Source organism: Delphinus delphis, chromosome 18 (assembly GCF_949987515.2).
Source record: "Delphinus delphis chromosome 18, mDelDel1.2, whole genome shotgun sequence".
Classification (NCBI taxonomy): Eukaryota; Metazoa; Chordata; class Mammalia; order Artiodactyla; family Delphinidae; genus Delphinus; species Delphinus delphis.
The window spans coordinates 49,382,748-49,526,926 of record NC_082700.1 but is presented as its reverse complement, the minus strand read 5'-3'; the positions used below and the strand labels follow the sequence as shown (position 1 = coordinate 49,526,926).

Sequence of the window (144,179 nt, the reverse complement as noted above, 5' to 3'; positions counted from 1 at the left end):
CCTTTTCCCAGATCCCTTTTCATTATCTGTGCTCTCCTGAAAGAGTTTAACGTTTCTGTTGGCACTTGCGTGTATAACCTTTTTTCTTTTCCCCAGTTTGCCTTGGATGTTATTTTCTTTTCCCAATTGTTTTCCTTGGATATTATTTTCACCTTTGAACAATGAGGACAGCAAGACATAGGGTATTTAGTTAGAGAGAAGAGGAGGTAAGATGGTATGTACCATGTGCCCATTCCTGCCACAAGTGATTTCCATTTAACATCTAAGTTTATCCTTGCATGGCTGTTTCCTCTGCATCACTACAGTCTCAGCCCAAATGTTATCTCTTTAGATAAATTTTCCATTATCCCTATAGTTAAATCCAGAAGTCCTCTCCCTATCTTCCTACCTCTTAATCAAGGCTCTCTTATTTTCCTTGTAGCACTTTTTCATTCTTTGAAATTCTTACTTAGTTACTACTTTCTATGTTTATTTTCTCTTTTCTCACATTAGAAAGCAAGCTTGTAGAATGGGGATTGGGTCTGTCTTTTAAGTCACAAGACCCTGGCTCCTAGACATTGCTGGATAAGTAATATTTGCTCACACACCATTGTAAAGCAATTATACTCTAATAAAGATGTTTTAAAAAGTAAATAAATAAAAATAAACAATACAATCAAAAGGCAAAAAAAAAATGTATGTGGTTAGGAAAGAAGGTGATGGCACTCTTATGGGATGGTCTTGACTTTCTCAGAAACATAGTAGGTGCAGACTTTGGTATGAGATAAGGCTGCCTTAGAATAAACGTCACAACGGGCTTCATCATTATAATATAGGTTAGATGTAAGCTCTCTGAGGGCAGTCTTCCATGGCACGTTCCTGAATGTCTCCACTGCTAATTGTTGTACCTGGAATATAGTAAATATGTAGAAAATGTTTGTTGATGATACGAATATATGGTTAGAAAAAGAAAAAAATAATATTTGCTCAATAAATATTAAATAGATAAATGATTAGATAAATAAAAGAACAAGGAATTCTGTGCAGATAGAGACTAGGATCTCAACAGAACCAAAATGTTTATGAGGATAAAAACTTGAACAAGAGAAGAAAGAAGACTGGTAAGAAAAACTTAGAAAATATGGATGGAACCATATTTCCTTCGTTCCCTCCAAGGCAATGTACAATGGATTGTCAAGTTAAAATAAATAGGCCTACAACTGGATTAAATAAACAAATAGTCTGTCTTACATTTTCTGTAGGGTGACCTCTGCTATTTTCTTCCTTCTCAAGATTACTAAACAATTACTAAATTAATAAGGAGATTCTTCTATTGAGACTAACTTCCTGGATAAAGCAATCACATGCCAAATAATAATTATGAATATCCTAAGCAAAGCTCATTGCTACCTCATTTACTGTCTGATAGGCATAATTTAGCTGATGAACATTTGTTTGCTCAACTCACATTGACTTAGGTTAATTCTTTCACAGTGAGATTTGGATATAGTAAATTTATGCATTATCTAGTAATTATTGTTATGAGAGGGTCCACATTAATATGTTAAATTTTGCTTTAAGATGTGCTAATTAAGCTTATTGTGTGGCAGACTCAGACCTTACATTTGGAGTTTGTCAGTATTTCTTTCTTGAACTGTCTGGGATATTTTTGTTATTCAACTGTGCTGGTTTAAAAAATAAGGATATCTGCTACAATATGAAGGACACTTTACTCTCTCAATTTAGGTTATAGCTCTATTTATCTGGTGCCAGCAAGGGAATAGGAATTATTATATTTTCAATATCTAAATAATCAGTTGGGTTTTCACAAACTTAAGTGCTATGATTTCTTTAGGGGACAACTGAAAATAACATATCTGTTTTATTTGATAATCCTGATGTGGCCCATACTAAACCATACCCTATAAAAACTTCAATGTATATGATTCTAAAATTAATCATTCCCATAGTACTTTTATAATCTAGGCATTAGAAATTCCCTTTCCAGTCACATAATGAGCTAGCTTATTTAGACAAAGTACCCTACTGAAAACAATTACAAATGTTTTAAGAAATATGTTTTTAAAATATTTTTTAAAGTATTGAAGAAATGACCACAGAGGAAGGAAATATGAATGCAAGTGGGAACACAAATAGGCAAGCAGAGTTTTGTGACTGCTTTTGTGCTGAGGGCACGCTGCCAAAACTTGAACTTAGGAACTTGAACTTGAAGGTTTTGGTGGTGTTTTGAGCATGAAGGAAAACTTCAAACATTTGACACTGAACAGAGCTGGCCAAGATGCAGTGTGGGAGACATCATCACTAAGAAGTTGTAATCACTAGAAACTTCTCCTATGGACACACAGCCCAAATTTCCATCTCCTGGTTTAAAAAAACCCCTTAAGCTATGAACTTAAAAGGAAGCAAAGCATTTTTTTGTGGGAAACAGCAGAAACAATAGATACAGAAATAGACCCAAAAGACTTCAAGTACTGGAAGTATCAAAAAAAGATAAAGCAAATATTCTTACTACATTCAAAAACTAAAAGCAAGCAAGGAACATATATCTATAAGAAAATGTTATAGATTAAAAAAAATGGAAACTCTAGAAATGATAACTGTAACTAATAATGAAAACAAAATGGTTAAATATATTAGCCATTTTGGGGCTTCCCTGGTGGCGCAGTGGTTGAGAGTCCGCCTGCCGATGCAGGGGACACGGGTTCATGCCCCGGTCCGGGAAGATCCCACATGCTGTGGAGCGGCTGCGCCCGTGAGCCATGGCTGCTGAGCCTGCGCGTCCGGAGCCTGTGCTCCGCAACGGGAGAAGCCACAACAGTGAGAGGCCCACGTACCGGAAAAAAAAAAAAAAAAAAAAAAAATATATATATATATATATATATATATATATATGCCATTTTGAAATACCTAAAAAGAAAATTCATGAGTTGGAAAGGTAGGTCAAAAGAAACTACCTAGAATGCCACATGGTGAGGCAAAGTGATACAAATCAAAGATATAGAATATAATCATAGTGTTCAAAGGATGAATAACTCCAAATATTGGAGAAGCCCAATGAATCCCCAAAAGTTCCTTCAGAAGAAAAATTATTCCAGATGCAAGGGTTTAAATGCAAGAAGGAATAAAAATCAAAGAAAACAGTACATATTGGTTTTGTCTTGCTGAACTTTTGTTGTATAAAAGAATAATAATTACATGCCAAGGGATTAAAATGAGAGAGAAATAAACTATCAAACAACGTCCTATAAGTTAGGAAGTGAATAAATGAATTGTTTTAAGTTAGGACCTCAAGAGGCATATGTCAAAGAAGATTAGATGTGCAAGGGATTGACTAGACTACCTGAAGGATAAAGGGAGGAGAGCTGAGAAAGGGACCACAATACAGGTCTCCCACATGTGTAAAGAGAGGAGGAGGGAACATTGGGTAAAAAGAGGATCAGGCTGCAGCATAGATTGGATAATATTTCATCCAGACCAATGGAGAGTTCTCCAGTGAAAGTTGTCACTCAGAGGAAACTTGCATTGGGCAGGAATGTCTGACACTCTAGTCCTCACTGTGGTCATTCTGGGGAAAACATGACAGCAGCTTAGGGGAAGCATGGCCACACCATCCTCAAGGTGGAGGATCCAGAGAGGCTGAGTGTCAACTATTCTCCCCCCAGCGGAAGATCTGAGAAACATATTTCTATGACTGCCACATGGAGTTAAATTTTCTAATATCTTTGTATTTTGGAGGAAGAAGAAGAAAGATAAAAATATTGATGAGTGTAGATTTTAGTAGGTTAAGTATGCACATTGTAATTTCCAGAGTATTCACTAAAGTAATAAAAACAGGTATATTACTTCCAAACCAACAGAGGAGAGATGATGATGGAGACAATTTCAGAAGGCAAGAATAGGGAAAGGGGACAAACAAAATAAGACAGATTCGTAAGTAGGAAATGTAAAATAATATGTTATATATTTTAAAAATCACTTGTAGATTACCTGTAATGGACTACATGCTCTAGTTAAAAACAGTGGTTGTCAAAATTAATCTTAAAAACCAATCGGGGCTTCTCTGGTGGCGCAGTGGTTGAGAGTCCGCCTGCCGATGCAGGGGACACAGGTTCGTGCCCTGGTCCGGGAAGATCCCACATACCGCGGAGCGGCTGGGCTCCTGAGCCATGGCCACTGAGCCTGCGCGTCCGGAGCCTGTGCTCCGCAACGGGAGAGACCACAACAGTGAGAGGCCCGCGTACCGCAAAAAAAAAAAAAAAAAAAAACCAATCGGTATACTTTATGAGATGTAGTTAGTTTCTACACTAGATTCTACTTCTCTTGAAATTATTATTCCTTTCACAAATATTTTTTAGCTTTTCCTTGCTCTGAGAATGAACACAGAAATGCCTAAATTTCCCAGGGAAAAAGCCAACTTAGAATTTGAAATTTATTGAAAGATACATGCAGAACACTAGTGATTTCTCTTCAATAAATTTGGGTGGGTAGGGAAAGGCCAAATACCCTGAAGTTTCATGATAAAACAATAATTACTGTTTGAACGGTTTTTATTTCTGAAAATAAATTGAGATAACCTATAACTCCAGACTTATTTTACTAGATCATTAAAATCAAAACAGAAGTTAAAAAACTTGTATTTGGAGACAATGGGTATAGTAAAACCAAATCATTCAGTTATATCATTATTATGAGTAAAAGGAACCTGAACAAGCAACAAAAGGAAATGCAAAGGATTATATACATTTTTCTTTTTCCAATAAAAGGGCGATGACCTTTCTTTAGGAGTGACAGACTTTCAAAATGATCTGTTTTTGCATGAATAATGAATGCATATTCAAGAAATACAAACAATCTGATGGAATGTGTCATAGCTGTTTATTAAAAGAGGAAGAAATGATCTTACCACATTTTTCTTAACAGGGTAATAATGGGTTTTTTAAGATGCACTCGAGCAGAAGTTAATGTACATTTTCATCAGCCCAATTCCATTTTGTGGCACAGCGAGGAAGGTTTAATGAACTCCACAAGCAAACTTTGTCACCTTATAAGCACATCTTCAGTTTTAACTGATCTCTGTGTTCAGTTCCCAAATGTTTAGCACTCATCTTCAAACCAAGATTTATTTCTGATTTTTCTCTAAGAAGGCTTTCCTCACTGCTGTAGCCAGTCATTACCCACCCCAGGCTGGCAGCTGACACACTGATGCCTGTGTTATTAACTGAACTTGGCACTCTTCCCATCAATAAAGCCAAACATCCAGGGGAGTTAATAGCTATTTATACATTCTTATTAACAAGATGCAGGTTTATAAACCTTCTTTCATTGTGAAGCTCTAAATGAATATGCTCTTCTATTAAGAAAAGTTGTATATACAGATGTATATACAAATTTTGACTGTGCAGGATTTTTGGTTCATATCATATTTCCTGTTGTCCATATATCACGGGCAACTTTTTTGAGAAATATCTTAGGAACTTCCATGCAATGTTTTTTATTCCCTTTGACCAGTTGTTGCTGTGCTGCTTTAGACAGGTGATGAAGCCAGACAGCATTATTTTTTGTTTCCTCCTCCTCACCCACTCCAGACGTTCCCTCTACAGATCTCAGCAAAGCAAAGACAGCTTTAAAAATATTACTGATTCTTTTTTTCTTTTAGTGAGATGAAAAATTCTGAGTCTTTCATGATATAAAATTTTAGAAAAAGTAATTTATTGAACCCTTCTTAATGATGCTCTTTCTACATTATTCTTTTGTAAAAGGAGAAAAGACTCTCAAATGACACTTGGTGATGTTCTGACAGCTAATGAGGGAGATGTCATCATGATTCTGAGGACTTTCCATGTCACCGAGGCTGTTCTAGGATTCTGACTGATTTTTAGTTTTTAAACTAAAAACTTTCCCTTTCATTAAAAAGTACAACTTGTTTTTGTACAATATTAAAATTACATTGGTTGTCCAAAGAGATAGTTGAGAGTTGTCTAATCCATCCTTCTAGATGGGTCATAAGACCCCTTTAGTCCTTTTAGAGAGCATTGAACAGTATAACATCCAGCCATGAGTCAGACATTCGCCATGGTGAAACTTAAAAGAATAGGCCTATTTTAATGTAGAATTACAAAGAGACAAGGCTTATTGATTTAAATTAAGTAAGATACTTTATACGAGTGGTTAGCACAAAGTTTGTTCATAGGAGTAATAAACACTTGCTGTTTGACCTTTGGTTGGGAGATTCATTTTCCGCCATGGTTTGATAATGGAGTGGGTATACACTACCACTTACCTATCTGCTCTTGTAACCTATTTCTTAAGGTTTGTGAGTCTTGCTCATGTTGTTGTTCCTCCTAAATGTAACCCACAAGGTATTTTCCACCAACCTTGACCATTCCTCCACCAACCCATTGCTTCAGGTGGTGGGGACAAGACCCAAGGACAAGTGGGCCTTTTGCAGGACCAGGTGGAACCTCTGATTCCTCTGTGCACAGCTCTATAATTAGTTCCTCCCAACACACTGGGGAGGTGGCTCTGAAATTTTGACAATGTAATCTGAAACCTGACTTTACTTTAGAACTACAAAATACCAATTTTGAAAGAGAGACAAAAATGATATAAAGCATGAAGCCCCATCGTGGTCAGGTGATTTTGACTTACGCATCTTAAACTGTCTTTTTATGTTTGAGTTTTTGTCCGTTGAATAATCTACACACTTTTCATAGAACTATTATTTAATTTGGGAGCATCAGTAAAAATTTTATTGAGAATATTTATCTCAGTTCTTGACTTCAAGCTCACCCTGCCCATCAGAGCTTCTTTTTGTGACATACCTGAGAATTCTGAAGAAATATCAGTCATGCTTGTGCCTTGAGAAGAATTTCTTCATTCACCTACCAATATTGACTGTTCTTTATGGTTTGAAAGATAATTTATGTTGAATGGTTTTTATTTTTAAAACTTATATTGCAGGGCTTCCCTGGTGGCGCAGTGGTTGAGAGTCCGCCTGCCGATGCAGGGGACACGGGTTCGTGCCCCGGTCTGGGAGGATCCCACATGCCGCGGAGCGGCTGGGCCCGTGAGCCATGGCCGCTGAGCCTGCACGTCTGGAGCCTGTGCTCCGTAATGGGAGCGGCCACAACAGTGAGAGGCCTGCGTACCGCAAAAAACAAAAAAACTTATATTGCATAATTCTGTACTTTGTTAAGTCTTAAAGTTGCCTCAGCTAACACATTTTCAAGGCATTTTTTTAATTAGTTGTGTTTCTGACAAATAAACAATAGCAATCATAATGAGAGTAATGCCACCTTCACAGACGTAGTTTCATGCCCTTTTCATACCACTTTTATTAATCAACTTACAATGACATTTTAACTGAGTGTTCTTAATGGCTAATATTCATTTCACAGCCCCTTTTAAAAATTTCTTTCTTAAATAATTGTTTTTACACATAAAAATCTTTGTCAGTCCTTTACTTCCTTTCCAGGTTGATACTTAAATAATTTAGAGAACTGTGAAATCGTCTGTTCTTTGTCTCTGGATTGACTGAAGATTTATGTGACTGTGGATTGTGTATATATCAATTACAGTTTCATCCTTTGCCTTTGTGGATTTTGTTTGGAGATAGTTCAGCAAGTGTGGATAGACACATTTGAGCTCAGTAATACTTTGTCTTCCTTAAGTGATCAATTTCAGTTAAATTATTGCTGCATTAAAAGATGGCCTCAGGCTATTTTGTGTTTTAAATGACTGATTGTGAAGAAACATTGTGGGCTTTTTCAGCCTGTCACATATCAACCTGACATTTTCTGCCTTACTCTGTAGCTTCTGATATTCTTTCAAAACAACTCAGAAAAAAAAAATTGAGAAAGTTCTTAAGTTTTTAGAATCATACTTCTTTGCCTTCCATTTAATTTTTATTTTGTTTTAAAAGTCCTAACCACTACTCTTGGGTTCAGTTAAGAAACCTGATATCCATTCAGCCTTATTAGTAACTACTTGTTCTCTTATTTTATGTTACACCATCTTCATGAGCAATGACCATGGCTAATTCATTCTTGGTACCACTAAAGGTCTAGCACAATGTCTGTCAAGTAACAGGTAACCAAATAAGTATTTCTTGGTGTTCAGGACTATTGTTGTGTGTATTAACTGTGCAAGCAACAGATGCAGTGGCCAGCTGGTAATAAATATTTGACAGACACATAGTTTCCTCTATAAAGAGATCTGTGAGGACAAGGATAGATAGTTTTATTAATCATCTGCTACCTGGTGACATATTAAGCACTCAGTGTGTGTGTATTCAATAAATAAATGCCATAATTTTGTCTTAGGTTTTTGTTACTTTGAGTTCATGTTAGTGTTGTCTTGCATTCATATAGTTGCATACCCATGACTAACTCAGTAATTTTTGCTAAAAGTTATCATTGCTTGACATTTTCACAACTTTAAATTTCTATTGAAAAATAAAGAATTGAAGGCTTTGAAAACAGCATTTTGGCTTTTCCTCTCTTGGACTGGTAGGTTGGCACCCTTTGCCATGGACTTGATGTTTGTGTCCCTCCAAAATTCATATGTTGAAATATTAACCCACAGTATGATGGTATTAGGAAATGTGGCCTTTGGGAGGTAATTAGGTCATGAGGGTGGAGTCCTCAAGAATGGGATTAGTGCCCTTATGAGGAGAGTCATGAGAGAGCTTGCATCACCTCTGTCATCTCTACCATATGAATATACATTGAGAGGATGGCCATATGCAAGCTAGGAAGAGTGCTCTCACCAGACATTGGCTGCAGCCACCGTGGTCTTAGACTTTCTAGCTTCCAGAACTGTGAGAAATAAATGTTTGTTGTTTAAGCCAGCCAGTCTGTGGTATTCTGTTATAATAGCCTGAACTAAGACAGCCCTTCATCCTGTGTAAACTGTCCTCTGCATCCAGACTTAACTTCTTCATAAGCAGGAGTGCCCATGGTAGAGTTTCTAGTGTCCTAATTAAGCTCAAGTTAGATGGCTGTTTTTGCAACTGCTACAAAATGGTGACCCAGAAGGTATATATGGGACTTTTGCTCTTTCCTGAAGAATAAAGTACAAAATTTAACAACTTTGGGTACATGAAGAGTACAAAAGATAGATGAGAAAGATGGAGGTGACTCAGTGAGACTTACAGCTACTCCACAGTCCCACGCTAACATGATGGGTTGCTTTTTAAACCAGCTGTGTTCATTGAAGTGTCTGGAGACTATAAGCCCAAGTAGTCTGGAGCCCAGATAGTAAAATACCACCTTGTATTTAAAAAGAGCGATACACTCTTTTCCTCCCCACATACTATAGGATGTGTAGCAGGCAGTGGTAACAATCTTCCCCAAGGAAGCAGTGACAAGGCATCTTAACTAGTAGGGCAGGGTCAGAGAACAAGGTTAGATTTGTTCTTAAGTACATTGTCCCAGGACACTGTGGATATCCAAAACATTACTGAGACATTTTTGAGGATAGAGTCTAAATTATTGTTGGGAGAAAGAAGCCAGTAGAGACTGATATTGAAGTCTTAGGGAATTTGGATCAAAACAGGATGAGATTATAGAGTAATTCAAAGCTACCGCTGCTGTTTCCTGACTCAGTCTCCAAAGTGGCTGAGAAAGACAGTCCAATATTACCAGGAAAATAGAGTGATACAGTGTTTGTATACTTAATATAAAACATCCAATATTTAGTATTTCTTCCAATAAGGAATTCTTAGAGGTTACATTGTAAAATGCACACACACACACACACACACACACACACACACACACACACAAATACATACATGAATATATTTTAAGTTTCTCAGATGTAACAGAATACAAAAATAGGAAAAAAGTTCATATATGATTATTGTTTAGAGATTTTTTTAAATGGACTTGATAAAGAATTTAAAATAATTAAACTTCATCAAAGAAAGGACAAGTTGAGAAGTCCCAGAAGAATAATTTATCTGGTATGTAAGCTGTATTAATTGCATGTGCTCTGAATAAACTAGCCTGATTCAGAAGGACTAAGGAAATCTAAAGGTGTTAGACTAACTAGACTTCGAAATTTGGTGGTTTTTATATACTTACGTAAAACCATCCAAGTCTGGAACAATAGAAAATCATCTTTGTGCTGTTTGTATCATAGATGTTTTCAATAATTGAAAACTTATTTTTGAATACCAACTGCGTGCCTGATTTTTTTTTTTCTTGTGGAGTTAAGGTATAACAGAGAGCAAAACAGACAAATATCCTTGCCTACCTGACATTTACATTCTGACAGAGAAGCAGAAAATAAATGACAAACAATAAAACTAAAATCAGTGTAAACTATATATCTTTTTTTTTTTTTTTTTTTTTTTTTGCGGTACACGGGACTCTCACCATTGTGGCCTCTCTCGTTGCGGAGCACAGGCTCCGGACGTGCAGGCTCAGCAGCCATGGCTCACGGGCCCAGCCGCTCTGCGGCATGTGGGATTTTCCCGGACCGGGGCACGAACCCGTGTCCCCTGCATCGGCAGGCGGACTCTCAACCACTGCACCACCAGGGAAGCCCCACTATATATCTTTTAAAAGGCAACAAAGGCTATGGAAAAAAAATGAGAGCAGGGTAAGGGGATCAGGTTTGCCAGGTAGCCTCACTGAGGTGTTGTTTGAGCAAAGAATCAAAGAAACAGAGTTTGGTGCATTAAATTCAAATAGCTGAAAGTAAACTCCAAAGAAAATACATAGTATGCTCATACCAGAAGGTCCCCATATTCCAAACTGCAATTCATATGCTACTCTGATGAAAACAGCAGATCTTAAAAAGCAAAGTAAATGCTTTCCATCATCCATCCCTCTTGAATCTTTTATGCAATAATGCCTGTTTGGCAGTGTGCAAAGAAAACGGTTTCACATTGCTGCGAATGCCCTCTCATTTCTCCTGGACAGCATCTGCTAACCCAAAGAGTACACCGAAAAATAAGAACTAACACTAAATTTTTCAGTTGGGCCTTAGTCAAGAATGCAGGAGATGGGATGATTATACAAGCAGAAACAAAATAATCTCCCTTTCAAAGAATAAAGATCATTAAATCTTAAATTCACAAGCTCAGGTTATAAGGATATCATTCCCCATTGCTATGAATTTAAAGAAAAATCCTCTTCTACCACTAAAGAAAAGAAAAACAAAATAAAACATCAGTGGATCAAGTTGCCAGGTTAAATAAATGCAGAAGATTGTATATTTATTGAGGAATTTGAGCAGGTCTGAATTCCATTTACTTCCCTCCCTGTTTTCTCATCTGAAGTCCAGAAATCACATGATCGATAATCAAGACTATTAGATGGTGTTCGTTCATTTGGTGAAATATGACAAAGACAGTCATATAGGGAGAAGGTTTAGTTTCTAGTGTCCCTCATCAGATAAGTCTAGTCCTTTTCCTGCCTTACTTTTCCATTCACATTATGCTTTCAGGCATGATTCTTTAGAAGGACCTTGTCGGGTACACAAAGGCGTATCCTCATCCAGCTGAGTACTTCATGGACAAGTTCCCAGGTCTTTATGAGCAGAGGTAATAATGTTGAAATGGCTCCATAATATATTAGCTGTCAAATTGTAAGTCAAAATACTCACATGAAGATAACAATGTGTCCTTATATAGACTGATGAATCATGTTCTGTGTCAACAGAGAGATTTTCAAAGATGTCTATGTCCAAAGTCACTGTAAGAGATTCAGAACTTTTGAAAGAGCAGAATCGTTTTTGATAAAGGTGAAAATTGAACTGCCTCATGAATCAGTAGTCATGAGAGCTGTCCCTTCATTCTATGGACATCCCACTTAGGTGCTGAAAGCCCTGAGCTCAGCTGATAGCTCATTGTTTCCTTGACATGCAATGTCTACACCATACCAAGATACCATGGCTTATGTTGGAGGTGCAGTTTCCCAGGATTAAGCTAGATGTATAGAGTGAGTCAGAGATAAGACCTTGAGGGCCTGTATCTGTCTATAAATTTTTTTGTAGGGTCCTGATTTCTTTTTGGAAAAGTCCTCCAAATCCAGAAGACTCCTAGGGAGTTGCAGAAATCCCAGGACCCCTACTCTAGTGATTTAGAATATTTTCTTTACCTTATTCACTTGTCCCAATCTATAGCAGTTCAAAGTTCCCCAAAGCATCCTTAACCGATACCAAACATATAATGTAAGATTACTGTTTCACTAAGTGGTCAGGCTGTGCCACAATATAGACTATAACATGAGTGAGGCCAGGGTCAAAAGGTAGGTAAGTCCCACCCAGGGAAGACACCCTGGGTGGAACTTACCTACCAGGTCAAGGTCACTGAGAACAGAAAACATGTACAGTGGGCTGAAGTAACCCAGCATTTACTCATAGCCAGAGGAGAGAACGTATACAGAATCAGTCCCTTGCAACACAGTGGTGCCCCATGGCTAATGGATCCATTCTGCAGCCCAGACAGGCAATATGGCCCCATGAATCCCACCTAGTGCTACAGTACAAGGACTCTTGTGGGGTCTGAACACAGAAAGTTGGTAGCATGCCTGATGGTCACTGAGACATGCATAACTAAGCCGTTTCAAGAATAGTTTACATATACCTAATACAGAGGCAACACCCACTGCCCGTGCTCTGACTCTCTTCATACTATGCGATTTGTGAGTTTACCAGCACTTCCTGTACAAAGCACAAGGTTCTTCTTGGGAACACAGGGGAGGTGTCGGGCTGTGCTTGGACCCTCCCGTCACAATTTTGATCAAATTTATCGTTTTTAATCTTCTGCTACTTTTTTCTCTCTAAACTTCAAGAGACAGAAGAGCAGGAAATAACCACAGGTCTATCAGAATTTCTGAACACCAAGCATTGACTCTTGGCAAGGTAGGCCAAATGCTAAATATAGTACTGGGCAAAAGTAAGCATTAAAAAAATGTAAAGCTGTCATTTATTATTATATAATTTTTGATAAAGAAAAAAGCAAATATAGAGATGGTAGTCATCTCTATTGCAATCTCAGTAGGCTGACACCTTGCCTTTCAAAGGAGTTTGGATTAATATGTTAAGAGAATTGGAGTTACCTGTGTAGACCTTCGTTATAATACACTGCATCAGAACAAGTTATTTGTCTCATTTTATTTCTGATGCTGCACATAACTAAGAGGATTCCAAACGTTTATTTTTCTCTCATTTAAGATTTTATTATGAATAATTTCACATATACACAAAACTAGAGAAAACTGTGATGAATCTCCAGGTACCCGTTACCCTGCTTCTACAACTATTAACTCACATCCAGTCTTGTTTCATCTATATCTCCATCTATTCTTTGAGATACAAATTATTTTAAAGCAAATATTATCATCATATAATTTTACCATAAATATTTCAATATGTATCTCATGGTGATAAATACCCACAGTATTATTATCACACCTAAAAATAAGTAAATTTAAAAACTAAGTGATTCTGATTATGGAAGAATAAAGGGACTGGCAAATCGTTTTTGGAAAAAAAAAACCCAACCAAGCAAAGAAAAACCCGTATAAAATTGAATAAGTTGTCAAAAACAATAATTTCAAGCTGTGGGAATAAATGAAATGCAAACAACAAATTGAGAAGCATTCATTCTTTAATAACTGCTAGGGCTTCACATAAGAACAGCAGGAGCATGTGTTCTTGCCTGCAGCTGCTCTCATCTCTTCCTAGTGTTGATTTATGAGAACTGTAGCTTTCCAGTGTGGGTCTGGCCATGAAAAGTAACAAATTTGCTGCCAGAGAGAAGGGGCTATATTTGGAGCCCAGACTTTGACAACTAAATATGATGAACTTGTTAGGAAATGAATGAGAAAAATTGACAGTTGCGCAACTTTGCTAGTTGCAGTTGTGGTCTCAAGATATCCTGAAAATGAGGGAGAAATGGAAGTGCTGAGATAAGCTCTTCATCCATCCCTGGCAGATTGAAAAACTACACACGTACATGGAGGAGATCCTAGAAAGGTCGGGGAAAAATAAAACCAAGACAGACTTAAAAACTGGGTGAAAATTTCAATGTACTCACCAGACTCCACACAGATTGATCTACAAGGAGTGGAAGGCTCATGAGTGCACGGTGTTGAAATGTAAACTCTGCCCAAATCATTGACTGACCACTTGGTTATTCAGACAGAAGGTTGAGTGAGCTATAGGATATCAGACTTGAAAATATAAATGATTTTTCAAAATTGTGTAGAGACATCAGCAGCTAAACACCACAAGAGAGACAAATGCCAAAGATTAAGTCTGGAAGGAAGGAAAGGAGTAAAGGAAGCAGGGAGGGAGGGAGAGGAGGAGAGGGAGAGAGGGAGGAAGGAAGGTAAAAAAGAAGAAACGGGAAATATCAAACGTCAGAAAAAATAAAAACAAGACCTAGGATTAATATAAAGTATTATGTAAAGTGTCCAGTTTTTCATCAAACATTAGCAGACACACCAAGGGGCAGGACAGAAAGCAGACAATGTACATACTGACTTGCATGGACCTAAAGTTGTACTTAGTAAAGACTCCAAAGCAGCCATTTAAAATATGTTCAAAGAATTAAAAGCAACTATGGTGACAATGGCTTAACAAGTAGAGAATCAATAAAGACAAACTATAAAAAGAACCAAATAGAAATTTTAGAGTTGAAAAGCACAATAACTGAACTGAAAATTCAACAGATGGTCTCAACAGTAGTTTTGAGATGCCAGAAAAAAAATCAATAAACTTGAAGAGAGAAAAAAACACTAAAGAAAAAATGAACAGAACCTCACAGTCCTATGGGATATGGTCAAACAAACCAACGTATGGATGGTGGAAGTCCCAGGCAGACAGAAAAGAGAGAAAAGAGTGAAAACAATGTCCAAAAACTTCCCAAGTTTGATGAAAAATATTATTATTTACATCCAAAATCTTAACAAAATTCCAAGTAGGATAAATACAAAGAGATCTGCACCTAAACTCATCATAATCTATCTGCTTAAAGCCAAAAAGTAAAATATTGAACACAGAAAGAAAAAAGAGCTTCCCTGGTGGCGCAGTGGTTGAGAGTCCGCCTGCCAATGCAGGGGACACGGGTTCGTGCCCCAGTCCGGGAAGATCCCACGGAGCGGCTGGGCCCGTGAGCCATGGCCGCTGAGCCTGCGCGTCCGGAGCCTGTGCTCCGCAACGGGAGAGGCCACAGCAGTGAGAGGCCCGCGTAGCGCAAAAAAAAAAAAAAAAAAAAAGGAAAAAAATGATTCATCATATACAGGAGAGTAGATATCATTCATTATTTTTAAGTGGAGAACTCTATAAAGGTAAAATATTCCTTATCATCTATTTGGTTACCCTGTGGGATAATTCTTACAGGCAGGATAAATGCTTGAGTAATTGCTTCTGCCACTACCATTTTTTTATAAAACAATTTCCAAAATAATGTGTCGGTGCCTAGCATTCTCCAGTGAGAATTTTCCTTTTTCCTTTTTGTCAACTCCACTTTTGATTTTTTCAAGAGTGAGTATTATAGTTTTTAATTCTTTTAAATTATGAGCCTCAAAAATGATGTCTGATTTTCATTACATCTTCTAATTAGTTTTCGATTATGTATAGAAGATTATTAGTTTTTGTTTGATGATTTCTAACCTGTGGTTTTATTTTTAAATCTCATATTATTATAGTAATTTTACCATTGATTATTTTGGGTTTCCCAATATTGAACAAATCTTTGGAAAATTGAGATAGTTCTACCTCATCCTTTCCAATTTTAATGCAGTTGATTTCTTTTTCTTGTCAATTGCATTTGCTGATATCTTCAGTACAATATTAAATAGTGTGGATGTTATGGGTGTATTTTCTTCTTTCTTCATCCTGACTTTAACAGGAAAGTCGCTTTTGAGATACATTGTTGGCTCTTGACATATAAGAACACACATACAAATATGAATAAATAAATACATGTAATATATGTGTATATATATGTATGCAATATGTGCGTATATTTGTGTGTATGTGGAGAGAGAGAAAGATAGAGAATGAGATATAGACAGACAAGAAAGACAGAGACAAAGAGAGCAAATAAAATCCATCAGTTCCTACTTTAATGAATGTTTTCAACAGAAAGGGGAATTGACTTTTAAAAAATCTCTCAGAATGTATGGCAATATATAATGATTTTTCTCCTTAGACCTAAACAATGAGTAGTTAGTATTAATGAATTGCCTTATGTAGCATCTCCCTTGCAATTGTGGAATAAAACCCCACAATTTTTCAAATGGATCATTTAGTCCTGTTTGCTATTTTTTTAATTTAATATTTTTGCATTGATGTTCATATGTGAGTTTGGGTTGTATTATTTTTCATCTTTTTTGTTGAAATCTCTTTCAGGGGGTTTCTTCATACAATAAAATAGGAAGTTTTCTTCATTTCTGTATTCTGGAATAGTTTAAGTAGCATTAGGATTATATGATCTTTAGAGGTTCAGTAAAATTTCTATTTCTTCTGTAGCAATTAGTCTGTTTAGAATCTCTGTCTCTACTAGAGCTAAATTTAACAGGTTGTAGTTTTGTAGAAAAGTATTAATTCATCTACACTTTCACATTTATTTGCATAGTTGTTTATTTAATTTTGCTAACAATTCACATATTATGCTGATTTTTTAAAGTTTGACTTTACTTTCTAAAATATGAAAAAATGTATGAAAAATATTTAAAAGATATTTATATATTATGTTGCCTTTTTTAGATTTATGACTATTTTCTAACTTATTAAATTCTGTTTTTCTTTAATGATTCCTAAAGTATACTTTCTTTTGGCTTACTATGTTTTTCTTTTTAGGTTTTTGAGTTGGAATTAATCAAAATTTTTATTTGTAACTTATTTATTAATTGATATATATATATATATATTTTTTTGGTCATGCCATGTGGCATGCAGGATCTTAGTTCCCCAGCCAGGACTCAAACCCGTGCCCCGTGAAGTGGAAGCACAGAGTCAACCACTGAAACGCCAGGGAAGTCCCAACTGATATATTTTCATTTTTCTTGATATAGGTATTAAATGTTATGCAATTTCTCAGATAACTATTTAAGCTATATTCCGGAGATTCTGATATTTTTCCACTATTGTTTTCAAGTATTTTGGCATTTTGGTTTTGAATTTTGTGTTTTATACAATAATTGTTCAACAGCATGTTTCAAATTTTTGGTGTGAAAAGGGCTCTTTTGTTTCTTGATTTTATTTTGTTCATATTTTTCCAATTCTCTGGAATTTATTAAGGCTTTATTTGTGGACTAAGGAAAGGTCAATATTTGCAAGTATTCCATGTGCTTTTAAAAAGGTATAGTTTCTATTTTTGAGGTTCATGATTTTATAAATTTCAATGTAATATATTTTTTAAATCTTCTGTCTACTCACTAATTTTTTCCATTTGATTGTCTTGTATTGAGAGAGGTGTATAATATTCGTTTCCTTGCATCTGTTTTCTGCTGTAATGTATATGGTTGCTCTAAGTTACATAAATATTACAAACTCTTAAATATATCATTTTCAGCGTGCTTATTTGTTTCTTTTAATGCCTTTTGGTCTGAAATCTACTTTGTCAGATATCAAGATTGACATCCTCTGTTTCCTTTTTATTTCCTTTGGTCTCTTATATCTGTGTCTATACTTTCATTTTTAACCATTTTGAGTCTCTTTGTTTTAGATATGTCCCTTGTTTACAGTGCAGTGTTACATTTGTTTGGTATCCTATTTGAAGTATTTTTCTTAATAGTCTAATAAAATCAATTTAAATTTATTGATATTATCAAAATTTTGACCTCTAGAGTATTTTATGTATAGATACACGTACAAACATATATATATATATATTTATATATATAGATACTCACACAAACATGTATATGTACTTTAATACACACACCCATACATATAAAAATATGTTTGTAATACACACATATATATTTGCATTTTAGTCTGTTTACCTATATATTGGTAAATTGGTCCTCTTTTATAAGCTCTTGTGTTTTTTTTCTTCTTCTGTACAATATTTTTATTAGTAATGTTTTCTTTCCTCAACCTTCCTTCTTTGAAATAATATATTTTAAAATCCTAATTGGTAAAATTGTTCTTTCCATACATTCTCTTCATTCCACAGATTGTACTACTGTATCTATGTTTTACATGGTACTATTACCTGTAATACTTTTACCCTTATAGCCATCATTTGATCTTGCCACATGTATATAATATCGATATCCCTCCAGTCATTTTGGTTTTGTGAAATTCTTGCTCAGATATACTAGGAAGTGCTCATTGGAACAATATTCTCTATCTTTCTTTATGTTCGTAACAGTTTCTTAGGAGCTTTTGAACTTGAAGAACATTTTGTCTGACTATCAAATCTTATTTTCTTTCAGTATCTTAAATATGTCATTCCACTGTCCTCTGGAGTAAAGTGTTATTGTCAAAAAATAATATAAACCCGATAGTCTTTTCTTACAACTAACTTTAGAGTAGACGCTGGATGTCTTTTAGGAAGCAGGTGCACCCATCCCCTGGTACTATGAATGTTGGCTACTAAAAACTCACAACTGTTCTTTTCTCCAGAAGATTGCTCTTAGCTGATGGGGACCATCTTGCTGGAAGATCACATACTTCTTGGGGAATGGCCAACAGCTCATGACTGTCTGATATGGGGCATGAAAGACTGGACCTCTTGCCTAAAGGTAGAGGCAGCTCTGCTGTGCATACATCCTTCTCAGTACTCTTCCTCTTGCACACCTTGGACTAGACCAAGGTGAGGCTTCACCTGAGACCACATCCTCTCTCAGATTTGTCTCCTTTCCTCCCCAGCTCCCCTCACTCCCTCACAGATTTTGTTTCTTCTAAATAACACGTTCGCAATAAAATCACATACATAGAAATCTCTGTCTTAGGCTCTGTTTCTAGGTAACCTGCCCTTTTCAAATCTTCTTTCCTTTATTTGCCTTATAGTTGAGTTTTGTTTCTAGTTTATGTTATTCCTTCATTGCTTGTATTATTATTATTTTTGGAACTTGCTTTTAATGCTTTATAAATTATTAGATTACTGTTTTCACTGGCTAATGGGTATTCTTTCTGGGTTGCCTTCATTTCCATAGTATGACTGTTCTGCTTCTTAGATTCTTTTTTCCTAATGTAATTTTGTATGGGATTCAACAGCAATATTTGCCTTTTTTCCTTTTTAGGTGACTTTTTTTGGGGGGTAATTTTAGGAGGAAAATGAACTAAATAGTTTTCCTAGCTTCATAGCTCTTAATATTTCTCTTCTGATATAATCACAGATAATAACATTATGACTCTATAACTTCTGAATTATTCTGGCTTCTTCTCTCCCAATTTTAGGTAAAACCTCTTGTTTTCCCCTGATATTCCTTGGCTCTACTTTTTTGCAATTTCTCCAGAGTAGGAATTATTCTGTTAGCAGTTTCTTTCCATGGGACTCTATCCTAAAAGAGAACTTGAGTTAGTTTTCTGTGTTTCAGGAGCCCAGGTAACTTCAGTGCCATTTGACCTCTTATGGGTCCTTAAAATCAGCTGTGAACTGATGACTGTCCACCTCCCTCTCAGTTTCTGTTACTCTTCTCTGATTGGCTCACTGAGGTTTCCAGTGCGTAGTTTTTTCTTCAGTTTCAAAGTGGTTGTAGTTATGTTGCCTTTTCTTTGACTCTTCCTGTTCATTTTCTGATTCCTTGTGAGTTTTGCTTCTGTCAGTGGTTTATTTCAGTCCAATGGAATTTGGGGTTTGCTGTCATACATTTTGCCTAACTTTGTTGTACATGTTGACTCCACGTTTTCATTTTTGCTGTGCTAATGGCTGTCTGTTTTTAGGTACAATTTATGTAGATTTAAAAACTATGCCACCGCTACTACCATCTTTCCAGATTGCTACAGATTTATTAGTAAGTGTTTAAGTTTAAGCAGGTAAAAAACAACCACAACAGTAGATAACACAAAACAAACTCCAGACTTCTGGTAGACTGAGTTAACAATTTGGATTGCCAGTTTGTAACTCATTAATTAGCTCTGCAGGACTGAAATAGATTTACGCACTGCTTGGTTTGTGCTCGGTAAGGATAGGAGATTTTCAGACCATTTTATGAACTAATGCTCAGTGCCCTTCACTTTGTGTAGATTTTCTTTCTAAACTTTATAGCATGCAAAATTCATGCTTCAGGCATGAAAAGGAGACTGGCATTGCAGGTAGTAGGAAAAAATGCATACAACTCAAGTTCATTTGAATGTGACCTAATTTGTCTAATATCCAAAAGTCTTGGCTTCCTTCCCGGCCTTCTAACCACTCTCCTACATTTCCTACATTCAGTTTATTCAGTAGGTTTCTAAGAAGCTTCTTAAAATTTTGTTTGACTGTGTGTCCCTTGAAAAGTTACAAAGTGGGAGCAAGTGTTAGCCTAGGTAAGGTGAATTTTCTAAAATGTATTGTTATAGTCCTATTATTTTGTGAAGGAAAAACTTAGAATCATACTTATTGAGGTTCAGATACTCATATTGTCAGATTTGAGTTTAAAAGCACTTTCAATAAGAGCTCAAATCGTTTTAATGGCAAGTTAATAATTTCTTACTCTCTAATGAGACAAAATCCTTAAGCTAATAAAAATTAAAATTAACCCCCTCTCTGCCGACTGGGTGTTCAGAGGAAATAAACCACTACCGGGATTATGGGAATCTTGGGATTAAAAGGCCAATAGGAAGCGGGCCCTGCATATTCAGATGCAGTCTAGTGGCATGCTATCCAAGTCATTTGCAAATGTCGTCTAGCCTTTTTCTTTGAATGACGCCTTGAGACCCAATCCTGTTTCTCCAACTCCTTTCTAGTCCCCTTACATACCATAGGACAGGGGGCTGCAAACTTTTATTTTAAGGACCATAGAGTATGTATTTTAGGCTTTGTGGGTCCCAAGTCTCTGTTACATTTACTCAACTCTGCTATTATACAGAGAAAGCAGCCCTACACAAAACAAAAAAGAATGACTCGGTTGTGTTCCAATTAAACCCTCTTTACAAAAAAAGGCAGTAGGCCAGATATGGTCTGCAGGTTCGTTTGTCAACTCCTGCTCTAGAAGAAGACCATATTGGAGGGTAAGGCCTAGCCAAGTCTTCACACAAAAGGAACATTTAATAAAAACCCCATTATCGACAACTTCCATTTAAGAGAAGAAATGCCATTCACTTCAGAGTAACCTGCTTTGGGACCAAATATGGGGGAATGGGATTGAGGGGCATCAATGGGATTGGGAAGAAGCTATTTCTGTAGTTTCCTTTCTTGTGTGCTATATGTATATTTTTTTTAATTTTTGAATTTTATTTTATTTTTTTATACAGCAGGTTCTTATTAGTCATCAGTTTTATACACATCAGTGTATACATGTCAATCCCACTCGCCAATTCAGCACACCTTGTGTACTATGTATTTTTAAAAGTTCTTTCCTGGGGCTTCCCTGGTGGCGCAGTGGTTGAGAATCTGCCTGCTAATGCAGGGGACACGGGTTCGAGCCCCAGTCTGGGAGGATCCCACATGCCATGGAGCAGCTAGGCCCGTGAGCCACAACTACTGAGCCTGTGTGTCTGGAGCCTGTGCTCTGCAACAAGAGAGGCCGCGATAGTGAGAGGCCCGCGCACCGCAATGAAGAGTGGCCCCCGCTTGCCACAACTAGAGAAAAGCCCTCGCACAGAAACAAAGACCCAACACAGCAAAACTAAATAAATTAATAAAAGTTCTTTCCTTTATTTATATTTTTGTGCTATGAAATGAAATTACATGGACATAGAGAGAAATATGAAGATTCCTCCAACTAGCTAACAAATAACAAATCTCATATAAGAATACCAAGGGAACTTGCTTAAAGTACACTCTATGATGGAGATATAAAATGAACAAGACTCAGGATCATTTTTGGTAATTTTTATGCATGAGACACTCAAGACATCTTGTGAATTCAATCCATGTGATGGGGAAATGCAGTCCTGGCAAATAGATTTTGATTCTGTAGCACCCGGTTAAGGAAATAAAAGAGGTAATTGAAGAAGATCAATTTTAAAGCAACTATATTTTACCCAGATTGAGATAAAACATCTAATTATTAAGTATGGGAATAGCCCACTTTGTTTGGTTTGTGTATCCCCATTTTACACTTGGGTATATCTATTATAATGAATAAGAACTATTTCTCCTCACATATTCTTTATTTATATAAAACAAACATATGATAGAAAGAAATCTAATTAACAGAAAATATGGTAGCACTTGTTGGGACATGTATCAGTCTGCTAGGGCTACCATAACAAAATAACATAGTCTGGGATGCTTAAACTGCAGGAAATTTATTTTCTCAAAGTTCTAGAGACTAGAAGTCAAAGATCAAGGTGTTGGCAGGTTTGGTTTCTCCTGAGGCCTCCCTCCTTGACTCACAGAAGCCTGCCTTCTCTAGGTGTCCTCATATGGACTTTTCTCCATGTGCTCACATCCCTGGTGTCTCTCTTCTTATAAGGACACCAGTCCTATCAGATTAGGGCCCCACCCTTATTACAGCATTTAATCTTAATTCTGTCTTTAAAGACCCTACCTTCAAATACAGTTCCACTGGGGGTTAAGACTTTAACATATGAATTATCAGGGAACACAATTCAGTCCATAACAGCAAATGCTGCCTAAATTTTAATTGTTGGACCAAAAGCCTAACATTATTGAAATGGTAATTGGAGTTGCAGGTTATATAGACAGGTAGAGAAATATTTCTCTATGAATGACCACTAATAAGCAAGGAGCTTTGCAAATAATTTCATGTTGACATTTTTCAAATTGGTTATCTTGAATAATAAAGTGTTGTTTTCATAAAATAACATGTTAATTCCAGTACACAGTCCCCAAAAGAGCCATCACTGCATAAAACCAAAAACAAGGCAGAAGATTTTAAACTTATAATTAACAGTTGGAAATTTAAACAGGGTAATATATGAAGTCTGTGCAAAATTTTTATGATTGAGTTTTGAAAAATACTATATTATCCCTGTTCAAACTGATGTTGCAGTTTTTTCCTCTAGGAACAGACAGCCTTTCAGGCTGAATAAATTGGTTACCAATTTCTACTTGATAATCCTCAGTGCCAACCACTGACTCTCTCTTCTGCCTTTGTGGTAGGGAATGGCATTCTTCTGCAACACAAAGTAGACAGTGAACATTATGTACTGTTGTAGAGATTGGTCAAGACAACACAACACGCAATAGCTCTCAGAAGCAAAGAGCATTATTATTGGTCAAGTTCTATGATGAAGCCAACTTTGCATAATTCCTGTAAGAGTCAAAGATATGTGATCTTATTTGCATGAAGTCTATAAAAATTTTATACACATCTAATTATTGCTTAAAATATATCTTCATTCCACTTAAAGCATCAAGAAATCTGAATATGAGTTGTATAATATTCTGATGAAGGGAAAACATTGTGAAATATTTCAGAAATCTTTCTTCTGAAGTTTTTTTTTTTTTTTTTTCTAAATCTTAAACAATTTAGATTTAGAAAGGGAAATCAGAAAATATAATTCCTACTGTGGCCTGCCACAGATTGTTTTGAAATATTCACCATTTTTCTAAGATGATGAACAGTACAAAATTATTTCATTTTTAAAGAAAAATACATAGTTTATTTTGAAGTTCCTCAGAAAGAATTTTCCTAATACTTGTACTTAACATGTGCTAAATTGTTTTTCGAGAGATAATAATTTCCAATTTGGAAACCAAATTCAGCAAACCATTTAATTCATCAGCCACCTGTGTATCTGAAATATTCATTTGATTCCACTTCCAATATTTCAACACTATCTGAACATTTTTAGACAGTCTCCAGTGTCTGTTAACATTCAATCAAACCTATTTTTATAAGCCACATAGTTTTCTCAATATATTTGTCTGGTTTATAGTGTATTGAAATGCTGCAGTCTTTTTGCAGAAGGCTGGTACTGTTGTTCAAAGAATTATTAATATTCACAGAGTTTTGGAGTGCCACTTGCTGAGAGAGCATCCTCCAAATTAACAGTAAATGGTGATCATGACAGTACATATAAAAAGGTCTTCTCTCTCTCTCTTCCTAAACTTTGAAAAAACTATTAAACCTTCCACCCATGTTATCAGCATGATTATATTTCTGCCTACTCAATTATGTTAAAATGAACTCTGATTTGCTGCAGGTAAATTTTTATCACTCTGTTTAGATTGGTCTCAGTCATCTTTCCAATGTAATGAAAATCAAAATGCTCCCTTATTTAAGAGAAACTTTGATGCCCTTTGAGAGCATTTTACACTAATTGATAGCCATACCACTTTTGCTCCATTGTTTGTTGATTGACATCTAATGGAAACAATGTTTTCACACATTCTGAATTACATTATTATTTTTCTGCCTACAGAACTGTTCAAATCACTCTGTGAGCTCATACATAAAAACATCTCTTTCTTACCTTTCTGATTTTCAACAACTAAAAAAAACTCTTTTCTTTACAAATGAAACAGACTCATCATACTCTTTTAACAGTAAATACTATTTCCCAACAAATAAATATTTTTAACTCTGAATTTCAGGTTTTTTCCATTTCCTTCAATATGTTTTTGTGAGAAGATCATTTATCTGCAACAGTTCCATCACAAAATCCATTTTGACTCCAAAAACAATCACTTCAAGTATATATTACTTTTTCATGTATTCTAATTTTCTAGGAATTCTTTTTTTATTAAAAGCTTCTAATTTTGTTTCCAAATAATTATAGCTGCCTAGAAAATACATCACAGTTACAAATAAGCTAGACAAAAAGTCTAAATATTAAGGGACAGAGGAAAGCAAACAAAGTGTTTCTGAGACATATAATGTTGAAATGAATAAACAGGTTTACGTGGATGGGATGGTGCAATTAAAATATTGCTAATTGTGTTATTGTTCATTATTATTATTTTTTTTTTTTTTGCGGTACGCGGGCCTATCAGTGTTGTGGCCTCTCCCATTGCGGAGCACAGGCTCTGGACGTGCAGGCTTAGCGGCCATGGCTCACGGGCCCAGCCGCTCCACAGCATGTGGGATCTTCCCGGACCGGGGCACGAACCCCTGTCCCCTGCATCGGCAGGCGGACTCTCAACCACTGCGCCACCAGGGAAGCCCTGTTCATTATTTTTGTTTGTTGTGATTTCCTTTTCTATTTTGATGCAGAAAAATTCGTCTGTTTTGCGCTGCCACAGAACAAATAAAATCATTGCTATTGTTTCACAATTTATGTAACTATTAATTTGTGACATGTACATATTTTTCCCTGTGTAGAAAAAACAGAAGCAAACGTTGGGGCTATGGAGAAGAACACAGTTATGATTTTGAATGTCATTTCATCATTCCTTTGGTGATGAGACTTGGAGCCATGCACTAGAGCCCCCAGAACTTCTGTGTTGTGGCTTGAGGTTAGCTGCCTTTCCAAGTCTTCAGTATCTCCCAGATCCTCACTGGTATTGTCTGTTTCCAAATAGTCAGTTGCTACATTCAGTTTTATTATCTGCCAAGTCCTTCACACTGGGCTTAAATTCCACCACTAATCTGAAACAGGCAACACCCAAGGATAACGAACACAACCTTATCAAAATAGGAGAGGAAAATTCTAGTGCTCTACCCAGCTTTACAATCTTATCCTTGCTATTGTATGTCTTGTTCCCATGGTTTAAAATACAACAAAATAACATTTTCTTTATTGATTTAGATCCCCAGTGAAATATCCCCTTACTATCCCAAAGTTTGATTCAAAATACTTCAAATAATAGACTATAGACTTTTGCTTTAAATCTGGTTTAACAGGGACCAGATTTACCCACGCACCTGAAATAGTGAAAATACAAACAAAACAAATAGCGCATTGGTTTTCAAGACACTGAATATCACTGACAGGGAAAGTTAAGAATTCCTTAAATATGGGAAACAAATTTGATGAGCCGTATGTACAATTGCATCCAGCTTACTGCCTGGAAAGAGTTTTCACGCCGTGATGCAAGGAGGGGAAATTCGGACAAAGTCCAGGGGACACCCTGAATTGAAGCGATGGAGCTGGGAGTCCAAGGAGACTAAGGCAGATAGAGTTGTCAGGGCAGAGCACTGCACAGGAGAGGGCAACATACAGAAATTTTTGGAGTCCTGCAGAGGGCAAGATGTGAGAGACAAATACAGGATAAAACACAAATTGATATCTCCTGGAGGAACAGATTCTAAATATATAGTCTGAACTTTCAGGCGTCAGTGTACATCCATTATAATTGAGGCCCTAGGTGAAAACCTTAGAAAGATCCTCCAAGATGCTTCATGGAGCAAAAGGGGTGACATAGGCTGCAAAACACAGAGCCAAAGAAAGCCAAAACTGCAGTGGGTACTGGCACAATTAGGGTTGGTACTGGAGAAGTGAAGAAGAAAGGATATTCTAACAACGAGTAAAGCCATCCCCAGATGAAGTCAGGATAGAATAAGGGTTGAAAAATGGAAGGCAAGAAAAAAGGTGTATAGGGAGGGGGTGATAGAAGCCAAGCTTAAGAATAAGGGAGTGTTAATAACCTATGACATATTTTTGCCTAAAAATCTGAATCAGAATCTAATCGGGAATCTACATCTAAACTCTGGTTAATGGGAAATTTGGGTCCATAGAAGAACAGGTTAAATGGAACCATGAAGAAGCAAACAGCTAAATTCAGAATATGAACCATTCTCTATGATGTAAAAATAAAAATAATATACCTGTAATAAACTAATGACATGAAATCAAAAGGAAGGAGGATAGTTAGAGAATGAAAGATCCGTAAGCGATATAAAAAATAAGTGCAGTGTGCGGACCTTGTTTGAATTTCATCTCAAACTAATCAACTGAAAAAAGATAGTATTGAGATAACTCAGGAAAATTTGAATAACAATAAGGAAATAAAATTTTTTTTGTTTGTAAACATCAAGGAATGGTGGCTATAGTAAAAATTTCCTTTAAAATTATTGTACATACTCAAGTATTTATAAGCAAAATGAAATTATGCCCGAGAATCTCTTTAAAACAGCCAAAATGAAAAGAGATGGAGGCAATACACAGAAATGGTTGGAAAAATATTAAAAATTGTTGAAGTTGGGTGATAGGTATGTGGGGACTCTTATTTTTCTTTTTTTAAAAAAAATTTTATAAATATAAATTTGTTTACAATTTTATAAATATAGTTGGTTTACAACACTGTGTTAGTTCCAGGTATACAGCAAAGTGATTCAGTTATACATATTTGTAACTTCTCTTTTAGATTCTTTTCCATTATAGGTTATTACAAGATACTGACTATACAGTTCCCTGTGCTATACAGTAGGTCCTTGTTGGTTATCTTTTTCTTTCTTTCTTTCTTTCTTTCTTTCTTTCTTTCTTTCTTTCTTTCTTTCTTTCTTTCTTTCTTTCTTTTATTTTTTGGCTACGTCAGGTCTTAGTTGCGGCGCACGGGATCTTTGTTGAGGCACGTGGGATCTTTTTTGTTGTTGTTGCGGGCGTGCGGGCTCTTCATTGCAGTGCGCGGGCTTCTCTCTAGCTGTGACGCGCGGGCTCCAGGGCGCATGGGTGAGCTCTGTAGTTCGCAGCACGCAGGCTTTCTCATTAAGGCGCAAGAGCTCAGTAGTTGTAAGGCATGGGCTTAGTTGCTCTGCAGCATGTGGGACCTTAGTTCCCTGACCAGGTATCGAACCCGAGTCCCCTGCATTGGAAGACGGATTCTTTACCACTGGAACACTAGGGAAGTCCCTGATTATGTAATATATATATATATATATATATATATATATATATATATATATATATATATATAGTAGTGTGCATATTTTAATCCCAAACTCCTAATTTATCCCTCCCTCCCCCTTTCCCCTTTGGTAACCATAAGTTTCTTTTCTACGTCTGTGAGTCTATTTATGCTGTGTAAATAAATTCATTTGTATCATTTTTTTAGATTCCACAAGTAAGTGATACCATGTGATGTTTGTCTTTGTTCGATTTATTTCACTTAGTATGATAATCTCTAGGTCCATCCATATTGCTGCATATGGCATTATTTCATTCTTTTTTATGGCTAATATTCCATTGTGTATATATACCATATCTTCTTTATCCATTCATCTATCAGTGGACACTTAGGTTGCTTCCATGTCTTGGCTATTGTAAATAGTGTTGCTATGAACATTGTGGTGCATGTACCTTTTTGAATTATAATTTTCTCCAGATATATGCCTTGGAGTGGGATCGCTAGATCATATGGTATCTTTCTATCTACTTTTGTGTTTGTTTGAAATTTTCCATGATAAGATTTTTTTAAAAAAGAAAGAAAAGGCTTCCCTGGTGGCGCAGTGGTTGAGAGTCCGCCTGCTGATGCAGGAAACACGGGTTCGTGCCCCGGTCTGGGAGGATCCCGCGTGCCGCGGAGCGGCTGGGCCCGTGAGCCATGGCCGCTGAGCCTGTGCGTCCGGAGCCTGTGCTCCGCAACGGGAGAGGCCACAACAGTGAGAGGCCCGCGCACCGCAAAAAACATAAAATTAAATTAAAAAAGATAAAGAAAGAAAAGATGTGGCTATTCAAGAAACACTTACTAGCTGCTTACTTGAGCCTCAAGAGAGCATGGAAATGAAAGTCAGAAGTTTTAGTTTTGGGTGTTTATGAATTTAAGCAAGTCCTTTAACTCCTTTTAGACTCAATTTCCTCACCATAAAGTTGAAATCATAATGACAGCTACCTGCCTCAAACTGTATAAAGGACCTATATAATATATGCAAATGTGGGCTGTAAACTAAGAGAGTATTATTAAATATTATCTATCATTACTTATTTAGCAGCAATTATTAATTGCTTTCTTTGTGCAAGGTACTTCCACGTATCGTATGTTGTTCAATTTTATCCTCCCATCTCTCCCGTGAAGTTGGTGTTTGATAGACGGGTTTAGTAAGTGGGAGAACTAAAGCTCAGATGGGTACAGTAGGATTCTCAGGGCCACAGGTCTAGTGAGCAGCATTGCAGAGACTGGGCAATCCCGGCTGGCTTCCACCCCAGACCCCCTTCATCCACTCGGGCACACTTCCCAGTTACGTCAGTTTTAGGATGAGCAGGAAAGTATGGACATCCATCTCAGGTATTCTGAGTGAGCCCCTTGATGAATAATTTACAACCACAGACCTTCAGAAATTATCAGTGGTAAAACCACTAAACTGTCTGTAGTATCCTATGTAAAACTACTTCAAAAAATACTGATATCTAAAGGACCGCTGGAGAGAAAGTGAATACAAGTAGGAGAGAAATAATACCTTGGAACAGATAGCACCTTGCTGCCACAGTAGCTGAGGACAGAATGAAATCAATAACCTCACCGGCTTTATGGCGGACTTGGTTCCCAAAGAAGAGGCTGAATACTCAGGGAACAGGAAGACATCCAATATTATCCTGAAGTCCTAACACTGCTAATGAGCTTTCCTGTGAGTATAAATGATGCCCTTAGTGCCCCGCACTGTGACATAGACCCTAGGAAAAATGTAGCTTTGGAAGCTATGATTGCCTTAAAATGCCTTTCTCTAGAGACTAACATTTACTCAAGTTGTCATTAAATTCCCAGTGAAACAAGTTAATGTAAACTGTGCTGGAAATTACATCCAAGTTCTGTTAAAAAAACAGGTCATGTTGGGCTTCCCTGGTGGCACAGTGGTTGAGAGTCCGCCTGCCGATGCAGGGGACGGGGGTTCGTGCTCCGGTCCGGGAAGATCCCACATGGCGCGGAGCGGCTGAGCCCGTGAACCTGCGCGTCCGGAGCCTGTGCTCCACAACGGGAGAGGCCACAACAGTGAGAGGCCCGCGTACCGCAAAACAAACAAACAAACAAAAAAAACAGGTCACGTGTAAATACAACTAATGGTAAGAAGCAACGTTCAGGAAACAATGCCAGCATCAACAGCATCTTTGGCTACGAAGAAAAACTACAGGACACCAAGCTCAGTTTAAGCTTTCCCTCCCACAAGAGTAGTTCTGCATCATAAATGATCAAAGCAAAGCCATCAACTTGAAGGACAGTCTAACAATGATAGGGACTTGAGTGTAAGGGTTTATTATTTTTTTATTAACTCACTTTTATTACTTAAGTCGTGTATAAAATTAAGATTTAGCAAATTGTAACAACCTCAGCAGGATGGAATTTGGAGGGAAAGAATGAGGAAGTCAGAATTCTTGAGGGGTTTTGAGCTTTTATGTGCTGGAGCCCATCCTCACTATTTGCACAGTTTGAGAGGCATGACTCATGTTGACTGTGTATCTGGTCAACCCCAATGTTTCCTATCATGGGTCTTATATGATGGTCTGCTTACTGTCCTTACTCGGCTAGCACCTATCCCTTATGACCAGGAAGAAAATATGGATTCAAAGATCTTAGAAAAGTACCACTGTGCCTAAGGAAGAAGCAATGGGGATTACATATAGGGATTGGGAACCAAAAGCAGGTTGAATACAGGATGGGAGATTAGTTTTATGATTTGTGCGTTGCGAGCATGCATGGGGCATCATTCAAACTAAGTACTCTCTAACATCACATGAGATGCCCCTTGGAATCCACCTGCTACCTCGCTTGACATAGAGATAATTTTGCCTTTCATATTTTGGTACCACTTTGCAGCTGATGGTATAAGGCACTAATTCGGTAAAGCAGAGGCCACTGTGAAGGAATGCAATTAAAATAAGAACGGTGTGCTGAGAATTGGGAAGTCTGAGGCCTAACCCCTTTCTAAACTTAAATCACTTAACTGAGCTTACTCTCAGCTTCCTCGTGTGTTTAATGGAATGATTAGACCATAAATCATTGTAGAGGGGTTCCTGTGTTGAGTGGGGTTCGTTGATTGATAAGGACCCTTCCATCTTTATATTGCTGTGGTTTGACACATTTAAAACTATACTAAATTTTGGCTGTTATTGTATACTAACACTCAGCCTGTTTATATCACACCAGCACAAATAATAAATCAACATGGCAACTCCATGTAAGAAGCCAGCCAACTCAAATAACTTACTGAAATGTCTACCTACTAAAATTTTTCCCTTTCTCATTTTGAATTTTAGATATGCTAAGCATCAGTGTCACTTCTCATTTAATCTAGAATGCAATAAGTTAGACACCCCCCATATGAATTATCGCTCACTAAATAATTAAATCTGTTCTCTGACAGTTTTTCATAGAAAACTTTTGTCCTACAAGAATATGTGAGTTTTTTGTCATCCATTTTCCACCAATATTAATAGACACAAGGTGGACAGAACACGAGTCAAAGCAGTATTGGTTTGCTATAAGCATGAAGTACAACAAGCATAGTTTGCCTTTCGGGAGGCCTGGTTGGGTTTAAACACTTAAAATGAAGGGATGAATTTATGTAATTCAGGCACAGAAATCAGGTTATAGACAGAGAGGGGTGAGAAGCCTGGAGAGTGAATCCAGCTCTGTCACTTACAAGCTTTTGATTTTGTTCAAGGTGTTAATCACTCTGAGCCTTGATTTCCTCACCTGTGAAATGGGTACAATAATCCCATTATAATACAATGCAATGAGAGTTAAATTAATGTACATAAAACAGAGTATTCCATGACATAGTAAATATTCAATATACATTAGTTAAGAACATATAGGCTTATAAAACTTAAATTTCTAAAGTTTTATGACTTTGAAGTGAAACCATTACTATTATTATCCTTCAAGGGTGTTCTCTGAGGTCCTGCTTAGGTAACTATTTTAAATTACCTTAACTATACATTTCCCCCTGTGTGTTAGTGTTCACTTTCATGTGCTGACAAATATAAAAGAATTATCTACAGGATGAAACTAATCAATATTTATTTTCATGTAATTAATTTTAAAAGTATCATGCTTCATATACATAGGTTTCTCAGTTTTAAGTGAAGTTTTTTTCATCCTTTAGATTCTTAGTGTCCCCTTCACCTTGGTTGCAAAGACCTACACTGTGTCTACACATACACACACACACACACACACACACACACACACACACACACACACCCCAAATCAAAACAAAGTAAGTCCTTCTGGCACATAGTTAGTTACATCTGAGCAAACCATAAAGCATTGATTTTTTTTTTTTGATGAATCTTCTCACCTTATCTTTCCCCTCTCTCTATTGTTTATACAACCTACTAAACTTATACAATTGAATCTTGGACAAACGAACTTGCACATTGTGCAATGTTTCAATAGAGATGTGTTGCAGGGTGCTGTGAGTTTCCTCTGAGTCTATCAAGTGACCCTATTCTAAACACTTTCTTACACAGCCGCTTTCTGTCTGTCCATGGACTAGCTCAGTTCCGGCCAAACAGGAAGGCATAGTAGGCTCCAGACACTGTAATTTTATCCACAGGACTTCTCCATAATTTTGTTGCCTGCAGAAACTCAAACAAAGCAATGGGTGACAGATAGAACAAGCCTTTTGGAGACATAGAAAAAGTGTAACCTTTTGCAGATCCTAACCAGATGTTTTATAGGCATTTATTCCCTCTTTTTGCAAAAACAGTTTAATTATACACAACAGATTATATAATTACAACAGACTCATAATATACAAGATTCATTTATACAACAAAGTGTTGTCATGTGAGCCCTTGAACATTTTACTTAAGAGCCAAGAGGTTAGGCAATTGTTTGAATTTCATAAGTAAAAACAGATGCGGTTTCAAGGTCTCATGCTAATGGAATTGAGGCTGTGGGGAAGAATTGGAAACCTTGCCCTTCTCTAAAGATACCACTCTTTGGTTTTTTCACCAAACCAAAAGGCTCAGGCTGGGTGGCTTGGAAACACAGGTCAAAGTCATTCATTCTTCCTGCTTAAAAAGATATTAGTAAATTTATAACAAAGTCAGTAGATGAATTTTCTTGTTTATTTGATGAATTCTATTTTGGGAATATTAGGTGGTAAAACCAAAAACAATTTAGAGTGATTATAGACGGTGGGCAAGAAATTTGTCCTAAAGTGTTTTTGCTTTCATCCAGTGTACCAAGAGTTCAGTCAATTAATTCCATTAAAGATAAAAAAAAATCACTGTAGAAACTGCAGTGTATGGAAGGGAACAAATTCTATATTATATCTGACAGTTATCTCATATTGCCCCCATAATGTTAATTTCAACCACTAGTTCCCAAACATATCTGATTATTTGTAACTTGGGATGTTTTATAGGAACTCGAGTTCTTTGGACCACCTCAAGCTTATGAAATCAAAATATCCAGGGATACAGTCTGGGAAACAAACATTCAGACCTAAGAGGCACTTTAGGAACCTCTCATTAAATCACAGTTAAGGGTGACCTGTGGTGCAATATTTCTTCTACAGAGACATATTTTCTTTCCATATCAGTTTGCTAGGGCTGCTGGAACAAAGACCACAAACCGGATGGCTTAAAGAAACAGCTCTGGATGCTAGGAGTACAAGATCAAGATATGGGCTGGGTTGGTTCCTTCTGAGGGCTGCAGGAAAAAGTCTGCTCCACGCTTTCCCCTACCTTGTGTGTTCTCTGGCAATCTTTGGTATTCCCTGCCTTGTAGAAGCATCATTTCTATCTTTGCCTTCATCTTTATAGTGTTTGTCATGTGTGTGTATCTCTGTACCCAAATTTCCCCTTTTTTAGAAGGACACCAGTCATATGGGATTAGGGCCCACCCAAATAACCAAATCTTAACTAATTACATCTGCAATGACCTTATTTTGAAATAAGGTCACATTCTGAGGTACTTGGGGTTAGGGCTTTAACATATGAATTTGGGATGGGGGTACAATTCAACTTATAACACTCAGAGATAAAAGAAATAAAGCCTTTCTTTGGGTCATGGTAAATGTTCAGTTATCGGACTATGAATGTAGTTCTTTTCCACTTAAAGTGTAGTCTGCATCATCCAGGAACTTGTTAAATGTGCAGAGTTTCTACCCCAACCTTAGTCCTACTAAATCAGAATCTGTATTTGAACCAGATTCCCAGCCTATTCACCTGCACATTCAAGTTTGAGAAGTGCTGCTGTAGCTTCATCGTGTTTCGCTCTCCAGCTGGGCTTGCAGATAATGTCTGAACTAAGCTTTACCCTCACTTGCAGCAATTTCTCTTGCTTAAAAACCTTCTCTGTCACAATTTTTCTCTTCTCATTCCTATTTCCCTTCTGGTATGTGACACCTATCTTATTATTGTTATTTATAAATTTATTTATTTATTCATGGCCGCATTGGGTCTTCCTTGCTGCGTGCGGGCTTTCTCCAGTTGCAGCGAGCCGGGGCTACTCTTTGTTGTGGTGTGCGGGCTTCTCATTGCAGTGGCTTCTCTTGCTGTGGAGCACGGGCTCTAGGTGCGTGGGTTTCAGTTGTTGTGGCGCGCAGGCTCAGTAGCTGTGGCGCAGGGCTTAGTTGCTCCGCGGCATGTGGGATCTTCCCAGACTAGGGCTCGAACCCATGTCCCCTGCATTGGCAGGCGGATTCTTAACCACTGTGCCACAAGGGAAGCCCTATTTTTTATTTTAACAATTAGCTTTGTGTTTTATCACATCTCTTTTGAGATTTATTATATCTGCTCTTTTTTATTTGAAATCACCTTAAGTCACTTTTAGGAAGTATGCAGGTTAAAGTTTATCATTCCATATCAGCTATCTAATAAAAAAAATTGCCTTCCCTTTCAAGGCCTCTGTGACCACTGCTAAAATCAGCACTGCTCCTGGCCCTGAACTCCACACCACAGCACAAAATCAGAGTGGGAATCTGGATGGACATTGTCTCCTTGGTTTTTTGAAACATTTTATTTGACTGTGGAGTGAAGAATTGGTCTTGAAAATGGTATACTGTCTGGTAGTTTGGTAATAAAGTATGTGAACAGATGGTTAAAGCTATATCTGTTTGGAGTCTGACCCAGCAAGGAGAAAAGCAAGCAGAGATGGTTGCATTCATTAAAAATGTGCTATAACCTACTGGGCAGCAGAATCCTGTGGCTGGAAGAGAGGAGTGTTGGAGTTAAAGAGATGCGGGCTTGAATCAGAATGATCCACTCACTATGCCTATGACAGCAGGTGAGATAGTCGACCCATCCAAGCCTCAGATTTCTTACCTGTAAAAAAGAGAATCATATCTACCAACTAGGAATACTTGTAATGGAAGTATTAATTAGATACAATGAATAAAACCAGCTGGGAACAGTTCCTGGCACATACAAAAGCCAAAGAAGTGGTCATTTTTGTTACTTAGTGATGTACAAGTTTTAGCATGATTTTTATTCTCGAAACTCAGCTCATCTTCCTAGGCCAGAGCCATTGCACAACATATTTATGTGACAGACTTCTCTGGAACTCATCAAACATTATGAAAAATAAAATATGTATAATTGGCCTAGAGTAATCTCATGAGATAAGAAAAGCTTGGAGGAACTTATGACTTTGGCATAGCAATGATATGGTACAGATTAGGTGTGTGAGGGAAAGCTGGATACTGGCTTTGCTAGAGGAAAGTAACAATTGGAATTACAGGTATGTAAGTGGTGGGAACGTGATGAAAGTTAGGAAATAAAGTAATTGAAGGCCCAAGATAGAACTTTAAAATGCTTATATTTAAATCAGCCTTATAGATGAGGAAATGAAGATGCAGAGCATCAGCAGTAGGCTTTAGCTTCTCCTCTAATCTCTAATTTATGTATACCACTGGGTATTGTGCCAATAGATCTCCATCTCCCATACCCTTGCCAGCCAGGCTGCTGCTCCTATGCCTCTCCTAAGTAGCATTCCTAGAGATCCCTTGTTAAGGTGATCACTGAAGAGGTGGGTCTAGAAGTCAAGTGTTTGACTCAGTATTTACTGATTTTCCTCTATGCCATTTTGTTTTTAAGAAAACAGTAGTAGATAAAAAGGAGTTATAGATATGTGAAAATTGATGAAAACAACAATGTAACTAAAAGTGAGAAAATGATACAAATGTTCCATCTTGAGCAACTCTAAAACATATTTTTAATTTTTTTTAAAAATAACGAAGCATAAAACGTATCCCACTTCTCTAAGACCATCTTCATCAGATGGCAGCTGACGCTGGCATGAAGCACTACATTAGAAAGATCTAGAATTGCTATCTGTTGGGCACATGGGGTGTCTTAGATTACTGAAGTGCACCTTTAGAATTACTGAGCACCTTTAGAATTCATGAGGGCATAAAGTGGATGGCAAAAAAGACATACGAAAACTCATCTTAAAAGGTGATTTTGGGCTACCCTGGTGGCGCGGTGGTTGGGGGTCCGCCTGCCGATGCAGGGGATGCGGGTTCGTGCCGCTGTCCGGGAGGATCCCGCGTGTCGCGGAGCGGCTGGGCCCGTGAGCCATGGCCGCTGAGCCTGCGCGTCCGAAGCCTGTGCTCCGCAATGGGAGAGGCCACAGCAGTGAGAGGCCCGCGTACCGCAAATAAAAAAAAAAAAAAAAGTGATTTTTTTTTTTTTTGCTTTCATATATGAAACTCTATTTCCCTAAGTGATATAGAATTGTACCGATGCATTGTCTCTGAAGGACTAGCTCTCTAGCTTCTGGGAGAAAACTCAGATACCTATTTTAATCATTATCACCATAGTGAAAGTGGCAGAGGCACGGTAGTAAGAGGCAGAGGCATCGGGTTCCAAGTCCAAACTTTATTTCAGTGAATGAATCCGGAGTAAATAAACCATATCCCCTTATATACTGCCTACAGTATTAAAGTATGGGCGCCTAGAATGATGAACCAACCGAATATCAGAAGGATAAAAACAATCTAGGAGGTACCCCAGTGTCCCCTGGCTACCTGCCAACAGCCTAACTCTCTGATGGACAGTTCTTGTTAAAAGTAAGAAAATTCGCAAGCATATCAACCAGGAAGGATTTTTACTTAAAGTGACGGAAGGTAGATCTACCACCAGCTTAAATAGATAAGGGTTTTTATTCCTTCAGAATTAGATGGCGGCCTAGGTGTGGTGAAGCTGTTCAAGGATGTCATTCAGAACACAGGCTCCCCTGTTCTTCCCGTTCCACTAGCCTCAGTGGGTGGCCCACGTACCGAAAAAAGAAAAGAAAAGAAAAGACTTTTGTCCATTTTGTCTGACATTAAGATCTTAATTTTTGTTTTATTTGTGCTTATATTTGTCCGTTTTGTTTGTTTTGGTTTGCTTTTTTGGCTCATCCTCTTATTTCCAAATTTTGTGAATTCCTTTTGATTTGGAGACTGGAGATCTGCTGTAAACAGAAAACATTTGGCCTTTAGTATTCAAAAGGGAAAGTTTTAACCCATTTGCATTCATTGATATGATGTACTTTTTATGTCTTTTCACATTATGCTAAATTGTTTGTTTTTAATGCTTTTGTTTTTCTTGTTTAATTACATGGTGTGGTTTCCTTAACTTGTTATGTTCATGCTTACAATTTAGAATGTTTATTTTTTATTATAGTTTAGATACAACCTCATAACTTCATGTATTTAAACTTCTATTTCTGTAGCCAGCATCAGCATTGATAAATAAGTACATTTTCATTGCTTTTTTCTCTTCTCTCTCCTTCCACTATTTAATATTATTTTTGTATTACACTTTTTGCCATTTCCTTGGTATTTATCATTTTTACCTTTACATATACTCACATCTCTATTATTTTTCCCCATATCTTTATTCTTTTTTTTTTTTTTTTTTTTTGCGGTGCGCAGGCCTCTCACTGTTGTGGCCTCTCACGTTGCGGAGCACAGGCTCCGGATGCGCAGGCTCAGCAGCCATGGCTCACGGGCCCAGCCACTCCGCGGCATGTGGGATCTTCCCAGACCGGGGCACGAACCCGTGTCCCCTGCATCGGCAGGCGGACGCTCAACCACTGCACCACCAGGGAAGCCCCATATCTTTATTCTTGATTAACAACTGGAAATTCTTGTACCCTTTGGTTCTTCACAATGAAGAAGACACAATACTTACCTCATCTTCCACATTCTTTTCCTCTTTCTTTCTTTCTCAGTTTCAGTTATACATAGTTTATGTGTCTTTCTCTGTGACCAGAGGGAGGAGGAGTAGATAGAGTTGAAAAGAAAAAGCACCCTAGAGGGTGTCCAGCTTCTACTGGCTGTAGAAAGCTATTTCTTAACCCAACTTAAAGCCAAGTTTTAGGGAAACTCTAAAAGAGAACATGATAGGAAAGCCTGACCTTCCCTTTCCTGGTTGGCCCTGGGCTTAGGCAGCAGAAGAAGGTGGTGGGGTAGAAGGAGGGATTAGTTGGAAGAGCCATCTGTTCTCTCCCAATCTCTGCTACAAGTGGCAAGGAGGCAAATTTTACAGCATATCCAGGGCACTCTGGGAGGTAGCTGGGTTTGAGCTGTGTGGCTAGCATCATCCCTCTGGGACAGCTGTTTCCTGGTTGAGGAGGGCCCCAGCCAGCAAGATGCTGCTAAATATACCATGTTATGAAGAGCAGGTAGTAGAAGTTGAGCCAAAGTCACATGTGTGTCTAATGTATTACTTATTATGGGTGAGCTAGCACTTAGACTCCAGAGGCACAAGAGGGATCTATAGCAACTCAGTATGAGCCAGAAAACACTCATAACAAAGAAATGAGGATTACTTCTGTGTTCCAATAAATAAAGGATAAGTGCCTTTCCCCTCTTCCCTTCTGTCTACTCCCACTGCTGGAATAGTTGGATCCAGAAGAGAGAGGGAGAGGAGTGCTATGTCCTTTGTTCCTATCCTTCTCAGTTCAGGTCCTTCTAGTTCACATCTGGTCTACTTTGAGTGCGAGAGGAGACCTTTAAGGTGACTGTTTGCCTGAAATATTAATATTAGACTAAAGAGTTAATGACTAACTATAAAAGAAAATTTATGAAATCTCCCCAAGGTATCCTTAAGGAACTAGAAAGGGAATTTGACATGGTCTGGCTGAAGGCAGTGATTGAAGAAAAAGTAAAAACTGCTCAGACTTGCACTCCACAGTACTGAGACTGGTTATTGGGTCTTTGTGTGGGTAATGTGCCGGTTTCTTTGTGTTGACTGCATGAAGTGAATTCTGGGTTAGTAGATTTTCTTCCTGGTATGGAGAAAGTTCTTTGGTATAACCCAGAGTGAGAGTGTGAGATGCTTTTTGTTTTCTCCACTGTCCACAAAAATTCGTATCTCTGAACTTTCTCTCCTCCATCCCGTAAAGGTGGTCTCCTGTGTGGACCTTTATTCACCTGGTTCTTCCTTCTTCTCATTACTGGCATGAAGGGCCCAACGAATTTCCATCTGTTAGTCCATGAATCCTGTTCCTTTATTTCCAATAAAGAGATTTCATACTACCTCCTTCACTTCATCTTTTTATCTTGGAAAACATTTGAAGCTATAAAAATTTACAAAAGTTCACGTGTATGCACTCTTCACCATTTGCTCTCTTTCTCTCTCTCTGTACATTATAAGTATACACACACTGACAATATGCATATATAAATATTATTTACTGAACCAGTTGCAGACTTCAAGATTCTCCACCCATAAATACTTTATGTATATCCTAAGAACATAAAATGATATTAGAAAATCACATATAATTATTAAATTCATGAAATTAACTGTGATACAAAATAACTATATCATTCATATTCATAATTTACCAGTCGTCCCAATAATGTATTTTAGAGCATTTTTTCTGATCCAGTTTCCAATCCAAGATCACACATTGAATATAGTTGTCATGTCTCTAAAAAGGATTATTCTTTAATATGGAACAGTTCTGTGTGCTTTCACCTCTTTATATTGACATTTTAGAAGAGCATGGGCCAATTCTTTTTCAATATGCTCCTTTGTACTCTGTTTTTTGGTGTTTGCTGACAACTGTTCAGTCCTCTCTACGTCTTCCCTTTCTGCTTCACGTCTGGACAAGCTGGTAGGAAAACCCAGATTCTTCCTTTTGGGTGCATTTGGAGGTTCAAACCGTGCAAGTTCCTATCCACGCTGGGGAGGAACCACCTGCCCTGTCCCCACCTCCTAATCACAGTAAAATCCCCAAGCCAGGCTCCTGTTCTCTTTTAAACTGTTTTTGGATGTTCTTGGGATCCACTCCACTTAACCCAGAAAGCTTCATTAGGTGAGTACTAAACCTTTCCCTTGCATCCTGTGTGCATGTGTGTGTGTGTGATCATCAGTCTCAATGCTGGATCCAAATTTGGGGTGAGGGTCCATTTCAATGCTGTTGGATGTCCGTAACAGCCTCACTTTAGACTGTGTGATGGTTTCCTCAAAATTCATTTTAGGCTATGATTTTTAGGGGTTACGAACAGGAATGAGTGATGTTGTGCCTTTCTCAAGAGACCTGTGATGTTGACTTTCACCATTATGGTTGACATTAACTCTGATCATTTGGTTAAATTCATAAAACCTGCTTGGGGGAACTATGTTCTGTCCCATTGCTTGAAATTCTAGTTTCAGGCATGCTTTCTCAGCATCTTCCCTCATCTTTATTTGACCTCCACTACGTTTGGCAGTGTTTCTACATACAATGTAGTTCTGGTTACCAGTGTGTCCAATTTTATTGAAGTGTGAGTTCGCACTTCTGTTTCTTGTTATCCTTGTTATTTTAGAGGGCAGAAGGAGACAGGGGCATGCATCCAACATTTGAAAAAAACAAAACACCCCAATTTATTTTGTTAAAAAGTTTCCATGTCATGATCTATGAAATAATTTAAATAAAACTGAAATTAAATTAATTATTATTGCCACGGAAATCACAAACCAAGGCTGATTTTAATTCTCTAATGAGACTCTGGTAACAATCATAACTCTTAGACTCCAAAAAAAGAGAACACTGCTTAAAAAAAGCATTTCAGGTGGTTGAACTTTATTAAAATTCCCAAATTAGAACTTGAAGCTGGAATGGCTGTTTGATTAGAAACCCCTCTCTGGTTAACTCACAGGCTCACGGAATATTCTGATTATTTGGGAGAGGCTGCCAAGATTCACAAACTGAATTTCTCCATTTTTATAAAGATGCCTTGATGAAATAAATACCATTGGTTTTCCTCCTGTATCAAAGCTGCAGATTGATTTCTTCCCTGGAGCTATTTTCTGCTTGCAGGGATATGCTACTGATATGTTTATTTTTTCTTCTTCTCACTGTACTGTGAGGAAAATTATTTTGCAGCATTCACTACCACACCTGGGGAAAATGGGGAGGTATTGGTCAAAAGGTACCTAAGTTGAATAAGGTCTGGAGGCCTGACGTATCACATGGTGACTATAGTTACTTGAAATGTGCAGTAGATCTCAAGTGTCCTTACCACACACACACACACACACACGCACGCACACACACACACACACGCAGGCACACACACGGAACTGTGTGAGGTGATGGATAGGTTAATTACCTTGGTTTTGGTAATCATTTCACAATGTATACATATATCAAAACATCACATCGTACACCTTAAATGTATACAATTTTATTTGTCAATCATACCTCAATAAAGTTGCAAATAAAAGACTACCATATCTTTAAGGACAAAGCTGGAAAGACTTTCATTAAAGTCTATTATGCTAAATTTACCAACTTTGTTTTCATATGCTGCTATTTCTGTGACTTTTAGTCATATTTCTCTATTTTGAAGAAACGGAGAAATTGAGGCAAAGTCAGAAACTGGCTTTCTTCAGCCCTGACTGGAGACCCTCACTAAATAAAAGTGATCCTTTTCTTATGCAGAAGTGGTTTAATTCTAAAATCTCAGGTTTCCTGATTTCCGAACCTTGGGAAAGTGAGAAAGCACTGAAATTATTTTCCTCAGGTTTTCAGTTGTTCAAGAGGGAATGGCTCAGAGAAGCGGCCACCCTTTTATTTCTAATTATGACAGGGGAGAAAAACAATACTGACATAAAATATTACCAAGGATTACATTTTTTTGTTTTAAAATCTCATTAAAAGGATATGCTTAAGTGGAGAACCTCAGTTAGACAGTTTTTTCTAACGGCCTTTCCATGCATTAAAGGAAGATGTTGCAGAAAATGAGAAAGCATAACTGAAAGCAGAACATATTACGGCTGTTGCTGCATAAGAATCCAGCCAGGATGAAAAGGTTAGGATGTTTTCAACAAAGGTGCCTCCACATTTCCCCATCATGGGTTCTGGCCTTTGCTAATAGGAACAAGCCTAATTTTAGCCACCAGATGTGCCTCGCTATGGTTTTAACCTTTGCAGGGAATTTTTTTTTTCTTGCATTTAAGCCGAAGTTTTCAAACAAAATCTCATTTTAGCAAAAAAAATCTCACAGATGGTCTGAGGCCCAGTCTTTTGATGGATGGACGACAGAGGCCATCATTTACAAAGTTCATTATAGTGTCAGGAAAATGAATAAAGGACAAAGGGAAATAAAAATATTTTCCAAAGCCTGCTCCATGGGCGGCCTGAAGTATTCCAGACGCTTTTCACAACCCCCTTACCCCAGGGCTGCTAGCACAATTTCTGAACTTTATTGAGAAACCTGGGCAACCAGAATTGTATTGATAATAATCATAAATTCTATTTCTATGCAGACTTCCTCAGAATTGAGTTGCAAGCATGAAAACATATTATCAATCATCTTCCCAGTTTCATTTGGTGGGAAGGGATTATAGCGTTTCTTTTTGAACAGAATCAAGAGAAGAGAGGTTATAGCGTTTGCAAATGTCATTTGATGAAATGGCCAGGATCATACTTTACCACCTGGTAAATTGTCCCCCTGCCCCTCCTCCACTCCTTGACCCAAATGTGTGTGCCCCATTATCTTCTTCCTGGCACCATGGGTACTTCGGCAGAGGCATGGGGTGGGCATGATCCTCAATGGGCCTGAATTTCTAGAGGGCCTCCCTCCCTGTTCCATGAGCTGATCGCCCTGTCCATGATTTATGCACTCTCTACGGCTAACAGCTAGTTCTTGCTGTCTTCCCCACTCCTTCCTCAACAGGAGCAATTTTCAGATTTCCTAGTGACGTGGAGAATGCATTTGGGATTTGGGGTGTAAAACAAGTAGATAAGGGTCATTGTTTTACAAGTGACAGAGACTGTATTGACTCACAACTCAGGTTTTCCTTATGCTGCATATTCAGGGGAATATTCAATCCTGCCTGTTGCTTCTCAAGCTGTTGCTCTATTGGGACCTCAAGGCTGGAAAGATGCCTCCCGTATGATTCTAGATTATTCTTATCAAAGGAAGCACTGTCCTCTTTCACCATCCCCCCCCACACCAAAGAATCGAAAAGTTGGACTATGTGGTCTGTTTGGATGGAGAAGGAAAAGAGGCAGGAATGAATTGGGAGTATGAGGTTAAAAGGAATGACTGGGGATTGGACATGGGAAAAAAGGAAAGATTAAGGGGCTCGGTTTTTTGAGGTAGATGAGCCAATAGAGTGGGGATAGGGTAATAATAATGTTAGAAAGATAATAAGTATGGTTACAGATTTGGAATTAAGAAAGTGCCACATAAGAAGGTCCTAGTTTAGGTTAGCAAAGGATGGCTAAAATTAAAGAGATCAGCAGACTTCGTGGAGTGGGCTGTTCAACTTCAACAGATCTAAGCAGAAAATGGGAAAGAGAAGATGACTGTGAGCCAGGTCACACAGATGTAATGATCTTGAAAGCAGAGAAAAAGGAAGAAAGGGAATAGCTATGGAAATGGTAGGAAAGCCCACCTACCAAAGCAAAAGGTAGAACCAGTGAAGGAAGCAACCACAGAGTGCAAAAAACAGACCAAACAGACCAAGCCTCAGAATCCTTCTTCCCTAAGGAAACACAGGGGGAAAATTTAGGTCTGACCAACAATTCTGGGGTTGACAGTGGAAAGCTGTACATTTAGGTGACTTACTAATGAAATTCAGAAACCTTACCATTCAGCAGTCTCAGGGGAGAATATGCATATTAATCTAAAAATGAACGCGTAGGTTCCATTTCCCAGTCCTCTATTTCTACCCACAACTTTATATCCTTACGCTTGGTTTCCTGAGACTGAACTCCATCAAGGTAAGATATTTTCTGCTCAATGAACCTGAACCTTTAATGAATATTTAGCGACACTTTTGGAACTTTCTTCTGTCTTTTCAGTGCTGAGTGCTAAAGGCACCATCTCTGTTTCCAGTTCTTCTACTGGTCTCAGTTGCCTGGATTTGAATCCCAGATCCATTAGTTACTGGCTGGTTGGCCAAAAACTTAATTACTCATGACCTCAGTTTCTTCACCTACAAAATAGGTATAATAATAGTATTTACTTCACAGAGTGATTCTGAAGATTGAATGTAATAATCCATGTAAAGTAAATGTAAAGAACATGGGATGGAGACATATGCAGTCATCACTCAGTACACATCAGCTGTTTTATTATTGTTGTTGTTGAATAAGATTTTGTGGAGTAATCTTTGTACCTCGTGATTAAATTTTACCATATATAAACTGACAGAGAACTAAAGTGCTATGGTGTTTAGTTAAATATGAATGTACCTATGATCTTTGAGAAAAGTAGTATGAGCCAGAATCATAACTATTAAATCAATATGGTACAACAAGTTTAGGACCCTTAGTAATCTATCACAGGAATATCTCACTTCAGGGTATGTGATGTAAATGTACTGAGTCAGGCCCTGGAAGTTCTGATTTCAGGTAATATCTCTACTCCTTCCTACATATTTGTCCTTGAACATTTACTTCCTGAAGTCTCAGTTTCCTCATCTACAAAATGAAAGTAATCATCGTACCTCTTCCCTGGGTTGTTATAAAGATTGAATGATATAATTAGGTAAATCATGCAGCATAGCACTAAGTCCAGAGTCGGAACTTACACTTTTACATCTCCCCAAATTCCAGTAGGCTTGATCATCTGATTTTCCAGCTTGCAAGTTATTTGAAACAGCAAATTAAAGTGTGGGAGGCTGTTAGAACAAGTTTTATTGATTTTGATAAGAAGTGACAGCCGGTAAACTGATGTGGCAAAAGCAATACAAGAAAAATTAAAAACACATATAAGATGTGATAAAGCTACATAGAGATCTGGGACATTTACTTCGGCAACAAACAGTCCTACAAACATCAAAGGGATGAGGAATCACTATTATAATACAGTACACTAATCAATGCTCTCAACAGAGATATTGTGCTATTGGATTTTGATCAGAGAACAGGTCCTGTTCATGTTCTCAGGTTTCATAAGAATAGTTTGGGGCATAAAGTGAGAAAGGAGCCGAACTCTATGCATATACATCCACACATTGTATCTTAGTCTTCTCAGCAATTTTAACAGTTTAGTAATTTTATTCTACCTCATAGAGTAGAAAACAGAGGTACAGAAAAATTAAGTAACATGCCCAAGTCCATACATGAAAATGAAGAGGTCTGTCTTTTGTAAAAGTGATATTTTTTTATCACAAAATAAATAAAAAGTTAAAGGGAGTATGGTTATAATCTAAAAAAATCAATTAATATGGAACTTTTTTTGGTTACTATAAAAAGAGAGGATAAAATATGCATTAACTTAGAGGTAAAAATTTGTAAACTCAAAAGGCTCAGCTATCACAGAGAAGGAAAAAGAACAAAATTAATTGGGTAACATAAGCATATATTTTGAGGTTCTTTGGGTTTCTGAAAACAATTTTATATCATATGAAGAAGCCTTTAGTAGATATTAGAAATCAAAGAAGAAATGAAACAGACTATTGTGTTGAAAATATACAGCATAAACCCTGTTATGGGATACATTGTGTTCCTGGAAAATTAATGTGTTGAATTCCCAGCCCCCAGTACCTCAGAATGTAACCATATTTGTCCCCCAAATTAATACAGTATGTTGAAGTTTCAACTCCCAGTACCTCAGAATGTAACCACATTTGTAGATAAGTTCTTTAAAGAGGTGATTAAGTTAAAAGGAGGTGATTAGGGTCGGCCCTGATGCAACAGGACTGGTGTCCTTATAAGAAAGAAAGAGATACCAGGGGTGTGGGTGCTCAGAGGACATGCTATATGAGGACATGGAAGGCCACCATCTTCAAGCCAAAGAGAGAGGCCTCAGGCGAAAACAAACCTGCCAACTCCTTGATATTGGACTTTCAGTCTCCAGATCTGTGAGAAAATAAATTTCTGTTGTTTAAGCCACCCATATCCCCGGAAGGTACCCAGGTACTCAGAATGTAGTACTGGGGAGTGGGATGCTGTGTAACAAAAACCTAAATGTGTGGAATTGACTTTGGAACTGGGTAATGGGTAGAGGCTGGAAGAATTTTGAGATGTGTGTTAGAAAAAAGCCTATGTATAACTGATTCAGTTCGTTATAAAGCGGAAACTAACACACCATTGTAAAGCAATTATACTCCAGTAAAGACATTAAAAAAAAAGGAGAAGAAAAAGAAAAAGCCTAGATTACCTTGAAGAGACTGTTGGCAGGAATATGGATGTGAAAGGTGATTCTGCTCAGGTTTCTGACGGAAATCTGGAACATGTCATTGGAAACTGGAGAAAACATGATCCTTGTTATAAAGCATCAGAGAACTTGGCTGAATTGTATTCCGGTATTTTGTGGAAGGTAGTAGAACTTGTGAATGATGACACTGGATATTTAGCTGAAAAGAATTCTAAGCAAAGTGTTGAAGCTGCAGCTGGTTTCTCCTTGCTGCTTATAGTAAAATGTGAGAGGAGAGAGAGAAATTGAAGGAGGAATTGTAAAGCAAAAAGAACCAGAACTTGAAGATTTGGACATTCTCAGCCTGACTGTATTGCAGAAAAATGAGAAAGTTCTAGAGAGAACACCATCGGTGTGGCTAGACAATCACTCCATAAAGAGATTATAGGTGTGACTCATGATTTTAAACAATGGTCTCAGCAGAAGCCAGGAGCAGAGAGAGGTTATACCAGCATCAACACTGCCAGCTTGGATCTAAGATGGCAGAGATGGGACAGAATGAAGGAAGGCTATTGTGCATCAGGGATTATACAGGACAGAACATTAAAGCTATCCAGCTGCAAATATGCAGTATTCTTCAAAAAAATAAAAGGGAAGAATAACCCTAAAAGTGATTCAGAGATCAGTAGGGCTGCCACTGCCATCACAGGTCTGGGGAGCCAGGCTGTCTCCTGCTAGGTTTCAGAGGTAGGGGCCACCTCCTTGTTTACAGCAGGTTAGACTGCTGCCCACGGCTGAGAGGCAATGACATCACCAAAATGGGCCCAGAAGGGGGCTGTCACCCCAGTGGACCCAGAGGAGAGAACATTGCACCAAAGAAGATTATTCTCAAGCCGTAAAATCTTATATTTGCCCTGCCAGGTTTTGGACTTGCTTGAACTTGTGACCCCTTTCTTCTTTTTCATTGCTCCCTTTTGCAATGGGAATGCTTATCCTATGTCTGTGCCACCATTATATTTTGGAAGCAGATGACTTCTTCAGTTTCACAGATTCACAGCTGGAGAAGAATTTTGTCTCTGGATAAATCATTCCTTGAGTCTCACCCACACTTGATTTAGGTGACATTTAGATAAGATGTAGACTTAAGAGTTGATGCAAGAATGGGTTAAGACTTTGGGGATCAGGTAAATGTATTTTGCACATGACAAGGATATGAATTTTAAAGGCCCAGAGGGCAGGATATTATGGGCTTAATTGTGTTACCCCAAAGTTCATACACTGAAGTCTCAACCCCTAGTATAGTAGAATGTAACCATACTTGGAGAAAGGGTCTTTAAAGAGGTGATTAAGGTAAAATGAGGCCATTAGGATGGGGCCCTAATCCAATAGGACTGGTTTCCATGTAGGAAGAGGAAGAGACACCAGGAGTGTGGGTACATAGGAAAGAGGCCACATGAAGACATAATGAGAACGAGGTCATCTGAAGCCAAGAAGAGAGGTCTCAAAACTAAACTAAACTAAACAAAACTAAAACTGCCAACACCTTGATCTTGAACTTCTAGCCTCCAGAACTATGAGAACATAAATTTCTGTTGTTTAAGTTACTCAGTCTGTATTATTTTCTTATGTCAGTCCTACCAAACTAATACAAACCCTTTCCTGGGTGGCAATGTTATACACAGATTAATAATTCTGTTATAATCATTTGCAAAGTCTATAAACTAGAGCTTTCTAAATAATCAATATTAAAATAATGATGAGTGTGAATTATCTTCCATGTTGAACTATTCCAGGAAAAAAAAAAATCAATGTCTAGTACTATCAGACATCATTTTCATCCTTTTGCTTGGGAATTACATTCTCTCTACTGATTTATGATTTTAAAGATCTACACTAGTATAGCATATGTTAAATTTATTACTTCTCAATATTGGTATGGTGAGATTTTTACTTCTAACTAAGAAAGTGTGGCTTATTATTCATCTACCAAGGCTCAAGATTCTTGCTTTGAAATGTTTTCCAGATAGAAATTTTGCTTCTATTCATATTATAAGCATTTTAATCTAGACCTTCTCCTTCCCATACCGTATCTCTACTGTTACTTATATAATCTCCCTACCTCTGTTTTACACTACTCTAATTTATTGTTTATAATGTTGCCAAATTAATCTACTTTTCATTAAACCATCCTCTTGTTGAAAAGTGAACTATGCCTTTTATGCATATCAAATATCACTCTACATGAATCTTGAGAATTTCATGTAATCCAACTCCTACTTTCTGTCCTCCCACACAACTACTGATTTAACCATACTGTTTACTCATCTTTAATTATCACTCACCTTCAAGTCTTTTAAACAGGTTTTCTCAACATTCCTTGAGTGAGTCATGTTCATTGTTTTGTCTTCATATCGTTGCTTATTCTGTTCTGCCACCCTATCCTGAATGAAGACACGGATGTATATTGTTAAGACTATTCCAAGTCTTAAAAATTATCCACCTCACTCAAACTCATATTAGTCTTACCCTTCTCAGCACAGTTAACTCCTTGAAGGTATCACACGTTGGAGTTTCATTTCCCTGGTGGGTCCTCCTCTTGCCCCCCAGTAGCACATAGCATGGTGTCAGTTACTTAGAGGGAACTCAGTGGAAACTTGTCCATCAACGCATTCACTATCCTCATAAACGCTGCCAAGGTATCATATTTTTTCATAATATTCAAATTCACGAATTGATTTGTCTCGTCTACATGCAATGATTAATATCTACAGTTTACCTGGTACTGGGTTTCAAGAAGGGCATGGAGACTAGATATTGGGCATAGAAACATGAAAAAAGTACAACCAGATAATCTGTGAGTAAAGACAGATGCAAACAGAAAGAGGCTGTGTGATGAGTGAATCCACAGAGGCAAGGGCAGTACTACTGTAAAGTGATGGAATCTGCTTTCTGGATGAGAGAAGGGGGTACAGTAGGGGAGACACTTGAGTTCTGCCTTGAAGAATAAGCAGGAATTCATTTGTCTCATAAGAAGAAGGATACCACAGAGTGGAAAACAGTAATTTCTTTACAAAGAACCCACATACGGTATTTGATTGATGCTTGTGTGGGTTCAGTACTGCACTCATTTACTTCCTTAATAGAGAAAAAGGATTTAAAACATCTTATTAAACCATAACAATAAAATTGTTTTTAAAAAGTTGGAGGAAGACAAGGGAGAAATCAAGTTTGGAAAGGAGATAAAAGCTAACATGACAAACACTAGGGAAAAATACAGTGATTACACTTGACCATAAAATTTAGCCTTGAGTTTTCTGAGAGACATTGGGATGAGAGAAATATAGAAAGTTACTCAAGGCTTATAAGGTAACAGTGAATACAAATATATCTTTATCCCAAACTCAAAGGAAATATTCCTCACTGGAAACTCGAGAGAGAGATCTGGGAGAGAGAATGGATGATATTCTCACATATATTTTTAATAACTAACACAAAAGTGAATGCAAATAAGTATTTTATTTTTTACATATCTTACTTAAATTTTTACCTACGCAGAAAATGCATTGAATCTTAGTAGAAGGAAAGCATCAAAGTCCCGCATTAGAAAGCAAATAAGATCAGAAATAAGAGAATCTTCTTGGAGAATTTATTCAGTAAAGTTATTTCCAGCTAGATCTTTAACACTAATAAAGTGTTTTATTTTAACTCAAAAATTTTAACTCAGAAATTATACCTCAAAAATTTTGAGTTAACTTTAACTCAAAAATTCTTCTCAAACACCTAACTCCTCCAAAAAGATAAGAAATTTCCTGGTGTTAATAAACTTAATAGTTTGACTTACTTGTTATATGCGTTAGACTTCTTCCTCTCCTTCTTCTTCTTTTAATAATTTAGTTATTTCAGAGGCTGATGAAGAAGTCATAAATTATAGCTTAAAATGATATCTGTTGTGTGTTTCAGCAGTAGGCCTTCTAAGATATTCATAAATGTATATTTATTCAGAGAGACATTTCACAGTTCTGGTTCTACTACAGGAATTTTTCAAAATAAAATTTTTTGCATATTTATTTTTTCCTGAAACTTAAGCAGAGGGCTGTTCTTTTTTGTTTTGTAAACCTTTACGCCCACGTGTTTACCCTTGCTTTCTTAATTAGTTCACAGCATCTATTACATATGGGTTACATCTTACCTAAGGAGCACACAGTCCAGGAGCCAGCCCAGGCACCATGACTTGAACTGATGTACTGGCCAACATACAAGGTCTCTGAGGGTCATTCCCTCATCTCCTGTTTGAATTCAATAGATTGTCTTATGAGCTTTCCTAAGTGCCTCTATCTAAGGCATTTAATCAAGAAAGGAAATTGTGGGGAGGAGCTTCAAGACGGCAGAAGAGTAACACTCGGAGATCACCTTCCTCCCCGCAAATACATCAGAAATATATCTACGTGTGGAACAATTCCTACAGAACACCTACTGAACGCTGGCAGAAGACCTCAGACCTTCCAAAAGACAAGAAACCCCCCACGTACCTGGGTAGGGCAAAAGAAAAAACAGCGACAAAGAATAGGCATGGGACCTGCACCTCTGGAGGGAGCTGTGAAGGAGGAAAGGTTTCCACACACTAGGAAGCCCCTTTGCGGGCGGAGACTGCGGGGAGCGAAGTGGGGGAAGCTTTGGAGCCACAGAGGAGAGCGCAGCAACAGGGGTGCGGGGGGCAAAGCGGAGAGATTCCCACACAGAGGATCGGTGCCAACCGGCACTCACCAGCCCAAGAGGCTTGTCTGCTCACCCGCCGGGGCGGGCGGGGCTGGGAACTGAGGCTCGGGCTTCAGAGGTCGGATCCCAGGGAGAGGACTGGGGTTGGCTGTGTGATCACAGCCTGAAGGGGTCTAGTGCGCCACGGCTAGCTGGGAGGGAGTCCTGGAAAAAGTCTGGAGCTGCCGAAGAGGCAAGAGACTTTTTCTTGCCTCTTTGTTTCCTTGTGCGTGAGGAGAGGGGATAAAGGGCGCTGCTTAAAGGAGCTCCAGAGACGGGCACGAGCCGCGGCTAAAAGCGCGGACCCCGGAGACGGGCATGAGATGCTAAGGCTGCTGCTGCCGCCACAAAGAAGGCTGTGTGCGAGCACAGGTCACTATCCACACCCCGCTTCTGGGGAGCCTGTGCTGCCCGCCACTGCCAGAGTCCCGGAATCCAGGGACAACTTCCCCGGAAGAATGAACGGCGCGCCTCAGGCTGGTGCAATGTCATGCCGGCCTCTGCCGCCGCAGGCCCGCCCCGCACTCCATGCCCCTCCCTCTCCCCCGGCCTGAGTGAGCCAGAGCCCCCGAATCAGCTGCTCCTTTAACCCTGTCCTGTCTGAGCGAAGAACAGATGCCCTCCAGTGACCTACACGCAGAGGTGAGGCCAAATCCAAAGCTGAGCCCCTGGGAGCGGTGAGAACAAAGAAGAGAAAGGGAAATCCCTCCCAGCAGCCTCAGGAGCAGCGGATTAAAGCTCCACAATCAACTTGATGTACCCTGCATCTGTAGAATACATGAATAGACAACGAATCATCCCAAATTGAGGAGGTGGACTTTGGGAGCAAAGATATATATGTTATTTCCCCTTTTTCTCTTTTTGTGAGGTGTATGTGTATGTTTCTGTGTGTGATTTTGTCTGTATAGCTTTGCTTTTACCATTTGTCCTAGGGTTCTCTCTGTCCGTTTTTTTGTTTTTTATTACTTAAAAAATTTTTTTCTTAATTATTTTTTATTTTAATAACTTTATTTTACTTTTTTATTTTATTTTGTCTTCTTCTTTCTTTCCTTCTTTTTTTACCCCCTTTTATTCTGAGCCGTGTGGAGGACAGCCTCTTGGTGCTCCAGCCAGGTTTCAGGGCTGTGCCACTGAGGTGGGAGAGCCAAGTTCAGGACACTGGTCCACAAGAGACCTCCCAGCTCCACGTAATATCAAATGGCGAAAATCTCCCAGAGTCTCCATCTCAACGCCAAGACCCAGCTCCACTCAACGACCAGCAAGCTATAGTGCTGGACACTCTATGCCAAACAACTAGCAAGACAGGTACACAACCCCATCCATTAGCACAGAGGCTGCCTAAAATCATAATAAGGTCACAGACACCCCAAAACACAACACAAGACGTGCACCTGCCCACCAGAAAGACAAGATCCAGCCTCATCCACCAGAACACAGGCACTAGTCCTCTCCACCAGGAAGCCTACACAACCCACTGAACCAATCTTAGCCACTGGGACAGACACCAAACACAACGGGAACTATGAACCTGCAGCCTGTGAAAAGGAGACCCCAAACACAGTAAGTTAAGCAAAATGAGAAGACAGAGAAACACACAACAGATGAAGGAGCAAGATAAAAACCCACCAGACCTAACAAATGAAGAGGAAATAGGCAGTCTACCTGAAAAAGAATTCAGAATAATGGCAGTTAAGATCCAAAATCTTGAAAATAGAATGGACAAAATACAAGAAACGTTTAACAAGGACCTAGAAGAACTAAAGAGCAAACAAACAGAGATGAACAACACAATAAATGAAATTTAAAATTCTCTAGAAGGCATCAATAGCAGAATAACTGAGACAGAAGAAAGGATAAGTGACCTGGAAGATAAAATAGTGGAAATAACTACTGCAGAGCAGAATAAAGAAAAAAGAATGAAAAGACGTGAGGACAATCTCAGACACCACTGGGATAAGATTAAAAGCACCAACATTGGAATTATAGGAGTCACAGAAGAAGAAGAGAAAAAGAAAGGGACTGAGAAAATATTTGAAGAGATTATAGTTGAAAACTTTCCTAGCATGGGAAAGGAAATAGTCAACCAAGTCCAGGAAGCACAGAGAGTCCGATACAGGATAAATCCAAGGAGAAACACTCCAAGACACGTATTAATCAAACTATAAAGAATTAAATACAAAGAAAAAGCATTAAAAGCAACAATGGAAAAGCAACAAATAACATACAAGGGAATCCCCATAAGGTTAACAGCTGATTTTTCAGCAGAAACTCTGCAAGCCAGAAGGGAGTGGCAGGACATATTTAAAGTGATGAAAGAGAAAAACCTACAATCAAGATTACTCTACCCAGCAAGGATCTCATTCAGATTTGATGGAGAACTTCAAACCTATATAGACAAGCAAAAGCTAAGAGAATTCAGCACCACCAAACCAGCTTTACAACAAATGCTAAAGGAACTTCTCTAGGCAGGAAACACAAGAGAAGGAAAAGACCTACAAAAACAAACCCAGAACAATGAAGAAAATGGGAATAGGAACATACATATCGATAATTGCCTTAAATGTAAATGGACTCAATGCTCCAATCAAAAGACATAGACTGGCTGAATGGATACAAAAACAAGACCCGTATATATGCTGTCTATGAGAGACCCACTTCAGACCTAGGTACACACACAAACTGAAAGTGAGGGGATGGAAAAAGATATTCCATGTAAATGGAAATCAAAAGAAAGCTGGAGTAGAAATTCTCATATCACACAAAATAGACATTAAAGCAAAGCCTATTACAAGAGACAGAGAAGGACACTACATAATGATCAAGGGATCAATCCAAGAAGAAGATATAACAATTGTAAATATTTATGCACCCAACATAGGAGCACCTCAATACATAAGGCAAATACTAACAGCCATAAAAGGGGAAATCGACAGTAACACAATCATAGTAGGGGACCATAACACTCCACTTTCACCAATGGACAGATCAAGCAAATTGAAAATAAACAAGGAAACACAAGCTTTAAATGATACAGTAAACAAGATGAACTTAATTGATATTAATAGGACTTCCATCCAAAAACAACAGAATACACATTCTTCTCATGTGCTCATGGAACATTCTCCAGGATAGATCATATCTTGGGTCACAAATCAAGCCTTGGTAAATTTAAGAAAACTGAAATCGTATCAAGTATCTTTTCCAATCACAATGCTATGAGAGTAGATATCAATTACAGGAAAAAATCTGTAAGAAATACAAACGCATGGAGGCTAAACAACACACTACTTAATAACCAAGAGATCACTGAAGAAATCAAAGAGGAAATCAAAAAATACCTAGAAACAAATGACAATGAAAACACAATGACCCAAAACCTATGGGATGCAGCAAAAGCAGTTCTAAGAGGGAAGTTTATAGCAATACAAGCCTACCTTAAGAAACAAGAAACATCTCAAATAAACAACCTAACCTTACACTTAAAACAATTAGAGAAAGAAGAACAAAAAACCCCCTAAGTTAGCAGAAGGAAAGAAATCATAAAGATCAGATCAGAAGTAAATGAAAAAGAAATGAAGGAAACAATAGCAAAGATCAGTAAAACTAAAAGCTGGTTCTTTGAGAAGATAAACAAAATTGATAAACCATTAGCCAGACTCATTATGAAAAAAAAAGGGAGAAGACTCAAATCAATAGAATTAGAAATGAAAAAGGAGAAGTAACAAATGACACTGAAGAAATACAAAGATCATGAGAGATTACTACAAGAAACTATATGCCAATAAAATGGGCAACCTGGTAGAAATGGACAAATTCTTAGAAATGCACAACCTGCCAAGACTGAACCATGAACAAATAGGAAATATGAACAGACCAATCACAAGCACTGAAATTGAAACTCTGATTAAATATCTTTCAACAAACAAAAGCCCAGGACCAGATGGCTTCACAGGCGAATTCTATCAAACATTTAGAGAAGAGCTAACACCTATCCTTCTCAAACTCTTCCAAAATATAGCAGAGGGAGGAACACTCCCAAACTCATTCTACGAGGCCACCATCACTCTGATACCAAAACCAGACAAAGATGTCACAAAGAAAGAAAACTACAGGCCAATATCACTGATGAACATAGATGCAAAAATCCTCAACAAAGTACTAGCAAACAGAATCCAACAGCACATTAAAAGGATCATACACTATGATTAAGTGGGGTTTATCCCAGGAATGCAAGGATTCTTCCATATACACAAATCAATCAACATGATACACCATATTAATAAATTGATGGAGAAAAACCATATGATCATCTCAATAGATGCACAGAAAGCTTTCGACAAAATTCAACACCCATTTATGATAAAAACCCTGCAGAAAGTAGGCATAGAGTGAACTTACCTCAATATAATAAAGGCCATATATGAAAAACCCACAGCCAACATCATTATCAATGTTGAAAAACTGAAACCATTTCCACTAAGATCAGGAACAAGACAAGGTTGCCCACTCTCACCACTCTTATTCAACATAGTTTTGGAAGTTTTAGCCACAGCAATCAGAGAAGGAAAAGAAATAAAAGGAATCCAAATTGGAAAAGAAGAAGTAAAGCTGTCACTGTTTGCAGATGACATGATACTATATAGAGAGAATCCTAAAGATTCTACCAGAAAACTACTAGAGCTAATCAATGAATTTGGCAAAGTAGCAGGATACAAAATTAATGCTCAGAAATCACTTTCATTCCTATACACATGATGAAAAATCTGAAAGTGAAATTAATAAAACACTCCCATTTACCATTGCAACAAAAAGAATAAAATACCTAGGAATAAACCTACCTAAGGGGACAAAAGATCTGTATGCAGAAAATTATAAGGCACAGATGAAAGAAATTAAAGATGATACAAATAGATGGAGAGATATACCATGTACTTGGATTGGAAGAATCAACATTGTGAAAATGACTCTACTACCCAGAGCGATCTACAGATTCAATGCAATCCCTATGAAACTACCACTGGCATTTTTCAGAGAACTAGAACAAAAAATTTCACAGTTTGTATGGAAACACAAAAGACCCTGAATAGCCAAAGCAATCTTAAGAAAGAGAAACGGAGCTAGAGGAATCAGGCTCCCAGACTTCAGACTGTACTACAAAGCTACAGTAATCAATACAGTATGTTACTGGCACAAAAACAGAAATACAGATCAATGGAACAGGATAGAAAGCCCAGAGATAAACCCACGCACATATGGTCCCCTTATCTTTGATAAAGGAGGCAAGAATATACAGTGGAGAAAAGACAGCCTCTTCAATAAGTGGGACAGCTACATGTAAAACAATGAAATTAGAACACTCCCTAACACCATACAGAAAAATAAACTCAAAATGGATTAAAGACCTAAATGTAAGGCCAGACTCTATCAAACTCTTAGAAGGAAACATAGGCAGAACACTCTATGACATAAATCATAGCAAGATCCTTTTTGACCCACCTCCTAGAGAAATGGAAATAAAAACAAAAATAAACAAATGGGACCTAATGAAACTTAAAATCTTTTGCACAGCAAAGGAAACCATAAGCAAGACGAAAAGACAACCCTTAGAATGGGAGAAAATATTTGCAAATGAAGCAACTGACTAAGGATTAATCTCCAAAACATACGAGCAATTCATGCAGCTCAATATCAAAAAAACAACTGAATCCAAAAGTGGGCAGAAGACCTAAATAGACATTTCTCCAAAGAAGATATACAGATTGCCAACAAACACATGAAAGAATGCTCCACACCATTAATTATTAGAGAAATACAAATCAAAGCTACAGTGAGATATCATCTCACACTGGTCAGAATGGCCATCATCAAAAAATCTACAAACAATAAATGCTGGAGAGGGTGTGGAGAAAAGGGAACCCTCTTGCACTGTTGGTGGGAATGTAAATTGATACAGCCACTATGGAGAATAGTATAGAGGTTCCTTAGAAAACTAAAAATGGAACTACCATATGACCCAGCAATCCCACTACTGGGCATATGCCCTGAGAAAACCATAATTCAAAAAGAGACATGTACCACAATGTTCTTTGCAGGACTATTTGCAATAGCCAGGGCATGGAAGCAACCTAAGTGTCCATCAACAGATGAATGGGTAAAGAAAATGTGGCACATACATACAATGGAATATTACTCAGCCATAAAAAGAAAGGAAGTTGAGTTATTTGTTTTGAGGTGGATGGACCTAGAGACTGTCATACAGAGTGAAGTAAGTGAAAAAGAGAAAAACAAATGTCGTATGCTAACACATATATATGGAATCTAAGAAAAAGAAAAAAAAAAAAAAAGCTCATAAAGAACCTAGGGGTAAGACGGGAATAAAGACACAGACCTACTAGAGAATGGACTTGAGGATATGGGGAGGGGGAAGGGTAAGCTGGGACAAAGTGAAAGAGTGGCATGGATATATATACACTACCAAACCTAAAATAGATAGCTAGTGGGAAGCAGCCCCATAGCACAGGGAGATCAGCTAGGTGCTTTGTGACCACCTAGAGGGGTGAGATATGGAGGGTGGTAGGAGGGAGATGCAAGAGGGAAGAGATATGGGGACATATGTGTATGTATAACTGATTCACTTTGTTATAAAGCAGAAACTGACACACGATTGTAAAGCAATTATACTCTAATAAAGATGTCAAAAAAAAAAAAGAAAGGAAATTGTGGGCACAAAATTGGGACTGCCTTTACCCTGTTCCCAGAATGTGAACAGTTTCTTAATTCTATTGTTTCTTGTTCTTATCACCTGTCTAGGGATTTCCAAACAAGAATATATCATATCACTTCTTCTCTGTAGCCCAGTTGCTATGCCACTCTTCTCTGTCATTTTTTGTTTAGCTTTCTTTATGAGTCATGAAATGTAACATCATTGCAGAAGAAATAGTAAGAAAGTGGTGTGATGCCTTTGACAATGAAAAGATTGCTGGGCATCCTGGTGTGAAAGCTGACATCAGGCAGCCGATTTGCTGAAGCCAGAGAGGAGAATACATTTCTTTAAATGATGAATGAAAGGCATCACTTGTGTAGGAGATATGGACTTTCAGAGGCCAGATTAGTGCAGTGCGCTTTTTAACATAAAAGTCAAATACAGAGAAAAAAGAAGGCTAAAGTTTTAAATAATAAATGATGAAAAAGGAACCTGTTTATTAACTTCAAAAAAGATTCCTATAACATTGTTATATTTACAAAACTAAGTTTGAAGAATAACAGTGTCGTATTAGGCTTTTACTATTGATTTATGTCATCTTATTTTAATTAGTCATGATCTGCTTACAACTCCAGACCAGGCTTCAGCAACCTTTTTCTATAAAAGTCCAGAGATTAAACATTTTTGGCTCTGCAGACAACCCAGGCTTTGTCCTAACTCTTCAACCTTGCCAATGTAAGGCAAAAGCAGCCATGGACAACATTTAAGCAAATGAATGTGACTCTGTTTCAATAAAACTTTATTTATTAAAAAAAAATAGATGGTAGGTGAAATTTGACCTACAGGCTGAAGTTTGCTCACTCTGACTCTATAAATGAACTGATGTACTGAGTTTAGTGATGCCTGGTGCGAAATCAAAAAAAGATGATTAGGTGGTATTAATACAGAAAAGAAGGAAGTTACTTCCTTCATTCAACAAATATTTACAGAGTCCTTGCTGTGTGTCCAGCACAGGGTTAAGTGTTAGGGAATCAGTGATTAAGTCGGCAGAGTGATTGCCCTCCACCCCCAGAAACTTACAGATAGAGGAAATGAATAAGCAAATTAAAATATGGAATGTGATAAATTCGATGACATAGGTACATATAGGGTGTTAGAGGAGCACTTAGGAGGAAAAGCCATAATAGCCGTATATAAAGCTCTTTCTAGTTTCTTCCAAGGTCTTTAGAGCAGTAGTTCATGATTTTATAGAATCCTTTCTAAAGATACAACCAGATTATTTTATTCTCATATTTCCTTTATATTTACTTTCATTCTCCTCAGTTTCTTCTTTTATTCAATGATTATTGTCAACCCACTTTTGTCCAAGGTAGTCTGTAGGAGATGCTTCTTCTTAAAATCATAAAATGATAGAGTGGGAGGAGATCTTTACCCATCACCCAGTAGAGTCCCCATATATTTCAATTGAAGATAATGAGACTTGAAATGCCTAGATGATTTGGTCAATGCCCCGTGGAAGAAGTAGGATTCAAATGTGAATTTTTGCCTCTAGATCAGTTCTAACTTCTGTACAATACCTTCAACTCAGAAGCAACCTCGTGGCCAATAAATAGGAAAGTTAAGAATGCAGTCCCTAAATTAAGAAAAGATGGTACTTGATGTGAGGACTGCATCAAAAAATGCTTTATTTTTCCTCTTTTCTGAACTTCAAAAACACTTTCATGAGATTCTCTAAAAGTTCATTTGCTTCCTTGCCAGCTAGGTATTCTTGTACACTTACTGTTGTAATTATAATTGTGTGGAATATTATTTTTTTTTCCAAAATCTTACTCTATATTTAGGTAAATGGTTTCTAAGTAAAAGCACTCAAGGCACCACATAGATAATTATGAACCCAAATCTGCCATTATAAAATTTCTTCCTGGTAACGTGTGAAATGTAGATTTCTTGACATTTGGGGGTTTGGTTTGGATAGTCACATTGCTTGAAGCTACTAAGCATTCTTGCAGGGCCTGAGAAGACTAATAATTACAAAGTTTCGAAATTAATTATAAAGAGAAGAATTTAACAAGCGCAGAGAAAGTAGGGGCAATGGAAAGAGGATGTATGAACAAAGAGCTGTGGTCGTCGCAGAAAACTTCTTTGGTTTGTATAGCTGAGTTCACTTTTAAATAATTCTTCAAAACACCAGTCTGCAGAATGAGCAAGTTAAAGACTGAAAGCAAATCTGTTCTTCTCCCAAGTTTCATGGAGTTAGCATTTAGCTGGTGATCATTTTTTTTTAGCCCCGTTCTGTTTGTAGAGCTGAATCTGTGTTTTTCTGCTGTAGTCTATGCCTCTGAATCATTCTGAGGGACTAGAAGAAGGGAAGAGATGTATGCATTCATAGTTAACTTTCTCCTCTAAAATATACCTAAAAGGTACTCGTTTAGAAAGGGGATATTTGAGTGAAAAAATAGAGAGTATTATGAAGTTAAAAACATTTTTATTAATGGCTCATATACATAATGACTATAATGGTGAGTTAGAAACTAAGTTAACTGGCTAAGAGAAAAAGAATAAGGTGTGGCAGATGAGGGACTGTGTTGTGGACATTACCATGTGACAACAAGAGAATTTATTCTAGGACAAAATCTTCTCATGAAAGGCTTGACTCTATTTAGCTAACAGGATTTGAAATCTGTCAGACACAAAGTGGGAATGCCAAGAGCTTTTCTTCTTATATAACAGAGGTTTCTCCTAAATCCATAAAAATCTGACTTCTCAGAGACATTCTATAGAAACTCAACTAAAAATTTCCACTAGTTTATTTTCTTAGCATATTGGCCTTCTGGTAATTTCACGAACTATGGTAACTATTGAGTGAATATATGAAAGCATGTGTGTGTGTGTGTGTGTGTGTGTGTGTGTGTGTGTGGGTGTTTTGTATATATAATCAACATAAAATTTTTTAATAACCAAACCTGTTAAAAAATGCACCTCTATGTTCATTGGATTTTTGTCTTAAATTTTTCATAGTAATATTAAGGAATGCAGCAAATATATTTTATAATATGAAGTCTAAAATATATTAAAAAGAACCCTAGAATCTAAGGTTTGGTAAAGATCTTTAATGCACACTAGTCAATCTCCCATCCAGTCATTGAAATTCTTCCACTATCTCCATACAACTTACCTAGTATAGGTCTATAAATGTAATTTTTAAATTTTAAATTAAATATTTATAAAAAAGACAAATAGGATAAACACCAAGATATCAAATTTTTTTGAAATTTAGGCTATTTTAAATTTCTTCTTATGCCTTTAATGTGACCTTTGAAATCAGAAAATCAAATCCACGAATTGAGAAGTAAGAAAAAAACGCCTTCTTTTGTGTCTTTCTATAGCTTCTTTACCACTGTAGGCTAAAGCTGACCTCTGGTTACTTAAATCTGATCCATCTTCTACATTATAGACCTTTAAATACATAAATTAGTCCCCCATTTGCCACTAGAATCTTTCCTTTTACTAGATAAATAAGATCATAGGATCTTTCTCTCTCTTGAGCTCCATATCAAGTGTATGAAGATGAATATTTCACATCCTCTTTTGTTAGGAATTGAGGGGAGACCACATTTCATCTGGGACCTTGGTCTTCCTGAATTTATCTCTACAGCTCAATGATATTTTCTGTAATCCTTGGTTACATGCCCGTTTCCATATTTCTGATTATGTTTTCCTTAAATTAAAGCCCAAGTACTCTAGTTTTAAACATATATATATATATGAAATAATTTAGTGTCTGCCCTTGTCAGTCATTTCTACTTAAGTTCTTTCACTTTATTTCCTAAGATATGATCTCAAAAGTAAACACTGTTGTAGTGAAATAAGTATGGGCTTTGGTTTGATAAAACTGAAGAGTACAAAGTTAATCTCTGGGGAACTGATCCCCCATGGGACAATTTGTACTGCAAGCATCCAGAGTTGTTGGCAAATTCAGAGAAAACTAGACGAGATGATCCAAAGCTTGTGGAAAGACAGATGGGGAGGGAGAGAGAATTGCAACTATTTAATATGTGCAGATCACCGCTCTGTTCTGTGAGTTCTACCACCTCTCCTGGGTGTCGGTTGTCTCTTTCCAATATTCATTCTACAGTTTTCAGTATAAAGATCATTCTTGAAATACATGGACTGTATCTTTTTTTTTTTTTTTTGTCATCCATCATTAAAAATGATTAGGGATTTAGGTTTTATTATAGTACTTAAATAGATCCATTCAGTCAATCCGTCAGTAATCAGTGAATACTTACGGTGTGAGATATACTTTAGTCAGGAGCAGATCCCAGTTTTGAGGCCTTAAAGTTTACATAAAAGGTAATAGTGAGGCTTCTTTAAGAATAATAACCAATTTAGGTATGAAAAAAAATATTGTTTAGAATATTTGTTAGAAGATAACAAAAATACAAATGTTTTGAATCTGAAAAATTTCACAGAAGTCAGAAAAAACAAAATATTTTCATGAAATAATAGCCTAACGTCTCTAAAGCATATTTTTCCTATATATTTTGGCTGCAGATACTTTAATTATCTCTTAAATGGCAGTAATTTTACAATGTTACAGAAAGAGTAGGAAACCTGTAATCTTTCCTCTATATGTTTGATCCAAATTTGTTTTAATTATTATTATTATATAGGACATGAAACTTTAAACATAGGTTTATTTGTTGTGAGAAATATTATTGTAGGTTTATGCCATACAAACAAAGGCATTCTGAAAAATTATTTTACCAGATTTTTAGTATTAAAATATTTTTAATCTATATCTATATAACTTCATTAGATTCAGTTAATCTGTCTCTAGTACTAGGTGCTAAGATACAAGAGAGAACAAAGCAGACACAGCAATTGCTTTTCTGGAATTTACATTCTAGGGAAGAAAGGAGAATACCCAAAGAAACTTTATCTATTTCATGAACAATTTTCAAAGTGTGGTCTGAGCCCATTTGGGCGTTGCCCAGAGACCCTTTTAGGGGGTCCATTAAGTCACAGCTATTTCTTTAATAATACTAAGAGATTTGCCTTTTGTACTGTGTTGACATTTGCACTAATGATGCAAACCTGTGATGGGCAAAACTTTTGGTACCTTAATATGAATCAAAGTGCTACCCAACTGTGCTAGTTGTCACTGTATTCTTTGCCATCACGTGCACTCACAGTGAAAAGAAAAGAAAAAAGAAAGCGACCTAATGCAAATAGTTATATAAAAAACTGTCTAAGAAAAATTACTGCAATTAAGCACCAAATTTAGTCAGAATTCATCTTCTTAGCAGAGGTAGCTATACCAATCAGTTATCTATAATTAGAAGTATACTAGCGTGTTAGAAGAGGGATAGATTTCCTAGGGTTCAACTCCTGTTGGTAAATTTTATATAGGGTCATTACACAAAGTTTCAGTGATTTAGCCAAACGTGAAGAAGTAATTGGGTGGCTTTCATTGTAGTACCTTTAGTAAAAGTCAAGAGCATTTCATAATATGATGATACTATGATTACTTTATTGTGGTAATCATTTTGCAGTATTTACTAACATCAATTCATCACACTGTACACCTTAAACTTATACAATGTTATATGTTAATTGTATCTCAATAAAGTTGAGAACAAAAAGGTACAAGTCCAGGGTTGGATTGTATCTAGTCCATGGCACACTGCAGGTTCTGGGCCTCCTTTATCTAGAATACAAAGTAATTGGCAGCAGGCTCCCATGGATTCCATGATGAGCTGAATGGCTTCACCAGCCCTCCATTCCTTCCATCTGTCTTTTCTCTCCCACTTACTCCTTCACATCCTCTGTCAATCACGTGAGCCACTCTCTCTTGGGCACATGGCAATGGCATTATTGCAGTTCTGTTGCTTCCACAAACCAGAGGCTTTGGAACTATCAGGGCTTCACCCTTGCTATATATTTTTTGTAATAAAAATAACAAAAGACAAAGAGTGAACCCAACTGTAAACTATGCACTTTAGTTAATAATATTAATATATCTATATTGGCTCATCAGTTGTAACAAATGTATCACATTAATACAAGTCATTAATATTAGGAGAAACTAGGGGAGGAGAGTGTATGAAAGCTCTTTGTATTTTCAGCTCAAACTAAAACTGTGTCTATTAATTTTTTAAAATAACACTAAAAACAATTATGCTTGGTCTCAAAATTGTGTGAAATGTTTCAAGGTCTCTGAAAATATTCTGAGTTTCAGAGCCCAGTTTTATCTTTTGCTATTCCCACCACGGAGTTTCAGATGAATCAAATAAATAAATAAATAGCAAGAGAAGCACTTGGGAGCTCTTCTTACAATTTCAGTTTTTAATATTTATCTCCACAAAGGAGTGTCTGTTTGCAGTATCATGTTTATAATGGGTGAGACATTCCATTATGGAAAGGAAAGAAAAATACAAAGAGATTTCTTGAGGTAATTGTCAAAAGCAATTTGTTTATAATCTAATAAAAAGCATATTGCAAGAAATTATTTTAAATAACTGAGATTAAGACAGGTGAATGATGGAGGTTTTTATTATTTCCTTTTTCCCACACTCATAACTATAAAAAAATAGATGCAATGTGACTTTTGGGTCTCATTGCACTCATTTTGATTCTCTTCTCTCCTCTCCCTCTCTCACCACATTTGTTTTCTCAGAACTTTCTTCCCCATGACCCAACATTTAAAGAAGAATTTCTGTAGAGACTCCCAGCTATGGGTTTCAAACTCCATTTTTGTGCTGGCTTAGATCCAAATAATTTGATGCTTTGACTTACAGTTGTGGGCATGGTGCCTAGTGGTAAATCAGAATTTAAATTGTTTAGAATTCTTTGGCTTTTATACTTTTCTGTTTCTCCTGAAGAGACCTAACATCAAAGCAACTGCTACTAATAACAACAGCGACAACAAAAATGACAATATTTGTGTCACATGAACCTGCAGCTTGACTCATTTGAGAAGACTTTGTCCACTGTTCACCAGTTCATTTATCTTTAATTTGTGCTAGAAAGCTTTCAGAATAGATGATCCTAGAATGATTGGAAGAGCACTTTCTCACCTTCTATTTATTTTATACCAATGTTGGTATCAGGAAAAGCAAAATACTTCTTTACTTATGCATTTTAATGAGAAGATATTTATTAGGAAAGGCTAGAACCTTGGAAATACATGTAGTTTGCAACAGGAGACTTCCTTTTGTAGTACGAAGTAAATCAAAAGTAACTCAGAAAACTATCCTGGATCTAGATGGTATCTTCAATACACACACACACACACACACACACACATATCCTGTCTAAGAAAGAAGCAAGGAGATTCTGTAATGCAGATCACCCCTCACTTGCATATTTACACACATTGAGTGTATCTTCATGGAATCAGAGTCTACAAAAGGAACATCAAATTTAGATGAAAGACTCGGGCATTTGGTTGGATAGTCACACCTTAGGAGGTTAGGTTTTTCTTTTTCTTTTTCTGACCAGTCTCCTAAGCACATGTCATTAAATCTTTATACAGTGTTGAAATGTTTATTTGTGAATTCTCTGAAAATGACGTAGTGAAAGCTTTGGAAGTCACTTAAGGATCTAACAGCCTTGTGAGGGATACACAGGCAGCACCTCCATAGGGGACAGGACTCCAGACAGAGGACAATAAGAGTACAACAAGTTCACAGAAGACAATTGCCACGAAGGACCTGGCAGGCCAAAATCCCGCTTTCCTTCTCCCACAGTCCATGGTTACTATGCCTGGGGAATCATTTATAAAACCCCCCTGCGTGGAGTCCATGGGTGATGAATGGGTCTGGGGCCTTTGCAGAGCACCCAGAGATTTGTCATTCCTGTATTCATGTCAGTAAGAATGAATTCCAGCCAACGTTGAAAGTCAGAGTGCAGCATCCTTCAAGAGGCCTGAGAAATTTCTGGCCCTCTGGCTGCCATCCTGTTTTCACTTTTTATCATAAACTAATCATACATTCTTTTTCTTTCCTTTTATATTGAAAGAAAATGTACTCTGTGGAATAATGAAAAACATCTTAGCCTCCAGGTCATGCTTTCTCCCCTCTCTCCTTGCTCATGTTATCATTCCTCTTGCATTCTCTTTATGTTTTGGGGGGTTTTTTGGCTTGTGGGATCCTAGTTGCCTGACCAGGGATCAAAGCCGGGCCCCCTGCAATGGAAGCACAGAGTCCTAACCACTGTACCTCCAGGGAAGTCCCCCATTTCCTCTTTATTTGTATATCTAGAATTCCCTTTCTTTACAATTGCCACCTTAGTGCTTTCTGTATACCTCTGTCCAGAGAGTGTCGTCTCTATTTCCTTAGGAGTCTCAATCTTTCCCTGTTTAATAATCTCTTTTAAATTTTAGCCTCCAAAGATTTCTTATCTTTCTCTTATTCCCATCCTTCTTTCTTCTTTATGTTCCTTGAATTACTTGCTTTCTCTCTTTCACTCTGTTTTATCCCTTCTCTCTGTTTTACACTTCCAGGGAAAATTGCAATCTGTGTCAGTTGACTGTGACCCTGGAGAAGATTTTGGAAAGAATTCAGGATGTTTTAAAATAATCCTTCTTCTTTGACAGATGCACCAAATGGGGTACTCAATTCAGTCTTTGGGTCCAGGGCACTGGAATATATTCATTCCTAAATAAATTCACATATTGAATGGAAGGGGTCTCAGTAAATTTACGATAAAATAAAATAAATATTAATTGTATGAATTATGGGAAAGCCATAAGCAAAATCTAAATATTCAGTGAAGATAAGGATAGGCTTGAGTATGGAGAAAATCATCCCAGAATTCTAAAACTTCACCTGACTTAGGAATTGGAATAGGTTTTAAATAAGTACAATATAAAGAGCCCTATTCTCTTTCTCCTTTGTTTCACCAATATAGCAACAATAACTCTGTGTGTGTGTGTGTGTGTGTGTGTGTGTTTTCAGGGATGGGAAGGGAGTTCAGGAGGTTTTTGGCCTGCGATTATTCTAGAACTGTATCCTATAACCAAAACTTGTTCCTTGAAATTGAACTTTTATCATTTTAGTGCACACTTATGCACAAAATAGCTGATTAACTCTGAAACCTAATCTTAGTATCTGTTGAGCATTTATTTAGCTGAGAAGTTGATGCTTGGCGCAGGATTGGAGGATGCTTCATGCAAGAACGCTGATAGAAATGCTCAACTGCTCATCTAGCCACAGTACTTTAACGCTGACTTAGCTCTTTCAGAAACTCAAACACCCTTCTCCCCGGAAGGCAGTTTAGCAACCATGCCTCCTGAAGAGTCACATCACCTGCACATCCCCCCAAACGTAAGTAACTTTTCTAACTCTTCCTTCAAGCCACATCCAGGACTCTTTCTGAGAGTTTTAATAACATTTATTCCCCTGTAGGCAGAATAATGGCCTCCCCAAAATGTCCACATCCTAATTCCTGGAACCCATGAATGTGTCATGTTGCATGGCATCTGAGTTGGCCCAATGTAATCATGAGCATCCTTATAAGTGAGAGACAGAGGCAGAAGAGGAGGTAAGAATAATGTGATGCGATGAGCTTTACTGGCCATTGCTGACGGCTATGGGTTGAATTGTGTCCCCCACCAAAATATGTAGAAGTCTTAATGCCCTGTACCTCAGAATATGATCTTCTTCAGAAACAGAGTTTTAAAAAATGTAATCAAGTTAAAATGAAGTCATTAGAGCACACTTTGATCCCATATCACTGATGTCTTCATAAAAAGAGAAAATTGGGGCACAGAGAGACATGCACAGAGGGAAGACTCTGTGAAGAAACATAGGGATAGCACCACATGAAGGTGGAAGATTGGAATAACGCATACGCAAGCCAAGAAATGCCAAAAATTGCCAATAAACCAACAAAATTGCCAAGAGAGTGGCATGGAACTGATTCTCTCTCACGACCCTCAGAAGGAATGATCCCTGGCAACATCTTGATTTTGGACTTCTAGCCTCCAGAACTGTCAGACAATAAATTTCTGTCCATTTAAGCCACTCATTTTGTGATAGTTTGTTATGGCAGTCTTAGGAAGCTAATACACTGACTTTCAAGAAGGAAGGGAGCTGGGAGCCAGGAGCCAATCAATGTGAGCAGTCTCTAGAAGCTGGAAAAGGCAAGGAAATGGATTCTCCTCTAGAGTGTGCAAAAAAGAGTGCAGTCCTGCTGACACCTTGACCTCAGGTTTTATGTTATTAACTGAATGTTTGTTTTACTCCCAAAAACATACGTCAAAGCTCTAACTTGCAATGTGACTGTGTTTGGCAACAGAGTCTGTGGGGAGATGATAAAGGTTAAATGAGGTCATAAAAGTGGGGCTATAGAGTTTGTACCTTTATGAGAAGAAGATACCAGAGCGCTCGGTCTCTCCGTACCATATGAGGATACGTAGAGAAGGTGGCCGACTGCAAGTCGGCAAGAAGAGAGTGCTCACCGGAAATCAAATTGACTAGAACCTTGATCTTGGGCTTTCCAGCCTCTAGAGCTGTGAAAAAACACATTTCTGTTGCTTGGGGCCCAGAGTCTGTGATACTTTGTAATGGCAGCCCAATCTGACTGAGACACCTAGTGAGACCCATATTGGGCTTCTGGCCTCCAGAACGATAAGATATAAATTTGTGTCACTGTGAGCACTAAATTTTGGTAATTTGTTACAGCAGCAATGGGACACTAATAGTTCCCTGTGTTGTTAAGTTTCTAGTGATGTCTTAGCTATGATGTAGACTGGCATCATGACAAGCATGTTAGTTCATCTTTTAATTATCTTAGCTTACGATACACTCTAGACCATCTATATAGACCTTAGATCAGAAATTCAGCAAAAGGAGTGATTACAAGAATTACAAATGCAGTGACATGCAGTTAAAGGCATAGCATCACATAACCATTATTGCCTTCACTTTACAAGTTCGGGTTTTATTTATTTTGCTTTAAAAACATACTTTTAAAAGATTGTGATGAAATAGTTCTCCTTACTAGAAGAAACTGTAGATTTGGTAACTTAAAAATCTATGAATACAATGTTTCAGAAAAAAAAATGTCAAATGATATGGTGAATTATTGCTATTTGTGGAACATTTCACACCTGTAATTTTATCTGAAGGCTATAAATGTTTCCTGCTGTCCATGAAGCAGGCATAAAGCATAGAATTAACATTTTGAAGGAGACCAAGGTAGAAAATACACCTTAACAAAGACTGAGAAAAATTTAACAAACATAACCAAGGTCTAAAATGATGTGAAATAAAGTACATTTTACCATCAACCAATAGTTTCAGAGTATACAGTAAACCCAGAACTATGCACTCCTGAGATACAAAAATCTGTAGACTCAGAAAGTTTGTAGTGCAGATGTCCTCAGGTTTCTTCCAGTTCTGCCATGTAATAACTGAGTAGCTTTGAGCAAATTTGTAACCCTCCTCTAAATGTTAACACCTTTAAACTTATAAGTTAAATAACTTTTCATTTTTACATTTTAACATCAATAAACTTATATCTATGTAAAAGCTTTATTTATGTTGTTTGGTTTACCTACATAAAGTATTTAGCACCGTGCTAACATCGAATGAGCTCCTTATGGAGCATTATTTAACTCTTATTCAACCTTTAAGACGTCTCTTAGATTGTCTTCCCTAATATACCTAGTCAGATTTTACCATTATTTCCAATTCCCTTTGACAACACTTGATTTATATCCCCTTTTTAACCAGTTATGTCACGTATCTTACATTATAGTAAGTTTATACATCTGTATCTCTCATTAGACTAGAAACTACTTTGGGTGAGGGATGGAAGTTAGGAAGTTATCTCTTACTTAGCTTTCTGTTTCTACAGTACTTCCACAACTATCTTAAATCCTAGAATATACGAAACATTTAATAAAATCTGCTCAATGAATAGATACTAGCATCATTTAAAATTTTTCTCTTCTTCTGTGTGCTTGGCTCATAAATGACAGAATAGATGTATTTTTTATATGACATAAGAGAACCAAATATGCCAGCAAATTAAATGTGTAGAGAAAAAAATTGTGAAGGAGTTAGAATAATATATTTGCTATTGAAAATTCATTAATGCATTATTATTTATTTCCATGGTGAAATGAAGAAAAGCACGGAGTAGAAGTCATAAACCCTGGGACCTAATCCTGCTCTCCAACTGTTTGGCTCTATTATTTGGAAAAAGTCAATAAAACTCTTTGGGCCTCTGTTTTTCTTACCTACAAAATGATGTTGAATGGTTTCTAAGATCCTCAAGAATTCTTCCCTTGCTACCATTCTTCACTTGCTACCATCTTCACTTGCTTTGACTACTCAAGAATTCTTCACTTGCTTTGACTACTTCTACAGGTAAAACTAAAGTATCCATATCTAATGGAATCAGAAGAAACACAGTACAGTTCGAAAGCACTGTGGTTAAATGGCAGCATTTTCCCAGGTTCCAGTGCAAACTTCTGGATCCTGTAAATCATCACCCAGAAGGACACAGTTGCAAGTGATAGCGTCTGAATGTGCAAAGGCCATGTCTAACATTTAGAAAGCTCAATTACCTTCTCTATGCCCAGCCTTTCTTGCATAACTGTGGAACAGTCCTGCGCATAGTCTAGAGCAAACTTGGCTATCTTTATGCATAGTAGAATTTCCCATCATGACGAGATGGCAAAGACTTTTCTCTCCCTGCTCCTCTGCGCTAACTATAGCTATAAACTCTGGAAATAAGCCAATAGAAAATCAAAGGAGAACTTCGGAAGTTGCAAGAGGAAGGCAAACTGGCTAGAGACCCCTGGGCTAGGGGTATAGAACAGTGGGAGGACGTCTTTCAACCCCACAGCCAACAGAAGAAGGTGACCTGGACCCAGTGTTTCTTGATTTCCAACCTAACAACAAAGGGCATCCCAGATTAGCTCATTGCTACTGCATCAAGTGGGAGTATCTCTGACAATACCAGGCAAACTCAGCAGAACCAGCAAGGAGGATCAGTTGGAAACCTTTTTGATAATTAGCAGCTACAGGAAGCACTCCCCTCCCCAACCCAGAAGCACCATGCATCCATGGGACAAGGTGGATCTCACCACAGGTACCCAGCCCAGGAAGCACTCTGTGCAATGAGCCTAAGAATCTCTTCACCCTTCTAGAGAGACAAGGCAACCTGGCTTTGATAAGTTCCTTCAGACCCCTCAACTAGCATCATCAGGGACCAGTAGGAGCCCCAGTGGCATGAAATAAACCAAACAGACCAACACAGCACCACACAATCTCTGAAAATTAGACTGTAATTGGAATCACAAAAGTAGACTAGGACCTGCATGCCAAGCCTAAACAGGGTGTCTTCCTGTTAAAATAAAATAATTTAAATAAGGCCCAGTGTCTCCGAACATGATATCCAAAATGTTCAGGAAGTGATTTAAAAAAACCCATCATCTGACCTAGAACCAGGTGATCTTGGGTGGCCTCGGCCTGCAGAGCAGCTTGAAGCAGGATTTTGGTTCCTGGCCAGAGACTGAGGCTGGGTCGTGGCAGTGAGAGCAGTAAATCATAGCCACTAGACCAGTGGTCAGTGACAAGGCCCTGGCCCTATGGCTTTGTAGAAAAAGAATTCCCACAAAGAAGGAAAGTAGTGAAACAAGTAAAGTACTTATTAGGGGAAAAAAAAGAATTCAGTACATGTGGATAGACACATGAGTGGGCTCAGAGAGAAAGTCACACCCTCGGGGCAGTTTGAATCACTTATATGGGGCATTTCTTCCAGGTTTCCTCTGGCCAGTCGTTGAGATTTACCTGGTTCAAAGTCTGTGTTTGGTATATCTCAGGATCTTCCCGTGTGTGCGTGCATCTCTTAGCCAGGATGAAGTCTACTGAAGAGGCCTATGTGTAGACTTAGCCACTTGGCATCACTCCCCTTTTGACCTCCAAGGAGCCTTTCTGCACATGTATAGTCGAGGAGGTCTCCTGACTTCAAGAATGAGAAATATGTGGTCTCTTATCTTCTATCTGGGCAGGGCCCACCCTCCTCTCTCAATTGTTCTGTTATTCTTGTCTCAGAGTATCAGTCCACAGGAACAAACTCAAACCATTTGCACCAGGGACCCATCTATCCCCTGCCTCACAGGGAAATCACAACCTGAATAAGAAAAGAGAATCAACTGATACCAACATACCTGATGATGAAATGAATAAGATGTTGCAATTATCTCACAAGGATTATAAAAGAGCTTAACAAATAAATATGCTTAACAAAAAGCATAAAAGAGCTTAACAAATAAATATGAATTCTCTTGAAATGAGAGAGAAACATGGAAAATCTTAGAAATGAAACAAAACTTAGAATTTAAAAAATAGAGATTGTAGAAATGAAAAATACAACAGGCAAAAACTCAGTAAATGGGCTTAATAGTAAAGTGGAGATGACAGAAGACAGACCCTGAATTTGAGGATGGAGCAATAGAATTCATCCAACCTGAACAACAGAGAATATAGGCTCAAAAAAATAAACAAACAGATCCTCAGTGACCTGTTGAAATAATAACAAAAGATCCAACTTTCTTATCTTTGGAGTCCCGGTGAGAAGAGAAAGAGAGGCAATGAGAGAGTATTTGAAGAAATAAAGGCTGAAAATGTCTCAAATTTGGCAAAAGACACAAGCCTACAGAATCACCCAATTGGGGAAATACACAGCAAAACACATAATTATACTTCTGAAACTACAGACAAAGAAAAGATTTTAAAATGAGCCAAAGAGAAATAACACATTACCTGAGTCCATGGTGAACATAATGAAGTCACACAATATTTTTCAAGGGCTGAAAGAAAACAACTGTCTATCACCGTGAATTCTACATCCCGTGATAGAAAACTCTCCTTCAGGATGAAGGGGTATTAAGGACATTCTCAGATGAAAGAAAACTAAAAGGATTTGTCACTAGCAAACATATCTTAAAGATTGACTAGAGGGGCTGGTGCTGTGAAGCAAAGTACAGTTTGTATCAGATTTTATACAGCAATCTGCACGCAGGAATTTCATATCCCATGGGTGGAGGTTTTATTTAGATAATTCCAGTAAAATAGAGTGAAGTGAAATGATGGAGCCGTTCATGGGGTGCTATGGAGCACATAAAGTAGGGGGGCCTTTGTCTCAAAAGTTGGTGCCTTGAGGAGATGATATCCAAGCTAAACTAGCGGAAAGAAGCTTGAGGGAAAATCTTGGCAAAAGCAGAGGACTACAAAGTGGAGAGCTAGCAATGAGCCGATAATCTCTTGAACAGAGAATAAAGGCTCCAGTCAAGGCTGTCCACCTAAAAAAAGAAATGCACGACCTAAAAGTTGAGAGTTAGTTTTATTCGGCAGACTTTCTGAGGACTTCAAGTTCTGAAGACAGACTCTCAGATAGCTCTGAGGGACTGATCCGAAGAGGTAAGGGAGGGGCCAGAATATATAGAGGGTTTGGCAACAAAGACCAGGTAGTCGGAACATCAAAAGATACTGTTTTTCTGTGTGTTTTTTGCGGTAAGCGGGCCTCTCACTGTTGTGGCCTCTCCAGTTGCAGAGCACAGGCTCCGGACGCGCAGGCTCAGCGGCCATGGCTCACGGGCCCAGCCGCTCCGCGGCATGTGGGATCCTCCTGCACCGGGGCACGAACCCGTGTCCCCTGCATCGGCAGGTGGACTCTCAACCACTGCGCCACCAGGAAAGCCCAAAAGATTACTGTTAATTAAAAGAAAACCAGGTATCTCAAGATAAAGACTTTAGCACTTTTCTGAGTATGGGAAGATGCAAGAGTCTGGGCTCATTGAAATCATTCCTGGGGCTGGGGCCGTTATCCTGTGCTTTTCCGTGGCTGCAGTGGCGGTGGGCTGGGCAGAGGGTAGCCCGTTTTGTCTGCAACCTGAGCTCCCTCAGGGCTCACCATTGCTTGTGCTTGTAGTGGCTTGATGGCGGCAACGCCCTTTGTTTACTGATATAGCAGGAAACATTTTTCATTCACCAGACTAGGCAAGGACAGAGCACTGGTTAATACTGGGCAGGGGGCTTAGGGAAGTATCATGGAATGCTTTAGAGAAGGACTTTTTACGACAGAAAGAAGTAAAGGAAGGAATTCATTTAGTTATTTCACAGGTCCTCTGCAAAATAACCAGAGCCTGGCAAATCACTTCATGGAAATGCATTAGGGGCTAATTGATTTTAATGGAAAAAGAAGAGGCTGGCTTTGTCAAGCTATTGTAACTAGTAGCAAAGAGAAAAACATCCGAACTACCCTTAGGATACCTTGTAATTTTCTGCAATACGAAAGTTCTTAACTTCTTTCTAAAATAGTGCTACGGCCCCTCTTTTCTTTGTAACTTTCAAGTGACACATTTTGAAACTTAAGAAAAAATAAGTTGCTTGAGTAGTTTAGGATAAAGTTGCTTTAGAGTGAATAGAAGATTTGCATTCCCTTTCTTTTACTAGAAAAAAACGAACATTCATGTTTTATAGCAAAACTTTGTGCAGTTTGGCTACCAGAGGAATTTTTATCTTCTCCACTAAAAACAGAAAGTTTATAAAATTATTTTTTATGCAGAAACATTTGTTTGCCATCCAAGTGAGTATGCATCTGTGATATGTACAATAAAATATAATAAAAATGTAATGGTTCATTGGAATTGCTGGTATATAATTGATGGCACTTGAATAAGTGTCCATCCAGGGCTTCCAGAATCACAATACATTAAGATGCTCTCCCAAATAGGCCCCAAATAACCAGATCGGTAGTCAAGGGCAAGTCATAATTTTGTCAAGGTCATGTAGGTTTCCTTTGCTATACCGGAGAAAGGACGTCTTCCAGCTCTTCTTTGGAAATAGTCTCATCCTTCCCTTCTCCATACCTACTGCTCACCACAGTCCACTCTCTCTGTGTCTCAGCTAACCAGCTGCTCACTGAATTTTTACCACTTTTTACTATCTCCCAAATCTACCCATTTATCCCACTCTATAGCCTTTATCGAATAAACTTCATTTCTCATCTTACTATCACAGTAGATTCCTGGCTGACCACTGGATCTCTAGTTTCATCCCTTCAAACCATCCTTCAAAGAACTAAAAAAAAGTAAGAGGCCTTTATAAAACATGCACTTCATCATAGGTTCCCTCTGTTTAAAAGCGTTCAGTGGTCTCCAGTTGCTTTTAAAATAAAATCCAAACCCCGTAGCATGGCCTCAGGGCTTTTACAGGGTGACTCCTGACCATCTTTCTAAGGTTTTCTCCTGCTGGGATTTCCCTCACATCCCATGTTCTGACGAACTGAACTTCTTGCAGTTTGACCTTTGAACGCTGCTTCTTCATATCACCTTGTCTTTGTGCGAACTCTGCCCTCAATCTTGAACACCCTCCCTATGCTTCTTTCCTTTGTCATACTGATGACTTCTTATTCATTTTTTTTAAGATACCGTATCAGTTTGCTTGGGCTGCCATCACAAAGTATTACACATTGAGTGGCTTAAACAACAGAAATTTATTTCTCACGTTTCTGGAGACTAGAAGTTCAAGACCAAGGTGATAGCATTACTTCTGGGGACTATGAGGAAGAATCTGTTGCATGCTTCTGCCTTAGCCTCTGGTTGTTTTTTGGCAATCTTTGGTGGTCCTTGACTTGTAGAACTCAGATTTCTGCCCTCATCTTCACATGGCATTCTCCCTGTATGCATGTCTGTGTTCAAATTTCCCTTTGTATAAGGACACCAGTCATATTGGATTAGTGCCCAGCCTAATAACCCCATTTTAACTTAATTACTTCTGCAAATAACCTATCTTCAAAGAAGGTCACATTCTGAGGTACTGGGGGCTAGTACTTCAACATGTGAATTTTGGGAGGACACAGTTCAGCTCGTAACACTCAGTTCAAAGGAAACCTCTATGACATCTTCTATAATCCTTCTCTCACGTAAAGAATCTTCTTTTTGCCTTTGTTTACTCACTGTACCTTTTAAACAGTTTTAAAATAACACCTATTACTGTGAATCACAATTGCTGGTTTACACGTTTTGTGTACTAATGTGTATTATTGTATATTACATTTCCTAATTTACTATATTGGGAATTCCTTTTTTAAAAACAGAACATCTGGGCTTCCCTGGCGGCGCAGTGGTTGAGAGTCCGCCTGCCGATGCAGGGGACACAGGTTCGTGCCCCGGTCCGGGAAGATCCCACATGCCGCGGAGCGGCTGGACCCGTGAGCCATGGCCGCTGAGCCTGCGCGTCCGGAGCCTGTGCTCCGCAACGGGAGAGGCCACAACAGTGAGAGGCCCGCGTACCACAAAAAAAAAAAAAAAAAAAAAAAAAAAAAAAAAAAAAAAAAAAAAAACAGAACATCTTTTTGTCTAGGTTATACATTAGTTGCTCAATAAATGTTTATTGGATGAGTAAGTGAATGAATGTGTAAATTGGCATATTGTAATCTACTCAAGTTCAGAGAAAAATTTCAATTTCTAAAAATAAAAATGTTTAAAAATAGATTAAAGTACAATTGACTTCAAAATCAAATAAATTATTAAATTCATTATCTCATGAAATTAATGGATTAGTTTTTAAGATTTCAAATGTGAAACTTAGGAATGAGTGAAGCATGAATTTTATTTAATAATACTTTTCAGTTGGCATCATGTTTTAAAATCTTTAAACTTGGGACATCTAGGCAAGAGCTGCTGGTCAATGTCAAATTTATGTGGTGCTTTATACTTGCACTCTCTTCCTAGAAGCTATCATATTTTATCCTCAGAACCCCCCTTATTCTATGGAAATTATTATTCCTATTGCAAAGATAAGAAAATTGATATTTTGAGATGTTTGGGACTTTTCCAAGAATTAGAACTAAAATCCATATCTTCTGATATCTTCCTTGCATATAAAAAAATTTTATGTTTGCAAAAATATGTGCTCATATCTTTTCTACCATTACTGAACTATATATTTTAATGCTTTTAAAGTAAAATTTAAGTCAAAGAAAGATGAGTATAATCAACTATATTCACAAATTGTCTAACAGTCCATAAACAGAGGAGTGAAAATCTTACTTTTCTTTTCTCCCCGAGATGTGTATGCTTCATGGAACTTCGTTCGATCTTTATGTTCATCGGAACATAGACCTAACTGCAGACCAAGAGAATAAATGATGATACAAACCGTGTTTTCACAAAGTGCAAATGCAAGTGCTCTCAATAACAACCTGGTTTAGATCAGGAAGACTGGCAGAAATAAGAAGGGGCCCAGAGACAGTTTAGATGAGAACAAAATGATTTCACCAGTAATATAATCTGTTTTTTCCTTTGAGCAGAATGTTCCATCACAAGAAGAAGAATAAAAGAGAAATTAAAACGTTTGGAACCTCTGTTATCTATAAACCTTTAAGGTTGTGCTTACCTAATTGGATTATAATGAAACATAAACAATGAGGGTCTGGCCATGACATTGGGCAGATACAGTAATCATCTGGGTTCCAACCGCTGGGAAAATCTCCACCAGACACTTCCCAAGTTCACTCACAAGATAATTCTCCCCCTAGGGTAATCAACAGTTCTAAATAACAAATCAAGAGAAGATGAATTGTATTTCAAGGTTAACTCAGCACACTTCTCACAGATTTAAAACAGAGAAACATGATCTATACTTAGAGCAGAAGGTCTGGGTCCACCTCACTATTTTCAATGTTCCCTTAATTCTATTCACTTTTAAGCACTTCTTTAAATCACACACCAATACATTCATAAATTTCCTCTGGTTTTTCCATGATGCCCAGCACAATGTCAAGCATAAAGGAAGTGTTTAATGAATAAATATAGATGGGTGGTTATCTGTTTAGGGTTTTAGAATAAAATGATCATAGTTTCCAAAGCACATTCAATTTATCCCATTTAAACTTTGTAACATTGAAATGAAGCAGATTAAATGACCTTTAAAAAGGCATAATGGGGCTTCCCTAGTGGCGCAGTGGTTGGGAGTCCACCTGCCGATGCAGGGGACGGGGGTTCGTGCCCCAGTCCGGGAAGATCCCACATGCCGCAGAGCGGCTGGGCCCGTGAGCCACGGCCGCTGAGCCTGTGCGTCCGGAGCCTGTGCTCCGCAACGGGAGAGGCCACAACAGTGAGAGGCCCGCGTACCGCAAAAAAAAAAAAAAAAAAAAAAAAAAAGGCATAATGATGCGTGACTCCGTGTCCCTTTAGAAAACAAAGGGCAGTCACCGTCAGGGATTGATCCCCTGCCTCTCAGCCTGGAGGAACTATGTGGTTTATACCGCACAGAGGGCAGGCTGGTTGCTTATCTAGAGCCTCAGTCATTAGGAGAGGAGGTCTGGAGCAAAATGCTTTAGACCACTTCCTTCCATTCCTGTTACTACGACTGCCACCCAAATCTCCCTTACCTATTTTATGAAGTTCTGTATTAGCTGCCTTAGCAGTCTCCCTTCATTCACCCTCACATGTTTTCTACAGTTCCTCTGAAAGCGACCTTTTAAAAAAGCACCTCTGATTTTGTCAGTCCTCTGTTTGGGGAGGTAAAGTCCTTCCACAGCTCTTACAATAAAGACCACAGTCCTGGACCCGCAGTGCCCTGCATGTTTAACCCCGCCCACTTCCTGTCCATCATCGCGTCCCCTCTCCCCCAGGCTCTCCACACTAAGCTAAGCTAGAGTGAACTTCGTCATATTTTGTGACCCTGCTAAAGTCGCCTGCCTCATGTTCTCCACGTCCCGATGTATGATTGGCCCCCTGCTCTGACGCTGCCAAGCTGGCTGCGATCGTTTTATCCTCCAGGTCCAGCTCAATGTCACTTCCTCTGGAAGTCTTCCCTTTCTTTCCAGTCTGGGTTAGGTCTTCCAGATTAGCTAGGGATGTCCTCCCTGGTAACACTCAGCACATTTATATTTGTGGTTATAACGTTTTTTAACCTCCATTCCCAGCCTCCCTCCTTCTCCAGCTCATCAACAAATCCCCAGTACCAATTACATGCATAACCCTGAGTAGATGATTCATAAACATTTATTGAATTAAATAAATCTCTTTTCACTGTTTCAGCTCTACTGAGCAATTTTTAATAACTTTTCTCTTTTCCCCTAGACATTTGCATATTCTGGATCCTTTTCCTCCTGGCTTTTTTCCCCCTCTGCCCAAGCTCATTTGCTTACTTGGGACTCCATGAGAACCCAGTTTAAATGTCACTTTTTAAGAAGGTGTTGATCTGAAACAAATAGGCTGCCAGTATGTGTCCAGCAAAGATGGGTTTATTTGGGATTAGCAGCAAATTACAATTCGGTGTCTGCAACCAAGGCCAGCTGCCTGCAAGTCTTCATCTGGCAAGGGAAGGAGAAAGCTTTTATGGAGAGAAAAAAGGAACTTGGGAGGGCTACAGTAAACAAAGCGTCCATGGCTTTTCATTCCTTGAGTGTTTGCCAGGGAAATCTTTCTTCTTCCTGTTGGGCTCTGCCCTCATGGAAGGGAGTGAGAGCTCCCCCTTCTGGTCTCACAACTCTATTTAATTCAGGTTTCTGTTTCTTAATTTTTACAAAGTCTAGTCTTGGTTTTTGATTCGATATTTGAGAAAATAACTGAAACATTTATTATATTTTGAAAGTAATAACAGCGTGCCAATATGTCATTAACACTTACCTAAGATTGTAATATATGATAATGGTGATAATTACTTGAAACTAAAATATATTTGGAACATTAAACTTAGTGTTTTTCACAAAAGAGAACATTTTGAAATTAGGTTGATATGATGCACTTCCACACAGTAGGTTGACAACATTCAGAAAAGAGTGATCGGGGTTAAATTTTCTTTAAATAAATAAACTGCTCTTCATGAGACAATTTAGAGACCATGGCATTAGACGATTCCTGTGGGTCTTCCCAGCAGAGCTGTAGTACAAACAGGCCGATAATAAGACCTCACTAACTTTCGTGATTCCTTGAATACTATTACTGTTAATATCTTGGTAAATAAGGTTCACATGCATTTAAGGTTTTCAATTTCTTTGAATCACATTCTCCATTAACTGTATACTCTTCCTGGCAATACAAATGAGGTTACATTTTCACTGAATCAAGCTTTGTAAGTATTTTATATTTTGCAGCAGTTTGATTTTATTAATCAAGGATAATGTAAAACATTTAATGGAAGCATTTGGGAATCTTAAATGTGTGTAGTGTAGAGAAGATATATTTAGGAGATAGTGACAAAATTAATAGCAATAAGAACTAGTGTATTGTGAGCGGTAGAACGGGTGAGAAATCATTTGATATCTTTAAAATGAGCTTTTTTCCAGATTAATATCTTTTTTTTTCCAGTTATACATGCTCAGTGTAGACAATACAGAAAAAGCTAATGATATCACCATGCAGAGGTAATTGAATAGAACATTAAAATTTTGCTGTATTCTAATATATATAAGAGAGAAACCGTATATATATATATATATATATATATGGTTTCAGAATTATAATCATAAATGATTTGCACTGTTAAAACCTTCTTTTCTCATTTAGTATTATTAGTATATTAGTATTATTTAGTATATTTAAAATATCCTTCTGAAATACACACACAAAACGTACTTTTCCCTTAAAAGCAAACATGATTTTAATGCTACCATATATTCTAATTTTGACTAATTTATTAATTCTCTAATCATTGGATACTCAAGAAATTTCTCATATTCTAACATTATGAATAGCAGCTTGAAAAGATTTGTGCATATGCTTGAATATTTTATTAGCATGGCTTGCTAAACATGTAGTTACTCGATCACAATTTATATATATATATATATATATATATATATATATATATATATATATATATATACATATATATATCTTTAATGCTTTTGATATTATTGCCAAATTGCTTCCCTTTCCGGTATACAGTTTAATCATTTCTTTCTGAGAATACCATTTTTCAACCTAGGCTCACCAATGCTGGGTACTATTTCAAAACATTAAGTCGACTTTGAAAAGGTAAATCAAGGGAAAATAGTTTGAAAAGGCAAATCAAAGGACAAAATCTTTACCAGTGGTAAAGTTTCCATTGTATGTCCTTAGATGTCAGTAAAACAATCTTAAAGAGAAACAGAAATTTGCATGGAATGGTAATAAGAGCCTGGGGTAACCTGTCTGCAGATTAGCTAGGACTTTGTAACTTGACCTGGGGATGGTGTAAATTGCAATCTAAAATAGCTTTAAAATGCCCCAAAGAGAAAACAAAGCAAGGAAGCAAAGGTGGAAGGAAGGTAAGGAGGGAGGGAGGGAGGGAGGGAGGGAGGGTGGGAGGGAGTTTCCCCAAGTATTCCATCTAATTCTATTTGTCTGACCTCTAACTTCTATCTTGCATCATGCATGAGATTTGAGGAGTGGGGAGAGAGATGTGAGCAAAAAATGCTGTAAAAATCTTGGATTGAAAATAAAACAGCAAAACAAGGGAATGTATGCCACTTATACATATTTGAAAAAGTTAATTCTGAGGATTGTAACTACATCATTTCTTCACGTAGACAATTTTCTTTTAAAAACGTCCTCCAGGAAAATCACTCTGTGCTGAACCAAATAAGAGCTACACCTACTTACAGAAATATAGCTGTAACAGACACACACAGACACACACACACATTCACAGTTTGAATTCAACTTCTGTGGATTCAAATGTACTGAGAATGACAGCTATCACAAAAATCAAAACATACTTTTTGCACTCTACTTGCCCACTCTAAGAGTATGACTGCCTTGTCATTGGAATAAAGCAGAAAATATGGAATTTTGAGTTTGTATGTGCTTACAAAAGATAAAAACAAAAGAAGAACTTGTAACCACCCCCATTTACTCCTCTGCCTGTTTATTCAGAGAATCAATGCTTTTCCTCTTCAACCCAGTCATTGAGGATAAAACTGATAACTTTGCAATCAGTGTTCTGGTTATTCCAATAATGGCAAATGATGAAGCATTACCATTAGCAAATATTTTTACCTAAATAGAGGGTGACTAAATATAATCCCTTTAAGAGATTTTGGTAGGAAATAGGAAAACAAATGTTGACATTTCAGTATATATGTGGCCAAACAATGAGGAAGAATCAAGCAGTTACATGATGGAAAAGCCAAGGTGAGTGCTTATGTAGTCCCTGGCTACAGTTTCTACAGGCAGTACTGGAGGGCAACCAGTGTGCTTGACCTATGTCAAGATAGACCTGAGGACACAGCCAAGAGTGAGGGGCTGCTTTGGTGAGCTCAGGTGAGGAGAGTGGCATTTGGGAGTTGCCTCAAGGAACAGGTAAAGCTTTAACCTCAGTCCTACAACCTAAATTTCCCACACACCAAAATTTGTGCCTTTGAAAAGCACCATCTAATCTACTATAAACACTTAATATTTTCCTTGAGTTCCCCGAAGAACTTTTGAGAGGTCTTACAGTATGTAATAAAATGACAAGGTAATAAAGGAAAAAATACAATGGTGAGTGGGTGGGGTCGGTGAGAGGGGAATGTAAAAAGTTCTGCAAAATGAAACTCAGAAACAGTTGTCAAGCTTGTTCTCGAACATGATTTGTATTTGTATTGAGTCAGAGACATTATTCCCTCAGGGGAATGGTTAACAATTCATCAGTTCTTTTCTCAGTAATTGAAAGCCTCTCAATTATACTCTGGTAAAGTACAGAATCTGAGGAAAGGATTGCTGAATATGCACACTCAGATCAGTATTTAAAAAGTGAGCTATGTCTTCAAACCTATGGTAACAGGCACAGTTACAGCTGAGAGTTTTAAGGAACAAGTTCTGTGGTCCTTTGCTTATAGTTTGAAAAATGGCTTAGTTATAACGTTTTTACTTAAATTCTAAAGACAACAGACATCTTATGAGGTGTAAATATCCAACTCATTAGGACCCCTTGTATTTATACAGTACATTGTTGTACTGATATTACGGAAAATAGAATTGAGAAATAATTAAATTATTTGACTTAGAGTAACACAATAGCTGATTTTCTTGAGCATTTACTATTATAAAAATTAATAAGCAGAAAACTCAATTTAAATAGGTTTGGGAGGCCAGGAAGGGGAGATTTCATGCCTTCTGGCAATAGCAGAGGCCAACAGGAAGAAGAAAGGCTTCCTCTTCTTACCTGGCAGGAGCTCAGCCAATGAGAGACTGTCACAACTCAGCCAATGAGAAGCCACTGTACTTCAAACTCTCAATTCCTCCAAAGGATCCTTAGTTTAACATAGCTCTCCCAGCTTCCTTTTCTTCTATATGAAAGAGTCCTCTTCTTGTTACCAGAGACTTGCACATAGCTCACCATTGTTGCAGACCCTGAACTGCAATTTTCTGTTGATTCTAAATAAACCCAGTTTTTAACTTGGCTGTCTATTTGTTTTAGGTAAACACTATGTTCCACTCAACAGTGCTAAATACTTTAAAAACACTACCTCTATACTACTCAGAACAACCCTGTGAAATCAATAGTATTTTTATTCATATTATAGATTCAATAAGTGAGCATTAGTTCAATAACTAAGTTATGATAGCTCATAACTGGTAAATAGTCAACAATCCACTTGAATTAAGGTTTTATCATGAAACTTTTCTATGGCCATGGTTGTTTAATTTTAATTAAGCAAAATTTAGCTCAGGGATTGTGAAAGTTAGAGATAGTAGCTATTCATCTTTGCAGCTATTTTCTTGTTTGCAATTTTTGAGTGTTCTAAAATATACTTTTATTGTTGGCTTACTGCAAGAATTTGTAATGGCTTTCATACTGGGCCTTTGGAGAATTCAATAATTGAACATAAAGGGAGCTTTAGGTTTTTCTCTTTCCAAGAAAAGAAAAAAATTCTTGAAATGTTATTCCTCATCTGTCGAAGCATTTACCACATATCTCTCCTCTTGTTTTAACTGTATTTTTGAGGACTCAGCTAGAAAAAATGAACCTATGATAAAAGGCATTGAGTTATGGCATGTTTTCTTCCAATTGATGTCAACACATCTAACTTGATCAGTTTACAACTCTTAGTAAGTTGTCTTGTAAATGTCCATATTGAGGTTTGAAGTTAGAGTTCTATTATCATCTACTGTGTTCATCACGATCACAAGCATCTTGCAAAGTATGCCCCTTTTCGTAGAAGGCAAACAAATAGTTGTGGGACTAATTAATAAAAATGAATAAACTCTTACTGAATGACTTTGTGTGTATATCACGTAGCACATACCTAGCATAAAACTGTTGACCATTGTCATTATTATAATTAGCCAGTATAATAGCAACTCATATCTTAGAATGTTTTGTAATCTTATGGGGAAGATGGAATAAGTTCAGAAGCACAAATAGAGATTCAAACTCTTTTTAAATAATCGAGGTCATAAAATTTAATTTGCATGACCCGAAGTGTTTTGTGCACTTGGTCCCTTTTGCCTATTAAATTGTAAGACATTCCAAGATGTTTGCTTACGGTTTGTAGGATAAAATAATAATAATACCCTAAATGTGTAGGATTCATTTTACAAATTACAAAACCATTGTCATGAAATATAAAGCTCTGTTATGGTCCACTAGATTGGTCTTCAGCTTTTAAGAACAGTATTTCTCAGTGTGTGTGAAAAACATTGGCCACTTGCTTTAGAACAACTTGTGGCATTTTAAGAGGTACAGTTTTTGAGGAAAGCGTTCTTAAATTAAGCTTCCAGTTTTAAATGATTTAATCTTTAAAAAAATTTCTTCATAAGAAAATAGGTTCTCCTACTAGTTCTTTCTTATTTTATAGAAGATATTAGATATGTTTAGCCTCTCAAGTTGCAGTCCTCATTATCCAAATTGCTTCATTGTAAATACAGGTAAAACCATACTTATGGACCATGTTTAGGTTATGGTGTAAACTTTGGTGTTTAAAGTTTGGAAACAATTTTCTTAGAAAAGAGGTTCTGGCCACTTCCTTCAGAATAATCGAGGATGTTTTGAGACATGCAAATCCTGGGTCCCTTGCAAATCCAACTGCATTAGTATCTGTGAGGGTGGGGCTCAGTAATCTCTACTTTAGGAAAACAAATTAGTGATTTTTACCCACACTAAAATCAGAAGAAAAAGCTTATTTCTTTGCTCTTGAGCTCAGGCTGTGATTGTTTAGAGCCAGAGCATCTGCTGGGGAGCCACTACTTGCTAACATGACTCCTTCTCCAGTAAACGATTCTTTGCTAAGACAGTGTAGTCCTGGACAAGGTCAAAAAACTCTGAGGCTTTCCTAGGTGCCCTACCAGACCAATTCCCTTCCATCACATCCCTGGAGGGCAGGAATCTAGAATGGGCCATGCATAAGATGGGGCTACTCCAAAACAGAAGGCATAGAATTGATACTGTGAAAACAGACAGTTGCTTTATTTAATTACTGTCCTGGTGCCTGTCTGAATTATGAGGACTCAATGTTTCTAGAATGATTAGTAAATAGAAATTTCTAATTAATTAATTAACACAGGCTTAAACAGAAACTTTTTTGTGTTTCTATTTCTGCTAATAACAGAGAAACTGAAAATCTTGCCTGAATCAACCAGCATCATCAAACTGAATGCTAATGATTTTCAGTAGATGTATGGACAGGGTGACCATATATACTGGTTAGTCTAGGATGGCTCTGATCTAATCCTGATCTTCTGGTTGAATCAATAATAACTTCTTTCACTCTCAGTAGTGTCCTGGTTTTGATGACAAATGATGCAGTCATCTAGTCTAAAGATGCATCTCTATAGAAGGTTGAGTAGAGTGTGACATATCCATGAATTTGTGTGCATATTTATTTTTATTTTTTAATTAATTTTTTTCTTCCACTCTTATTGAGATATAATTTATATACAGCACTGTACATATTTAAGGTGTGCAGCATGATTTGACTTACATACATCATGAAATGATTATCACAATAAGTTTAGCGAACATCAATCATCTCATATCGATACAAAATTAAAGAAAAAGAAAAAATATTTCTCAGTATGATGAGAACTCAGGATTTACACTCTTAACTTTCACATATAACATACAGCAGTGTTAATTGTATCAGACATGTTGTACATTACATCCCTAGTACTTACTTATGTTATAAAGGGAAGTTCGTGCCCTTTGATCACCTTCATCCAATTCCCTCTCCCCCCACCCCCACCTCTAGAAACCACAGATCTGATCTCTCTGTGAGCTTGTGTGCTTGAAGTAAAATTGACCTGCAACACTATGATAGTTCCTGGTGTACAACATAGTCATTCAACATTTCTATACATTACAAAATGGTCGCCATGATGTCAGTTACCATCTGTCACCACGCAAAGATATTACAGTATTTTTGACTATGTTCCCCATGCTGTATATTTCATCCCCTTAACTCATTTATTTTGTAACTGAGAGTTTGTACCTCTTAATCTACCTCACTTATTTCACTCATCCATTTCACCCTCCACTGGAAATTACCTATTTGTTCCCTGTATCTATGACTCTGCTGTCGTTTTGTTATATTTATTCTTTTTTTTTTATATATTCCACATATAAATGAAATCATACAGTATTTGTATGTCCATGTCTACCAATGGACACTTTGGTTGATTCCATATCTTGGCTATTGTAAATAATGCTGCAATGATCATAGGGGTGTATATATCTCTTCAAATTAATGTTTTGTTTCCTTCAGAAAAATACCCAGAAGTGGAATTGCTAGATCGTAGGGCAGTTCTAATTTTAATTTTTTGAGGAATCTCCATACTGTTCTCCATAGTGGCTGCACCAATTTACATTCCCACCAACAGTGCATGAGGGTTCCCTTTTCTCCACACCCTCACCAACACTTATTTGTTGTCTTTTTGATACTAGCCATTCTGACAGATGTGAGATCATATCTCATTGTAGTTTTGATTTGCAGTTCCCTGATGATTCGTGATGTTGAGCATCTTTTCATGTGTCTGTCAGCCATCTGTATATCTTCTTTGGAAAAAATGTCTCTTGGGGACCTCTGTGTGTATATTTTCAAAAATCAAATGTATGATTTCTTTATTTCATGAAAGCTGAATTGTCAGGAAAATGTTTTCCAGGTAACTGAGGTTTCTGGTAATTTGAATTCTGATCTCTTGAAATTTCCTTATGTTATATTGGTCTTTTTGTTTTGAACTTTTTAAACATTCCAGTGAGTGTTTAAAGCATTCTGATTCTGGTGAATTAGAAGCACCTTATGACTTGTGTCCCCCAGGCACTGAGCTATAAAAGTAGGATCATTTACTTACCCATAATTGGGAACTAAAGTAGTTTGATTTTATTTAGAAGTCTTTTGGGGGCTTCCCTAGTGGTGCAGTGGTTGAGAGTCCACCTGCCGATGCAGGGGACACAGGTTCGTGTCCTGGTCTGGGAAGATCCCACATGCCGCGGAGCGGCTGGGCCCGTGAGCCATGGCCGCTGAGCCTGCGCGTCTGGAGCCTGTGCTCTGCAACGGAAGAGGCCACAGCAGTGAGAGGCCTGCGTACCGCAAAAAAAAAAGAAAAGAAAAGAAAAGAAAAAAGTCTTTTGGAAGGAGTTGAATTGAAAAGTAGATGGGCCTAAGCACTCTGAAAGTAGATGATAGAAGACAGCTTAACAACAAAGGACAGATGAAAAGGCAAAGCAAAATGACTGTGCTTCATACCAGGGAAGACATTTGGCACTTTCTATTTAAAAGGCTCTTTGTGACCATTAATTCGTTAATCCTAACAATCTCCTGGTAGAATACATCAGCATTATTATCACTTGCTGCAGATGCAAAACATGAAATACTGAAAGATTTAGGGGTTTAGTAAGAATTGAAAGTTAATGAAAGAATAAGAACTGAGTCTCTCTTGGGCAATTCTATTCAGAGTCCACCAGGCCAGAGTCTCTGTAGTGTAGTCAACATACTGCTCTCTGATTACAGAACAGCACCCTGAGGAATGCCCAACTCTGATAAGAAAAGATCATCTCAAAACTACTTTGAACGCTGAATGGAATATGCGAATTGATGAAGGCATACGGAGGTGCTATTTTTGTCTCAGACCTCCATGGAGAGAAAGACATGGTTTAGTTTTCTCTGAAAGGAGACATGCACTAAGGAAAATTAGCAATTGGCCTTTGTAAGGGACTTTACACTGTATCACCTTACAACAAAGAGTAATAGAGAGGGACCAAGGGATTTGTGTTTTGAACTGCAAATTTCCAAAATATGCTTTGAAACAAACTACTGGGATCATCATCAGAAGAAAAAAATCACTGCAGTTTTCTTAAAATGAGATAAAAATATGAGAAGGAACTGGTTAACTTGAAGAAAAGTCAGAATTAGTTAAACATTTGTTCTTCTACCTCATACTAACCAGTCAATTTTCAGTCAATTCAGTGAAGAAGCACAATGATAAAATGCTGTTAAATGGTTTGTAGAGAAAGAATAGATGACAGATTCTTTCTGAAATTTTCAAATAGACTGTAGTATTGAGAAGTTCTCCTCTGGCAGTCAAAAAGTTTTCCTACTTATATTATCTTGGGATAGGGGGCTCCTTAGAAGAAAAGATAGACTCCTAACATATACTTACCTCAAAAGAAATTCCAGATGTATTATACATTTAAATGAAAAAAGAAAAGTACTGAAAGAAAATACATATGATTAAATAATTTGGGGATGGAAAACATTTATTTAAGCTTGTCACATAGGTAGATACATATGGGAAAATTAATATATTTTCTATGTAAACATTGAAAACACAGTAAATAAAGTTAAGACAAAGAATAACTTGGATATGTGATGGGATGGAGGAGGTAGCTAAAGCTATGGTGGCAATCATTTTGCAATATATAAATATATCAAGTTCCTTATACACTTTAAACCTACACAATGTTAATTATATCTCAGTAAAGCTGAGGAAAAAGTAAAAAATGAAATAATTTAAAAGAAAAAAATAACTTGGAGAAGCATTTCCAGTGTATCATGAATATCATTAATGGATTGATGTCATTAATATACAAAGAGCTCCTAAAAATCAATAAGATAGATGAATATCCAATAGAAGGATTGATAAATGAAATAAATAACAAAAGAGGAAATATAATTGGCTGGTAAAATTTTTATAGTGCCTAACCTCATTAGTAATCAAAGGAAATTTTATTAAAATAAACAATAATTAGATTGACAAAGAAGAAAAATAGTACTACTGCTTAGTGTTAACATGCATTTAAATAAAAGGTATATCCTAAAAATTGAATTGGTAATTAGTAACAGGTATCTAGGGAGTAATATAACAATGTGTATTGAAAGCTCTAAGAATATGTATGCTTTTGGGCACAGATATGCTATTGAAATAATATATCTTGAGGGAAAAATTATCAAACACAAATCTAAGTATAAAGGTGTTTAACAAAACAATGTTCATAACATCCCAGATAATGGAAACAAAAGTAATTGATTGACTAAGTTATACATTGTATAATACTATATATAGCCGTTAAGAAAAGAAGAAGAAAAAGGATAAGTTGGAAGAGATACAGGAAGAGGAGGAGGGGGAGGAGGAGAGAGCAACAGTACACAACCCTATAAAAACATTAGATTCGGGCTTCCCTGGTGGTGCAGTGGTTGAGAGTCCGCCTGTTTATGCAGGGGACACGGGTTCGTGCCCCGGTCCAGGAAGATCCCACCTGCCGCGGAGCGGCTGGGCCCGTAAGCCATGGCCACTGAGCCTGCGCGTCCAGAGCCTGTGCTCCGCAATGGGAGAGGCCACAACAGTGAGAGGCCCGTGTACCGCAAAAAAAAAAAAATTGTGTAAATAGAAACTCAAGGAAGTCACAGTAGGGCAGCACAGCTAGAAAGGCAGAAAATGGTGCTCGTGGAGACAGCTGTACACAGCTCCAGAATTCTGTCGTTAAGTGGTTGCTGTCTTTTTCTTTTCATTTAACTTCTGCAATCAACCATTCAAATACTATTGCTAGCAGCCAACTACATATTTGAAGCTTAATAATCTTTCAGAATCTCCAGAACTATGTCAGTATTAAGGATCACAGTTAGTGATTACCTTATGGGGTACAGAGTTAAGTCAGTAAAATCTCCACCTTTTCAAAGATCAGATTTCTGGAATTCTGTAATGTTTCGATTTGTAAACAACAAAACACGTTTTGAAGTTTAAAAAGCAGATCCCAAACACTTAGGAAAAAATGAAAATGTATGAGGCAAGGAGTAGTGGAAATAACCAACATGAATGACATGTGACATGTTATTTAGTAATGGACTAGAGTGCAGTGGCATTCTCCAGCTCCTTTGGTCAAATCACGTGTGTGTGTGTGTGTGTGTGTGTGTGTGTGTGTGTCTGGTTGAGAACTCGTCACAATCAGGTCACAGTTTTAATCTCTAAAGCTGAATGATTAACATAAGCATTATGGATTACTTTTTGGATACAATTAAATAAGAAAAGGGTTTATCATGCTTTTCTTCTTTGTGGTCATTGACATTAAAGTTTGTGTTTTTGTCTATTTATTCCTAAAAATTCTTAGTAAAGCTTTCCCATTCCCATAACTCTGAAACCTTGCCTCATCATACATTTTTTAACAACGTTCACTTGATGACCCTTCCTTCCTTTAACCATACATACGATCAGACATTTAATTGTTTAACATGCCGTAACTGATGCCTTCTTGTTCTGTTTCAGGGATCATTTCTCTCATCATTCATTAGGCCTAGAAGTCTAATACTAGAGGGAACACATTTTCCCTCCTCCTGGTTTCCTAGAGAAGAGATTTTGATGCCCTTTTTGCCTCTCTCTGTCCCTTTATCAGTCTGTTTCTGCCTGAGTTACCCAGAGCAATGTTTCTTTTTGGAACCATTTTGACAAGTTTGTTCTCTTCCATCCGTATTCCTCTAGGAAGCAAGATGCCTGCAGTGCACGTTAGTTTTGCTGCTACTTATGGGGGAAATGGTTCTTCTCCAGGGAAGCTTCCACAATCTTATGTTGCCTTGACTAGGTGGTTAAATCTAAAGAATTCTGGAGCTCAGGGGCCCTGAAGCCATGTCTTCTGATCTCGCCTCTATTAGTAAAACAAAATAAAGAGAAAGTTTGCTTCATAACCTGAGCAGGGAAGGGAGATGCTATCAATTTTGGCCATCACAGACCCTAATACCCAGCATAAATCTCAGTTTAATTTCTCTCTTTTTTTTTTAAATTTATTTTTACCTGCGTTGGTTCTTCGTTGCGGTGCTCAGGCTTCTCCTTGCGGTGGCTTCTCTTGTTGCGGAGCACGGGCTCTAGAGAGCAGGCCCAGTAGTTGTGGCTTGCGTGCTCTAGAGCGCAGGCTCAGTAGTTGTGGTGCACGGGCTTAGTTGCTCCACGGCATGTGGGATCTTCACAGACCAGGGATCAAAAGAGTGTCCCCTGCATTGGCAGGCAGATTCTTATCCACTGTGCCACCGGGGAAGTCCCACAGTTTAATTTTTATTCCTCTGGACCTCTATGGACTTTATATCATTTGTAAATCCTTCTCTATCTTTCTCTTCCCACACTAGGCTTATGGTTTCTCTTGCTTCCCCTTGCCATTATATGGCGATGCATGTGTGGCTAGCTATATGATACCATGTGGATGTACACATCTAACCTTCTTTGTCTAGTTCCCTCTGGATACTGCTTTCTTGATTATTTATTTGGCTTCTTTGCTTTGTTTCTTCTTCTTTCAGTGGCAGCTCCAGACTGTTTTTCATCAACCTTGCCAAACTATGAAACCTCTTTCCTCTACTTAGCTGTGAATTCCTGTGTAAAACCAGTGGTTGATATCTAATACAAACAAAAGAAGTGTTAGTAAATAAGGGACAAGAAAGAAAACAACATCAAAAATTAAGTAGGATGATAAAGATATAATTTTAAATCACTAATAAAAATATGTATTAGTCAATAAATGGATTAGGCCACCTGAATAGACATCTGAAAAAAAATTGTATTTCTACATCACACTTTACACAAAATAAATGAAGGTAGGTTATATAATTAAAATAATAAATTAAATAATATACAGAATAATAATAAAACATCAACTTTCTTAAATGAAATGAGAGATTTAAAGTCCTGAACTTAAAAAAAAAATAAAATCCCTAAGTATGACACAAAGTTCAGAAACTGTAATGGAAAAGATTTTCTAAATTTAATTGGAATAAAATAATTTTAAAATTATACAGAGCAAAAAGCTCAACTGATAGCAATTTGGCAATATTTTCAAAATGACAGATGCATGCACCCTTTTTTATACCAGCAATTCCAGCCCTAAGATTCTTTCCACAGCTATATTCTAGTATATGTAAGAAATGACACATTTTAAAAATGTGTCATTTATTTAAATGTGTCATTAAATATGAACATTCATTTTAGCAGTGTTTATACATACAGTTGACCATTGAACATGGGTTTGAACTGCAAGTGTCCACATATATGTGGATTTTTTTCAATAAAAGCATACTATGGTACTGTATAATCCAAGGTTGGTTGAATCCACAAATGCAGAACCACAGATATGGAAGAACCGTGGATATGGAGAGCTGACTGTAAAGTTATACTCAGATTTCAACTGTGCAAGGGGTCAGTGCCCCTATCCCATGTTATACAAGGCTCAACAGTACAAAATACTGGAGATTATAACTTAACTTCAGTAGAGGATTGATTCAATTTTGGTAAACAATTGGACATAAGTATAGCAGTTCACAAAGAATGAGGCAACTTAGTGTTTACTAACAGACTGATTGACATAAACTGATTTACAATATAAGTTGTGAATAACTTGTCAAAAGGGAATAGTTAACTGTAAAACAGGAGACATAGTGGACTACCTCTTAAGTTAAGAAGAAAGATGAAGATGGAAAGAAAGAAGAAGATATACAGTTCTGTAAGAATAAACAAGAAATCAGTAACGCGGGGCTCATCCTGTGAGAGAAATTAGTAAACTGGGGAACTAGAAAGAGAATGGTATTTTTTACTCATATCATATCTGGAACTTTTAATTTTGCTTCTTGTATGCATATTACCTGTCAAAAGAAATATTTTAAAAGGGTGAACTTGTATCTATAAACTCCCTCTGAAAATTTTATATGATTTAATCTTGCTTATACTCACCTTCTCCATTTCCTACCTCTTCCCAGGACTTGTTGAACATACCTGGAGTTTTAGCTCTAGAATATTATTAACTTTAAGTCAAAAACACTTAGAACAATATGCCTCCTACTAACAAAGGCTTCATATTTAAATGTTGTAAAATGCCAGGGCTGTAACTAAGAAGTGTGTATCAGTGTAGCGTATTACTGCAGGTTTTACCCCTGACTGCAGTTGCCTCTAAGTATGAGAGCAGCCCTGCTTGAACATAAGTAACAGGGGGAGCATATGATCTAGAAAAATTCCAGATAGAGGTTTAGGGAGATAAAGTTTAAGGAGACAGAGTTTAAGGGAAGCCTCAGTAAACTTGCTAGAATATTAATCATTACTTCTCAGTGTACAAAGGCAGGACTTGAGTGAAAGCTACAGGGTAACTACACCAAATCCTGTCAGTCTATATGAGCTCATGTTACTCTAACCCCTTCCTGTCTGTGTTTCTTCCAAAAGACTCTTGGTTTCCTGTTTTCCTCCCTGTTTCAAAAGGTACAGGTATCCCTCACTTTTAAAAGCTCATTTTACTCCAGTTCACTATTACCAAAGACCTACATTAGTACCTGTTGTCCTTAACTGAAAGAAATCCAGAGGATTTTCACTTTTCCGAAAAAAGGTGAAAAGCAAAAGTAGTGTTCAGCATTGGCTTTGCAGCTACACTCAGCATCTCAGTATCAAGCCACCATAGCTTTGCACTGTGTCTGTCAGCATCTGTGCTTTATCTCCATTTATTTTGTGCATCCTTTTGCAAGATGTGTCCTAAGATATTTGCTTCATCTCTTTATACCATTGAGGCTTATGAAAGGTTTCATAGGAACATTCTACTTTCTGATAGAAGGGGAGTCTGTACCTCCACACTGCAGTCTGTATCACTTGCTGTGGTAGATTACAAAAAAGAACACATTACTTTTTAAGGTTCCCCCATCAAGGGCTGGGGTCTACTTCCACATCCTTTACATCAGAACTGCCCTGTACTTTCTTTGACTGATAGCATTGGCTGGCAGTGATGTTATGCAAATTTGTAGCCTGCATTTTAAGAGACCTTCCTCTCCTGCTACTAATCATACCCTGGAAACTAACTACATAACCAAGTTCAAGCTAGCCTTCTGGATGACAAAAGAGATGTGGCCCATGAACCTTTGCTGTCCCAGCAGATAATTGGTGAAAGCTCAGAAGAGCCATCTAGTTGATCAGCAGCTGAACCTGGACACATGATAGGTTTAGTCAAACCAGTAGAATCATTCAGGTGCACCTGGCCCAAATTCAAGACCCACAGACTCATGATCTAATTCAATGGCTGTTGTTTTAAAACACTGAGTTTTAGGGTGGTTTCTTATATGGCAATAGCTCCATTATTCTCCTGGAATAGCCCCTTCACTGGTTTCTCACCTCCAGTGTCAGTAACTAATATCACCCTGATGAAAAAATCTTTCTCAATACTTTCCAGAGACACATATATCTTAAATCTGAAACTTTAGCTTTGACATGAGTAATTTCTTTTTTAAAAAGTTCTTCCTTACACTGTAACTCCTGGACTCTAGGCACAAGTTTGTGCTACCAGATTTTTTGCTCCCTTCTGCCTTGTCATTTCCTTTCTACCAACACATGTTCTTTATTGCCAAGACTCCCCTGCTGAAGAGAATCTCTTGTCTAATCACCCCACTCATCATTGCTTCTCTCTGTTAGTACCCCAGGAGGCAGATTCCTAAACTACCTTGGAGTTGCTTACATGTCATGATGTAAGTTTTCTAGACCAGAGTTTCTTACATTGGGGTCTGGGAACGGTACTGACCTTTGAGACATTAATAATTTTTCAGAAATAAGAAGTTGTTTTGATTAAATACATCTGAGACACATTGGAGTAAACAATAACAAACTGTTTTCGTTTTTCTTTTTCCATCTTAAATCCTTTTCTTTATAACAATATATGACTTGTTAACAACCAAGGAGATATAGCTGGTCCCAAATTAACCATGGGACTGATGACATTTTACTGAACAGATTTTAGAAACTATTACCTGAATATCACCTTAGGCTTAAATACATTAAAAAACAGCTGTTGGCTTCCCTGGTGGCGCAGTGATTGGGGGTCCGCCTGCCGATGCAGGGGACACGGGTTCGTGCCCCGGTCTGGGAGGATCCCACATGCCGCGGAGGGGCTGGGCCCGTGAGCCATGGCCGCTGAGCCTGCGCATCCGGAGCCTGTGCTCCGCAATGGGAGAGGCCACAACAGTTAGAGGCCCGCGTACCACAAAAAAAAAAAAAAAAACCAGCTGTTAAACAAAACCTTTAGTCCTTTAATGCCTGTGTGAGAAAAACAAGAAAGAGAACTCATTAGTGATATGGAAATTAAAGAAGCTTTTTTATTTTCCTTAAAATTCAGTATCATGAATTTCTAGACTTTGAGAATTTTTTGGATGTTAGGTGATTCATATTTTATACTTATGTGTATTTTTGTAATATTTGCCTTTGTGGCTGAAATAGATATCTTAAATATGAGTTCATCTCTGATTGTCATCTGAATAACTCCCATATTTATTAGAGTAAATGTATACACATAACCATAGTTTTGTAAAACACCAGTTTTATGTGTGACAGACTGAAGTAAAGCTCTGCAATTATGTGCCCCAGCGCTGTCTTTGACCCAAATTGATCATAGATTCACCAGCATACTGACCCCCTCAGACTGTATGGAGGGCCCAACAGCCAGGGTTCCAGGCCATATGCTCCTGTCCCTGCCAGCACTTTGCCTATTTATACAATATGCTGTATAAATAGTGTCATCTTCTCCATGGGCTATCAGAAAAAAACTTTTTGGAAGCACTAATTCTCAAACTTTAATGTGGATAAGACTCACCTGGGAAACTTGTTAAAACAGACTCTGATGGTCTATTCCTAGAATTTCCGATTCAGTCAGTGTGCAGTGAGACGGGAGATATATATATATATATATTACAAAGAAGCACCTCCTATATTTTTGAGGCACCTAGTGAAAGGACCTCTTTTGAAAAATCACTGTTGATCAGTAGTCAGTATCTGTTACCAGGATAAGAGGAAATATTTTCTTTCTTAGCAACTTCTTTACTCTCATCCTATAAATGTGAGAGCATCCCAGGAGTTCCCTTTGAAATTCTCTCTTATTCCCCAGGTGATTTATTCTAATATCATAGTTTTAAACACCACCTACATGCTGGTGGCTTCAGAGTTTCTATCTTCAGTCTGGACTCCTCCAGTGAACTCTGAACTTGGTGATTTTCTTTACTACTTGGCATCACCATTTGAATTTATAACAAGTAGCTTAAGTTTGACAGGTCCAAAGCTGGATTCTTTTATCTGCAAATCTTCTCCTCCCCCAGGGGTTCCCATCTTAAATGAATGGCATCTCTAGTCTATAGTCTCAGTTGTTCTGGCCAAAAGGTTTAGTGTCATTCTGGACATCATTCTTCTTTCTTCCCACCCACCTCCAAACCATTAGGATATCCCCATAGCCCTACCTTCAAAATATGTCCAGAGTTGTAAATGTCCCATCTTCCCCCATTGCTACCCTCTAATCTAATCCACCATGCTTTCTCACCCAGACTATTGCAATCGCCTCCTAGAGATTCCTCCTCCTTCCATTTCTGTCCCACTTACACTCTACTCTCTACATAGCATCCAATGTGGGTCACGTAGACTGAATGTTTGTTATCACCCCACATTCATATGTTGAAACTTAATCCATTCATGAATGGATTAATGTCATCGTTAGAAGAGAGATCCCAGAGAGCTCCCTTCCCTTTTTCACCATGTGAGGACACAGTAAAGCAGACCCTTCCCACCAGACACTGAATCTGTTGGCACCTTTACCTTGGATTTGCCAGTCTCCACAACTGTGAGAAAAAAATTTCTGTTTTGTTTATAAGCCACCCAGTCTATGGTATTTTTATTATAGCGGCCATAATAGACTAAGACATGAGGCTTTTAAAATGTAAGTCACAGACATACAAAACAGACTTGTGGTTACCAAGGGGGAAAAGGCAGGGAGGAGGATAAATCAGGAGTTTGGGATAGACATATACACATTGCTATGTGCAAAGTGGATAACCAGCAAGGACCTACTGTATGGCACAGGGAACTATACTCAATATTTTGGTGATAACCTATAAGGGAAAAGAATCTGAAAAACAATATATATATATATATATATGAATCACTTTGCTGTACACCTGAAACTAACACAATACTGTAAATCAACTATACTTCAATTAAAAAAATAATTCTTACCACTCAATAATAAAAAGAGAGGGGTGCTTCAAGATGGCGGAGGAGTAAGATATGGAGATCACCTTCCTCCCCACAAACACATCAAAAATACATCTACATGTGAAACAACTCCTGCAGAACACGTACTGAATGCTGGCAGAAGACCTCAGACTTCCTAAAAGGCAAGAAACTCTCCACATACTTGGGCAGGGCAAAAGAAAAAAGAAAAAACAGAGACAAAAGAATAAGGATGGGACCTGCAACAGTGGGAGGGAGCTGTGAAGGAGGAAAAGTTTCCAAACACTAGAAGCCCCTTCGCTGGCGGAGATGGGGAGTGGCAAGAGGGAAGCTTCGGAGCCACGGAGGAGAGCACAGCCACCAGGGTGCGGTGGGCAAAGCGGAGAGATTCCCGCACAGATGATCAGGGCCGACCTGCACTCACCAGCCCAAGAGGCTTGTCTGCTCACCCGCCGGGGCGGGCGGGGTCTGGGAGCTGAGGCTGGGGCTTCGGAGGTCAGATCCCAGGGAGAGGACTGGGGTTGGTGGCGTGAACACAGCCTGCAGGGGGCTAGTGCACCACGGCTAGCCGGGAGGGAGTCCGGGAAAATGTCGGCACCTGCCTGAGAGGCAAGAGACCATTTTTTCGGGGTGCGCGAGAAGAGGGGATTCAAAGCACCACCTAAATGAGCTTCAGGAACGGGCGTGAGACGCGGCATGAAACACTAATGCTTCTGCTGCAGCCACCAAGAAGCCTGTGTGCGAGCACAGGTCACTCTCCACACCTCCCCTCCCAGGAGCCTGTGCAGCCCGCCACTGCCAGGGTCCCATGATCCAGGGACAACTTCCCCGGGAGAAAACACAGCGCGCCTCAGGCTGTTGCAACGTCACTCTGGCCTCTGCGGCTACAGACTCGCCCCGCATTCTGTACCCCTCCCTCCCCACAGCCTCAGTGACGGAGGTCCCTAATCAGCTGCTCCTTTAACCCCCTCCTGTCTGGGCGAAGAACAGATGCCCTCAGGTGACATACATGCAGAGGTGGGTCCAAATCCAAAGCTGAACCCCAGGAGCTATTCGAACAAAGAAGAGAAAAGGAAATCTCTCCCAGCAGCCGCAGGAGCAGTGAATTAAATACCCACAGTCAACTTGACATACTCTGCATCTGTGGAATACTTGAATAGACAATGAATCATCCCAAAATTGAGGCAGTGGACTTTGGGAGAAAATGTAGACTTGGGGTTTGCTACATGCGACTGACTTGTTTCTGATTTTTATATTTATTTTAGTATAGTTTTTAGTGCTTGATATCATCGCTGGATTTTTTTATTGGTTTGGTTGCACTCTTTTTTTTAATTACTTAAAAAAATTTTATTTTAATAATTTTATTTTATTTAGTTATTTATTTTTTCCTTCATTTTTTTCTCCGTCTTCTGAGCCACGTGGTTGACAGGGTCTTCGTGCTCCAGCCTGGTGTCAGGCCTGAGCCTCTGAGGTGGGAGAGCCAAGTCCAGGACAATGGACCACCAGAGACCTCCCAGCCCCATGTAATATCAATCGGCAAGAACTCTCCCAGAGATCTCCATCTCAACGCTAAGGTCCAGCTCCACTCAACGGCTAGGAAGCTACAGTGCTGGACGCCCCATGCCAAACAACTAGCAAGACAGGAACACAACACCACCCACTAGCAGGGAGGCTGCCTAAAATCATACTAAGTTCACAGACACCCCAAAACACACTACCAGATGCAGCCCTACCCCCCAGAAAGACAAGATCCAGCTCCACCCACCAGGACACAGACACCAGTCCTCTCTACCAGGAAGCCTACACAAGCCCCTGAAAAAACATTACACACTGGGGGCAGACACTAAAAACAACGGGAAATGTGAACCTGCAGCCTGAAAAAAGGAGACCCCAAACACAGTAAGTTAAAAAAAATGAGAAGACAGAGAAATATGAAGCAGATGAAAGAGCAAGGCAAAACCCCACCAGACCAAACAAATGAAGAAGAAACAGACAGCCTACCTGAAAAAGAATTCAGAGTAATGATAGCAAAGATGATCCAAAATCTTGGAAATAGAATGGAGAAAATACAAGAAACGTTTAACAAGGACCTAGAAGAACTAAAGAGTGAACAAACAATGATGAACAACACAATAAATGAAATTAAAATTTTTCTAGAAGGAATCAATAGCAGAATAAATGAGGCAGAATAACGGATAAGTGACCTGGAAGACAAAATAGTGGAAATAACTACCACATTAAAAGGATCATACACCATGATCAAGTGGGCTTTATGCCAGGAATGCAAGAATTCTTCAATATACACAAATCAATCAATGTGAGACACTTGATTAACAAACTGAAGGATAAAACCATATGATCATTTCAATAGATGCACAGAAAGCTTTTGACAAAATTCAACACCCATTTATGAAAAAGACTCTCCAGAAAGTAGGCACAGAGGGAACTTACATCAACATAATAAAGGCCATATATGACAAGCCCACAGCCAACATCATTCTAAATGGTGAAAAACTGAAACCATTTCCACTAAGATCAGGAACAAGACAAGGTTGCCCACTGTCACCACTATTATTCAACATAGTATTGGAAGTTTTAGCCACAACAATCAGAGATGAAAAAGAAATAAAAGGAATCCATATTGGAAAAGAAGTAAAACTGTCACTGTTTGCAGATGACAGGATACTATACATACAGAATCCTAAAGATGCTACCAGAAAACTACTAGGGCTAATCAATGAATTTGATAAAGTAGCAGAATACAAAATTAATGCACAGAAATCACTTGCATTCCTATACACTAATGATGAAAAATCTGAAAGAGAAATTAAGGAAACACTCCCATTTACCACTGCAACAGAAAGAATAAAATACCTAGGAGTAAACCTACCTAAGGGGACAACAGACCTGTATGCAGAAAACTATAAGACACTGATGAAAGAAATTAAAGATGATACAAGTAGATGGAGAGATATACCATGTACTTGGATTGGAAGAATGAACATTGTGAAAATGACTATACAACTCAAAGCAATCTACAGATTCAATGCAATCCCTATCAAACTACCAATGGCATTTTTCACAGAACTAGAAAAATTTCACAATTTGTATGGAAACACAAAAGACCCCGAATAGCCAAAGCAATCTTGAGAAAGAAAAATGGAGTTGGAGGAATCAGGCTCCCAGACTTTAGACTATACTACAAAGCTACAGTAATCAAGACAATAAGGTACTGGCACAAAAACAGAAATATAGATGAATGGAACAGGATAGAAAGCCCAGAGATAAACCCATGCACCTCTGATCACCTTATCTTTGATAAAGGAGGCAAGAATATACAATGGAGAAAAGACAGCCTCTTCAATAAGTGGTGCTGGGAATACTGGCCAGCTCCATTTAAAAGAATGAAATTAGACCACTTCCTAACACCAGACACAAAAATACGGTCAAAATGGATTAAAGACCTAAATATAAGGCCAGACACCATAAAACTCTTAGAGGAAAACAAAGGTAGAACACTCTATGGCATAAATCACAGCAGGATCCTTTTTGACCCACCTCTTAGAGAAATGGAAATAAAAACAAAAACAAATGGGACCTAATGAAACTTAAAAGTTTTTGCACAGCAAAGGAAACCATGAACAAGATGAAAAGACAACCCTTAGAATGAGAGAAAGTATTTGCAAGTGAAGCAACTGACGAAGGATTAATCTCCAAAATATACAAGCAGCTCATGCAGCTCAATATCAAAAAAACAAACAACCCAATCCAAAAATGGGCAGAAGACCTAAATAGACATCTCTCCAAAAAAGACATACAGATGGACAACAAACACATGAAAATATACTCAACATTACTAACTATTGGAGAAATGCATATCAATACTACAATGAGGTATCACCTCACACCAGTCAGAATGGCCATCATCAAAAAATCTACAAACAGTAAATGCTGGAGAGGGTGTAGAGAAGAGGGAACCCTTTTGCACTGTTGGTGGGAATGTAAATTGATACAGCCACTATGGAGAACAGTGTGGAGGTTCCTTAAAAAATTAAAAATAGAACTACCATATGACCCAGCAATCCCACTACTGGGCATAAGCCCTGAGGAAACCATAATTCAAAAAGAGACATGTATCACAATGTTCACTGCAGCTCTATTTACAATAGCCAGGACACAGAAGCAACCTAAGTGTCCATCAACAGATAAATGGGTAAAGAAGATGTGGCACATATATACAATGGAATATTACTCAGCCATAGAAAGAAATGAAGTTGAGTTATTTGTAGTGAGATGGATGGACTTAGAGTCTGTCATACAGAGTAAGGGAAGTCTGAAAGGGAAAAACAAATATTGAATGCTAACACATATATATGGAATCTAAAAAAAAAAGGTTCTGATGAATAAAGGAATAAAGGATAAAGATGCAGACGTAGAGAATGGACTTAAGGACACAGGGAGGGGGAAGTGTAAGATGGGATGAAGTGAGAGAGTGGCATTGACATATATACACTACCAAATGTAAAATAACTAACTGGTGGGAAGCAGCCGCATAGCGCAGGGAGATCAGCTCAGTGCTTTGTGACCACCTAGAGGGGTGGGATAGGGAGGGTGAGAGGGAGACGCAAGAGGGAGGGGATATGGGAATATATGTGTAAGTATAGCTGATTCACTTTGTTATACAGCAGAAACTAACATAATATTGTAAAGCAATTATACTCCAAACGATGTTAAAAAAAATAACAATAATAAAAAGAAAAATAAACCAATTTTTAAATACGCAAAATAAATGAATAAATATATAAAATATAAGTTAGATTATGTTAGTCCTCCACTCAACACTTCCAAGGGCTGCCATCTCACTCAGAATGGAACAAAAGACTCATCGTTGCCTATGAGACCTTCCATGTTTTTTCTTTTTCCACCACCTCCTGCATCCTCCCCCTTGCTCACACCTCTCCAGCCACAGTTCTTTATTGTCCATTTAACACTCCAAGCAGCCACCCACCTGAGGAACTTTGCGCTGCTCTTTCCTCTGTGTAACTTAATCCTGATTTCCATCAGATCTCTGGTCCAATGTTACCTTCTCAGAAGGAATCTTCTCTGACCACACCCCTATCACTCTCTAGGCCCCTTACCCTAGTTTTGGTCATAGCTGTTTATCACTTGACATATTAATTTTTTTTCTTGTCTATCCCCCTTCAAATTACTCCGTGGGAGCAGGAAATCCATCTGTACCTGTATTATTCATCGCCATATCCCCAGCATTTAGAACTGGGCTTAGCTCAGAATAGAAACTGTGTTTCCGTTAATAAGTGTATATATGATAATATATATGTTCAGTAAATATTACAAGGTCACTAATTCGCTTATTGACATATTCTATTTGAAAGAACCCCTCGCACATGCACACAATCAAAGGTGACATACGTGGAATGCACACATATGGTAAATACATAGCTAGTAACACTTGATTTCTGGGCAATCATAAGAGTAATTACTAAATATTAACCATGGTTTACCCAGAGCTCTACACTGTACCATCAGATCCTCACAAGTGTACAGACGGGTATGATTAATATTCCTTTTTATAGATGAGGAAGTGTTGCCAGAGGGTCAACGTTACTCACCTTTGCTCAAACAGAAATTAAGGGGCAGGGTGCTGGCAGGAGAGATTTATTGTTCTTTCCTGATGTGTCTGGCTCTGCATAAGCGCTTTTCAGGCATCAGGTTAATGAATCCCATAAGAATCCTCTGGGGACCCTGCTATCCCCGTGTGGTGGATGGAAACGAAAACTTGGGTTAAATTACCGTTAGCTAAGTTAGGATTCAAAAGTGGGCAGTCTGACCCTCGAGCACGTACTTATTCCCTGTGATTCTATTGCTTCCTACAGGCACCCTCTGCTCTGCTTTCTGGCATTTTTGCTGTCACCACTGCAGGTGGAGTTTTTGCTGTCACCACTACAGATGGCTTCTGGGAGACTAAACTGCATTGTGTTGGGCATGTTCAAACACACACTTGAGTAAGATATAAAGATATTCCACTCCACTTGCCAGACAGGCCCCAAATGACACCGCATTATCAGATGTTCTCAAAGTAAAATATTAAAAATATTGAAGTCATTCAACATTTAAGGTTATTGGCCCAAAATAGATTTTTCAAATTGATATTAAGGTCAAATCTCCATGAAATAGTTATATACTCAAACTCAAATACTTGATGTGGCAGAATTATTATTGCTGTGAATACGTTAAAAAAAAAAAAACTCTTACCTTTGGCACTCACAATTTTTTTCTTATATTTAGACACAGCATTGAGCACTTTAGTCTTATCTGAATGACTCCATCATATATTGAACAATTTTGATGCATCTGTAAACTGAACTATTCTGAAGTCGCACAGTAATAAATAGTGCAACATCACAAATAATATTATTTCTTAAATTCGGGCATGCATTTGTGCTTCCACAGTGTTGAAAATTTAGGTGGGAGGGTTGGACTTGCTGTGCTATACTAATGAGATTTTTCTGGACTGCAATTACTCCCTAGCAGAGTTTTATTTTTTTTAATGTGATAAATTACAAAACATATGCTGTGTGACTCGAGTTGTTTGGTGAAGAGGGTGAAATTGATGAGCCCAGATGGGTCTTTGCAATGAAGACAGAAGTCCAAGATGGTTCAAATTTTAATTATGTCTGCTAATAAGATGTATGTAGGGAAGAGGTAGATATATGAAATATCTAAATTTCTAAATTTTTCATAAATCATTCATTCATTCACCAATACATGTTGGGTGCCTACGTGTGCAGGGCCATGTAATGTATAAGAAACTAGGAATCCAATGATTACTCAGTTCTGGCCCTCAAGGAACTTACACCCTAATTGTACTCGGGGCTTTTAAAATATTGATGCCTGTCTCAGTGAAGTTTCAATAAATTCTATAGCACAGGGTATAACACACATGATGGCAAGCACAATGTTGTCTCTGGCCCTTTTTGTCTTGGATTGGGCATCTGTAGCTGCAAGAGTGGGAAGTGGGTAGGGATCAATACATTCATACAACAGATTTCCTGTCAGCTCTCACATCTGTTTATCCCAAGATATAGCTGAAATAGTTAAATGTTCAGCTAAATGACAGGTTAAATTGGCTTTTATAGTCTTTTATAGGTCATTTCCCAACTACATCACCTAAACCTATTACCAAAAACATTGACAAAGATCAGAGTAAATTAATACATAGGGATCCTTGAAGAAACACTATTATGGAAGCACAGAAAACCGATGTGCAAAAATATGATTAAACTGTAATCATTTAACTTTATACTGAATGGAAGTTTGTTACCTTGATTCTTGGAACTTTTCTTTCTGAAAATACAGTTTAGTGTTAATTCTGAAGTCCTACCCGGAAGTCTCATGAAAATAAAGAGTCATTTTAAAAGAAAGTATAAACCCTTAGTGGGTGATATGTCATGTATAGAGATTTAAAAACTGGAATGTTTTAGAATTTAGACCTTGGTTGTGGACTAAAAATATCTTTAGTTATGGCAGTCATGGAGTTTTTCCAGATTCCAGGATGGATGCTAATGCTTATTTGTAGGTCACTTTTTCCATATATGAGCAAACTGCAGTAGCAAAAGAAGTGGTTAATTCTATCATCAAACAGGTAAATTTTTAAAAAGCAGCTCAACAGTTATTAAAACATCCATTAAGCATTATTTTGGGTGGAGGCGATTGGTAAACAAACTCAAAGATCACTCATATTTTTGTCTTTGTAAATATTTTTAGTCTCACTGATTTGATGTGTCCACCCTTCCGTCTTTCCTCTGGTCTCCCCTCCAAAGCAAAGTAGCCGGCATTATCTCCTGTCTCAGGGTTAAAGTGAAAGCCGTCAGAAGTCAGCACTTTTATTTGCATCTAGAGACATCTTTTCCTAGTGAAGTTCCCTCTCACAGAAGCAAATAATAATGATGATGATGACGACGACGATGACGCGTAGGAACTGAGCGATCATTAGGTGCCAGATTGTGCTAAGTGCTTTATGAGCAAGCATTGTCTTAAACAGTCTCTTATTATCCCCGTTTTTCCAATAATAAAGTCAACACTAGGAGAAGTAAAGGAACTTGCCCAAGGTCACATAGCTAATAAATGATCGATAGAGGAGGTAGGTGAATCCAGGTGAGTGTGGTTCCAGTGCTGAAAGCTGTCCTGCTCTAACAGGGTATCTCTCACCCTGTTCTAGATCTCATACCATTCTGCCTCTCCAGAGACCCTGAGATAGGGCTGTTATCCCTCTGGCTTCTGAGCATTCAGTCTTTCTCCCTCTGTGGTCCCCTTCCTGTTCACGTGCAAGCGTGTGCTTTAGGCAGAAGAGATGTGAGGAATGAGGTCACGGAGAAGAAAACAGTGTGTAAAGACAACCACACACATGTCCATCTTACTGGAAGATATACCCTGATGATATGTTTATTGAATCCTCCCACCTGGCAATGATTGCCATTTAATAATATTCTTGCACATGAGACTGAAAAACTGAATACGCTCTGCTAGGTCAGAATAGGTGGTGGTGTCAGGATTCCAGCCCTGACCTCTCTAATCCCTAAAGCCATGCTCTTCCCATACAATAAACATTTACCTAAAATTTGTGATATTTGAATATTTCTTGTTAGGATATTGAGAATTGCTATTAGAAAATTCTGCATATGTGTTCATAGATTCCTGAGCAAACTAGGATCTGAAGAGAATCTCTGTCATCTTCTAGGCTGTTCCCAATGAACGTATCCTTTATTATCTTCATTTCTTGATGGTCAGCATCTATCTCTTCCACTCTGTCTCTCCCTGAAAGTATGACATAGGCCACTGTTCTTTCCCTCGTTCTGAAGAGCTTGATATCCTAATACTTGTTCATGAATACATTTTCTTTTGGAGTTCTTGGTGCTTTTGGAACTTAATTCTCATCTCATCTTAAAGTTTTCCAAACTGCAAGATATCTTTAAAACAACCATGCAGGTAATCAATCTGTTTTGCTTTCAGTCAATAAAGAATAATTAATTTGGCTGGTCTGCAATGGACAATGTTTCTTCCTAAATTTTCAGTATGTGAAATTCCATTCAAAAGCAAGGATGTAGAATTGTCTCTACCCCAGTGGTCAGCTTTGTGATGACCATATTACCAGGTGAATAGACTGCAAGAAACTGGATAGGGGATACGTGGGTTGCAAATCCTAAGTAATACATATGGTTTTAAAGGGCATGAAAATATTTCTCCTATGTCTGCCTCTGACAAAAAATGAAATGATAATTCCTCTGTTGGTTTGAAGAAAACCTTGAGCCGGTGATATGTTGGACAAACTGCTTGATTTCTCCATGCTTTGACTCTGATAAAAGCAGTTATTTGAGCTAATCACTTGTTTGTATCTAAAATATTCAAACTGAATGATACTTTTTTATTGAGTAACAGTCAACGCCCTTAAAGGGTCCCCTTAGTCTTTCATGTGAGACTGTGCATTCAAAAGGAGCCCTTTACAATTTTTTTCCCATCCATACTAGCAAAAATTGATTATGTTAATAAACCACGATTGCTAGATGCTGTACATGCTTTCAGGTGGAACTCAGTAATTATTATGCCCAGTATGTACCAATCTCCAACAAAGAGTCAGACTTTTGATTTGTTTTGTCATTTGCCTTCATCAGGCATCTCTATGGGAGGTTTCTAGCAGTAACAACCAAAGTACTTTTTTTAAGTGACAGCTTTTAATTTCTTTTTTTTTTTTTTTTGCGGTACGCGGGCCTCGCTGTTATGGCCTCTCCCACTGCGGAGCATAGGCTCCAGATGCGCAGGCTCAGCGGCCATGGCTCACGGGCCCAGCCGCTCCACGGCATATGGGATCTTCCCTAACCGGGGCACAAAGCCGTGTCCCCTGCATTGGCAGGAGGACTCTCAACTACTGCGCCACCAGGGAAGCCCATAAGTGACAGCTTTAAAAAAAAAAAAAAGAAACAAGAAAATATCTTCTTGCTGATATTAGAAACATTTAAAATTTAATATGTTTTGAATATCATGATTTAATTAGAAATATCTAGGGGATATAAATAGGTCAGTAGCACAGCGGTGATATTTATACTCACTAGGAGGCTTACAAAACATCACCAGCTCATTTAAAAGGGGGAAAGAAAGGAGAAAAAAGCAGAAGTAACTGTATTGTGTTCTGAAGAACCAAGCAAACATTATGTTGTCTCCTTTGTCTCATTTTGCCTTTCACTTCCCTGGATCTTTTAGCAGCCATCATTTTCATGTCCAAAACCAAAGGTAAAATATTCTGGTATGAGGTATTTGCGGTAGTGGTTAGTTCCTTCCTTTAAATAAAGCCAGATTTATTCTGGTTAGAATAATGGGGGGAAAACAAGGTTACAGAGCCTCCGTCGTGGGATTGTAATAAAAACAATTCTCAAAATATAATTGGAAGCATGGTGCATGGCGGCGAAAACATAATCGTCTAGATATAGTTGGAACACGGGACTCCCCGAGACTCCCTAGACCTAATTACTGCTAAACTGGAAAAAGTAGCTAGAATTACTTTGGATAGTGTTTTGCCCTGTGATTTTGATGCTCTACAGATCAATGTAATTTTTATTAGTTCTGGGTGTTTGGAGCTACGCGTATCCCAAGTTGTTTCTTAGCATTATAAATAAAATTTCACAAAGTGCAGTATCAAAAACAGACAAGGATAAAGACATAGTACCAGGGGACAAGCAGGAGATTTGCCTCTAATCTAAGTGGCCTCTGAAGTCAGACGCACCAGGCTCCTAAACCTGCTTTTGCCACCTACCGGCTATGTACCCTTGAGCAAATTATTTAATATGTCTGTTTGCTCTTCAAGGAAATCAAGCTAATAGTGACTACCTCATGGAACTATTGTGAAGAATATGTTTTTTAAAACTGCATAGAAGAGTTTAACGTAGTTCCTGATACTTAGCAGATGCTTAATAATTTTTATTACTATTTTGTATTTTCTGCAACCACTACTGATTATACCAAAACCATAATCTTACCTACACAGTAGTTGTAGTCACATCCCTATAATCTACTCTGATGATTTCCCATATAGTCTTTCCTTGTTCTCCATAACTTATGTAGTCCCATAAGTTATAGTTATGAGTTCAAAATCAAATTCATGATATCTCCTCCTCAACGCCTTGTTCCTCCTTCGCTATGGTTCGTAACTTAATGCTGCTGTGCTCTCTAGCCCCTAGAATCTCCCTAATTCCTCACACTCACCCAGTCACCCGATGTGGTTAAGTATATTTCTAAACTATGGTACCCAGTCATCATCTCTTTAATTTCATCCTCACTGCTACTCACCACTTCTTGTACTTTGTCACCTACTGGCAGGATTATTGAGTAACTACCTGCCTGGTTTCACAGTCAGCAGGATTTTTTTCCCCCTCATTTTCCAAGGTTACCAGATCATCCTGCCTAGATAAGAAGTTGGGTTGTATCGTTTACCTGCTCAAAGTCTATTCACAACCTCCCACTGCCTGTCTCCTGAATCAGGTACAAAACCCCTAGCCTGGTATATCACACGCCATTGGCTGTATTTTTTTTTTTCTGGCTTATATTCCATTACTCCTCTACAGAATACTTAAAATACTCATGCTTTGTGTCAAACTATTTCATTCAAAATCAAATCTGCATTCTGTCTTTTATCTCCTACCTTCATGCCTTTGCTTAGGCTAGTCTTCTCCCTAGAATACCCTTTCTTCCCATTGTACCCATCAAACATTAGGTAATGTTTCCATATCATCTTACTTATGAGATCTTTTTGATCCTCTGTCTTAAAAATTCTTTGTGAAAAAAAATCTTTTTGTTTTCAACTTTCATAAATGTACATATCACTATCAATGATGATGTTATTAAATACATTAGCACAATGCTTTTCTGCTTATAGGTACATTTGTATATTACTTTATTTATAAAATGATGTGTATTCTGTTCTGTGTTGCTTATTTGCATATTAATTGGTATTCTCAATGATAATGCTATTGCTCTAAAAAGGATTTTTTTCTCTCTTTTACATTATTGAGTTTTTTTTGCGGTACGCGGGCCTCTCACTGTTGTGGCCTCTCCCACTGCGGAGCACAGGCTCCGGACGCGCAGGCTCAGCGGCCATGGCTCACGGGCCCAGCCGCTCCGCGGCATGTGGGATCTTCCCGGACTGGGGCATGAAGCCGTGTCCCCTGCATCGGCAGGCGGACTCTCAACCACTGCGCCACCAGGGAAGCCCTATTGAGGTTTTTTTTATGAGAAGAAAAGTGTTTATTCCATCACTCAGAGAGGTAGTTATAAATTAGAGAAGGCTGTAGAAGCAAAACACATCGATTCTCTACATTCATTCAACACATTTTAAACACACACACACACACACACACACACACACACATACTTATTCTAAGCTCTGTGTTTTGCTAGAAGCTAATTGTATAAAAAAGATATAAAAGAAATAGTTATATAAATAATCATTTCTTTTAGCTGAATGAATGCCAGTAATAAAACTGAGTGTAACAAAGACACCATGGCAACAACAATGATAGAAGCAAGATTAGACCAGACAGAAATTGTTTTAGAAGAGAGAAAAAAACAATAAAGTTCATACAGAAAATGGAAATTGCCAAAGAGAGTAATATTTACACAATAATATGTTTTTAAATGCCTACAGTAATATGTAAGGTGTGATACACAAAGGGGAGTCATGAATAATTCTAAGATTTTTATGTCCATAGACACATGAATGGATAAACAAAATGTAGTATATACATAAAAGGAAATATTATTCATCTTTAAAAAGGAAGGAAATCCTGCTGGATGCTACAACATAGATGCACCTTGAGTATATTATGTTAGGTTAAATGATTCAGGCACAAAAAGACAAATATTATATGATTCCACTTATATGAGGTATGTAAAAAGTCAAATTCATAGAAACTAAGAGTAGAATGGTGGTTACCAGGGGCTGGGGGAAGGGTGAAGAGGGGAGTTGTTTAATGGGTCTAGAGTTTCAGATTTGCAAGATGAAAACTCTGAAGAAATTTTTCACAATAGTGTAAATATACTAAACACTACTGAACTGTACATTTAAACTGTACATCTGTATCATCTATAGTTAAGATAATAAATGTTGCTATGTGTTTTTACCACAATTAAAAACTACCAGGCTTCCCTGGTAGCGCAGTGGTTGAGAGTCCACCTGCCGATGCAGGGGACACGGGTTCGTGCCCCGGTCTGGGAAGATCCCACATGCCGTGGGGCAGCTGGGCCTGTGAGCCATGGCCGCTGAGCCTGTGCATCCGGAGCCTGTGCTCCGCAACGGGAGAGGCCACAACAGTGAGAGGCCCACGTACCGCAAAAACAAACAAAAAAACAAAAACAAAACAAAACAAAAAAGTCCTTAGTTTGGCCCATAAGGCCCAGTGCTACCTATGTGATATCATTTCTCACCAGTCTCTCCCTTGCATAACCCATAACAACCACACAGGCATCTGTATTGTTCCCCAAATACACTTAGTACACTCCTGCCTTAGGGTCTTTGTACTGGCTGATTGGTTCTTCCCAGTTTATGTGTATTAATTGCACTCCACTTCAAGTTCTTGTCAAATATGAACTTCTCAGAGAGTATTTTTCTTGATGATCTAGTATTCAACCCCCTTACCCTGGATGGTTTTTCTCTGTGGCATTTACCACCACGTGACGTATAGATTTATTTCTTTTTTCCCAGTGGGAACATAAGTGTCATTACATTAAGGGCTTTATCTGTTTTATTGATTGTTCATTGGTTTAGACCCAAGTTTGGCAACAGTGCCTGGCATATGAGAGACAATTATTTAATATTTGCTAAATACATACATAAATGAAAGGTAAGTTATTTCTACACCAACAATAGGAGATAATAATTGAGGCTTATGATTTGAAATGTTCTTCATAATTATGATGAATGTCTTGCATTCTACCTACAATCCTTTCGTTTTCTACTGGTGTTTATACTATGAGACTTGCCACGTGTATTATGGTACCTACCTAGATTTGCCAACAGAAATTACCTTAAAATCGGTTGCCAAAAATCCAGGAATGAACTGATACATAAGTAATGGATTATGGCCACTATGAGAAGTGATTTCAAATAACCCTATTTTCTGTCTCCCAATCTTCAACGTCCCTGCCGACAAAATACCCTGCAAAGAGAACAATTCTTTAATTCTAAAATTGGAAACAAGAGTTAACCTTGGAACAATTCTTTAATTCTAAAATTGGAAACAAGAGTTAACCTTGGAAAAGTTATGGACCTTAACTTACATTCACAAGAAGGAGTATATGAGAAGACCATGGATGAAGATAGGTTTTTGATGGAAAAAGGAGACTTGGACTTAAAGTTTTATACATGATAATAGAGAGGGGTTACTTTGGAAACAAAAGACAAGTTGGGTTTTTTTAATTTATTTATTTCACTGTTTCTAATAATGTCTCTTATATAGAAGTTAACCTTGAAAGCCTAACTTTGCTCTTAATACTCTTTATAATTTAAAAGTCGACTATAACAGATGCATTATAATTATCTTTTAAATGCAAGAGTAGATGTATTTCTAAATGGAATGATTTGGGACATATTTTGCAGGAATAAATATTTGCTTTTGCTTTTGAACTCAAGTAGGTTCAATTCACTTTGCAAACCTCTTTCATGTTTCCAGTTCTTAGCTCTAGACATAATACCCTCCACAGATGGTGGATGTCATTTGATACTGGCCTTTTCTAGCAAATTCACATATGTCAGCAAATGAACCTAAAACAACTCCAGGTTTCAAATGCAAAACATTTGTAAATTGCACTGATTCATAATCAGGGCAACATAATAAACTACAATCTAGTCATTCTCAGTGGGCCTTATTCAGCAGAAAAAAGCCATAGAATGGAAGCCAAGAGAGGATGTTGAGCTTGGCTCTTCCAGTACTAGGCTTTTGGAAATTCAATTACTTGCCTGTGGAAAGTACTGGAATGACAGCCTTGGAGAATAAAATCCCTCATCACTTTAGCAGACGGAAAAAAAGGTCAGACTTGCCTGTTACCACAAAGGTCCACCAAGATACTTAGTTCCTGGGAACCTCCATTTTCCAACTGGAATTAAACACTTTGACAGTCTACAAGTTATTCCTGGGAACCTCCATTTTCCAACTGGAATTAAACACTTTGACAGTCTACAAGTTATTCCTGGGAACCTCCATTTTCCAACTGGAATTAAACACTTTGACAGTCTACAAGTTATGTCCTCTTCCAGTCTGGCACCCCAATCCCAGTTTGTTTCAGTTATTAATTTCATATCAGTTACCATTCATGTTTTAGTATCAATCAATTTGAATTATGGTATAGGAGAGGATGTATAAAGGCAGAACTTTCTATTGCTGTAATTATTTTTAAGTATAAGATAATTTTTTCTTCTACCCTGAGAGAAGTGAGGGCACCCAAAGTCATATAACCCAGAACCACGATGGCACTTTTAAAAAGTTAATATAGCTCAAGTCTCAATGGGGTCTTGCTTTAAAAAAAGCCTGTAATAGGAAAAGAGTGGAAATAATGAAGATGATTGATATAAACGATTCTGAGACGCATTTATATGGAAATCATGTACATGTGAGGCACCAAATAAAATATTTAGGAAAAGTAACGTGCCTAAAACCTTTGATATTGTCTGTAGCCTTTTTAAAAATATATGTTCAAAGAATAACTCTCTGCTCTTTTCCTTCTGGAGAAACAAATGGGTCAATCAGTTCCGCCATTCCCTTTTGAGAATTTAATTAGATTAAAACCAAGCTAAAAAAGAAAAAAAGAGCCAACAACCTATTGGCAACCACTAACGTATCTGACTAATTTGAACCACATAGAGCCAAGCTCAACATCCTTTCTTGGCTTCCAGGTTGGTATTTCAGCCTTTGCAGTCTTAAATGGTCTGCAAACAAAAGACATAAAGCTGTGAGTGACCATCTTTCCACAAAAACGTCTTTGTAATTTCATAAGCCCTAAATTCCCAAGGCTGTTTAATCTCAGCACTCTATTTAGAGACTGTGAAAGACTGAGACATCCCTCTATTTTGGTGTCATCCAACTCCCTGCAATTCTGGGCTGTCCTCTGCATTGTCTCTCTCAATTGCTCGATGATTTTTTTCCCTCAAAGTAAATGCAGATGTACTGCAGCTGCAAATATTAAAGTCTGAGCATTTCCATCAAGAAACTTTACTTTGAGTTCTAAAATAAAAGTACCCCTGAAAATTTTATAAATAGGTGGGTTGACATGTGAAGGACATAAGAAATGAATCTAATTCAGTGTAAAAATATAAATCTTTATTTATTTTGTTTATTCCATCCTATCCCCATCATGTTCATGTGTTTCTTTTTTACATAAAATAAATTAAAAAGTATTCCAATTAAGGTATGGATTTTCTAATCACTGCCTGAGATAAAGAACTACAAGTGGGGCTTCCCTGGTGGCAGAGTGGTTGAGAGTCCGCCTGCTGATGCAGGGGACACGGGTTCATGCCCCGGTCCGGGAGGATCCCACATGCCACGGAGCGGCTGGGCCCATGAGCCATGGCTGCTGAGCCTGCGCGTTCGGAGCCTGTACTCTGCAACGGGAGAGGCCACAACAGTGAGAGGCCCGTGTACCGCTAAAAAAAAAAAAAAAAAAAGAACTACAAGTGAAATAAATTATTGAAATAATGTCAGTTTAATTTGATGAGATTGGGTAAATTGGGCTTTGTGATAGTCTAATAATTTTATATTTTAGATGATTTATTTACACACAGTCTTATTTTAGAATGATTTGAGATAGGCAAAAAAGATGCAGCTGATCTAGGAAGACAAATTTTTATTAAAAAGTAATTAGGGAAAAATATGAGCAGACAAATAAAATGAATCCCAGAGCGACAGCCACAAATAATACAGGCAGTGAAACCTTATTCACTTGTGGGAGATAGGCCAGGACGTTGATTACTGTCCCATGCTTCCTAGCAGGTAACAGGAACTAGAAAACCGAATCACAGTAACCATTCGTTAAAAGTATAAATATTCTTTATAATGAGACAGGAGAAAAATTATTCTCTGTGTACTTACAGAGAGATACTGACAGATTTATTTCACAAACGTCCCTCTTACCATCCTTCAAATAAACACCGTGACATGTGTAATGGCACTGCTTCTATATAATATGCCTTTATGTGAGCTGATGACATTACAACGAAGCACAGTCCAGTAAAAACCATTTCACTAAGGGATGGTATATTGCAGTCCACATAGAGTTCCCTCTGAGAGTCGGGCTTCATTCAGAGGTGGATTTGATTGCAGAGGGAATGCACAGGCAATAAGTATACTTTTCATGGAACGTTTTTTCTTAGAACTTAACACAGAGTGTAACTAAGCCTTTGATCTCATTCTAGGCTATGAGCTTCATGAGAATGAAAAAAAACTATATCCCCAGCTCCTATTAAAGCATCTGACACACAGTAGGCACATGAACATTTGTTCAGTATTGAATGAAGGCTTAGTTTTCAGGAATTTCCACAATTATTGTTCCTCTCACTCAAACATTTCACGATTTTCTCCCTGACAGGCACCTGGAGGGCAGGTAATGTATATGATAGATCCATGTGGAGGTACATGATTAAAGCAATCAGCTGGCCTTGAGCTTGTTTCCAATCCTGCTAGTGATTGCAAATACATTGCCTGAAAGTAGATAATATCAGGTTTATGTAGCAAAAAATAATTATCTTCCATTAAAATTGTATTTGTGCTACCAAACCAGCATAATTATGATTATTAAGCTTAATAACACTGGAAGCAGGTGGAAAGATGCATCTCAGAGTTATTCCACTCAATGGGAGAAGGAAATGAGGTATTTACACACCAACAACTTGCATCAGCTGAGAGCTATTCCCAGAGGGAGGTAAATTCCTTGGCATTTCTGGCCTGTCCTACTTGATGACAGAGGAGGATCTGAGGGCCAGAGAAAGTTGCTGAATTGGCAGGACCTATGGGAAGAGAGGTAAGGTACTACAATATCTGCTACACTAACATATTTAAGGAGACATAGTGTATATTTGAAAAAGAAAGCTTAGGTAGAGTTTGACAAATTCCTCAAATAATATCTCCTGTTAGATTTTATCAAGCGTCAGGAAGCCTGAAAAGGAGAAGAAAAAGAAGTAGCTGTGTATTTTATATATGTACGTATGTCTGCATGCATGTATGCATGTATGTATGCATGTATGTATTCATTCATTCTATATGTCCTCCTCCCTACCTTCGAGGGGCCACACAGTGCAGATTCATACTTGATGAGCACGAAGCCCCCAAGCAGAAGACTTTTCTCTCACCTCATTGACAATTTGATTTTACCCATCTGCAGTTTAGTTCCCTTATTATTATTTGTATTAAAACACCTTCACTCTCACCTGTTGGAAGTTTTCAGTGATTTAGTCTGGCAACTGTAGCAGAGAACAAGCTACACAACTCAAGCTTTGAAGCCCACAGGTGTTTTCTTGCATCCAAAAATAACCTCAATCAAATAAGATGAGAATAATGGTGACCAAGCAGTTTGCAAAAGCAAGGACATCCAGCTTATGGTCAAAGAAGTTACATGTGAAAAACTGAATATGTTTCATTGTTAAGCGAACACTCCTTATTGGAGGTAAGTCAACAAAAGTGTGGGCAGCTTATCTGCAACTAGCAAAAATTTGACCTTCAGAATATAAACTGGCTGAAAGCCAAGTCAATAACTTGAAATATAAGTGGAAAAAAAGGGAAAATAATGGAATAAGGTCTTAAAAAGCTGTTTCTAAGTTAAGCAAGTCTGATATTCATACAAATCCTGGTTCCAGTGGGCGTGGCAAGAGAAAGCTGGTTAGTTCTCGGATGCTCCAAAATGACACGCGGAAAGGCGACTTTATCAATTAAGTTTAGATTTGGCTGTAACAGAAATAAATATTGAGGCTCCATGCTGTCGTCAGGAATCCTGATGCCTATATTTCTACTTGAGTATTCTAACATGTTTGCTATCTCCAAAGTGTACTTGTGTTCCAAAGTGATTGCTGGAGCTCCAGCCATTACTTTGGCATTGCAGGCTAAATGCAAGACAAAAATATCTCCCTCCCAAATAATTTAAATTTATAAACAGCCTTCCTAGAATTTCACACACTTCAGTATGTTTCCACTGTGGTCAGCACTACTTATCACATGGCCACAGCTAGCTACAAGGGAATCTGGAAGTATTATCTGTTTTTTTGATTTTTTTAATGCCATGTGGCAATGACCAGAATTGTATTGTAATCAAGATTTATATGTATGACAGATTTGCTTAATTTAGAAACAACTTTTTAGATCCTTAATGTCCATTAATTTTTTATTTTCTACTTTATATTTCAAGTTATTAACTTGGCTTTTGGCTTTAATATTCTGTTAATATTCAACGTTCTGCTATTGTAGTAGAAGTGGAAAGCAATTCTTGTTCTAGGCAATTAGAAATTACTGTCTCTGCAGTCACATGGAAGTTACACCAAAAAGAGAGGGTTTATGTGTGGCCTTTAGCTTAGGAACAGGCAGAGAAAGTGAATGGACTGGATGGTATGTTTCCTTAAAATTTTGACCAACCAAGAGCCAAAGAGTCATTTTCCTTCACACATACTCACGCTGTAGAAAGTGCTGTGTTTTAATAGCCAGTGTTTGTGGTGGGCTGACTGATAAGCATACCGCTTGAACCAGCATGTGACGTGGGTACTTCTTTCTCCATTTTACAGATGAGGAAAGAAGTAAAGTGAAAAGGACATAAGAGTTAGAAAGTGGTAAAACTATGATTTACGCCCAAACATTTAGACCCTAGAGCCTCACTGTCACATCCATGCTATACTGTATTTCCCTTTTTATCTCTTTAACGAAGCCAGGAGTAGAGTGTGGTGTGTGGGACATATGTCCCGGACACAAAATTCAAGGAGGCATCCAAAAAGTCAAAATGAACAGTATTTTGATGAACTTTTAAAAATAAATATACATGTAAAAATCCACAATGAATAAAATATCAAAATTTTTAAAAAAGATATAAATGTTTGAGGCAGGAAAATGTCCTATGACTTTTGACTCTAGGACATATGACCAGAGAAAGATTAGTCTTGTTTTTTAAAAAATTTGCTCTTCACCTAGAGCAAGGTTTCCCAATAGTGCCTCTATTGTAATTTGGGGCTGGAAAACTTTTGTGGTGGGTTGACCTGTGCATTATAAGATATTTAGCAACATCCCTGGGTTCTTCTATTCATTGGATGCTGAAAGCACCTTCTCCAATTGTGTCAACTAACAGCATCTCCAGACAACGCCAAATGTCCAGCAGGAGACAATATCATCCCAGTTGACAAGCACAGGCCTAAGTGCATCTGATTTATTTTTGAACTGTTAAAAATAATGTTAAGCCTCTTTAAAACTGTGCAATGTTTTCATAACACATTCCTCCCAGAAATGTGGTAAAAGGCTTTATTAGAGATAGGTTTGTTTTGTACGAACACACTAAGCCTATGTGACGAATTCAACTCAATCAAAAGTCCTTTGCTCACTGTAATTTTAAAAGTCCTCTCTAACTTAATTATTGGCTATTTGAAGAGGAGAGGAGAGCTCACGTGAGCTAAATTTTTCATAGCACTATTATTCCAACATTAGACAGCATTTAACTTTTACATCTTTCTTACCTCAGACAGCCTTGTAATTCATAGCTAAGATCCCAAGCCCTCTTTAAACAAATAAACCAACTAGATATATGCCAAGAAGGAGGAAAAGGCCAAGGAGGGGGAAGAAAGGGGGAGGTGAAAGGGGAGGAAAATGAGAGGAAGAATAAGGGGCCTGAAGAGACCAGGATAGGGCACAAGTGCATGTGATCATTCCTGCTGGTATAACGGAAAGAATCCATGCAGGTTCCGGAGCCTCGCTGAGCTTGCTTTGAATCTTGACTCTTCTTCCTAACTGTATGATGTTGGCTGAATTACTAACTTCTCTGCAACATGTGCTCAATAATTCAAGCTTCTCATGGGTTCTACAGAGATAAAAGCATCTAGAATTGTGCCAGAAAGAGAAAGGCAATACTTGTGAGTTTCCTGTATATGTTGAGTTGATCTTTCCTCATCGGCTTCATAACAAATTTTCATACACTCCTGAAGCCAAGGAATGAGATGCAGGACAACATACTCTCTATGTAAAATTTCACCACCACAAAATTGTGTATGTGCCCACGAAGTCCATCTTGTTTCTGTTTGTTTGATCCTTATGTTACTCTGTAACACATCAGTTCCTAAGTAGGACAATTGTTCTGTTCCTCTAGGCCATTGAGATAAAGAGGACTGGTACCAAAAGGTAGTATTAGACTTGTGGCAATTGAAGGTTGGGGGAAGGGGGGGTGAAGAATGCCTCAATATCAGTGTCCACATTAAAGAAAGCTACCCCTAATTTACATAATGGATCCTCAGTGTGTATTCTTCCATCATATACAAATTTAAATGTTAGGTAAATATTGGTCATAGAAATACCTGTCTGGTGTTTTCCACAATGAACGTCTCAATGGTCCATTTTTCCTTTTCCCCTATTGAGATACCATTGAGTTAAATGTACTCAGAGACTCAATGAGAAACTGTCCCTTTTGTTTTGAGTCCATCCTTTGGCAGTGCTTGCTTACATACTTTTCATTTAATGTTAACTAGTAGGATCTAAATTTTATTCAAAAATGTCTATCACTATCTTTCTTCTCATATCTTGATTTCCGCCCTTCTTTTTGCACTAAAAATAGTGCAGTTGCAAGGTTTTCTATGTAATGATGTGCTTTTTAAAGGCAAAATATAATGCACTTAAAATTATGCTATTTCCATGAATAAAGAGCCTTCCTAAGGACAGCTAAAACATCAAACAATTGAAATAATGCTATCTCGCCACTCCATTCAATGTCCTGTTAAATAACCTGTCGAACTCCTTCCAGTGAGCTCAAATTATTTACAAACATTAAATTTTTAAAAAATATTTATCCAAGGAAGCCATAAATAACAAGTTCAGTTTCCTTAAAGACACAATGCATTTACCAAATCTGCAAAGTGTAGACAACCTATTTTACTTGGGTTTATGCTACATAAGAGAAAGAGACCATAAAATTCAACATCAGAAAAGACTCTCCCAGCACAACTGGAGAAATTTTATTATTACAAATCAGAAAAAAACACTGTGCTGGGACTTCCTTGATGGTGCAGTCATTGGGAATCCACCTGCCAATGCAGGGGACATGGGTTTGAGCCCTGGTCTGGGAAGATCCCACATGTCACGGAGCAACTAAGCCCACACGCCACACCTACTTAGCCTGTGCTCTAGAGCCCGTGAGCCACAACTACTGAGACTGTGTGCCACAACTACTGAAGCCTGCGAGCCTAGAGCCCGTGCTCCACCACAAGAGAAGCCACTGCAATGAGAAGCCCACGCACCTCAAGGAAGAGTAGCCCCCACTCTCCACAACTAGAGAAAGCCCACACGCAGCAAAGAAGACCCAACGCAGCCAAAACTAACTAAATAAATAAATAAATTTATGAAAAAAAAGAAAAGAAAAGAAAAAACACTGTCCTAGCACCTTAGATCAGTAACACATGACCCAATAACAAAGGCAAGGATGGTATTACACACTGTCTGCTGCAGGCTTGGCAATCAGAGAAGCAGACGTTAAACTGGAGGTTAGCCTGGAGGATGATTATTAAAGGAGTCCTCCTGAGATTAGCATCTGCATAAAGAAAGGGATGTAGAGGAGGCAGAATTTGGTAGAGGAAGATGTTGGGCTGTGATGCAGTCACAGGAAGGTCTTAGGCAACCACATGGGGAGCTTTGAATCAAGGATGGCCCTTCACAGTTTTTAAGAATTCAGGTGATGAGGCTGAGCCTTTTCGTCTCCATGTCAAGGGGACATGACTTTGGGCGAGTTGGTTCCTCTCAACTGAGGCAGTTCTGAAAAAGGTTGACAACTGTGAGCTGGATGCAGGTAGTCCACCCGGCAGCTGGAACAATACGTCCTTCGCTCCTGAAGGACATCCTGGCTGGTATATCACAGCATCTCCTACTACTGTACTGTTTTTCCTTTATAGTTTTGTCAAAGCCACTTGCTTTTTATTTTGGCTGCGGTGGATCTTCGTTGCTGCATGTGGGCTTCTAGTTGCGGCGAGCGGGGGCTACTCTTCGTTGTGGTGCGCAGGCTTCTCAATGCGGTGTCTTCTCTTGTCACGGAGCACAGCATGCAGGCTCAGTAGTTGTGGCTCACGGGCTTACTTGCTCTGCAGCACGCGGGATCTTCCCGGACCAGGGATCGAACCCATGACCCCTGCAATGGCGGGCAGATTCTTAACCATGGCACCACCAGGGAATTCCCCAAAGCCACTATTTTAATAAACATCTTTATATAAGCCCTTTAAAACTGTCATTAATATCTCTATGAAAGAAATGATAAAATAAGCTGCTTGAAAAACAAAGCCACAGCATAGAATTATATGTTTTGAAGGCTTCAGTGACTATAGGTATCATGCAGCCAACACATTTAACAGATGGAGAGACTGAGGTATCAGGAGGTAAAGGGTTTTTTCCTGAGTCACAACGTTTGTTAGTTTAGACTCAGGGCTCTCTGCTCCACCATTATTTACCCAATACTGTCCTGTACATAGTGCTTCCCTTTTGCTCTATCGTGAATCTGTTTCCTAGAAATCCTAAATTGCATGATCTAGACAAGTTAGGGGAAAAGTAACAAACATATGTACAAAAACCTTAAATGTTTGGAGGATAGAATGACCATATTTTTATGGTCAATCCCTAATAAATTCCCAACCTTTCCAAGATTACATCCATTCCTTCCTTCGTCTTCGCTAATGAAGAGAGGTGTGTGGTAGAAGTTACCACTCTTGGTTTCCCTGAGGCATCAGAGTCAGGAAAACTTCTAGAAGCACATTTATAATTTCTTGTGCATTGCACCAATCTAGGGAAATCCACTGTGTGGCCATGCTGGAACTGTATTTAACTGGATTATTAGAAATGTAAGAAAACAGTAAGGTGGGTCACACAATATTCCCTGTGGATTTAAGCCCCTTATAAGATCTATTGCAGGAGTTGTTTCTGGGTATTGCATAAATGAATTACCCAGGACACCTAAGGATCTCTGCCAAAGAATGCATGGTAGTACCCCTTATCTCAGCCTAAGTAGTCAATCTAGTTCTACCTTTACATCTGGTTTCAGTCTCTGAAATCAAAACACTTAAGAAAAGAAATGGAGGTATAATAATTATATAATAATTACGGCCTAACCTCCTCACCAAAGAGAAACCAAAAAGTGAAAACAATTGCAGATACCCCCGAAAGTATGAAATCTAATCAATAGTATATTCACCATTAGTTGCCATAGAAGTTTCAGGATGAACCAGTGGGGAGATGGTAGAACATTTATGGACTTGCCTTCTTGCTGCCTGGATTGTGTCCTGTCAGCCATATTGAACTCACCAGCCCACATCTGCTGAATCCAGTAACAGTATTCTGATAACAAGAAGGTCAAGATACTGCTGTCCCTGCTGGACAGACAGTGCAATATCTCTTGTGCAGACAAATATGCAGCTGTCAGTGATGGTAACGTTGGGCCTGATATTGTCCACTGCAGATGATACCGACTAGCCAAAGGTGGAGCCAGGACCCATTCACAACAGAGACCCTGACCAGTTACAACATACAGAGCAGTTGGGAAAGATACATAAAGTGGGAGTCTCTAATATCTGTTTTTCCCTTAGAAAGTTGAGTGCCACAGGTCTGTGGCAATGTTTAGCCTTTTAAAAATATGCATATATTCTGAATCATTTTGCCTAAGAAAGCTTAAATGTGGTGTGAAAAATGTGAGTTAAAGCTGCTAGCCCAGTCAAAACTCATTTAAGAAGGAGATCCATGGTTAATTCCAAGGCCGGGGTCAGCCTACCTAAATGGATACGTCAATCGGATTTTTCATATTGAATGATGAGGTAATTTTTATACTGCCATCCAAGGTCAAAGACCAATATGCAAGATGTCCAAACAGTGTGCTGAGGTTGGCAGACTGCGTGCATAGGCATCACTTAAATTTTAGCTCCACAAACGTAGTCACTTCTACTCATTTAATTACAAGGTCTTCCTTGGTGGGTGACAGTTTTATACACACTCACCATTAGTCAGCACATTGCACGTATTCTATTTCTATTTGGTGAGGCTTGTTTCTGGAAGTAAGAGAAGTTAAAGTAAATGCATCTATTTCTGACACTGCTTTCACCAGCAACTCTTTCTACAAGCCAGACTCAAGTGGGCCCCAAACTCTTGAGTTTCATCACATCAAGTTAGCAGCTATGCTGCTAATTAAATCTTCGAATGACAGTGAAGAAAGGAGGTCTCAAAACTGATCCCTAGTATCCCCCAGCCATGTCTCTGGTGGCTAGATTAGGAGAAAGCTTAGCCAATTTATACTTTACAGTCTTTTATTTTTTGCGGTACGCGGGCCTCTCACTGTTGTGGCCTCTCCCGTTGCGGAGCACAGGCTCCGGACGCGCAGGCTCAGCGGCCATGGCTCACGGGCCCAGCCGCTCCGCGGCATGTGGGATCTTCCCAGACCGGGGCACGAACCCGTGTCCCCTGCATCGGCAGGCGGACTCTCAACCACTGCGCCACCAGGGAAGCCCTACTTTACAGTCTTTAAATTCAAACTGTTTGTGATAATTGACTCACGAGTGGAAGGAGACAAGCATTTTAGTACTGACATCTTGATTCCCATGGAGCCTAAGACTAAATGCTAACGTTCCATCTTTGATTTGAGCAGCCTGTTGCTGTGAAAATACAATCGGAGTATTAAATTCTGACTTCTCTGCAATAGTGCATCAGAAAAGTCTCATGTCTACTTCAGTGCTTCATAAGGCTAAAATATAAATATCAGGATGCTTTCCAAAGTGTAAAATAAGCACATTGTGTATTCTAGATTTTATTCCCAATTCTATCCCCAAACTCTCCTCTGACTTGGGAAACTCAGTTTTTACCTGCAAAATGAGGAAGCAGGATCGTATGATAACCAGGACTCCTGACCTCTAAGTAATTCAGCAATTCTATAGAGATGAGGCAATAGCGAAGGTTTGTATAAAGATCTACAAAGGATCATTGTGGATTTACAAAAAATATATATCTTTACACATATCCAGTAATGCAAAGAAAATTGTGTCCCCTTTGCATCTAAAATAAATTCTTAAATTATAATATATGTTTTAAATTAATTTCCTATTCAAATTTATCATAGAATCCCTTACTGTATTATACAGAAGATTATTCACACCAAGATTTACTCATCTGTAGGGTCTGAAAGGATAATCCTATAGCTTATCCCTATCATTTCAGGGTTTGAAGTGGAAGCAGGAAGAGGAGGCCAAGAAAAATTCAGTTCTAATTCTCTTCACCCTTCTACTCCTCTTCCTCTCCTTCTTTATTTTCTTCTTCTTATTCACCTTATCTCTGATAGAAAAGAGAAATAGTGTAAATTGGGTGGGTGGCATGAACAATGGAAAGAGAAAAGGGAAAAGGAGGCAGAGAAAGAGAGTACAGAATAGCTGTGGGGCTTCCCTGGTGGCACAGTGGTTGAGAGTCCGCCTGCCAATGCAGGGGACATGGGTTTGAGCCCTGGTCTGGGAAGATCCCACATGCCATGGAGCAACTGGGCCCCTGAGCCACAACTACTGAGCCTGCGCATCTGGAGCCTGTGCTCCGCAACAAGAGAGGCTGCGACAGTGAGAGGCCCGCGCACCGCGATGAAGAGTGGTCCCTGCTCACTGCAACTAGAGAAAGCCCTCGCACAGAAACGAAGACCCAACACAGCCAAAAATTAATTAATTAATTAATTAATAAAAAAGAAAGAATAGCTGTGGAAAGTATTTAGAAATCATGCTCATCTTTGCAGCAGGAATGCAACGAAGTTAAATACAAGCCAAAAATAACTGGAAAATTCTTCTTCCTTGTGCCATACTACCGAGATAGCCCCATGTATGGAAAGCTAGCAAGAACAGTAGGTACCAAAATTGTGTCAAAGAGGACTAAACACAGCTTCTCGTTGTGTGTCTGTTCTCTCTTCACGCTATGTAATATGGTCCTTTGTTCTACATGGCTGATATTGAAACAAGAGATTCACAAGTGATAAGTAAATATGCTTCACAAGGCAGGGTATCTCCAAAACAAGACAAAGTAAAAAAATAGCTCTGTGAAACCGAATTGAATGAGAAGATAAACGAAGGAAGCATTGTGTAAAAACCTTCCATTTGTGCACATCATGTAAACAATGTTTACGGTGAGCAGAACATTCTCTGGCAGTCTCAGATCACACATCCATTTATCATGCTTAAAAGCAAAGTGTGTATTTCTGGTTTTAAGTGATCAGTCCCCAACACAGACTCTCCTAGTTTTTATTGAAAATACATATATGCAGACGATGACAACAATAACATCAACACAAACACACACACATGCATGTACACAAACACCACCATTAGGTAGGATTTTCATTCAATGTATGATCAGAGTATGGAAGGAATTTCTATTGACAACAAGATCAACTTAAATCAATTGACACATTCAAAGAGTGAATTATCCCTTCTACACTGCTAGCAACACAATTCACTATCCATGTGAAAGTAAATAGCTAGATCCTGCAGTCTTCATCCACTCAAGACTCACACTAATCAAAACACTGGTCAGCTGTTGCTACTACTGTTAGTGCTGTTTTTTGCGATTCCAGCATTTTGGAACCCCTCATCTGTATCTCTCATCAGTATTTCCCATCAGTAACTGCATTCAGATAATGAATCCTGGTAGATATACCTCATGAAGTCAAGGCTATAGATGAACGTAGAGGCAAGAAGGCAAGAGAGTTTAAGATTAAACTTTTCTATGTGCACTATATACTCATAGTGACGGAGAATCAGACCATGAGCATGGGAGAAGCTCTCCCGTAGGTAGACCAGATCTCCACTGGAAGGCGAAAAAACCACACATGCACAAACAAAACTGCTTCATAGTGGGAACTGGCTTGGAACCCTGCACATCCATTTATCTTATGATTCAATATGACCGTCTTTTAAGTAAATAGAGAATGGGGCCAAAAACAATCTATGGTTTCTGTTTTTAGAGCATGCCAAATCTACATACAATCCTACTTATTTAAGGATGTATAGAGACAGAGAGAATAAAATAAAGCCTGTAAAACAAATTCCTTCAGTAAAAAAGGAAAAGAAGACCCATCCTTTAGAATCAGCGATCCCACAAGCCATGCGGCATGGCCAAAAAAAATAAAGAAGAAAAGAAGATATTTAGAGAAAAAAGCTGTAGAGTTTGATGTCTACCTTCGAAAGCAAGAAGACATGATGACCTCAATGCAATATAGATAGAAAATTATATGGAAATAACAAGCTGAAATGAACATGTGGGATTTAAAGAGAGAAAAGTAAGATAAGGAAGAGTTAAAAAGAGAAATAATAATACGATATGTTTAATTTAAAGTTGCAATGACATCAAGGAAAACTAAATACATAAACCAAAGGAATAGCTTGAAAAGCTATTACTAAAAGCAAATAAGAAGAGCAGAGAAAGGAAAAAGCTGTATAAGCTCATTCTTCTGAGGAGCGCTGAGAGGGGTGAGAATATGGACATGGTTGGTGAGAAATATTGAAAGACTTAGTTGAAAAAAACATATACATTGGAAAAATTTAAGATCTAAAACAGGAGCATAACTTTCCAGGTGAAATCAATAAAAAGAGGCGATGCCTTCCCAGGATAAAGAACACATCTATAAAAAACAAATTCTACAAAAAGCTCCAGGCAGACAATCGGGTCCCTTACAAAAACAAAACCTCAGACTTCTCCTCTATGAAAAAGGAGAGAGTGGAAACATGGCGACAATCCTTTGAGAAAATGAGTTGGGACAGAGGAAATACTCGCACATTCAGATTGTCTTTCGTTAGTAAAAGAATCAGAAGCGGATTCTCAAGTACATAAAGACTCTAAAAACACCATCATAAACCTTTGTTCGAAACCAGAGATTTAAACCTATCCCAGATGTCTGAGAGGTAAGACAAATTTAAGAACTCAAAGATACAGAAAGTTTTAGAATACTTAAGAATTATTATTATTTCTATGCACAATAATAGCAGTTAACACTTCCTGGGTGCTCAGTTTGTATCCAGTACTTGATGTAAATTATCTCATTTTTACAATTACCTTTGATATAAACACGATTATCTCTCTCCATTTACAGTTAAGTACACTGAGGCTTAGAGGCAACAGACACTTTCCCCAAGATTGCTACAGGTTACAATGTCTTGTGTGAATTTAGGCTCACAATTTTAATCGTGACACTAAAACATTTCCTTACTGTGTTGGAATGACTACATTAAGTTTAGATTAATTAATTGTAGCCTGGTGTCAAAATGTGGTTCTGCTGTTTCTTTCTATTTTTACTCCTTTGCTAGTCACCGACAAAGTGTTTCCCTTTGTATGCATCATATGCATAGTCCATAGGTCTATTGTCATGTACAACTCCTTTAAACAGTAAAGAAGATACGGTTCTTTCCCCAAACCTACTAACCTATATATAGCACATATGAAGTGACAGGCAGTCTTCTAAGCAGTTCACGCATATTGACTCATCTACCCCCATTTTACCAATGCAAACACGAAGCACAGGGTAAATATCTCGTCCAAGGTCACTCAGCTACCAAGGGGCAGAGCCTGGATTTCATCTTAAGCTCTATGTAATATTGCTTTCATTAAAATTGTTGGGACACTAAGAGAATTTTTCTGAACAAAGATTGTGTAGAGAATTATCATTTTCATTTCCAAGGAAACTGAGAAAACACTCGTCATGTTTTTAAATCGTATGTGTTGAATAATGTGATTCCTTGTTTCTGTTCACCAAGAAAAACTAATAAATCAACCTAATCATAGAAATATCCTCTCTCAACAAGTCCCAGTGGATATTTTCTTCCATCAAAAATGTCCCTCTGGGCTCCCCTGGTGGCGCAGTGGTTGAGAATCCGCCTGCCGATGCAGGGGATACGGGTTCATGCCCCGGTCTGGGAAGATCCCACATGCCGCGGAGCGGCTGGGCCCGTGAGCCATGGCCGCTGAGCCTGCGCGTCCGGAGCCTGTGCTCCGCAATGGGAGAGGCCACAACAGTGAGAGGCCCGCGTACCGCCAAAAAACAAAAAAAGAAGAAAATCAGAAACACTTTAAAATGTTTAGAGGCTATATCTGTTCATAGAATTCTGGATGTTTTCTTCTTTATCCTATCCGTGTTTTTCAAATTTTATAGCTTCCCACTAAATTCCTATAAACCTATGCATGTAATATATAAACACAGCTGGGTAAAAAATGATTCATAGAAATACTGAAAAGAATGGTAGCAAAGTTAGAGTGTTTATTCCCAGATGGTAAGGTTATAGATGAGTTTTTCTTTAATTATATTTTTTCTGAATTGTTCAAATTATTCATAATCAGAATATCTTTTTATGGAAAGAATATCTTTTGATGGAAAATCCTTATTTTTAATAAAAATAATTACAGCCTGTCATCACCAGAATTTATGCACGGTGGGTAATTTTCAGTAGAACAGCCTTCACACGTGCCCACTTTTAGAAGCTGCTATAGCTCTGCTGTGTGTCATAGCAGCCTTGGGTTTGCTTCCAAGTTTCTGCGGTTAACCCAGACACTAAACACTTTTACAGTGTCAAACCTCCTAGTACTCTAAACCGCATTAGAAAATTCTCAAGGGTTTTCAAATTGCACATGTGGCATATTTTGGCTGAATTCTATTTAAATTGTCTTTCTCACATATAATCTTAACTTTGTTTTTTACAAAGGAAAATAATTTATCAAAGCAGATACTGAATATTACATGTTTATTTATGTATTTAAAATATTCATTTAAATATTAAAACTACCTAGAGTGAAGCAGTTGCTATAGTCTATATTATTAATTCTGAGTAATTTATTAAATCCATAGTAACAGAGAAATACAGATTCGTTTGAGTTATTAGGATTAAAATTATTTTAAAAATATGTATTAATTATTCTTAGGTGGCAAGCACAGAGCTAAGGGAAGAGAAACACCTTATTTGCCAGAATTACATTAAGTGAAAAAAATAAACTCATTCTTCTTTAATATTAATGAAAGTGAGTGGAGGAGTACACATACATATTCTAAACAATTCTAAATGCTAATATGCTATTTATTTAGGAAATTCCAGAAAGGATATTCAAATATTTGTGTTGAATAAAATATCAAACATACCTGTAATCATGCACTAGTAAACATTGGCTTCTCCTGCTTTATCTTATCTCACAATCATTACTTAGTAGCTCAGAAATAATATCCTAGGGTATATTCTTTCATAACCCAGAATGTAGTAATCAGTTTGGCATTAAATAGAAGTCTTGAGATGAGGAATCATCTAAATTTAGTTTCAAAGAGAGTGCAAATCCAAGTATAATCATCATCAGTACTGAAGCAATTGGCATGAGCTCGCCTTACATATTGTGAGTGATCTCACACGTTACATACAGTCTGTGGATAAGGCAATCTACATAATTTCGCTCTAACACAAAGCAAGGTAAAAATTAATGCACTGAGATTTTGGGATTACAATATGCCTTGAATCTTCACAATGAATTTGGACGTTAGGAAGAAAAATAAAGGCAGGGGAGAGAGACCAGAGCGGAAAGAGGTAGTGGTCTGATGACTGACATAATAATATTTATTTGATACAACTCTTTATTGATTGATTTGTCTAATTTAAAATATTTTGGAAGCATCGAGTATGTGTTAGTAACAGGGGATCCAAATATAAGCAGGGCAGCCAGGCTTCCAGTCCCAAAGCAATTTAAAATTTTCTACCTAGCATAAAAGACAAGCCCTGGTTCCTTACTCCCATTCTTTATACCTAAAACTGGAAATTGCTAATTAAAGGTAGGGCACCTAGTTCTCTTGAGATGCCCTTAAAACCAAGGTCCTTCAAAAGTGTCCTTGTAAGCAAACTAAGGAATGTTTTATTCCAGTTACAGCTCTTTTTAAGCTGCAGCTCTCTTTAAAGAAAATTGTTCAGAAAAAGGAGAAGTGGTGGGAGGAAACTTTTGGAGGTGATGGATAAGTTTATGACACTGATAGTGATAACGGTTTCATGGGTGTATACTTTTCTCCAAACACATCAAGTTATATACGTTAAATATCTACAGTTCTTTGTATGTCTATCATACCTCAATTAAAGTAGTTTAAAAAAGAAAGGAAGAAAGAAAATTTTTCTGACACTTTCATATCGTCCAGTTCAGTGATTTCAAAATGTATTAAAAATGTTTTTAAAAATTCACCAGAAATCATGGCTTCCTTACCTGTTTTGAGTTCTTCCTCCAGTTCATTCTCCCTATTGTCAGCTCCAGGCTTACCTTCCAAACTAGCATGTCTGATAATATAGATTACTTTTAAAACCATACAGAATCACCCACTACATTCAAATCCATTTGGTTTCTATTTACTTTTGAACCTGTGCATCCTGAATACTCCATATGTGGGTGCCACTTGCTCTCCCGCAATCCACCAGCAGTCTTTGCACAGATATTATCTTCCTCTGATGTCATCTCTTTCTGTTTATCCATCAGTCTATTACCCTCGGGCCACCTTCTCCAAGAAATCTTCTCTGAGCCACAAAACAGAATTAACTCCTCTTTTTAATTCCCTGAGACATGATTTGGCCCTTCCTTCCTTCTTTCCTCCTTCTCTTCCACAAAATCCATTTCACTTAGAATAAATTCAAATGCCTTACCATAACTTTAGATGATTGAACCCTGATTCAATAACTTTACATGATTGAAGTGTAAACTATGACTTGCTTCTAACCAATAGAATCTAGCAAAGATAATAAGACAGTCACTCCATAATTACATTACATTGTATAAGACTCCACCATAGCAGACTGGAGTGAGAGATACTTTTGCTGTCCTTGAAGAAGTCAAGTGCCATGTAATGAGAGAGGCTGTGAGAAGGTGTATGGCAGAGAACTTTGGGTGACATCTAGGAGCTGGGAGTGGCCTCTGGCAGTTAGAAAATGAGGACCTCAGTCCTACAAGCACAGGGAACCGAAATCTGCAAACAACCATGTGAGTTGAGCTCCAGTAGGAAAACACTGGTCAACAGCATGAGTGCAGCCTTGTTAAGACTAAGACCCTGAGCCGAAGACCCAGTTAAGTAATGTCCAGACTCCTAATCTGTGGAAACTGTCAATTAGATAATAAATACACATTGTTTTAAGCCACTAATTTTATGTCAATTTGTTTTACAGCATAGAAAATGAATATAATCTCTTACCTACATCTCTACCATTTTTCCTGACCCGCTCCCCTTATATCACTTTGATCTGGACACTCAGGCCCTCACTTTAGGAATTTTGCACATTTAGATCCCTCTGGAACACTTTGTCCTCATCCGTCCTGTGACTGGCTCCATCTCAGTTTATGTCTTCCTCTTGAATGACACTTCATCAGCTTGTCTGCATATCCTGTCTCAAATGGATGTTCCCTCTCCACATTATGGTTTAGAATTAAACTTGCTTCTTTTACGGCATTCATAAAAATGTATTATAATTTGATTACTTATTTACTGAAATACTTATTTCTAGATCCTCCACTAGAATACAAGTTTGTTGAAAGAAATCGTATGTGTCGTACTACTGCATACCCAGTGTCTAACTTGGCATACAGTGAGTTGTCAAAAATATGTGCTAATTGGATGAGTAACAGAAGAGGTAAGATCATGCAGATTCTTACAGGTAATGTTGAAAAGTTTGCATTTAAGCTCAGGTGGACATGATTCAATGTACTTTTTAAGACACATGCTCTGGTGTTCTATAGAGTTGATAATTGCAGTAGTGATAAGATACATTTAGATTTATTATTTTGGAGATAGAATCAATGAGATATGATGATAGGTTAAATATGGAGAATGAAGGAATAAGAAGAATTTATTCATGTATGAATGAAAGAGGTAGGTGGCTATGTAGGTGAGTAGGTAGATGGAGGATGCTAGGGAATAGCAGGGGTGAATGATGAAAAATACAGTTCACTGGATTTGGTGACTGTTCTTGAAGCAGAAAATGGGAGAAAGCAGGTAAATTAATCTTCCAGGTTTATAAATTGGGTCCCTGGGAGGTTAAGGGTCCATTCACTGTCTCCCTGTTTTGCACAGAGATATTTATGTATATACTTTTTGAACTATTGCATGAATTGTTAGAGAGTTTTAATCATTAGCTCCTAGAACAGTGCTTTGTAAACAATAAATGTCAGAAATCATAGCAGTATTTTTTTGGATCTGTCTCCTAAAACAAAGGAAATAAAAGCAAATATAAACAAACTGGACCTAATTAAACTTAAAAGCTTTTGCACAGCAAAGGAAATCATAAACAAAATGAAAAGACAACCTATGGACTGGAAGAAAATATTTGCAAATGATATGACCAATAAGGGGTTAACATCCAACATATATAAATAGCTCATAAACTCAATATTAGAAAAAACAAACAAGCCAATTTAAAAATGGGCAGAAGAACTGAATAGGCATTTTTCCAAAGAGGAAATGCAGATGGCCAACAGGCACATGAAAATATGCTCAATATAGCTAATCATCAGAGAAATGCAAATCAAAACCACAATGAGATATCACCTCACACTTGTCAGAATAGCTATCATCATAAAGAACACAAATAGGGGCTTCCCTGGTGGCACAGTGGTTGAGAATCTGCCTGCTAATGCAGGGGACACAGGTTCAAGCCCTGGTCTGGGAGGATCCCACATGCCGCAGAGCAACTAGGCCCGTGAGCCACAACTACTGATCCTGCGCATCTGGAGCCTGTGCTCCGCAACAAGAGAGGCTGCGATAGTGAGAGGCCCGCGCACCGCGATGAAGAGCGGCCCCTGCTTGCCACAACTAGAGAAAGCCCTCGCACAGAAACAAAGACCCAGCACAGCAAAAATAAAATAAATAAATTAATAAACTCCTACCCCCAACATCTAAAAAAAAAGAACACAAATAACAAATGTTGGCAAGGATGTGGAGAAAAGGGAATCCTTGTAAACTGTTGGTGCAAATGTAAGTTGGTGCAGCCACTGTGGAAAACAGTATGGAATTTTCTCAAAAAACTAAAACTAGGACTACCATGTGACCCAGGAATCCCACTCCTAGGTATCCAAACAACAACAACAACAACAAAAAGACTAATTAGAAAAGGTATGTGCACCCCGATGTTCACAGCAGCATTATTTGCAATTGCCAAGATAAGGAAGCAACCTAACTGTTCACCAACAGATGAATGGATAAAGAAGATATGGTGTGTATACACACACACACACACACACACACACACACACACACACACACAATGGAATACTACTCAGCCATAAAAAATGAAGTTTTGGCATTTGCAGCAACGTGGATGGAATTAGAGTGCATTATGCTAAGTGAAATAAGTCAGACAAAGACAAATACTGTATGATATCACTTACATGTGCAATCTTAAAAATACAACAAACTAGTGAATGAAACAAAAAAGAAGCAGACTCACAAATATAGAGAGCAAAGTAGTGGTTACCAGTGGGGAGAGGGAAGGAAAGAGGGGCAATGTACAGGTAGGGGAGTAAGAGGTACAAACTATTATGTATAAAATAAGCTACAAGGGTATATTATACAACACCAATGTTGTATAAAACATATAGCCAGTGTTTTATAATAACTGTAAATGGAGTATAACCTTTAAAAATTGTGAATCACTATACTGAACACCTGTAACTTATATAATATTACTGTACATCAACGATACTTCAACAAAAAATAAATTTAAAAAATATCTAAGCAAAAAGCCAGTAAGTGTCAAATAAGTGTTCTTTAACTTGAATTGTTGAATTAACTTTAGGTCTGCTTTACCTTTAAAATTTTTAATATATTGCATTATTAAAAAGAAATATTTTATTAAAATCGAGGAAAGTACTTGGCAGGAAAAAGAATTCAGAAAGAAAATAAAACAGAATAGCAAGTTTGGTCTAGTGCCAGGAGCCTTGAATTGCAACGATAGTATTTCTATGTCTCCTTCATATCTCCCTGCCCCAATTTTTATCTTGACTCCATTATTTGTTTATATCTCCACATTTTTTCTCATTTTATTGAAATTAGTAAAATATAAAAGCTATCAGGTAAAACTAGGATTTATAAGGACTATAATAGATTGAGATTGAAAATAAAATGTTTCACAAATTACCTTGTGGATAGACATCTTCCCACAGTGCAATGGAAACAAAGCCAAAATGGATGTGTTATAATTTTGACTTCTCTCTCTGGGACATGTTGATTTAACTAAAATGGATGGCAGTCAGTTTCAGGCTGACCTCTGATATTGATAATTACTAGTTTATAGTCAGTAAATCCAACTGCAATACAATGATACTCCACTATACGTTAATATATCCTACAATGTACATATGCATGGGACTTTGTATATATATACATATGTACATATATGTATATGTGTATATATGATGTATATCATACATATTTATGTATTCACAGGGTTTTTGAAGGATTTGCATATCCTTCAATGTGCAAAGAATTGTGTTGGTGAGCTTTGAATGGCTTGTCAAGGAGTTTGGACCTTATCCTGCATACAGTGCAGAACTTGTAAAGTATGTGTGAAAGAGACTGACATGATCAAAATAGTTTTCAATGACTGGAAGTAGAGTAGAGAATATTTTAGAGCATTCTATTTCTCAGCCATGCTGCCAAAACCCAGTGATGTGCAAGGATCCATTTTGAGATGTATTTTTAGTGCACATTTCATTTTAATTAATTACAGCAGAGTTAATGCTGTCCCCATACTGACGACCTCTTCCTACCTTTGCATGACTATGTTTCTTCATGGCATGAAAATGAAGGTCTGGAAATCGCACACGAAAACTGCAGATGAAACTATCTTTAAAACTGAGGAAGGAGTGGAGCTGAGTGATTTGGGAGATATTGCATAGGGGGAACTGACAGAAATGGGAGAGAATAAAGTTTGAGGAAGGAAGAGCTGTCAAGGATGACAACAGGATTTTCAGCGTGAGAGACCGGGTAATTGGTGAACTCATGAAATGAGATAGCGAGTAAATGATACTCTATTTTAGTCAGAATGAATTGCCAAGATTTCACTGCTATAATACCAACACTATCTCACCTGAAATGTTTTCACTACTTGGCTCCTAAAAATAGAAGTGCATAAAGGTTCCAACATACATGTGTATTTGAGCCGATAAGCTTTTTCTTTTTAAAAAAAAAGTACGAGGGCTTCCCTGGTGGTGCAGTGGTTGAGAGTCCGCCTGCCGATTCAGGGGACACGGGTTCGTGCCCCGGTCTGGGAAGATCCCACATGCCGCAGAGCCGCTGGGCCCGTGAGCCATGGCTGCTGAGCCTGCGCATCCGGAGCCTGTGCTCCGCGACGGGAGAGGCCACATTAGTGAGAGGCCCGCGTATCACAAAAAAAGAAAAAGTACGCAAAGAATTATATTATGTAAAGGTAAAAGAATCAAAAAACAACATTACCTGAATAATTTATCTATGATGTATGGATCTTACCCTCAATATAAGACCCAATGGAACATTTCAGCTCAATAACATCAGTGCACTACAGACATAGTCTAACGATCCTTAGCTACTATCAGACTGTGATTAGCCTCAGGCTGGGCCCACAAACGCAAAACAAAGTCAAGAACTGTAAATATAAAAAAATAAATCTAAGAAAAGCAAATCTCCAACGTGTTGCCTCGATTATAAAATATTTCAGACAAAAATAGAAATATAATATTTTTCTTCTTGACTGTCTCCCACAATACACAGGCAACTAGATGACTCTTGAAATAGCTATTGAATTTATTTATGAATTATCTAGATAACTGATTATTCTCATATCTATGCTGCCTATGTGAGATGTAAGTTACTAAAATATTTAACACATACTCACGTCTCCTGACTACTGTCATACACACATCTATGATTCTACAGCTATACATGACAATTAATGCTGACCCAGAAAGCTTTCCTTTTCTTGGCACAAAGTGTACAATAATTCAATACGAGGGATCATGCTGAAAGAAACATTTTTAAAAATCTTGCTTAGCATAGTTTCTTACTTTTGGTACAGTCAGACTTGGTTAATCTAAATCTTAGTTTGAAAATTTCATCTTCTTGTGCAAATGTGTCTAAAAATTTGAAATGTAATGGCATACTATTTTCAACTGTCTGGTTACTATTTAAATATAGCAGGCTATAAAACCATGAAAATAGAACAATCAAACAAATTAACAGGGTGTGACTAAATTCTTCCTTTCTATTGAAATAAATGCTTCATTATTTTCATATGAATTTGGCTCAAGCCATATTATGTCAAATTATTTATGATGTTTTCAGTGAAGGTATCTCCATTTTATACCTTCCACTATCAGGAGCCTATAATGAATGATACATTACAGAAAATGTGACGTTTATCTCAAGGTCACTTTCCCGCTGACAGACTCACTGCTGACAGCAAGATCAGTGACTCCTAAAGTGGCTGTGCTGGTGCTGTCTTGATACTCCTAACGGTGATGCATCTACCTTGTTTTCATGTTCAGCAATGATGCTAATAGAGAGTGTGAAAATCCACTAACAAGATCCACCTGAAGAAATGATTACCTCCAGAAAAACGTCTTATCATGCCTTTAATGGTATTTTGAAAGCTTTAATGGATCCCTGAAATCCTACCCTATAAATAACCAAACTGCCACTCATTTGCTGAGGGAAAGTAGGTGAAAGTCAATCTTTGACAAGGATATACAAAAAAACAGCCAGCTTCTTTCAGATGTTAAATGTATTTGCCATTGAACTCCAACTATTTCATAAATATTTCCTTTGACAGGTATATTTTTCATTCTCACGTATTTCTCTGTTTGTGGTTAATGGTGCACTCTCTTAAATTTCAAATTATCATTCCTTATTCATACTTCTTGACAATTGCTACTCTATTATTTAGAGTTATTTGCAGAGTATAGCAAAACGGTATATCTACAATTCTTTTAAAAGTCTTATACAAAGATATGTCCCCTTAAACCAATTTTTGTTCTCAGTATGGAGTACTGCATTATAACATGCTGCTAGAAGATTATTATGAAATGTCAAACATCTATCAGGGTCCATATTGCTTTTCATAATAATACATATTTATTACACATCTACTGTATCGCACTGCATTGTATATTATAGCAATACACAGTGTGGAGAAGACAAGGTCCTGACCTTCAGGAGTCTGTCACCAATCTTCTGGCTGGATAATAGAAGAGGCATAGTCTTATAAAAAAAAAAAAGAAGAAGAAAAATGATAAATAAAATGCAAATAAATAGAAACAGTGATTATTCCAATAAAAAATATTATGATTCATATATTCCCTGATATCTGAATATAAGAAAGAATCACGTACCTTTATTTTTCTAACATTAGTTAGAATTTTGACTCTATTTTTCTAAATTAGCGTAAATCTAGGTCTGCCTCCAGTAACCTGGTTACCAGGAAATTCAGACGTATATCTATTTCTTTAGAGAGAAATTCAATTTACCAAAATTAACCCTGATAAGGGTGGGAGGATTAACCAGATACATTTTCACAGACGCAATAAAGCTGTAAAAGAGCTGCTTCAGAAAAATAGTACCAGGGACAAACGGTTTCACCAAATAAGTCTACCAAATATTTAGAGACCAGTTAGCACATAAATGATGGAAAACATTCAAATTCATTTTATTAAGCAAAAATAATATTGACAAACAGCCTGATAAGGATAGTGGACAATAAAGAAATTATAGACTAATATTACTTATAAGTATTGCAAAAATTCTAAATAAAATATCAGTGAGTAGTTCCAATACCACCAGTAACACACCCTGCTTATTATGGAGTGAATGCAATGTATTCATGCGTTGAAGCCCTAACCCCCCAATGTAATGATATTTGGAGACTGGACTTTTATGAAAGTAATTAAAGTTAAATGAGGTTATAAGGGGCCTGATCCATAGGATTTACTGTCCTTATAAGAAGAGATTCCAGAGAGCTCATTTGCTCCTCCTCCAGATTTAGTAAATGTTCTACCACTTGGAAAGCTTATTTTCCTTTTGTCTTTCTTTTTTTTTTTTAGGTAACCACACCAACAAATACTTGTGAAATAATTGATATATGAATTAACACATAGAGTATGGATAGTGGACAAGACAAGTAGAGCATTCCTGACAGGAGTTACATTGTCAGAAAAAGTACAGGGATAGAGCTACTAACAGGAGAATTTTTTTATAGAGCCAAAATCTAGAGGAGCAGTGAAGGATGCTTGGGGGACAACTGGAGAGCAACCAAAGGACACATGCTCATCATTGTCAATGAAATGTTGGGTCACAGACTTCCAGCATTTGGAGATTTCTGAAGTATCTGGTAGATTTCTCTATAAAGGGAGAACAACCTATCTTAAAGCAAGATCGCCTAAGATAATATGAATTAAAGTAGAGCCCATAAATACAACTAAGGGTTTTCCCTAACACTGTTTTACCTTCTACATCATCAAGGACAACCTTACCTTTTGAATCCACTACCTTTGAGCCTCGGATTCCCATTTTCTCATTCCTTACCTATAACCCAAAGTTAAGTTTGAGAATACTACCTTTTCAAATTTACTGTGGTAGGTTCCAATCCCAGCCCACTGCCCATACTGCACCTTGCTGGGTTTATCTCTGGGGCAAATGAAGAACTGTATGCTCAGTAACTCAGATTCAAAACTACCACATGAAATTCTAAGTACTCTGTGTAATCAAGCACTGGAGCTTTTGCTGTTACAGTAGATGGTTCAACCGTATGTGATAAATCATACAACTTTGCCCTTGTTTCACTAATTGGTTTAATCTAGGATCCTATTTACTAAGTCATCCTAATGAAAGTGTGGTAATTTTTTGTTGATGACCAATTCCTTCTAAATATTTGACTCTCTGATTCAGAAGAAAAAGTCCTACATAAACTTTATTCATTCATCCATTTGGCTAGTGAGTCATTTATTCACTTACCAAACATCTTCTTGAGCACCAACCATATGCCAGACAGTGTTCTAAATACTGTGTTAGAAAAATAAAGTCTGTCCTCATGAAGATTACATTCTAGTGAAGGGAGATAGAAAATAAACATAGAAATAATTGAACAAGACAATTTCAACTAGTGAAAAATGCAATGAAGAAAATGACACGGGTTAATTCACTGGAGAAGCACTGAGTGAAAGGAGCTACTTTAGGTTGAATGACCTAAAAAGACTCCACTGAGAGGGCAGTACTGAGCTTAGAACTGATAATTAGAAATATGTGATTGAGAATTGCAAATGCAAAGACCCAGAAGTGGGAGAATGTTTTGGAGTAAAACAGAAAAGAATGAGGTCTGATACATAGCAGGATCAGATTATAATGTTCCTTCTGATTTTTATGTTTCCTGAATTTTTGTGGCCAAAAAGGGTGAGGTATGCATGTTGTCCAGATAATACTAATGTGTAGGGCAAGCTTTGAAACTAAGAACCCTGCAAAAGAATTCTGAGAAACTCACTTCAGGAGGATGTACGGATACCATGCAAAATGTAAAAATGTATTATAGACAGGAACAGACTCAGTTTTGCCCCAGTGAGCACTGTTGCATCCAATTAAGCCACCTGACTGCTTTTGTCATTATGTAATCAGTCTGCACACATTTAAAGCAGCAGAAGAAACATTCCCAAATTACTCCACACTTTCACTTGAAATTAGTGCTTATTTTAAGCTGAAGCTTAGTGCTAGAAAAGGCTCACTTGATCTCTATCCCACAACATTGAGGAAGACAGCATTCACAAAGGTAAAAGAAAGGTTGTTTACCCATGGAATTCAGTTAACATGAAGATCCAATCTAGGTAATTTATATGAGAAGCCCAATTTCTCAAATCATATGTTTGTCAGTTCTTTACTTGTCTTTGCAGATCCAAAAAGCAGTTTTTAGTCATTTCCACTAGAATATTCTATAGTTGTTTCTTTGTATTTCTAAACAATTCATGGATTTTAATAAGTTTGATAGAAATAGATTTATACATTTTTTGTCAAATAAAATATTTAGAAACATCTAAATGACAAGCTATATTTTTAGATATGATTTTCACTTCTGATAGCCTGTACTTATAACTTCAGTGCTTTAATGACAAAAAACCATGGTAATGACCAAGGGGTTAGTATCAAATACTACAAACTGCTAGTTATTCCCATAATAGAGACAAGTTATTGTTGGCATCATAAAATGGAAGTGTTACAATCTGAATGAATACTGAGTTTACACAATGTTTCGAACCTTTTATAAAAGAAATGCTTTTTAAACCTACTTGAGGGCTTCCCTGGCGGCGCAGTGGTTGAGAGTCCGCCTGCTGATGCAGGGGACATGGGTTCGTGCCCCGGTCCGGGAAGATCCCACATGCTGTGGAGCGGTTGGGCCCGTGAGCCATGGCCGCTGAGCCTGCGCGTCCGGAGCCTGTGCTCTGCAACGGGAGAGGCCACAACAGTGAGAGGCCCGCGTACCGCCAAAAAAAAAAAAAAAAAGCCTACTTGAATGAAATACATCCCATGTTAAGTATTGGGTTTTATTTTCTTCCACTGAATCTATAGATGATCAAATCACTTAATAGTTTTCTCTTTTTTCACATTTAGGCATATTATTAGTATTGAAAATTAAGCATAGAATTTAAAAGCAGAGAGAATAGTAAAATGAACCTCTTCCCCAATTTCCACAATAAAGCGTGCACGGCAAAACTTGTTTTAGCTATTTTCACACACACATGTCCCTCTCACCCTCCACTGGGTTACTTTAAAACAAATACCAGGAATTTTATAAATCCATCTATAAATTTAACATTTTTCTTAAATTCCTGAACAACAGAGGACACAGTCCAGCAAGATACAGGAATTTTTTCCCCTGAATTCCTTTCAGCTTTTCTCCCTTAATGAACTAGGCTGGATAAGACTCAGATAAGACTAATTATATTCTGAAATCCATTCTCCTTTCCCTAAAATATTAGCCCAAGATTTTTCTCAGGTCATCCTGGTCCCTTAGTCCTTTAGAAATAAAAATATTTTTCAATCATAAAGCACAGCCAGCCCCAGTTCTTAGCACCTCAACAAGATGAGAGACAAAGAGAGAGAGAGAATGTGACCCAATGGTGTCTTACATCAAAAATCACCAGGATATGCCTCTTTCATGCAGTTTAGCTTTATAATTTCTGTATTTCCCCAAGCAATGCTTCACCAGCCTAACCCAATCCTATGAAACGAGAACCGTGAGAAGAGAATGGGATGACTTCCCCTCTGTGAGTGGTTACTGACTTCAGGGAAGACGATTGTTTTACATCTCAATCTTTTCATTTCTCTGGGACCATTTTTACTTTGTTTTCATTATAGTTCCTTGAACTATAACTGCAGAAATTTTGATTGGAAATAGGAGAATTGGAATGTGGGGCAGAAAAGAGAAGCCAACACCAGCTTACCAACGAATAATCAGACATGTGCACAGTTGAATTTTTAACCACCACTGAAAATGTAAGCAGGAAAGCTCACATTGTAACATACAGAATGATGCAGTCAGCAGAATCGTATTTCTATTAAAAAGAAGTATTTAAACCGAAAACAGACTTACTGAAATAATACCATCTGTTGTTGGATTTCCTAGAGGTACAGGCACATCTATGTAAAACCAATCATCCTCTTTTCAATCTTGTGCTCTCCAAGGAGCTATAAAACGTGTCTACTTAAATGGGACATGACCCTCTCTAGGTAGCTTATTTTAAGGTTCAGTGCCCCTCTTAGCTACAATCCCCAGGCTTACCTGTTTTTTCTTTTCTTTTTTTGTTGTTGTTACATATTAACTCTTTGACAGAAGCCAACCCCATCTGGTTTTTGTTCAACCACATAAATCACTCATAAATACATTTTTTGAGTCTGTTATCTGCCATTATATAGCAGTTTATAAGCATTCATACAGAGGTCTTCTCATCTGAGAGTCTTAATTAACCCAGCAAGGAAGACAGAGGAGTTGGACTTTTCTTGTAAACAGTGTGAATATATTTATTAATAAAAAAAGGAAAGAAGTTACAAGAAACATGTTAAGATAACAGCGAGATATGCCCTCAAGAACTTGGAAACATAAGAAATACTGTTGTTGGAAAAAAATCACTACACAATAGATAAGAACAGAGAAATGAAGTCATTTAAGAGCCAGCTTCCAGGTGTGTCACGGCAGGCTGATCCCCGCCTACAGGTTCCAACCGAATAAGAAATGTCTACTAGGAGGCAATAGTCAGCCTGAGACGGGTCGGTGAGATAAGCATTGTCCATGAGCTCCCTCCTCTGTCAAGGAGACAGCCTTCTCTCAGACAAGCTGGTCCACCTGGAGCAGAAGTGGCTTCCCAACCCGAGATGCACAGAAGTTACATGACTTTCCTTAGACAGACTGCTATCCATCACCAGAGCACAAGAAGCCAGGTCTGTATCCTCTCTTCTCAGTGTCCCTTTATCTAAGTATTGTTTCTCAACTTACCCCCAGATGTGCAGCCTCAGCATCACCTGGAATGAGTTAGAAATGCAGATTCTTGGCCCCTGTTCCAGATGTATTGAATCAGAAAGTCAGAGTGGGGTCCAGCCATGCGTGGACATTAGCAAGTCCTCTAGGTCGTTGTGATGCACATCAAAATTTGAGAACCACTGTTCTAGGGCCACAGGACAATGTCTTACAAACAACATATTTAATAATCAAGGTATGATTATTAAATAATTTTCCAGATTCTGCTGCACTTTTTCTCATGGTCTCTAGGATGTTGAGATAGGGATAAAAACTGCAGTATGGGGCTTCCCTGGTGGCGCAGTGGTTGAGAGTGCGCCTGCCAATGCAGGGGACGCACGTTCATGCCCCGGTCCGGGAAGATCCCACATGCCGCGGAGCGGCTGGGCCCGTGAGCCATGGCCGCTGAGCCTGCGCGTCCGGAGCCTGTGCTCCGCAACGGGAGAGGCCGCGACAGTGAGAGGCCCGCGTACCGCAAAACAACAACAACAACAACAACAAAAAACTGCAGTATGTCTTAAATATCCTTTTCTGGGTTGGTGAAGTATAGCAAGAAAGACTTAAACAGTTTCACCTTGCAAATTCCTCCAGCATCACACATTGTATTTTAATTAAAAATCCCAGTTGATCAGTAACCAAATCCTAGCACAATGCTTCTGTAGAGGGTATGAAGTTTCACTGTGGATAAATTGCTGTGTAGATAACCCACTGCCGATAATTAACTATAGTTAAGAAAACGGTGATAAGAATTGTTAATGCTCAGATATTAAGCCATTTCATTGGATTTAAATGTTACTTTAAAAAACTTTTTCTCTTCTCTGATTAATTGATTTGTGCTTAAATAATTCTTGATGCCACTCTTTTCAAAACACAATTATGCAATAATGTTACATCTGTATAGAATTTTATCATTTCCCATGAATTTCCTCCTACAAACCTCAAAACAACCTCAGTTAGTAGCTCAGGGAGCTGAAAGCATTTTCCTAAAGTCACAAAGCTGGAAGGTGGAAGAGTTTGTGCAATACCAACATAGAAGTACATATTTTAGTTTTCCTCCCAAGTTCAATATCATACAGATGTTTCAACTGCTTTTTTTAAAAAAAGAGCCCAACACTTCTTGAGGTATAACTATTGTCCAGGGATCTGACTTTCCTGAACTCGTTGCTATGATTGTATATGGTGGTGTCTCTGGGCTAAAACAATTCACAAAGCTCACTGTTCTGCAAGAAATTCAGGATTCATTTTCAAATTTCGCAAATGGGCTCCTGTTCACACTTTTGTTTATGGGATTCCAGAGTCAGAACTGCTAGTTTTTTATTTATAGTTACTTGAACTAACATGAATTCCAGACACTAAACATAGACTTAGTGAGAATATGCAGACACAATTATCAACTTTTCCATAATAACCTTAGTTAAGATTGGCCAGTGTCATCTACAAACAATAAATGCTGGAGAGGGTGTGGAGAAAAGGGAACGCTCTTGCACTGTTGGTGGGAATGTAAATTGATACAGCCACTATGGAGAACAGTAGTTCCTTAAAAAACTAAAAATAGAACTACCATACAACCCAGCAATCCCACTACTGGGCATATACCCTGAGAAAACCATAATTCAAAGAGTCACGTACCACAATGTTCATTGAAGCTCTATTTACAATAGCCAGGACATGAAAGCAACCTAAGTGTCCATCGACAGATGAATGGATAAAGAATATGTGGCATGTATATACAATGGAAGATTACTCAGCCATAAAAAGAAACAAAATTGAGTTATTTGTAGTGAGGTGGATGGACCTAGAGTCTGTCATACAGAGTGAAGTCAGAAAGAGAAAAATAAATACCATATGCTAACACATATATATGGAATCTAAAAAAAAAAAAAAAAAAAAGGTCATGAAGAACCTAGGGGCAGGACAGGAATAAAGACGCAGACGTAGAGAATGGACTTGAGGACACGGGGAGGGGGAAAGGGAAGATGGGATGAAGTGAGAGAGTGGCAGGGACATATGTACACTACCAAATGTAAAATAGATAGCTAGTGGGAAGCAGCTGCATAGCACAGGGAGATCAGCTCGGTG

The 144,179-nt window shown here is 37.9% G+C and overlaps 1 long non-coding RNA gene across 1 annotated transcript; it reads right to left on the bottom strand.

Moving 5' to 3' along the window:
- Positions 1 to 63,728: 63,728 nt before the first annotated feature.
- LOC132413555 (uncharacterized) lies at positions 63,729 to 138,592 on the bottom strand. The gene is made up of 4 exons (XR_009516760.1): positions 138,557 to 138,592; positions 136,757 to 136,807; positions 87,170 to 87,366; positions 63,729 to 63,821 (listed from the first exon to the last, which is right to left on the bottom strand). It is a non-coding gene; the product is annotated as an uncharacterized lncRNA (long non-coding RNA).
- Positions 138,593 to 144,179: the final 5,587 nt, after the last annotated feature.